This window comes from Diadema setosum, chromosome 21 (genome assembly GCF_964275005.1).
Source record: "Diadema setosum chromosome 21, eeDiaSeto1, whole genome shotgun sequence".
NCBI lineage: Eukaryota > Metazoa > Echinodermata > Echinoidea > Diadematoida > Diadematidae > Diadema > Diadema setosum.
The window spans coordinates 30,453,069-30,597,247 of record NC_092705.1 but is presented as its reverse complement, the minus strand read 5'-3'; the positions used below and the strand labels follow the sequence as shown (position 1 = coordinate 30,597,247).

Sequence of the window (144,179 nt, the reverse complement as noted above, 5' to 3'; positions counted from 1 at the left end):
GGAATTTGTATGTACGGGACGATTTGTTTCAAAATCCCCTTGCAACCCCAGCGGCATCCATCTGGAATCGCCACAATCTTCTTTTAAAAAAAAATCTGTATTCTATGTCCGCTTGTTAATTGAATGTTAAATTGCCGAATAAATAATAACAATAATCATGATACTACTACTACTACTACTACTACTACTACTACTACTACTACTACTACTACTACTACTACTACTAATAATAATAATAATAATAATAATAATGACAATAATAATAATAATGATAATAATAATAATAATAATAATTATAAAGATTCAAACTGAGCCCATCAATGAGAAGAAGAAAACTAGATCTCATATTTATTAACAATATTACTTTATTTCTTCTTTATTTGTGGTGTAATTTACGAATTTACTGGGGTATCTTTAGAACCAAAAATCTTAAAGTCAATATCAGATAGGCTAATTTTTGAAATAACATTAATTTTTCCCCAACATTAGTGAAAAAAAAAAGATTGAATGTTTTAGCCACGCTTTGGTTGTCGTACACTTTCTCTTGATTAGTAGTAATGTAATTTGGAAGAGGTCGAGATTTCTTCTTACCGATCAAATCATTTATAATAGACCATATCCTTTTTAAATCAGAGCGACAATTCGGTAATATTTTCTAAAATACCTCTTTCGAGAAATTCAAATTGAATTATGTAGTTTGTTTCTAAATTTCTCATAACGCAATCTGTCTGTTTGCGATTTGTTAGATAAGTATTTCTTACAGAGTCTTTGTTTTCGTTTTATGGAACGTGTAATGCAAGAAGTTATTAGCGGCTTCTTGGGTCCCGTTTTGTATTTTTCATTCTTTTGGTTTGTGTACATTTTTTTGCAAAGACTTTGCAAAGTATGAATGACATTGTTGTTTTACTTCATTGACACTCTTGTACTGGATAAAATGTTATAAAATCTGCGTTTTTACTTCTTCTAAAAAAATACGGCATGTCAACTACAGCAACCGAAAATTTGCAGTAAATCGATGCATTGTGTGATAACACGGTCTCATCAATCTTCTTTCATTTTGACTGGCACATTCTATTTTCTTTGACACAATCATGCATGTGTTCCATGATGGAATTTTGGATAACAAACAAATCATTACAACATCATAAGAGAGGTTTGTCATTGTCTATTTCCCTTATCACCCGAGATATGATTTACTCCCAAGTTTTCATCAACCCTATTTGCTAAAGGATAAGAAAAACCCTTCAAAAATTCATACAAATTCCCGGATCACTACCAAAATTTGATCATCTGTCCTTTGTGTCATTATGGATTATTCCTGCAGGTTTCATATAAATCCGTTCACAAATTTTTGTGGGGAACTCGGGTAGAAAAAAAAAAATGTCCCCCGCAAATCATAAGCAAGGCCTGCCCGGAAAGGTGTGTGACAGGCCCTTGAGCATGGTCCAAACCTGTTCCGGGTGAGTCGCGGGGATTGCTCGAAGAGGTCCACGCAGAACACCAGTTGGAGGCTCGCAGCGGCGGCACCTCGCAGGCAACTCCCACGCAGGTTGAAAGTCAGGTACTTCGCAGTGCCCTTATGTCGTCCGTAACTAGAACGTAAGTGGAACGTAAGTAGCACGCGTCCAGCAGGTATTGGACGCAAGCGAAATTAGCCTAAACCTTACCTGCCCGTTTAAATTATCCTGCGTGCTGGAAAATCCCTACATAGTCATTCAACAAGCCCTCGTAACTTGCCAGGAAAGGTGTGACTGGGCCTTTACGAGTTAGGGAATCCATTACATGTACAAAGTACAATTTATTTGCAACTTTACCACACCATAATGTAGGCCAATGCTATGTTGCGCGTGACTGATGATGCCTGACTATGCAATAATGATAAAGTTAACAATGTAGGGCCTATATTATGTACCAAGAATTGAACTTTTGGAAGTAGAGACGCACAGAGAGGTTGTTGATCAAACCAAGGAGTAAACACAAAGCCACTGAATGAATGCAACCACTCATACATGTATCTCGTTCATTCATGTCAAGGACCAACGGAGCAGTATATTACAGACATGTGTAGAAACACAAAGACACAAACACGCCAACCATTATGTTGATACACCTACACAAATCCTACTTTTGTCAAGTTCAACAGCTTCTTCGAGAATAAGGACAGACGATGCCATATTTTGAGAATTGACATTCACTCCTGATGATCACCATGTTAATGTCAACAAAGTTTTGCAAAAGTAAGCACTATTATTATAGCCTTTTGCAAAGGCGGCTCGCAATGGACTCGCATACAGCGGTAGTTGGACTCGCGCGCACACAGCGATCGGATCAGCAGCTACACCTCAAATACGACATCTGCCAAGGACTATATCTAGTATTCTGGAAGAAGTAATTGTTGAACTCTCGCAGCTCGCTGGTCGCGCACAGAGAGCTGTGCGTGCGAGCCCATTGCTCTCTGCGTGCGTGTACTGAAATTATAGCGAGCCGCCTTTGCAAAAGGCTAGCACAATTAGGTCTTTGCACTCGAAAAGTATGTCCAAAGGATCACGTCATGGTTTTGCTGAAATTACGGCAAAATTTTGTCTGTACATGTACTAGTGTTAGACAAAACATTTCCCACTTTTGCTCCTTAATAGTTCGAAAACTATACATCAGATAACACTGTCATTGATATGAGTAACAGCTGAATAGTGTACAATTTAGTTGGTGATTTGAATATGAGAGCTTGAATCAGTTTCGTCAAAAATCCGTGATTAATTTTAAAGTTAAGTTCCAGATTTTGGTCAAATTTTACCCCTCTGTACAAAATTGAACTTTACACAAGAACCAATGATGTGTATGTAGGTGTGTACTTACAATGACCCTGAACAATAGACATTGAATATCACAAATACCACCTTTTCAGAGCTCTGCTGACTAGGCTTCTGGACTCTTGCTCCAAGGCGCATGAATGCTTTATTAATAATTCATAATACTGCCAGTCTGTATTCATAGTAAAGGGTTAAATGCATGCAAATGAAAAAAAAAAATCAAGCACATGTGACTTTCATGTGCTTGCAATCACTACATTTCAGGATGAATAAAGACTAGCTTTGGTGGTGGAATTTCTCATGAATATGTAATAGAACATTCCAATCCCGGCCATTGTTCAGGACCATTGTCAGGGTGTCAACCACACACTCCCACACACACCAATTGACCCCTGTGCAAAATCAGAATTTTGTACAGAGGGTTGAAAACAGAGCAAAATCTGAAACCTAACTTAAAAGAAAATCTTAGATTTAATGAAACTGATTTATGCTACCATTTTTAAATTACCTCCAACAAAATTTTGCACTATTCAGCTATTGCTCATATCAGTCAATGTCAGTGTTATCTCAATATAGCTTTTGAATTATTAAAGATCAAAAGTTGGATTTTTTTTAAGACCTAGTACAAGGAAAGACCCGCCACTGGTACTCAGTCAATATGCATCTGTGGTGATGTGAAAAACTTGCTGAAGTTACAGGGAAGGTTGGGAAGGTTGCCAATAATTATCAGCTTCATGAGTAGTGAGAAATGAACATGAACAAAGTGGATCCGTGACTCTCAATGTCTGTTGCCCATGAATGTAAAGTTAGGAGATAATGGTCCTGCATTATTCTGCCTATCAAACATACAAATATTATATATATATATATATATATATATATATATATATATATATATATATATATATATATATATATATCATTATATATATACTTGTAGTCCGCGTGTTGGTACCAGTCATAGAAAAGATGAAGAAGTAGAATGGTAACGCATTTTGACAGTCCAACAGTGCTATTTATTCAGACCAAATTTTCGACGAATACATTCGTCTTTAATTCCTCAGGGTCGACAATGACAACTCTGAAAGTAAACAAGGTGACTCTATTCTCAATATAAAGAGAATAGAGGACAATAAATATTGTATAGACAATTCTGAAAGTAAACAAGGTGACTCTATTCTTTATATAGAGAATAGAGTCACCTTGTTTACTTTCAGAATTGTTATTGTCGACCCAGAGGAAGACGAATGTATTCGTCGAAAATTTGGTCTGAATGAATAGCACTGTTGGACTGTCAAAATGCTTTACCACTCTACTTCTTCATCTTTTCTATATATATATAATATTATATATATATATATATATATATATATATATATATATATATATGTGTGTGTGTGTGTGTGTGTGTGTGTGTGTGTGTGTGTGTGTGTGTGTTTGTGTGTGGTAATATGCAATGGCACATACTAAAAGGTCACCTACATATTCAATTAAATTCAAATTGTATTTTATTTCCATTATCACGTATTACATACAAGTTTAACCCTCATCAAGCCGGGCTTTTTTGGCTATGCTAAAACCGGAGGGGGCGGATTACATTAATTCATTAATTATGCAAATTAAGCTCAAGATCATATTTTAGCCTAATTAAAAGCACTGTAGTAGAGCGGTTAGGACCTCAAAATCATGAGAATTGTGCAAAATTTGACTAAAGTATGAAACTTTCACCAGTGTTAGTACATACCATAAGATTCATTTTAAGATCGGGAGGTAAGTCTGATTTGACCTCTGATGACCTCCAGAGGTCAATGAACTTTGAATATCAGGATATTGATGTTTGGAGGTATTTGTGAATGATAGGCTTAGATCTTGGTTACGCTGCACTAAATATGTATTTGTACTACAAATCTTCTGATTCCACAGGGCATTGACAGGTTTCTACCTTTGACCTCTGATGACCTTTAGAGGTCAATGACCTCAAAATACCATAATATTGAGGGATCGTTGTAAACTGCAACAAAACGAACCCCGCCTACTCGGCCATCCTGACACGGCTCGCGGAGACATTTGTACAAACAGACGAATACACTCTCTTACTTCACGACGAGAAGGCGAGTTCGTCACAATATGTATGTGTATATATATATATATATATATTATATATATATATATTTGCTTTGGAAATTAAGGGGGTTGCACCGGGGCAACCTAATACTGCTGGCAGTTGCTGGCAGTAACATCAGGAGAATGGCATAACGATTAAATGCGAGCGAGCGAAGCGAGCGAGCTTGAAAATTTTGACATTTACCGTCCCCAAACTGCCGTTTGTAGCTATATTTTTTTCGCTGTGGAAATTCAGGCGGGGGGGGGGGGGGGCGCACCGGGTGCAACTGCTGGCAATTACTGGCAGTAATATCAGGAGAATGGCATATAACGGTTAAATGCGAGCGAGCGAAGCGAGCAAGCTTGAAAATTTTGACATTTTATGTTCCCAAAACTGCCGTTTTTAGGTATATTTTTTCGCTTTGGAAATTAAGGGGAGGGGGCGCATCGGGCGCAACTGCTGGCAATTACTGACAGCAACATCAGGAGAATTGCATAACGATTAAATGCGACCGAGCTTGAAAATTTTGACATTTTATAGTCCCAAAACTGCCGTTTTTAGCTACTGTATATTTTTTCGCTTTGGATATTAAGGGGAGTGGGCGCACCGGGCGCAGCTGCTGGCAATTACTGACAGCGACATCAGGAGAATTGCATAGCGATTAAATGCGAGCGAGCGAAGCGAGCGAGCTTGAAAATTTTGACATTTTACAGTCCCAAAACTGCCTATTTTAGCTATATTTTTTCGCTTTGGAAATTAAGGAGAGGGCCTGGGCGCACCGGGCACAACTGCTGGCAATTACTGACAGCAACATCAGGAGAATTGCATAACGATTAAATGCGAGCGAGCGAAGTGAGCGAGCTTGAAAATTTTGACATTTTACAGTCCCAAAACTGCCGTTTGTAGCTATATTTTTTTCGCTTTTGAAATTAAGGGAAGGGGGCGCACCGGGCGCAACTGCTGGCAATTACTTACAGCAACATCAGGAGAATTGCATAACGATTAAATGCGAGCGAGCGAGCTTGAAAATTTTGACATTTTACAGTCCCAAAACTGCCGTTTGTAGCTATATTTTTTCGCTTTGGAAATTAAGGGGAGGGGACGCACCGGGCACAACTGCTGGCAATTACTGACAGCAGCATCAGGAGAATTGCATAACGATTAAATGCGAGCGAGCGAGCTTGAAAATTTTGACATTTTACAGTCCAAAAACTGTCGTTTGTAGCTACATATATATTTTTTCGCTTTGGAGGGAGGGGGCGCCCGGTGCGCCCCCTGGATCCGCCACTGGTAGTCAAGGGTGTCGGTTTATGTTCATGATTGGGGGAGGTATGACCAGCGAGGGGGCGTCGAAGTGACCAAGCGGGAGAAGGATGTCCAAAATCTGCACTTTATAGAGCATCCCCTAATTTGTTTGTGTTTGTGAGTGTGTGTGTTTCATATAGATGGAAAAGTTAGGAAATAGCCAAGGTCAAGTCTTATGATTGGCAATGCAAGGCATTTTGATATAGACTAGTATGTACAGCAACACTGCAAAATCAATGATCGAGCTTTGATAGCAAAATGTGTACAACCTATCAAACATCACATTGCGCAACATTGCAGCAACTCTTTTTGCCATTCCGATGTTCTGAGTACACTGCGCACATCCTGCTTGTATTTAAAATGCCAACCAGGAATCACACTGAATCACAATCTTTTGTCGTCTCCGGGCTTTTTGAACAATGTTTCACTATAATACCTCTTTAATTATGGTTAAAAGAAATCTTAGAAAAATATATTTTTTCTTGATCATCCTTTCATGTCGATTTCAAAAGCAGTTTACTAACCCTTGAATTACCATTTTGGTAGGGTTTTTTTTCTTTTGTTTTCTTCTTTTGTTTTCTTTTTTTTTTACCAGCGGATACCCCCCCCCCCCCCCCGTAGTTACGCCACTGTGTGTAAACATACCGTCCCCTCTAGCAAGAGGCAAAACACTCTGTCCCTCGGATAGGACATAAAATGGAGGTCCCGTGTATGAGAGAGTAATAACTCATGCACGTAAAAGATCCCGCTTAATTCATTCATCGCAAAGAGCAGGGTGTCTAACCTGGTGAAGTGGTCCCACCTCACATCCAACTGGACCCCATGGAAGACCAGCTTAACGTAGCTGAATATGGCTATCCAGTCATCTTCGCAGGTGGAAATTAACAAACAAACAAACAAACAAACAGCTCACTGTGTGCAGACTGAGCACGACCCGATAATTCAGAACCTCTGCCTGAGAAAGGCTTCTAGCCTATCCCGCGAGTCAAAAAGAAGCTTTCTTATTATCTCGTGCATCCTGTACTCTATGTGCAATGCACTCATCATAGAGACAAGCTTGCCTTCACCCAAACTGTTTAGATATTGCCATTGGAAGACTCTGATGATCGCATACAGTGGCTGTGCACCTATAAGAACGCTGGTCTGACCTCAGGATGTCTATCCAGTTTAGTCGTGGAGGAGATTATGTGTGCCGATCGCGTGCTTCACTGAAGACGCAGATGCTGCCCTGTCTTGAAAGAGATCGAGGGTATAGATCTAGACCAATTTCAGCAGGTTACACTGAATCATCACTTGCTGGCAGAGAGTCTTAACCGGATCATGCAGGTGATATTACCCGCTGCCAGCGTACCCTGATTCACACATTGGATGCAAACCGGATGGCGGCATATTGGAAACAACCAATATTTGAGCATGGGGGCACAACTCTTGGCCAGGCCCAAGTGTTAAGGAGTATCGGGCATAAAGAAGACAATTAGAGTAAATAGTAGTTCCACTCCTATTTGGAATTGAGGTTCCTAAACAGGTCATTGAAAAAATGCCCAAAATTTTCTGACGTAATGACCCAAACTTAATTGGATGACAAAAGCAAGTTGCAAGACACAGGGTTGCTTCATGTGGAATGCATGTTATGCCTCACAGTATGTCGCTTTCCAGATGGTCCATGACGTCACTGTATGCTCCAGGACCATGAGTCATTCACCGAAACCATACAGCCCACGAGCTTGACACTGACCAACACAGGCCCGCCAGCTCGAACCTAGGTAGCATTGCCCATGAGCTTGACACTTAGGCAAACCAGGCCCATAAGAGTCCGACACGTGGGGGGAGGGGGAGGTCCACAAGACCTACACAGAATAGATTAAGCTTTATGATGTAATACATATATCAATGTCGTGGAACTTGTTTTCCTCGAGTGTCGAGCTCGCGGACCGCACAGCTTGTGGGCCTATTATATTTGATGTCGAGCTCATTGACCTTGTTCATCTACTAGTATAGTATTTAGGTCACGGGATGTATGACTCGTGGGCTGCGTAACACACGGGCTGTACGACTCGGGTTGTTTGACTCGTGACGTACATCTCATGAGGTGGGCCTGTTGTTTTCTGGTTAGCATCTGTCGCCCTTTCATCCAGTTCAAGGGACTTTGCCATATGCCTGTTCACAAACTATCAAGCATCAACCCAAAATATGGTACTCCTCTCCCCATGCACCTTCCATGTTTAAGCGTACAAATTTTGTCCAGTGCAAATTGGATAATGTTGCACATAATTTCATGCAAGCTAGTCTGCATAACTAACCCAAACATAAATATTATATTTGAGGTCACTGCCATCACTGAAGACACGTAAGCTTCATTTCTGAAGTAATTGACCGCTCACATTCCTGAGACCTGTTACTATGAACCAATGCTTTGTGGAATGTGCATACATACTTTGATTATAACGTCAAGGCATGATTTGTTCATGATTAAACATTTAGGATTAAACCAATGAAGCCAAACATCAATATTTGCAATCCTACACAAATTTTTAGTGATATTCTAAAAGTCTGACCTCACATTGTCCTTAGAGGTCAAAGTTGGATATACACAGGGTAATGACCAATGTTCTGTGGAATGAGAAGACACTTCTTGTACAATGTAGTATAAATGCTAATAGCATAATGCATGATTGCACACCAGGTATACAGTTAACCATTGAATATACATCAAAAATCGATATTTTGATATTTTGAGGTCATTGACTTGTCACAGTCCTCAGAGGTCAAAGGCAGAGACATGTAAATAATTTCCCTTGATCTGAGGAATAGGAAAACGATTCAGTTGTAACACAAATTAATTTTTAGGACATCGTTATGTTTATCATCAACCAATTGCATCAAATATCAAAATTCTGATACTTTGAGGACAATAATTGACCTCTGGAGGTCATTAGAGGTCAAAGGTAGAAACCTGTCAAGGATCTATGGAACATGAAGACAATTCCGCTGTAACAAAAATGAGTTTTTAGTACATTACCATATTATTTAACATTAATCAATGACGCAAAATATCAATTTTTATCAAATTTTGAGGTCATTGACCTCTGGAGGTCATCAGAGGTCAAAGGTAGAAACCTGTCAGGGTTCTATGGAACATGAAGACAATTCCACTGTAACAAAAATGAGTTTTTAGTACATCATTACCATATTTAACATTAATCAATGACGCAAAATAACAATTTTTATCAAATTTTGAGGTCATTGACCTCTGGAGGTCATCAGAGGTCAAAGGTAGAAACCTGTCAGGGTTCTATGGAACATGAAGACAATTCCACTGTAACAAAAATGAGTTTTTAGTACATCATTACCATATTTAACATTAATCAATGACGCAAAATATCAATTTCTATCAAATTTTGAGGTCATTGACCTCTGGAGGTCATCAGAGGTCAAAGGTAGAAACCTGTCAGGGTTCTATGGAACATGAAGACAATTCCACTGTAACAAAAATGAGTTTTTAGTACATCATTACCATATTTCACATTATTCAATGACGCAAAATATCAATTTCTATCAAATTTTCAGGTCATTGACCTTTGGAGGTCATCAAAGGTCAATTCAGACTTACCTCCCCATCTTAAAATGAATCTGATAACATGTACTAACACTGGTGAAAGTTTCATGCTTCAGTCAAATTTTGCTCAATTTTTCGGCTTATCTGCTCTACTCCTGAGAGTCTACTTTTTGGTTTGTATATCATTCTGTTTTAGCATATTCAACCATTGTACATCATAAAAACTTCCAAGTCATTTCGATTCTTATGTATTTTATTGTTTTCGGAATTTCATATGTATTTCATTGTTTTTCAACTGTTGTTTTTTTCTTTTTTTTAATTGGAAATTATCACTGACCACTTTTCTACCATAATAAACATAAAATTAATGAAAGTGATTAATTGTAAAAAATAATCAGGTCAATTTTATGACTTTCATGACAGAGCACTGTTTTCCATAGGAAATGTAATGTGCCCGTTTTGGGGCAACATGCCGTTACAAAAATGGGCGTGGCTTCGAAAAAGTATGCGCGGACGTTGCAAATTTGGTCTCAAAAGTAGAGCGAGACTTGAACAAAAAAAGTCGAGAAGCCTCGTGACGAGGCCTTCTCGCGTTACAGAATTATAGCGCGAAATGTCGAGGGGGCGGATTCTGCCCCCCCCCCCCCCCGGCCCTTTCAGGGTTAAACAGTATTTATCAATTCCCATTACTTCAATAAGAAAGTAAAATGCTTTCTACCACCCTTGGGTAAAGATATCATTGCATTATTTCATTGTTACTCGTTATCCTCATGACAGATTTAACTAGAAATTAAACAGCCATCGACTGTCGTCAGAGGAACACGGAACTGTGACTCCAGAGGGCACTTTTGTATAAATTCGCATGGTACATCTGCAACGTTCTGAACGTGCGAAAAAAAACCGATTCGTGCGTCGAGCACAACTACGTCAAAAATGGTCGAAGTACCAGTGATGTTGATCAAAGCTCGTCTAGTCTTAGGTTCAGCCGCTGTAGGTGGTTGGCCAGTGTACAGGAAATCGCACACGACTACTGACAGCTGTACAAACAAAGAGTGCAAACAAGACACACCCGCTATTTTCTTTGATTGGCAGTTAAAACGGAAATCCGAGAGAGAGAGAGAGAGAGAGAGAGAGAGAAATATATACATATATATTTGTGTGTATAATATATGTATATATATATATGTACTGTATATATATATATATATATATATATATATATATATACTGTAAAACATGAAATATTCGCGGCATGAAATTTTCGCGAATTGGAGCCGAAAGCCTTTTTCGTGGCATGAAATTTTCGCGAATTGCTACTGGCATTCAATGCATGTAGTGTAGACAAAAGCTTTCGCGTGCATTTTAATTTCGCGAATTTTGGCGCTCGCGAAATTCGCGAAATTAAAATGCACCCGAAAATTTCTCGTTTTACAGTATATATATATATATATACATATACAGCATATATACATATATAAAAGCAATTGGAAAAGAAAGAGGAAAGAGAATCCTAAAGAGCGTTCCAAAAATGACAAAAATCGAATAAGAAATAAGGAAGATATGATATTTTATAAATTTCACATTTTTTTTAGGAAAACATTTCTTGAGCAGTCAATATGAATATTCAAATGAGCGAATTGATGATGTAACAGTCATGCCCTCACAATTTTTATTTTATAAAAAAACGCATTGATAGCTAAAGATCAAAGTATTTCTGAGTTCAGTGACAAGATATAAGATGGAAATTTGTGCATTCTTTTTTTTTTCTTCTCATTTATTTCAAGTATGTTGGATTCCACAAGTTTCCTGGTTTTAAGAGGAAAAGGTCTCTAACACAATGAGAATTTATAAATACACATGTACATTAAAACGAAGTGCTGATGTCATATCATTCATTTCTTGAAGATATACCGCTCTTAAGAACATAGGAATTGGAAAGCACATGTCTTATTTATTACGTTTGCTGGCAGAATGTTAGAACAATCAAGCTATTGTGGATTTCATAGTCAAAAGTATAAGCGTTGTTTTGCACGCAAATGTAGCTCAAATCCAGTAGCCACTAAAAAATCGCCAAGGTAATGGAGGCAATTACCTACATGAACACTAAGAAACGTGTACAAGAACAGAGTATCGAATTTAAGTGTTCATGTGGATGAATTCTACCTGATACCATCTGGAGACAAAAAAGCAGTAAATTTCAAGTACACGTAATTCATTTGGTGCACTTTGGTGACAACTTTAAAAGCTTTCAAATGCCATCCACAGCATTTTAAACTGGATGAAAAAAAAAAAAAGAATACAACCAAACAAGTGTATACCTGTCTAAAGTTTCGTTGCAATGACTGTAAAAATGACAAAAATCAGACTCCAGGGTCGCGTTTCATAAAACTTGGTATCAGTAACAACTGCCGCATTTCTATGATGAATCTGCACTCAGCCAATCAGATTGGCAGTGGCCCGGTGGCCAAGGGCCACTAAAAGTTGATGACAGGCCACCAAATTTTCAAAAATACTATCTTTTGGTGGCCTTATCGGTCTTCTAAAATTTGATATAAATTTTCAGATTTTCTTTAATTTTAGATCACTACATTTCTTTTTAGGCAGCAAAAATTCAATGGTCAGGGATTTCAGTGGCCTGAACGGGCCCCAAGAGAAAACCATTAGTGTTAAGCCCTGTACTTTCAGTCACTAGCAGATTTCTTGTTTACACAATTTGATACAATTTAGTTTATCAGAGAGTGCTCAAAGCTCATGGGGCTGTCATTTAGAGGTTACAACTGGTAACATGTACTACATGTGTATGTTAGGAAGAGTGCAGAGGCACTTGTTTACAGGGTTGTTGTTGTTTTGTTTTGTTTTTTTCCTTTGGGGGTATATCATTATGCACCTGTTTATCGGAACACATTCTCTCACAGAGCAGATTTCATCTTAAATACATTCTTTTTTTTTAATCATTGTAAACAAATAATGATCGTGAATTTCACTTCCAGAAATGCAGAGTGTAATCATCTTAAAATGAAGAAACAAGTGAGAACAGACAGCACTGCCATAATCCTGCTTGTAGTCCGTCCACCTGTGGACACCATTTCAGCTTATCATTCCAACACTTCATCAAGCTACTGGAATAATTCCACTTGATCAGGCTCTCCTTCCATCTGTCATGAGCTGGAAGATCTTCATAAATAAATCTCTCAGTTTCTCTTTGATGTCAAATTCTTTGAGAGTCCAATCCCATTTCAAAGTAAATTTGCATCACCAAAGATCCTACACACTATAAGATGGTCACCTCTCAGTTGAAAAGTGAAACGCTGCCGCTTGGAATTGTGGGATTTGTAAGGAGTGCGCCAACTAGCGATGAGCGGGGAAAGTTTCCAGGTGAGCTGTACTTTCCCAATATGTTTGTGTAGGACCAAGACAGGCTACAAGACAAGAAAGAAGGAATTTTCTTTAAAGAATAATGAGTAAACCTAAGAATTGGTGCAGTGCATTAAACTGCATCAATAGTTACACCAAAACATCAGCAGGTTTATCATTATTTTGATTTCCGAAAGACTGTGCACAGTGAGTTTTTGTCACACCTCCCTGGTCACAGCGAGCGGTAGACTTGCATACAGCTCGCTCAGCTCCGCTCGCAGGTTCCTACACTCACTGTGGCTGTGCACTTCTACAAATTATTTCAAGCTGCTTTTGCAAAAGGCTAATGCTTGTTCGATCTATACACGTTCAATGCTAGCGGGTGACAGCCACTTCCGTTTCACCAGCAGCGGTGTAAAATCAGGAGAGTTGGCCATCTTACGTAGTGTGTAGGATCTTTGGCACCACAAGCAAGGAATGGCGCTGAGCCTCATAACTTCTTTCCTTGGCTCTCCAAGTAGTCTTTCGCTTCATTGATTTTTGCAGCAATGTATGGCGAGCCACCTGGGAGGTAAAAAAATGCAGGGCGAAAAGAGAAAAGAGTAGCATTCAAATAAAGATTCCAATGTGTGGGTCTACTGAAAGAGTGCACTCCATATTTAAGTTCACTTCCATCAGATCCATCACAATGAGATTTCTCTAAACACAGACCACAAACAAAGAATGCTGATTGTAAATGTAGTGTCTGTCCTGTTCACCCAGAACAGTAATGAAGTGATGAAGTAACTGCTCTTAATATCTCCAATTCCCAACCTTAAAATTTGATCTCTTTCTCATATTCTATCTGGCTGTGTGAAGACTATTACTTTTTGCTTAAAGTGAATTTACTCTTCATTTAATTGTCAACTTGGAATCCCTTGGTAAAATACTCAATGGTATGCAAATTCACACACTGTTGCTCATCAGGATCCAGTGGCGGATCCAGGGGGGTGGGGAACACCAGGCACATCCCCCTTTATATTCATTTACTTTTTTAATACAATGTACCAAACGTATTCATGAAATCGCACGATGACCAACATACTTATAAAAAAAGTCTCCCTACTGTGGGAGGATGGACCCCCCCCCCCCCCTTCTACAGAATTCCTGGATCCTCCCCTGGGATCATATCAACTTGAGTGATATCCAACTGGGGTCATTATTTCATTTCACTATCTTTAATCTGATCATATATCTTTCTCCGGACAGTAAGCACCAGCGCATGAATTGATGACTATTCGTCACTTAAATGGCTACGTTTATCAGCTCCCAAGTTTCAGAACTTTATTCAGTAGTGCCTGAACTGAAGTATAATTCCATTGATCACATTCTCCCTTTCTAGCTGAAGAGTACAAATACTCTGGAAACAGAAAGAAAAAATATAATTACTGCACATCACTGTCTATAGAAAAGGTGCCAGCATTTGGGGATTATCTGAATACAAACAGTGTTTGTTACTTATAGTTGATTTTTTTTTTCTACAGATGACTTAAAAAGAGTTGAAAGATGAATAAATGGAAGGAGAGAGACTGCTTAACCTTAAAGAGGAAATTCAGTCCAAATATAAGTTAGTCTTTTAAAAAAGTAAAATTTTACGAGTTCAACAGTAAAAGTTTGACTGAAATCGGATGAAAAATAAGGAACTTATGAAATTTTGAAGTTTTGATAAATTCTCCATAACAGTTCTTGTACAGTGGGTATGAATATGCAAATGAGTGAGCTAACCATGTCATACCCTCACAATTTTCCACTGATTGTGTACCAAAAAAAAAGAAAAAAAATCAATGTTTCTGTCCTTGAAGTCTGAAAAATGGCATTATCCCTGGTTGAATAACTTCAGAATAGTGATCAGTTAGATATATGAGGATTTGAGCCTCGGGCATAATTGCGTTTGAATGAAAAATTTTTAAATTTTATGTACAAACTATATGGTAAGTTGTGAGGGTATGACAGGCTCACTTTGCCATTTGCATATTCATATTGACTGTTCAAAAAATGTTTCTCCCAAAAATAGCAGAACTTCAAAACGTCATAACTTCCTTATTTTTTGTCCAATTTTGATCAAATTTATAGAATTGAACTTGTAATATTTTACTCTTTCTTATCAGACTATCTCATATATGGACTAGATTTCCCCTTTAATCATTTCTGTTTGAGGAAACTTCATTTTAAAGTCTCACCTATACCGAAATTGCTCATTCCAAACAGCGAAGAGCTATAGAAAGGTACTTCAATACTCTTTCAGTTTTGTCTCACGGATCAGTTTGGTTAGGTCCATGTGATTTGACTGGAGCAATAAAGTGGTTCCACACAGAAGAAATGACATACAGAGTTTGCTAACTTTTTAGATCAAACAACCTGTTAATTCCCCCCCCCCCCCCTTAATGTCTGCATCTTACCTTTATCTGGGTGATTTAGGAGCATGATCCTTCTGTGTGCTTCACGAACCCGGCTCTTGTTTGCAGATGCACTGACGAACAAACACAAGATTCAAATAAATGCAGTAGCTTCAAGCAGGCAAACAAGCAGGTTTCATTCACAATCATACTGTATATCTAGGGCTTTGATATTAAAGATACATGTATCACACAATAGGTGTGTTTTATATGTCACTGTTAACTTCATAACAAGAAATTCTGTTTTTCGGAGCAGATGTTTTCTTCAGTCATGGAAAACTTGAAGAGTAGCCTCAGAGAACAAACACTCCATATCTGCAAAACTGCATGTTTTTTCATATCTACCAAGGTTGACCAACACATGTTGTAATCCGGCAATCTAGACAGCCACTCACTATCAGCTTGAATTCATAGCTGATAAGAACCTTCAAGGGAATCTAAACCCAAAGAGCAATGTGGATTGAGTGAAAGCAGCAACATTAATAGAACACATCATAGATAGTCTGAGGAAAATCGGACCATAGATACAAAAGTTATGAAGATTTTGGTGTTGGAACTGCTGGATGAGGAGACTACCAGAGATTATGGGGTATGTGTGGACAACAATATAAAGAAAATATTTAAAGAAAATTCCACTAAAAAAAAAACCCAAACACTTTTCTAGCATAAAGAAAGAGCACTTCACTAGAAACTTTCAGAAAACAGGGAGAATAATTGCTACCCTTAACATACAATTCATTACAATGTATGTCAGTATTAACCACAAACCTTTCCTCCAGTTAAAATAGATCTACCCCTGTAGTCTCTAGATTGTTTGGCAACAGAGAAGTGCATGTACAGTATGTCCCCCCCCCCCCACAAAAAACAAACAAACAAACAAACAAACAAACATACAATCTGATGTTTGCACTAATGACTTTCAAAATGATGAAACAATCTGAACGCTATTTGATGGAAAGAAACTACATGTATAACTTCTTACCTACATTTTGCAGAAAACCCCATTCAAAAATAGGGATCATTGTAAAAAAATGTCATGGGTTTGTTTCTTCCAAGTTCAGCACTTGGATGCTCTTGGAACTGAGATTTAAGCAATAGCACGACTTGGAGGGAAGGAATTCCTGACAAGCTCTACAAAGATCCTCATTTTTCATTGACCACTGAAGTAAATTGGATGAGCTTTTCTGTAAGACGTTGGGAATAACTTATAATTTTGTACTCTGAAATTGCATATGGATTGATTGCCCATTTTCAAAGTTATCGTAGTGGAGGGTCCTGTTGTAATTGTTGTTGTTGTTGTTGTTTTGTTTTGTTTTGTTTTGTTTTGTTTTGGTTTTTTTTTTTTGGGGGGGGGGGGGGGGGGGTGAGGGGACATACCGTATTCAAGGAGACTCACCTGACACCAAGAATAAGACTGGCTTCCCTTTTGGACATTTTTGGTTCAAATCCTCCCTTGTAGTATGTGTTGAAATTCTGGACGAAGGAACAAAAAGACACATGTATATATCATGATAATGATAATGATAATTCAAGTATAATAACTAGTTCAGTGTGTGTAAATTAAAAGTTCATTTCACTTTGTCATAAATAAACATAAAGGCATAATTTACCATTTGCAGATGAAACATAAAGTCAGCTTTAGTGTTTCAAAATCGTTCTAAAATGTGAGTTAGGGATAGAAACAACCAATGTAAAAATTTGAAGCAGTATAATTAATGATAAGTATTGTTGAATATACAAAATGTGAACAATTACAATAAAGATGTTTCTAGACTAAACCGTCTACAGTTATGGTTTAGTGAGAAAAATAGTGATATCTCATTTCTAAGTCTTTATTGCAAAATGTTTACGTGGTAGGATGTTTTGTGATATAAGTGACCTACATATATGCATCGAATACGATATCTGGAAAATTCTTTTTTTTTTTTTTAAATCACTGCTCCCTATGGTAAACAGTTCCTTTAAATAGTTGATACAAAAATGGAGACCATTGTGGGCCTTGGGTTGTTGTTGTTTTTTGTTTTTTGTTTTTTTTTTGGGGGGGGGAGGCTGTGTGTGTGTGTGTGTCTGTCTGTCTGTTTATATCTGGCTTTTACAGATCAGAAAGTGCATTCAAATTTTTCACAATTGTCACTGTACATACATGTATATACATTAAAAAATCAGTAATTCTTTATATCAGGAGAAATAAAGATATATGACCAACTTTTGCATAATAATGCACTAAAACATGCATACAAATAGATACAGTGCGAATTCATTTTCTATTGTAATGACATGAGAGAAAGAGGAAATGTCGTTGTTGAAGGTTGCATTAAAAATCAACTGCCATAATAATCTACTGCTTTTGATAACAGATAACGTCCAATGGTGTACATTCATTTCTTTTGCTTTACAAACAAATCCATGAACAAAAACAATAAAATCTTCTATGCTCAGGCCTGAGAACATGCATATGAGACTAATTCCAGTGAATGTTCAAACAGATGACGGTCCACACACGAAGCCTTTGCCACATAGTAAAGGTAATGAAATATATGGCAAACATAAATTTCCATCATGATACTTACAAACTTTGGCATCTTGCTGGCATTCTGTTGAACAAGTTTCCCAGACTGTAGAGCTAGCCTCCCTGCAATGCCATATCATAATATTTCAATCAAAATCCTCTTCCCCAGCATGACACATCTTGCGCTGGCATGGTATCAACAACATGGCACTTGATAATTCTTTGCTATTTTATATACTACTACGTGTAAAGTGGATTGCAATAAGATTTGAGACATGAAACTGTGGTACAAATGCTATCTACAGAATAAATAGAATGGCAGTTGCCTTTAGTCCTTAGCCTTTTATATCACAGTAGATGAAAGTCTACTACCTGATTGTTTTTATTGAATACCAATTCATTTGAACAAAGATGATCATTAAATGTTCTGTTAATCAGTAAAAATCATGAACATCCCTCCAACTGCCAAAGAGAAAGAAAGGTGAATACAATGGACATACTTTAGCATACAATCAGGGCCCCGTTTTATCAAAAGATAAAATCGATTTTAAATTTCCTTACCACACAAGCTGCCATAGACTTGCAGCTGAAATCAACTTTAAAATCAACTTTAACTCTTCATAAAACAGGGCCCAGGTCCTCTAAGTCCATAATGCCTTAGAGCAGTGACAAAATATGAATCAACAAGACAAACATTAATGAGGCACAGAACAAGGGCCCATGCTTGGTGATATTACCTAGATATGCTGCGGCTGCAAGCCCAAGTCCAGCTACAATCAGCGACGATGCCTAGTGGAAATAGAGCAAATGCAATGTATGCAAAACATTACCATCATCTTTTAACAAATTCTATGTGCCTATCGTGGTTCTGATGATAAATCTCTACAAAGTGGGAACTCATCAAGATTTAAGTATTTCGATGCCAGCTGATGGGGGAAACTATGATCCTTTCTCAAATGAATTCATGGATGAGTTGTGGACACTGACTTTGCCTTCTGCCTATTTTAAATGGAAAATGTCACAAGAATGCTCTAGTGGACTTTTTCTCACTTTAAAAGGATGGTGTAGTTTTGGTTGATATGAGGATTCAGGTTTTAACTTTTTGCGACATACATTGTACTTAAAATCAACTTCTGAAATGTCAAAAACATACAATTCAAAGAGGAATATAAAGTTTATTTGATGAAAATCAGTTTTCTAATAGCTGAGATATCCAGGAACAGAGCAAAACAAATTCATCCTAATAAAAGGTGGGTCCCACATTTTATCAAGATTGAATGTTTGGATATCTCAGCCATTTGAAAACCAATTTTCATCATATAAACTTTGAATTCCTCTCAGAATTATGCTCTTTCATGTTTGAGGTTACTCAAGAGGTTTCTCATCATCTCATATGAAAAAGTTGGAAACCTGAAGGTCTAAATAATGTAATCAACTAGTTGGTAATGAATAAGTGATCTCTGACAACCTGCCTGCTGACAACCAGACCTTGCCATACATAGAAAGACTGCAGACGCTCAACCTTCCTTCCCTTGAATACTGAAGGAGACGAGGAGACATGATCCAGGCATATAAGATCATCCATGGCCTGGACAGAATCCCAAGTAATGCCTTCTTCGAATATGCTGCAGGTTATACAGTATACTTCCAATACAAGGGGGCATACTGAAGCTCACCAACAACAGGTGCAAGACCATGAAAGACAAGAAACCTTAAGCCAACGCATAATATATGAATGGAATTCTCTGCCAGAGAATGTGGTCAATGCCCCCTTAGTGATCACTTTCAAATCGGACTGGACCGAGCATGGAGAAACCAACATTTCAGCTTCATATTACTGCCCCCCCAAGGAAAAACGCAGTATCTACATCCAGCTCCATTTCTCAACAACCGAGATATTCACCATTTTATGTTTTTGCCAAAGCCCCTGGAAAATATACTCTTTTGAAAAATTCCTTCATTGTGGAATTTTAGTCTATCTAGCTACCAATTTTCCTGGAAAATATCATTTTGTGATTTTGTTTTGTTTTTAAGTTATTAATGAAAATGTAGATACTTTGGGGAAACCCCATGCAATTGACTGATTTCCCCAAGGAAAAACGCAGTATCTACAATGGAACGTATTTCCCCAAGGAAAAACGCAGTATCTACAGCGGAATGACTGCCATAATTATGTATGCATGTAGACAGTTCTATACATCATTGTACAAGTATTCATGATGCACCATCCTCAACCTCTGGCCCTGGGGGATGCATCCTCCATCCCCCATTTATGCCCTGATTACAGAGGAGGCTTCAACAGATCGTTCTTGGAACGTTTTGCTTACATTCCCAGACCGCTCTTGCTGTAAACGTTACGCGTTTATAAATATGAAGCTTGCCAGGGCTGTAATGTGATATGGCCTAGCCGCTAACGTTAGCATCTAGAATACTAACGTTAGATCTAACGGTAGATCTGTACAGTCTAGGCTAGAGTCTGTCTAGACCAAAATAAATCTAAATCGGATGTCTGGACCTAGATCGATCTAGACTAGGTCTAGTTTTTATATCGGTTATTCTAGGCTGGCTACGTAGCAGGCTACACGAGTCTACAGCCTCAGGCTATGCACGATACTCACAGAAAAAAAAATAGCCTAACGTTAGAACTGCAGAAGGTTTAGTCTAAGCCCTTAGATTACCGGTCTAGGCCCCTACCTATTTTTCACATAATCTATTTTCAACTAGATCTCTGTCTATGTAATTTTAAGACAGTATGGTATGGAGTAGCTAATTGAACATTGACACTTCACTAGCGGTGTTAGATTTTGAGGATTCTGAGTGGTTAAGTTTTAGTCTTAGACTTCTTTCTTAGTTTTATAAACAGGCCTGCCGTAGAGTAGGCCTATTTTAGTCCTACACTAACCTACATCTTTCTTTAGACTTTCGGAATACGGACCCTGAAAGTTCTGATTAACGTTAAGTCTAACGTTAGAAAAGAGACGCAAGACTCAAACGTTACTGTCTAGACAAGTCTTAGACTTGGACTTAGGCCTAGATGTAGGCCTATAGGGTCTAACATGTTAGTATAAAAGCGACGTTTATCCGATACAACACAAATAGATCTAGGCACCTAGGTCTATTGCCTTTCGACGAAACTTTCAGATTTGGAGCCTGAGGAATTTTGACAAGGGTCTAGGCCTATCAAAGTTACTTCACAACAAGTTAATATTGAAATCGTACGAAAGATGTTCATCATCGAGGTAGAATACCATATGAAAGAAAAGCTGATCGTTAATCACACGAAGCGAGGTAAACATGCATTTGTGTTTAGAACTCTAACGTTACCTCGCTTCGTGTGACAAACATGCATTTGTGTTTACCTCGCTTCGTGTGACAAACGATCAGCTTTATTCTTTCAATATTGAAATAGTTTTGAATTACTTACTCATTATCTGCAGATAAATGTTTCTTGAGGGCTAGGCTCACGAGTAATTTTCCCCGCGACAACATTTTGTTTTAATCCAAGACAAGTACACACTCACACTGTAAATGCTGACTAGCCGGCCGGGCCCGGCCCATTGAGAGTGCAGCTATATGCAAGCTGTCAGTGTTGTGCTGTATTGTTTAATGTGCACTCGGTTAGTCTTAATCACACACTGTGTTTTATATTAGGATCACGATCTCATCAAAATATTTACTAATCAGTATTGTTTCGGTTAGATATTTTGAACATTATGTCTTATTATTGAGCAAGTATATCTAAAGAAAGTAATTTACGTTCAAATTACAGAACAACCGGCAAATTATTCACATATATAAATAACAGTGTCTGGTAATTAAGACTAGCTTTGTAGATACTGCGTTTTTCCTTGGGGAAATATTCATCATGTAGATACTGCGTTTTTCCTTGGGGAAAGTGCAAGTTAAGTGTAGATACTGCGTTTGGCAGTTACGGAAAAGTAGCTTTCCAAACATTTTTTCAAAAATCTGAATATGTCATATGAAGAAGGATTGCCCACTGACTATATTTATGCAAAAAAGTGAAAATCGCCAAAAATGTTAGATACTGCGTTTTTCCTTGGGGGGGCAGATTATCATACACGTAGACGAAAATGTTGACAGCATTGAAGAGAGCCAGAGAAACTGTCAGAAAATAACACCAGAGAAATGAAAGGAATAGAAAGGATGAGGCTAAACCACAAGAGGCAAGAACAAGAACTGGAAGCCCGACTGCTGTGTAACAACAGCATTCACTCATAATCTCGGTTAAAGATTAAAATGTAAAGTACTGTTAAAGTGCACAAACCAGCGCAGAAGCTAGCGCGAAAATAAAAGCACACAAATATTTTTGCACGTCAAATGTTCCAATAATTAATGTCCTAATTCCATGGCATCAAAAACACATGGAATTCATCTTACCCTGCCAAGCGTGAAAAATTACTCGCGCGAAAATATCCACTCTTACAGTACCAGTTGATATAAGTGTATGGGCACCCGTACCAAGGTTTGACCTCCCGAGACCTGAGCTGTGCCATGATTCGACCATGCACAAAAATAGATTTCTATATTAGCAGGCAGTCAAATGTTGGACTTCATACATTGAGCCATTGTGGTCGAATCTGCTAAAGCAACCGATCAGTCTAATAAACATTAAATTAACTAGACTAGCCCTAGTAGTAGTGCGTAGTGGTACTGGTAGGCCTACTGTACTGGTAAGTGGTGGTAGTACTAGAGTAAAATATCCCGTTTGCGGCAGTTTAAGCATTGTTAAGGGTTTTTCCAACTTGTAAACAAATCAGGCAAATTATTTTCAACCATTTCATATATCATAGACAAGATTATTCATTAACGCGATTGTTTTCATAAAAGAAATTTACCATTGACCAACGCAATTTCATGATTTACCAAGGCAAAACCCGGTACAATTTTCGCCGATAAGGGCGATATGCGACGTAGTATTTCTGCTTGCGGCACGATGTACAATCCCTATGCAATACGCGCGTGCTCCGCGATCTTTAGCTGAACGCCTTCACATGTCTCGCGAACATTGCGTAAGCGCCAATTCCCATTGCGAAAGCACGTGAAAATAGCGGGCGCACATGCATTGGCCGCAAACAAGATCGCAATTCTGGCGGTATTGTTGATGTCTTTCTCGTGTTTTTCTCATTTTTTTTCGATGGCGACATCCACTTTCCGAAAAAAATGGCGGCCCACATCAGCTCGCGAAAGTTCTATTTTACGTGAGGATATGTTTTCAAAATCCATGAACATCGAGAAAACGACAAAAAATCCAGTTTCTTGGACCATTGTTTCTTAACTGTTAAGAAGTACCGAAAATTTCATTTTGGATGCGATATGTTGTCATTTAGGTGAGAAAATTTCACTTTCGTCAGAGATCATGCCCAATTTATCGTTTGGGTTACGTTGATTGCTAGTGTGTTAGTATATGTGTAGTGTGCATGTAACAGTGCAGTGCTGTGTTTAGCGGTATATTACTGTGTATGTTGTACCTGCCGCGAACGGCTGCACGGCCGCACACTGCCGCAGTTACTCTAGTAGAACTAGAGTTGTGCCATGCCATAATATGCTTCGCTTGAATGAATAAATGAATGTCATTATTTAATACTCTCAATATGAAATTTCAAAGTTACACAGACAATAGGTGAAATTTCAATTATTTAAAAGACATGATTAGGAAATAGGTATTCCTGCCAGTTTTATAGCAACTGCAATTAAAATTGTTCTCTGAATCGTAAAGTTAAACCCAACACGATGTTCAACGAGTGGGACTTAGATAATGCCAATGCCTTCGAACACCACTTTCAATCTATCATATTTTGGAGGGAATTCAACATTTTCAGTAAACCACCATAGTTACAATCATTGCTGATACTCACCATTTTCGTATGTGTTACTAAAGGAGTTCGTTGTCAGATTTCTTCTTGATAAAGCCTGATATGGACCGTTCTTCTCGCTTGACTCTACACGACATGCAGGCCTTTTCTTGCGTAAGCCTGCTGATTTTGCTCGCATTGCGCAACCTCCACTGTGCATGGTCGCGTTGAAAAAGTCATGAGCATACAAGCTCCACCTGCACCATGTACCATCATTCATCCGAGCACTGTTATTTGCTGCCCCCAATGTTTGTTGTAGACATACCCCGTCCGTTCCTCGGTAAAGTTGCCTAAATCGGAAATCTACTTTATTAGATCTTGACCAGTAAATACTCGTTCTCTTAGTAGAATCGTGATGTAATAGCTATCTCAGAAGGATCTACACTTGTGAATATGAATTTAATGATAGTTTATTGAGAATTCATGGCAGGAAGCACAATACTTGAACAAATTAACTTTAATTGTTACCAGCAGCATGTTATAAGTAGGCCTACACAATACTTGAACAAATTAACTTTAATATTTTGTTACCAGCAGCATATTATAAGTAGGCCTACCGGTACATACGGTTTCCGAGAGCGAAAACTTCAGAAGCAGTTTACCGGTACTTTTCACTCCTCTCTCTTTAAGTTTCAAGAACGTCACAATATGAACCGTTATGCATTCAAAATGTATGGCTTTCTCTGAGGTCGAAGGCATGATGGAATAAAAACTTACACATGCTCTTTTACATTTCAATGTTCGGAATCAACGCAATTTTTGGTTTTTGCTATCATTGTTGTGAGACAAGCTTTAACTTTATTGATAAGATATAGACTTACTTTGCAAGTCATCGGTGCATTAAACTTATTCGTGTGTAATTCAAAGGTCGATGCCAGCAAAGTGAAGTGTTGAAAACATGAACTCTTAAAATGGACTTATTTCAAATGGCGTGTTTTTACAGAACCTTAAATTCCGGGTTTATCGGATTTTCTGTGGAAGCACGCTGAAAGACGGCGCATAAAACTAGCGTTCAGAGAGAGGTACTAGGAGCCACTGAAAAAAAAAAACTTCCAAGAGAGAGAGAGAGAGAGAAAACCAAACCTGCGTATCGAAGCAATATTAGAGAGAGATAGCGGTAGAGAGGGGAAAAAAAAAACACAAAACAAAACAGACAGGAAGTACCGCTGAGGTAACATGCAAAACATATTTTTTTTTCATACATGTACCATCAAGATGGTGGTGATGATGATGATGATGATGGTGATGATGATGATGATGATGATGATGATGATGATGCGGATGATGATGATACCGATGAACAACATCAGATAATTTAATTATATCACTGTAGATTTACCACACTATATACCACTTATAAGCTCAAGTGGTGCAGGATAATCTTATGCAACTCGATCCGCTAAAAGGGAATGGGATGTTTTTAGCTGCACTGTACTTAGAAAATACATAAACACGTCCACACCATGCATGCCAACAGTACAATACACCAAAGATGGAGTACTCATGTAGCCTACTGAACAGAAAGATAGCGCCATTTTTCAGTAGAGCGTAATAGATATCATAAAGGCGCTTGGCTCCCACAATGTGTCACGCACTATCACAGAGTCGATAGAAAAAAAAAAAAAATAAGTCTTTTCAGACTTGCAGGTCTGAAAAAAAAAAAATCGGGAGCCAGGTGCTATATACACCTAGATCACAGAGAGTTGCCAATAGGCCTATTATTGTCTTTTACACTCTAAACCGCTCTAAACTTGTCTCTAAACTCACAGTTCACAGGGGCGGATCCAGGAATTCTGTAGGCCTAAAGAGGGGCGCAACTAATATTTCTGGTGCCACTTCCGGGTTTCTTTTCATTTTTTCTTTTTATTTCTCTTGTTTTCAACGAAAAATAAAGGGGGGGGGGCGTGCGCCGGTTGCGCCCCCTCTGGATCCACCACTGGTTCATAACCTTTTTTTCTTTTTTTTCGGTGTCTAAGTGCTTTCAATCCCCAAATTTTCACTGATATATCATACTTCTCTGATTTTTCTATTGTCATAGACAAATCAACATAATATCAATATGAAATTTCCCTTTGATATGGGCCTTAGTTTTATTCAAACATATTCACATGAATGATAATTCAAAGGACCTAACAATGAGAGTTGTTTGTCACCCGTAGGCCCTACAGTTTGAACAATTGGGGACTAGGGGCTACTGAGTATTAATAGTATTTTTATCGGGCAACCAGCTGGTAGGACAAGCTTTTTTGTCTTCATTTTTTTTTTTTTTTTTTGGGGGGGGGGCAATCTTTGTTGTGATTTTTTTTTTTTCACAAGTTCCTGTCTGTCTGTCTGTCCTCGTACGAGCAGCCCCGCCCCCACTTACGGGTAACTGTACTAGTAGGGCCTAAGTAGTATCCCAGTCTCCAGGGAGGTGGACGGGGGGACTCCTTGATCTAAAATTTTTATACCAGTCCAGACCACGCCTACCCGATCGGCCTGACAAAAACGTACATGTACTGTAACTGTGTAGTATGCAGCTTGTAGGTGTAGTAGAAGCGCTCGTACCTCGGCCACAAGTTCAGTGGAACATGACTTGCGGAATTGCCGACCCCTGGCCCCGTACATACGAGTAAAAAAAGTGCCTGTGTATACAGTAGCTAGTACTCTTCAAATCCCGGTACAATAGCCGGCCTTTGTTCCGAGCAGCTTCAGGTATTCAGGCTTTTCATCAGGCGATTGGGCCCTGGTGCTGAGTCGAGAGCACCTTTTTATTGAATAGAAAAACGACAAAACTGCGCTGTGTCATCGACATCGTATGTGTCGGAGAGACTCGTAGATGTTAGTACGGTTGCGACAGCTCCAACGGAGTCTCCGCCAGTTCTCCACGGCTACGATGGCTGCTCAAGAGGTGAAGACATACGACTACCTGGTCCTCGGGGGAGGTTCCGGCGGTATCGCCAGTGCCAGGCGTGCAACTGAGTTCGGGGTTACGGCTGCTGTGATTGAGTACAAGCGACTCGGAGGGACATGTGTAAGCCAATTAAATCATTAGAACCTATATAATCTAATATGATTATATGAAGGCCGACTGTAAAATAATTACTGAGACGGCTGAGTTAGTATCCGCACAAATGAACAAGAGAAAAGACGATGAAAACATGCATGCACGAGTGAATAAGAAAACAAAAACTGCTCTTTCAATTTTTAAAGCTTCCTAGTATCAACAAATGACCAAGAACACGAAGCTTACAAAGCCAGGGGTTGCACTACTTGTGTATGTTTGGGACTAAGTGGTGGACAGTTCTGCATGCGGATGCTAGGTAAGAGCTAAGGAAAGAACGAAACAATTTAAAGAGTCTAGATAGAATTTACTGACATACTGTTCTACAAAGGCTTGAGTCTGTGAGACATGTTGCTTCCGCTGGTGTATGTATGGAACTGATGTTATGAAAGCTGGGACGATCGAAGGAGATAAAAGATTCTATATTTAGGAAGAACAGTGGATTTATGTGCAAGGAGGCATTTTTTTGTTCAAAATATTAAATGTCCCATCTCAGCTGACTCAAAAAACGAAGATGATGTTGTTATTTTGCTTACACATTCACCTTTTTTATTGTACATACAACTTTTTCACTGTCATCTACTCTTACTTCTTACAGTACACTGTCACTTTATGTCACACACCCATACCAGTTTAGCTTTGTGGAGAAGCAGCTGCTATAATTTAACCGCACCAGTGACCCCAACACGTACAGGTTGTATGTGTACTAGTTAGAGCGTCCCGCGCTGGGGTTGCTACTGGGATTATATCTTCAAGGTTCAAGGTAGTCCCACGTAACAAAAATATGTGTAGCTGCTTTCTGGATTTGTTTACACACTCTGTAGTATGGTCTAGAAGAGTAGTAGACTCACATATTTGCTACAACATGCATTTCCCATAGACGCTTGCCCGAGTATACTCGGGACTCATCCTCAACAGGTTTATATAACTAGCATTTAATTATCTTGTCATCTGGTGATCAAACTTTCTTTATGTTTCACTCAGGTCAATGTGGGGTGCGTTCCCAAGAAGGTCATGTTCAATACAGCCATGCACATGGAGATGATCCATGACCACAAGGACTACGGCTTTGACGTCGACTTCAAAGGGTTTGACTGGGGGTAAGGATAATGGTACAGCTGTATTCATGTCCACCAGTTGCAGAAATGTGGTAGTGATGTTTAACCCATTGAGAACAGACTGATTTTGCTCTAACATGTATTTCCCATAGACACCTGCCCGAGTATTCCAGGGGCTCGTCTTCAATGGGTTAACCCTAATCAGGCTGGGGGGGGGGGGGCGGAATCAGCCCCCCCTCGACGTTTCGCGCAATATCTTCGCAACGCGATAAGCTCCCGCCGCGATGTTTCATGACTTTTTTCTTTCAAGTATCGCGCAACTTTTGAGACCCAAATTGTTGCGCCCGCGCGTACCGTTTTGACGCGACGCCCGTTTGAAAAAAATTTGTCAACCCCAAAATTGCTCCAAAACGTGATTTTGTGTACAAATCCAATGCAAATTGTGTTTTTTCAATTAATTCACATAAAAATTCATATCTTCACTTAGAATGGCCGAAATTAATTTATTTTAGCATAATAATGCTTTGAAAAATGTCTGTGACGAATTTTGGCCAAAAAACAAACAAAAACAAAAGGTCAAAAAACAAGGAAATACATAAGAAATTCAAAAAACAATAAAATACATAAGAAATTAATTTCGATACAGATTTTTTTTATCCTATGTCTCAGAAGAATGACACAAGAAACATTTCTAAAAAGAAATTAGCTTAATTGGAGCATAAATAAGTGATTTAGAGCCAAAAACTGATTTTATGCATAAATTACAATAATTAATTGATATAAAATATAAGAAAAATTTTTCGGAGAAAGCAACCATACATTTTGATAGAATACGTCGCGGGCGTCGCGTGTGCTGATTTTCGGCACGATCGCGCGTACCGCGCGAGATCCCCCCCCCCCCCCCCCCCCCCCCCCAGATATAGCATAGCCAAAAAAGCCCAGCCTGATTAGGGTTAATCTCCATGCAAATAAAGCTAGGAGTTAAATTTTGTCAAAATGAGACAGTGCTGCGTTGGATTTTTCACTCATCTTGCTAAATGTACAGTACATTGTATATGCACACGGATACAGTTTGGCATGACCTTGCGTTCCCAGAGATTATAACCATCAAAAGTGTGAGTAATTGTATCATATTTTGCTTTTAGACTGTGTCAGGTATAAACTTGACAATAGGAGCACCATATGACAAGATTGATAGGATTTCAAACATTATCTTTAAATTCATCTGTAGTCATTCTTTACCTCATATTCTGAATTAGAATAATCTGATGAGACTTCAAGTATCAATACAAAGGTGAAATTCCTCAGCAAGTTGCACATTGACAGTTCTGAGGAAATTATCAGAGGATATGTTGTGTGAATAGCTTGATGAATTTAGAGTTTTTAAGTGTTTCCCAATGTCCCTGAATTACCATGTATTAAATACAAGGTACTTTATTGTCAGTTAGAATAATTACAGAAATTTGCCCTCCACTGGCAAAAAACAAAAATAAAAATGAATTAAAAAAAAAAAAAACACATGTAACTTACATTGTACATAATTATACATCGTATATCTAACAAACTGACAAAAACATTGTACAAACATTCACAATTTCATGACTTGATTATAATCTTTGAGTCTGTACATGGCTCTGTACACTCGTGCAGGTTTTTTTTTGTGTGTGTGTGTGTTTTTATTTTTCTTATGATTATGACATCTTACTGACAACACCCGATGAAAAAATTACTAGAACTTGAGGGAGTTTGGTATTGGACTTCACAGATTTTGTGGAGAATACGGAGTTATCCTATTTTTAAAGAATAAAGGTGTAATCTTCTTAACATTAACAAGGAGTCAACTTTCTTCACAGTGTTATCAAGACCAAACGTGATGCGTATGTCAAACGCCTGAATGGTATCTATGAGGCAAATCTTGGTAAGGCCAAAGTGGATTACATCAATGGCTTTGGCAAGTTTACCCCCGATGGCTGTGTGGAGGTTAATGGCCAAAAGTTCAAAGGTCGACACACCATGATTGCCGTTGGTGGAGAACCTACCTTTCCAGATGTGCCAGGTAATTATTTCTTCCAGTTCATCACTGATGATGTTGAAAGCAAAGTTGATTAATAGAATTATATTTTGCACAACAATAAGCAGACATTCATTCATTATTTGATGACACCATGTAACACATGTAACACACAAATTACGCTCTTGTTTGAGGTTTGATTGTTTCAGCCATGTATCAACTAGAAATAATCATTCCTTAGACTAAGTTTACCCAGCTGTACAGCTCATAAGTATGAAATTTCATTCATTTTGTTCCTAACAACATATTTTTTTTTTTTCCGAATGATCCCCATAAGACCACTGATTGAAATCCTGCATTTTTCTTCTTTTTTTTTTTGGTAATAGAAAAACAACCTTTTTTTTTTAGAACAAATTTATAAAACAAAGTAATAACAAATATAAAGGACTGATAAAAATAAGGTTGATAATCATCTGGTCCTATGGAAGTGGTCTTTTATATATAGCAGAACATTTCAACAAAATTACAGTAATAGCAAGAACAATGAAAGGTAAATTTTAGATTATCTTTAAAGGGGAATTCCAGACGATTTTCATAATTTCACATCATGTAGTACATAAATCAACAGCTCCATGTATAGATTTGTGGAATTTATTGTGGTTCTGGAGCAGAGAAACAATACTTTGAAAAACCTTAAACAAATTACACTGAACAAGGATGATGACATAGGAGGTTCACATACAGTATTTCAGAAATGTAGCAGTGTAATTCCATTACAATACAGCTTGCTTGCGAGTTCACCTGTGCATAATCTATGCATGCCTTCTTCTTTTGTGCTGCTTCCTTGAGCCCCAACTCATGCATTCTTATGGTGACTCTGCCATGTCATCGCCCTTGTTCATTGCAATTTGTTATAAATTTCGAAAATATTCTTATTTTTCATCCCCATAATCCTAAATTCTGAAACTCCGTCCTCAGTATAACTAATTTATAGTTGTTCAAATGTAAAAATCTGAAAATCAGCTGGAGGTCTCCTTTAAGTGGTATCATAAGCACTAATGTGTGTAACTTCCCTCTATCTTTCACTTACAGGTGCAGAACATGGTATCAGTAGTGATGGTTTCTTTGAACTCGAAAATCTTCCCAAGTAAGTCTGTGCTCATCCAAGAGTCCTTGCTTTTTCAAACCATCAATATGACACTTTCATCCAGCAAAATGTGAATTTTCAAGTCACTTGTTTTACTTAAAAGCTGCCTGAAACATGTACTGAGTTAATTTGTTTGATTGGTGCTCATTCATTGGTCTCTTGCTATTGAAGTGTTATAAAACATATTACGCAGGAGCAAACATATTACTGCATCAATGACCACAATGTTTCAGACACACCAGGTGATATGACTCATATCACCTGGTGTGTCTGAAATATTGTGGTCATTTATGCAGTAATATGTTTGCTCCTGCGTAATATGTTTTATAACACATCAATAGCAAGAGACCAATGAACCAGGGGATTGAGATGAGATGGAAGTTAGAGATACAGAAAGAGGGAGTGTACTATTCAAATCATTGTGATGATGGTGATGATGGTAATGTTGAAGGGGAGGATGAGGATGAGGAGGAGGATGATGTGGAGAATGAGGAGGAGAATTAGGAGGAGGAGGAGGAGGAATATAAGAAATAAGAAGAGACAAAAATACAAATTTTGTACAGTGGTAGTTCCATGTGAAAAGCTTTGTAATGTGGTAAAATGACACCGTCTGTCTGGTTTCCATGGCAACAGGAAGACTGCTGTGGTAGGAGCAGGCTACATCGCCGTGGAGATGGCAGGCATCCTGAAGGAGCTTGGTAGCGATGTCTCTCTGTTCATCAGAAGAGACCAGGTGAGTTGAAGTCACCTTTGACAGTTTACATTAATCAGCACACCAGTTGGTCACTACATTCCTTTACTGTAACATCAGTGTCTCTGTTCCTTGTTTCTACATTCTTATTCTCATTTTTATACCATAACTTTATTTAGTCCAATTCTAATGAGACCTCCATCCTCTGTCATTCTTTTGTCTGATTATATTCCAACTTGAATGTGATGTGAAGAAGAACTTAGAACCCTCTTGATAGTCCAAGTTGAGTGTTATTGTCTTGTGTACACTAAACATTGAAAAGTGACTCTTTTTGAAGCACTGAATATGCCCCATTTATTGACTGAGGGCATAAAAGAAATAGGTTTGTTCGCTTTTGCTTTTTTCTTTTCTTTTTAGCACGAAAGACAAGGGGAGGGAATTGCATAATGTAGCTGGACAGTAATTATTCTGCTCAAAGAATGATTACTCACACAGGATTTGTTTGAAGTTTGCCATGAGAATGCTAGATTTCTTCAGTATGACTATTATAATGTTGATGTCTGTTACACTCTTGCAAATATAACAAAAAAAAAAAGTTTCTGCACATCAGCAAGCGTTATATGAATTGTAGGGCTGATTGACTGTACCTTTGTAATGTTGTCTCCTTGTTTCAGGCTCTGCGTAACTTTGACTCCATGATAAGTGCCAGTGTAACAGAAAGCATTGAGGAGCAAGGGATCAACCTGGTGAAAAAAAGTTCAGTAAGTAAACTAACTTTTCTTCTTGCTTTGTATGTCTTTTTTTACTTCCGCCACAGGAATTTATGTTTTCTTTGGTGTTTGTTTGTTAGTTTGTCCTTGTGCAAAATAACTCATAAGGTTGTGAACGGATGTGTTTGAAACTTGCAGGGAAGGTTGAGAATGACACAAGGAACAGATGATTAAATTTTGGTGGTGATCCGACAATTTTTTGTGGATTTTATGAAGGATTTTTGATATTTTGGCAGGTAGGGCCAATGATCTTGGGAGTTTAAGCTGCACATTTTATAGGTTTGAATACGCACTAAAGTGTGTGCTCTAGTTTCTGCTAGGGCGAGGCGTGTTGCGCAGCTGAAAGTTTCTGATGTAACAAAAGGCTTCTATCGGGCGATTTTTTTTTTTACATGCGTATGTATGGAAGAACAAGATCGGTGGTGGAAATGAGGTGCTTGGTGGAGGTCTGCGCTCTCAGAAGCACTTCTCTAGTTTTCAATCTTCCAGTTATACCACAGTTTTTGGAACTGTGGAAATTCTCCAGTTATCAACACGATTGTAGTTGTTATTACCAGGAAGAGTTTAGATGATAGAATTTTGCTCACAATCTCACCCTTTGTAGTCAATGCTTTGGTTTTGTTTATCTTTCTTCCACTCAGTTTCAGAACAGGGCAGTTATTTGCCATGTACTACATAAATACTGCAGCTTAGTGCCAGAGAAGTAATTGATGTATGTAAGTGACTCGTGATGGTGTTGTGCAGAAATGAAATGCCATTTCACCTTAGTTTTTGCCCACACAAATTCATTTGATACTGGTGTCAAAAATTAGCGTTTTACCAGCTGAGTTCTGTGCAAAAAGGAAATGGTGATACCACAGTGACTGAAGTGACGTAGAACAATCTTTTATGATTTACACAGAAGGGAGTTACAAGAAATCCGGCAAATTTACTAACTGTCGCTGAATGCAATATTTTTGCCGTATATTTCCTGGGGTTTTATTTTCACAGATTTCTTGGGTCAAGTGCTGTTGGTGAATTTAAAGCACAAGTTCACCTTCATTAACATAAGGATTGAGAGAATGTAGCAATATTAGTAGAACACATCATTGAAAGTTTGAGGAAAATCGGACAATGCGTTCAAAAGTTATGAATTTTTGAAGTTTTTGTGCAGACACCGCTGGATGAGAAGACTACTGTAGTGTATGATGTCACATGCATACAACAATATAAGGAAAATATAAAGAGAATTTCACAAAATTTTATCTTTTGAAAAAAGTACACATTCCCTTGACTCGTTGCTGACGTATGTTATGGGTAATATTATTCCCATTGCCTTTAGAAAGAGGCAAGTCAAGTGCTCTTTTATTATGCGAAAAAAGTAAAAATATGTTGAATTTTCTTTACATTTTCTTTATACTGTTGTACTCATATGACATCACGAGCCTTAGTAGTCTCCTCATCCAGCGGTTCCAACACAAAATTTTTAAAAATTCATAACTTTTGCATCGATTGTCCAATTTTCCTCAAACTTTCAATGATGTGTTCTGCTAATATTGCTGCATTCTCTCAATCCTTATGTTTATGAAGGTGAACTTGTCCTTTAACAACACACACAAAAAAAATTAACTTTGATCTTGACATGAATGCGATGTGCATGTGTACACATGTAGAGGTACTACTACACAGTAGGGCCAATGCAGTTCATGCATAAGATGCAGAATAATGGTGTTCTCCATGATCGCGAATTTAACAAATGACAAAATTCCCGATCCAAGTTCCGAATCACGAAAAAATTTGACATGCTATCAAAAATAAATTACGTATACACGGTATACGTGTAAAGTAGTCAATTCTTCTGGCAATGGGATTTCTATTTCATGAATGCAGCCTTTGAAATTTAACAACGCTCATTTGCCATGCAGTGTTGACCATCTCAATATCAAAGTCCAGCTTTTCAAGCTACAATAATCTCTTTGGCCATCTACCGGAAACTTAATTGTCCACACTGGCCTTGCCTAATGTGGAGATTGCATGTGGTTGGTCATGGGTCTGTAACCTTCAGTCCGAGTCAGCCAATAATTTGTCACCTTGACCTTAGTTAATAAATTTGTGTAGTGATCTATATTGGACTTCTGTTGTCTGTTTTGACGTCATTGTAGAAGCTTCAAAGCAGTTTGCAAGATATCTAAGGTTAATACCTGAACAATTTTACATTTTGCTTTCAGCTTGTCAAATACTGAGCCTAGTCAGAGTTTGCCCATTTATGTCAATTTTCACAGAGGAGATTGATTCTGTGCTATTCTTGAAAGTCAGTTAGTTGCAAAGTAGAAATCAATGTCATATGGGCCCTGTTTAGCATACCTGGCTAAGTGAAGAAGCGTAGTACAGTAATGGTGTGTTCATTAACACTGAGTTTTTATACCTAATTATGATTGAAATATGAAATGAGTGTTGAAATTTATTCTTGTCATTTATGTATTTTTTTTAAACACTGATGAAAATTAGGCAGACAGCTGCTTGTAGCAACAGTGAAATAGTTGTTAAGTTGCCAATTTGCTGCTAATGTTCATTTTATGTTTTTGATATTCATGCATGAACCAGATGCATTTTGAAATATACTAGTGAATGTGTATTCGTTTCAACCAAATCAGCAAAAAACTTTGATACAGCATTTACATGTAAATGACTACTTTCTGCTTTGCTGCTGTTTTCAGTTACTCTGCTGACAGATATTTCATGTTTTGTGGTTACAGACGTCAGACGGTGATAATTTGCTAATTGCTGTAAATTTCCTTTGAACTCCCCAAGGTCGTTGATATTATTTGGAATTGTTCATCTCCATCATTCTATAGCCGGTATCCGTGGTGAAGGAAGCCGATGGAACGCTGACCTACAACACGACGGCTGGGACTTTCTCTGGCTTTGACTGTTTGCTCTGGGCTGTAGGGAGGCATGCACTCACCAAGAATCTGGGTCTGGAACATGTGGTAAGGATTCATTGTAACATTTGCTTGATCATGGAGCATTTAGAGCTACCATAGTATCACTTTTGAATTGCCATCCTTGATTTTGTTATTGTTGTTTATTATCTCATGTATGAGCGCAAAATCATATAGATCCTTGTATAAGAGGTCTTTTTGTGTGATTTCATTCTCAAGGCCCTTTTCCCTTTGATCATAAAGACAGATATACCTGATCAAAATTATAATTTTCTACAGAACTGAAATGAAAATATAAGTATTTTCCAGGATTTTAACATAATTATGAAAATATATAATGAAAAGTATGTTGATTTGAAATTAAGCACAGAGATGCATTGTCAAATATGTATAACAAAAGATAGAGATAAATCTCATGATTTACTTTTATGCCTCCGCCAACGAAGTGGCCGGAGGCATTATGTTTTCGGGTCGTCCGTCCGTCCGTCCGTCCCGTTTTGTTTTTGTCGATATCTCAAGAACCGTGTGGTGGTTTTACATCAAACTTGGTATGAGGGTATATCCTGGGGAGATAATACTGTGTTTGGATTTTAGGGTCACGGGGTCAAAGGTCAAAGGTCACAGGTTATTTTGTGAAAAAAAAAGGTTGAAATTTCATGTTTTTCTCCATATCTCGCAAATGGTTCAAGGTATCTTCATGGAACTTAGTATATATGCATGTACCGATGGGCAGTGATTATCTAGGGAAGTTGGGGGTCATGGGTCAAAGGTCAGGGGGTCAAAGGTCAAGGTCAACTCCTCAGAATATCACTACTTTCCTTATATTTATGCGATGCCTGAAGGATTTTTTTTTTAACTTGATGTATGCATGTGTTACCCAATATGTATTTTGTGGGAAGTTTCTTGCCAAAAGGTCAAAGGTCAAGTGAAAGTGCTAAATTGCACTTTTTCCTCCATATCTCGAAAGTAACTCAAGGTATCATCATGAAACTTACATATTTATGCATGTTCTACCTAACAGTGATTCTCTTTGGAACTGTGAGGTCAAAGGTCAAAGGCCAGGTTTAGATAATACTATTTTACCATTTGATACTGAAATTATACTTTTTCTCAATACCTTGAAAATTACTCAATGCATAAACTTTATAAAAGGGTCAAAAGTCAAGTAAAAATCATCAGTTCCCCAAATACCTGCACTCTGACGTTTTAATCATTCATCCAATTAAACCTAGTTATAGGAAAGTGAACATTCAGCACATTTGTGGCAAACCTGTCATTTCAATATTTTGCCAAATGTGTGAAACTGTCATCACACATTGTCAAGACATTGTACTATAGACCTATTAGGAGAACCATGCATTATGGCGGAGGCATACCAGTTGCCGTAGCGACATTTCTAGTTTCCCATGCTTCTTTCAAATCCTGAAGGCGTGGTAGCACCTGTTGTAATAACTTATTCGCCATTACTACATGCATATTCTTCTTTTTTTAATGAATAAGTGGTACATCTCTAATGACACAGAAATACAAGATTGAAGAGAAAATGAAAATTAAGTTCACAAGTTCCATAGCATCTCCTTTCCACTGTGCACGCATATATACCACAGTGACTGTGGATAACCTTTGATCTTTTCTCCTTTTATGACCTGAAAAAAAAGAAAAATCTTTTCCAATGTTCAACAATCATATTTGAAAAATATGGAATTCTTCAAATAAAGAAGGTCTTGAAAGGACATTGGGATATGTGCAATGGGGTTGTAATTGTCTCAGGTTCTTCCACAAATGCATCAAATTACTGTGGTACTACTCAATGGTATAGTGTAAAGAAATGGGACATGACATATTTATTTTGTTTTTCTTTTTGATTTTGTTAAAATATGAGTTTGTTTTACTTCTCATTTTCATTTGACAGGGTGTTAAAACAGACGCCAAAGGAGACATCATTGTGGATGAATTCCAGAATACGACCACTCCAAACATATATGCCTTGGGTGATGTGTGTGGGAAGGCCCTTCTTACACCAGGTGTGTTTTTGGAAGAAAAAAAAAAAGACAAGAAAGGAAAAGACAAGTTTATTGAACCTAACGTCACTGTAAATTAGGCAGCATCGTGATGTGTTCTTTTGGTCATTCACAGAATATGACACCAAATTTGGGCAAAAAAAAAAGAAAAGAAAAAAAGATTCAGCTTTACATGGCAGTTCTGTTGTTATTACAATGTATAAAATGTTTGTATAACTAAATGCTGTTGTGTAACTTCATTCTGGATTTGATGCGTGTATCCTGCAAAAAAAAAACCAACAAAACAAAACAAAACAAACAAAACACACATTCAATCTTAATTTAAGGAATGACCAAAACTAAATTCCTTTTTATTGTTTTACTAATTTATTGTTTTGGATTAGTTCAAGGGGATATTTCTCCAACTTCTTTGCACTTGAAATGAGCCAGAACCACTTTGACAAGTCATTATCATGTGTTTTGTGAGATTAAAAAAGAGAAAGAAAAGAAAACAGGTCTCTTTTGCAAATGACTTGCAATGTTTTATTCAATGTACGAGGAGAGAGTGTCAGATTTGTCTAGCCATCTCTGTACTGGGGATAAGTACACAGTTCATTAAAACACATGTCATTTTCTTGATTTGGAGATTGAAAATCATACACCTCCAGTGCATCTGTGCAAAGTAGAGATGATCATCTTCACAGGTTGCATGTAACTGATATTTGATTACTTGTCCTCTATTTATTTCAACAGTTGCCATAGCAGCAGGCCGAAGGTTAGCTCACCGGCTGTTTAATAACCAGACAGACTTGAAGCTAGACTACTCCAACATTCCCACCGTCGTGTTCTCGCATCCTCCCATTGGCACTGTTGGCTTGACAGAAGGTAAGAATTTGCTTTTGCCGCCTTTGTAGATCAAATATCAGTGTTTTCCATGGTTGGCTTGACAGAAGAGGTAAGAATTTGCTTTTGCCATCTTTGTAGATGTCTCAAATTTCAAAATGTCAGTGTTTTCCACTGTTGGCTTGACATACATTTGTAGGCCAAAATTTTATCTTCACTTGGTTTATTAGGAATCGAGAAACTTATATCTTCACTTGTACTTTATCAGGTATAGAGAAACTATCTCTTATTTTTAGATCGCTAAATTATTCAAAAAATCTTGGACTAAAGAAGATGATAGAAAGGGAAATATTTGACCAAAACAAAGTTGCTTTTTTTATTGTTTTTTTTTTTTAAATCTTATTGTACATATGACATTGTTCATGTAATCTAACATACTAATATAATTTTTCTTGATCTCTTTTCAAGCGGAGGCCATTGCAAAGTTTGGAGCAGATAATATCAAGGTGTACAAGTCAACCTTTCGAAACCTGTACTTTGCCATGACGGAAAGGGAGCAGAAAACGAGGATGAAACTTGTCTGTGCAGGACCAGAGGAGAAGGTAGGCATCACCTTACATCCATTTTTTTTTTCCTTTTTCCTGTCTCCTGGAACAATGTGTTATGTTTGCAGCCCTTCCTAACTTACAAATCATCCAAATTAGGCCAAGTGGATGTAGTCCACTTTGAATATAGATTTTTTTTTTTTCTTTCTGCAAGCACAGTCATTTCCGTCGAGCTCTTCCCAGAAAACTTTTGATAAGCTCATATTATGTGACGGCAAAAGACAGAATGAATTTAATTACAAGTGAATTGCATTCATTGCTTACCTGCACAGCTGTAATTTTCAAGAAGAAATAAAGGAGCTGGTGCTAAAGATCCAGTGAGTGAAGTCAATATATGTGAATGTACATGTAAACCATAGATACCTAAGTTTTGGAATTTCTTGAATTTAGCTTTAATAGCCCGTTGAGGACGGGCTGATTTCACTACAACACGCAATTCCCTTAGACACTTGCCCGAGTATACTGTACTCGGGACTCGTCCTCAACGTGTTAAAGGAATAGGTCATGGTCAGTACACATGCACACACACACACACACACACACACACACACACACACACATGACCTTTGACACTGTGTGGTATGCATTGCTGATATTGGTCCAGTGACAGGTGAATATAACTCCGCCCTCTCTTCCACTCCCCCAGGTTGTGGGTCTCCACATGCAGGGACTGGCGTGTGATGAGATGCTCCAGGGATTCTCCGTAGCCGTCAAGATGGGGGCCACCAAGGCACAGTTTGACGACACCGTCGCAATCCACCCAACCTCGTCTGAAGAACTTGTAACAATGCGCTAAACAGAACCTACTACCTTATTCATCTCTCGACGTATGCAGTAAAATAATGAACATGTACCCTAATAGCATCATAAATCAGATGCTTAGTCTAACAGAATTGAATACTATATACGTCATATATTTAACAAGTCTAAATTTTTGCGAGTAGGGACTTCCCAACAATTTTGCGAGTGGTTAAAAATCGTGGAGTACTGTACTGAACGGAGCAATGTGTACATGTGCATCACATTCTTATTGGGACCAGAGTCATTATTTTTGCGTGTCTTTAATTTCACAAATAGCACCCGACTCGCAAAATTTGCAAAAATAAAATCCTCGCAAAATATTTGGCGTATACAGTATATCATATGTGAGTCTATTTTCTTAGATGTGATTGTAATTACATTTTACCTCCATCAAGGCTGGATGTTATGTTTCATCCGTGTTGGTTTGTCTGTCTGTTTGCAAAATAACTCAAAAAGTTGCTGACGGATCTGGTTGAAGAGATGATAATGACTCGAGGAACAGATGATTGAATTTTGGTAGTGATCCAAGAATTTTTATGGATTTTGAAGGATTTTAAATGTTTTTGTAGACAGGGTCAATTAACTTCAAGTTGTGCATATTTGAGGTTTGCATACACACTCCAAGTGGTGCTCTGCTCAGGCGAGGCACTGCGGCTGTGTAGCTGGAAGCTGATGACATAAACAAAAGATTTCTTTACACTGTATTGGGAAATTGGGCGATTTGCAGCATGTGTGTATGGATGGAAATGAGCTGCTTGGCAAAGGTTTGCACGCAACAAGTGCTTTTCTAGTTCCCTTTTTTGTACTGCTGTATTTGTACAGTTTTTTGCCAGTGGAATTGACACATTTTCACAATTTCTATGATGCAATTTCAGTGTCATTGCTAATAATGTCATAAAACCGTTACTTCATTTTGTAGTGTCCTTTATTCTTCACCAGTACATCATACATACACCAAGATCTTCCAAATAGACCTCATGAAAGTATTAGAAATACATGTTGTAGCTTTTGCGCTTTTTGCTTAAGATCCATATCCTTGAATTCTGTGTAAGATTTGTTTATATATATATATATATATATATATATATATATATATACATTGTATATATATATATATATACACACACAGTGTACAATGTATGTGTATTGTGCTTAACTTATTCTGTTCAGAAATAGTGAGTGCCTTTATCAGGGACACAGGATAATAAGCCTACATGTGATCTTGAGAGATAATGTGTACAAATTGCAGATATTGCCCCCAAAAAAAGAAGAAATGTTACAGGTATTGTATTAACCCCAGTTACAATAATTCTAAAATACATTATGTATTTAACAAAAATGACTCAAGCATAGATTATATTGGCTAGGAGCCCATTGAAGTGAGTGAATTTTAGGGCTCTGTTTTGTTTTGTGTTATTTACATCTCCTTGTTTGTGCATCTGTGTGCACAGCAAGTGTTGATTAAGGCACAAACTGAAGAAAAGAAATAAAAATCTCTGTAAGCGGACCATCAATGGCTATTAAAGGCATAATTTACCATTGCAGATGAAACAAAAACCCAGCATTAGTGCTTCAAAACACTTCTAAAATGTGAGTTAGGGATAGCAACAACCAATGTACAAATTTGAACTAGTATAAGCGATGTTAAGTATTGTTGAATTTACAAAATTTGAACAATAGTTATAATAAAAATGTTTCCAGACTAAACCATCTACACTGTACAGTTATAGTTTAATGAGAAAAATAGTGATATCTCCTTATATTTTGGGGCTTTCTTGCAAAAATGTTATATGGTAGGATGTTTTGTGATACAACTGACCTACACATATGCATTAAAAGTGATATCTTGAACATTTCTTAAATTACTGCTCCCAAAGGTAAACAGGACCTTTAACTGGTTGTGTCATGCAAGGATACGTGTCTTTCCAAATGATAATGTAACGATGCAGCAGTGGACTACATGTGGTAGTAGGTGGCAAATAAAGCAGCTGTTGTGAGATGCACTGTATGAACTCTATTCTCTCTTATCCGTCTTCTGTATTCCAGCAGTGCAAAACAAAGTCCTACCTCAATCTGTTTAATGCCCACTTTAGTGTGGAAGGCAGTGATGCAGGTTATTTTCAGTTGATTACAACTGTTTCATCAATCACATAATACCAGGCAATGTAAAGTCGGGTATTACGCCAGCTCGGTGCGGTACTTTTTCTTACTAATGTTTTATCCCCATACAGAGGAAAAATCGTGTCAAAATCAATTCAAATCCTGCTCCTAATTCATTCAGATTATAATCTGTGTGTTGTAGTTTTTTATTGTACTAATCAGTTAGTTATGTGCAACTCAATAGTATCTGACAATCGTGGAAGTGTGTTAAAAGAACTAGTTCACCCAAATATATTCATGAGTGGATTGAGCAAATGCAGCAATACTAATAAAACACATCAGTGAAAGTTTGAGGACAATTGGACAGACTGCTCAAAAGTTATGAATTTGTAAAGTTTTGGTGAAGACTGCTACAGTTTGCGATGTCGCATATGAAGAACACTGTAAAGAAAACATTAGAATTTCACAATGATATATATATATATATATATATATATATATATATATATATATATATATACATATATATATATATATATATATATATATATATATATATATATATATATATATATATATACATATATATATATATATATATATATATATATATATATATATATATATATATATATATATATGTATATATATGTATATATAATTTCTTTCTTTTTTTTTTATAGAATTTACAAATTCCTGTGACTTGTTACTGACACATGTTGAGGGTAAAATTGTTTCCCCAGCTTTCTGGAAGAGGTAGGTACTGTGCCCCTATATTTTGCTATAAATCCGAAAATACACGTACAGTGTACGAAATGTTAGATTCTATTTATATTTTATCTACATGTAATGTTGTTCTGCAGTGACATCACAAACTGCTGTCATCCAGCGATGGCACACTGCAACTTTAAGAATTAATTACTTTAGAACAGATTGTCCAATGTAGCTCAAACTTTGTCCAATTTTGCGCAAACATTCACTGATATATTTTCTATTATAATACATGTATTATTGATTACATGGATATCCCCTCAAAATCTTACACACCCAGCGATTTCACAAAAGTAAGTTTGACTGTGATGTAGCTCTACGGTACATGTACTGTGTCTTGAAGCAATGCATTGTGAATTTATATTGCACATTTACTATAAGAATATATACAGTGGACTCTGGTTATAACGAAGTCCTTGGGACCGGCAGTTTTCTTTTGTTATATCAAAATTTCGTTATAACCGAACAAATAAACAATAAAGATACATAGAATGGATAATGTCGCGGCCTGATTTTTTACTTCATTGTAACTGGAATTTTGTGATATCCGTGTTCCTTATAACAGGAGTGCACTGTAGTCAACTGCTCATATACAGTATACATGTATATCAAAATAAAAGAAAAACAAACAATTTAGTTAACAAATAATAAAAGTAATTCTAAACTAAAAACTATACAATATTATAAGAATAAAGAATTAAAAAAATACATTTATCGATCATAGTTCATTTCATAGGTATCTGGGAAGCATGAAAAGATGTGTTGAAACAAGTCTGAAAAACTTTCCTGAAATAGAAATACCTGTTGAATAGTTTTATTGTCCACATGAATGCACATGTTCAGGTTTCCATGAATTTACCAAATGGTGCTTTTCATACATGTACTTGTAAAAATACTTTATACATACATGTGCATTATGCATTGGGTAGCAAAACATGCAAGTAACATATGAGTGAAGCTTTCTGATAATAAACAGACAATGTCAAGATGAGATACCCTTTTCACTGAAATATTGTTTACCATGACAAAAAAATTGTTTGCGAATTTGATTGCACCTGTTAACGAACCCTGCAATTCTCTAGAATTCGCTACACTCGCAAACATTCATGGCTCAGTCAGATACCCCTTGAAGCACTTGCCTGATTGCCAGGGGCAAGTGAAAACCGGAGTAGGGCAAATGTTTTGGCACAGTGACAAAAATTGCTTACCCAAATTGGACAAGCAAATCAGTTTTGCAGCCACCTTTTTTCACACTATCCCCCCCCCCCCCACAAACCCACAAAGTCGAACATACAAAAGCCCCAAGATAAATGAGTGTTTACTGATGCAACACACTTTATTCATTTCAGCAACCTTCCAACGCGTATGTGAAGAAGCTCTCCTGTATTGCAACACAAAACTTGATCAAACCAAGTTTATAACTCCAATGCATTTAAGCGTGGCAATCAACATATGCTATTTCTTCAAATGAGTATGTCTTATTAAGCCCAGACTTACAAGTGCTTTCCAAAATATGTTTCTTATTTTTTGACTTCCTTTTCAGGCGAGTAAAATTCACGTTCTGGCAAGAATTCTGCAACAATTTGAAGCTCTTCTCACCCGACTGGGCAAGTGATTAAAAAAAAAAGAAAGAAATGTAGCACCGTGTATGTGCACCATGGTATGCACAAGGAGGTTTTATACATGGAGTTCCAACTGGCTGTAATTTATTCAAACAGTTGTCAGATTTCCATTGATGTACAAAAGAATTCCACAGGTGCACTTGTGCCTTTGACGATCAATGTTCCAAGCCGCCGTCTTGCTGAGCAATCTAAAGATTCATTTTGAACATTATCATAATGTTGGCCATATTTTGCTTATCTATTTATTAAATGAAATGAAATTTCACTTAATAATAAAGCATGTGAAACAAAAGTCAATTCCGTTCAGATATTTGCGCAAAAGGGTAAATCAGAGCTGTATTATGTGAAAATGTTTAAAACTGTACCATCCTGGAAAGCTGGTTTTATCACTTTTTGACTTAATTTCCCCAAATGAAACTAACATGTAATAATCTTCAAGTATAATTCTCTATTGATAGATATATCAGATTAGTGCCCACGTATGCCCAGTCGAGTAATTTTCGTTTGCATTTTAGCATTTTTTCCTCAATTTCTGTTCGCGCATCCTCGTGTCTGTACCACCTAGCTTTTATAAGAAGGGATAGCGAAAAATAATTACCATCACAAAGACATATCTTCCTTTGAAAGTGGCTGGTGATTATGCAATGAGACACGAGTCAATTGTTTTTGTATTAGCGCGGCAGATCCTGTTTGGCACATGCTTCAAATATTTTTGAGCAGCGGCTTCAAACATAGATCAAAGGGAATAACTCTGTTGTTACTCCATCTCTTCAACCTCCTTGGTATACACAAACGTTAACATAATATCATACTCCTCAAAAAAGTCCTGCACTTCCAGTTTGATGCATTATATTTCTTGTAATAAATCTGCATCAGTTCATTTGAATGTGACATCATAGGAATGTCTGATTTATTATCTTTACAGTAATAACTCACTTGTTTACATTAGCATTCCTAGAACGCACACTATGCCTGAGTATTGGGAAAGGTCAAATGTGAAAAGTTGCAAAACGGAGCAAACGTGTTCCATCAAACAGTGAAATCCCCATGTGTTTTGAATCTTAAGGGGAGGCATATGCTTGAAAAGAATGCATTGTGACATTATCATTAGATTCCGGGCTTCATCCATGAATCAGAAAACTGCAGTAGTATCTGCAGATTAACATTAAACACTGAGGTTGACCAATCACCAAATGTTCAGGAAAAGGAAGTTTTTGAAAGTACTCACATTTCAGTATTGCTTATACCAGCAGTCTTTTTCATCAAAAGAGTGCTTCATCAATAGCGGCTTTAATAATATCACTTTTGATCTTTCCCCATACTCATCTGTTTCGCACATTCCAGGAACAGCTAGTTCTAACAAGTGAGATATCATTATTACGATAATTAATCAGGATTTCTTATGAGGTCATATCTAATGAAGTTAATGCCACCATAACAGAAATACAGTGTATGATACATCAAAATCTAATTGCAGAACTTATTTTGAGGGGCATGTACTCTAGTCTTCCTCATGTTGTCTTCCACTCATTAACAAAGACTGATATGCTAATTTTCCCCATCTAATACTTCAAATTCACATTCTATTTTTGTATGAATAAAGTTATGGATGGAATGCCCTTGAATTTTTTGTTGAATACAGGTAACCTCACATCAGCACAATGACAAGGGATGAAAGAAAATCTTTTAATATGTGAAAATTTCTCCTTGATCCATAGAATAAGTGTATATGTTTATTTCTGTCAGGGGCACATTATTTTTTTCTCTTTGATTTAGCCTCTTTTTTGACTTGAGAGAAGAAGACTATAACAAAGTGACCTCTCACAATTACATTTAGGCTCACATTATTGTACTTTAACCCGTTGAGGACGTGTCCCGAGTACACTCGGGCAAGTGTCTATGGGAAATGCGTGTTTTAAGCAAAATCAGTCAGTCCTTAACGGGTTAAGACAGATGAAAGAGAATCATTACTTTTATAATACATAGAACCATATGTACTTTAGTACTCTTTGGCAACATGCTGTAATTGGTACGTGCAGAAATAAAATGATTTGAAATAATTCAAATGGGCAGAGAATTGATACTCTGTGCACGTATAAGTTGTCTTTCTGTAATTGAGTTCATGGAGAGTTAGAGTGACAGTACATAGATTATTAGGGCAGTCAACAAATTTAGGACACGTACGTCGGGTTCTAGAAAAGGTGTACGCTTAAAAAAGGAGAACGTAACGCAATCTGGTAACAAAAGAGTAATACAACTGGAACAAAGAGAACCATAAGTAATGATCTCCATAATCAAATTCTGTCCTATTTTCTTGATATACTGGGATGAATTGAAAACAACCAAGAAAATCTTTCATTTGGCTCTATTGTAGGCACAAGTACTCCTGTGAACCTCGCACTGACACATTTTGGTCCATGTGTAAATTACTCTACAGTACAGATATTCACTCATAGCATGACCATACACATTTTAACAAATTAGCATGTACGTAATGCTCTCAATAACAAGGGAATTTTACATTTTAAGGGTGCCAACAGGCACAGCAAGAGGTAGGCAATAACATATGAATACAAACATATGTAAATCATGCTGTCAAAATTGCAGCATTGCGAGCTCCTTGAAGATGTATAAATATGTTTTTAAACAGACCTTAACATAACACAAACATTTTATGAATAAAAAGGATGCTTTGGCCAAAGATATGCAGAACTATGCATAAAGTGACTGAAGTACACATGCAGTTAATATGCACCCAAGCCATTCATATTTTTGTTGCCCATATCTAATGTCACTACCGTTGACCAGCTGCTTAAAAAAATCTTGCACCAAAGTACAGTGGCAGTGGAGACTCAGTAAACTACACTGTACACTGTGTATCCTTGAGACCAACTTGATACCATCTTACAGCACTCTCCTTGTCCTATCTGTTTTGAAAATATCAGAATATGGCTATAGAGCTGCTTAAATATTGCCATGTAATATTAGGAATATTGTATTCAGACCTCTTAATACTTACTTTCTACTGCTCATGTCTTTTCATCACGGTAATACAATACTAACTTTCTATTGCCCATGTCTTTTCATTATGGTAAAACAGAGTTTGTGGTTGGCAAAGAGTTTGGCAAAGAAAAATCCAACTGTTTTTCAGGGGATTAGCTCGTTTCCATTAATCAAGCATTAGCACATCATTAATCGGCTACCTAGGGACTCGGCGCCTCTTCTTTGCAGAGGCGTTTTCTTGGTGGTGGTGTAGAGTCGTGTGAAGTGGACGGAGATGACCCTGACTGCGTGATGTTACATTGTTCGGATGACTCAACGGCATACTCCTCCTCAACCTTGAGTGTGTTGGGATTACACCCAAACTGACTCACAGTCGGGTCATCGTGTCCGTCACCATAGGGTCTGTCACCATCATCTCTGTCACCATTCTCTCTTTGCTCGGAGAAGTCCTCCAGGGGATCTATAGAAAACTTCTCGCTGAGTATGCATCCGACACCAGGCTCCGAAAGAAGTTCTCTCATCAGCTGAACAAATGCCTTGACTGGAAAATAAAGAAGCAAAACTTTTCAAACAGGGCATTATCATTAGATTAATAAAGTAAAGATTTGAAAAACATTTTCAAATAATTCTTTGTAAGAGAAAGGTTACTAATTCCCAGCAATGATCATACCAAAAAAAAAAAAAAATAATAAATAATAGTAACAACTAATAATGATAACTATTATTATTATTATTATTATTATTATTATTATTATTATTATTATTATTATTATAACAAAAATAACAATGATAATGATTATTATGATTTTAATAAAATGTATATACATCGTTATTATACATTACAGCATAATGACTTAAAGATAATGCAGTGTAACACAATCTCATAACTGTGAATTCTGCCATGGTGTGCTCACTGTCATTGATCAAGATATGAAGACAAAGGGATGACATTTCAAAAATTCACTTATAAAAAATGTCAATGTCAAATTTACTTAGTTATTCATATTCTATATAAATATACTGCATATTTTTTCTGTTCATGCACCAACTGCTGAAAGAGAATCAACAGACTAAAAAAGAGCTGCCTGAGAAATCCAGTATTTTGAAAGAAAACGGTACGGCTTGGAAGAACAAGAAAAATCATATGACAAGCAGACTAATACAAGCATGAACACAAAAGAATTTAAGGGATGGTATAGTTTTGATTGAGATTGACGGTTCTGAATTTATCTTTTTTTTTTTCGAGCTAATTAGAAACAATTTATCAAGCTAATTAGAAACAAATTATCAAATACTAAAGAGCATACAATCATAAAAGGAATTCAAAGTTTATCTAATGAAAATCGGTTAAGAAGTGGCTGAGATATTAAAAAAAAAACCACACACATACAAAGTAAAGCAAATTGGTCTTAATGATGGGTTCCATCTTTTATTATAAACTCCCTGTTCCAAAACCAATTTTGATCAAATAAGCTTTGATTTCCTCTTCACATGAATTGTATGCTCTCTCATATTTCGAAAGAGGTAATTTGCATTATCCAACACAAAAAAGGTGCTAACCTTCAGCCCCATCTCAAACCAAAACTATAACATCCCTTTAAACATATACTGGAAACGTCTATTCTTCTTGCACAATAAATTTTTGTGCTGAGCGAATCTTAAATACGCGCTGTTCAATTTGTCAACCCATTTGAAATATGCAGATGAAATTGTGAGGAAAGATATTTTTGCGAGTTTTAGAAAGTTCAGCTAGCCAAAAGTAGCGCAAGATTCAAGAAAACTATACATGCCGCAAAACTTTCTGCATTTACAGTACCTGTGGACATCAGCCCTTTAAGCGTTGGCTTGCTCAAACAAAATTTGTCTATGTCGTCATCATTGACCCAATTCAACTGGTTCTCTGTCTCCCATTCTTCCAAGAATGACAGGAAATCCTCCTCCAGCCACTGCAAAATAAAGACAGACCAAAAAATTCATAACTAAAAATGCTAATAGGTTATCAAAAGAGACAAGCAGTTTGCATCCTTTGCACCCTTGCCCTGAAGTATTTTTAAAGGCACATAGACCCAGTGGTTTAGTTGAATGCGTACGCGGGCGCACGGTGCAAGTTTCCTACAGAGACCTACACGGTGTATTCTATCGACTCCTCTGTAGCGCTTACGCTGTGACCCATTTCCATGAGTGCGAAGAAGTCCGATCCACTGTAGTCAGTGGTCCGATCACAGTTCGGCTCATGATTCGGCTGAGGGGTGACAGCTTTAGCAAACTTCTTTTGTGATGTCATAATAACAAGCACATATGCATGCACCCTGGTATTACTACAGACTGCGTGATGCGCAGAAGACAACAAAGGCAAAGTTACCTAGGAACACCTATGCACTTTGCTCTTGATAACAGCTCAACTTTGGCAATCTTCGTATAATGCTAACTGTGATCGGCAGTATCATCCAGCAGGGCCCCTGCAACCACCGGGTCTATGTGCCTTTAAAATTGCTTTAAAAAGAAAATCTTCCTCGCTGCATGTATCCGACAAGCTAACACAATGACATGGAAGTTTTGCATATTTGCAATACTCACACACTGTAAAAGATATGATAGTTACATCTTCCCCCTCTATGATGCATCCCCCCCCCCCCCCCCTCATTCATGGCATGAGAGAGAGGGAAAAAAACCTACAGATTTTCTCACAACCTATTAAATATATGAACTGACATCATGTAAAAATCTATCCCCTTATCAAAGGCATTATTTACCATTTGCATATGAAACAAAAATCTAGCTTTAGTGCTTCAAAATAGTTCTGAAATGTCAGTTAGGGATAGAAGCAATCAGTGTAAAAAAAGATAATCAGTATAAGCAATGTTAAGTTTTGAAACAAAATGTGAACAATAGTTATAACAAACTTGTTTCTAGACTAAACTGTCTACAGTTAATGGTTTTATAGTGAGAATTATAGTGATATCTCTGTATGTTTTAGGCTTTATTGCAAATCTTTTTATATGGTAGGATGTTTTGTGATACAACTGACCTACACGGACACATCATATGTGATAACTCAAACATTATATGTGATAACTCAAACATTTCTTAATTAAATCACTGCTCCCAAAAGTAAACATCACCTTTAATCTCAGCCTCACTGCTCAGTGATGTATTAGAACTTACCGTAAATCTCCAGTCTGATACATCTGTGTATGGACGAAGCGCGGCGTTCTGGCGCCGCTTCCCGCTGTTGACCTGCGACACATTCATGCAGTCGAAGAAGGTGTTGATGTATCTGATGAACAGCGCAGTGCTTTCCGTCTCAGGGCAACCTTGGCTCTTCAAGGCATTCGCCATTGTGACACTCAAAACCTGGATTTGACCATCAAAACACACAGGAGCGATTCTGATAAAAACAGGGACTGGGGGTATTGCTCTCAACTGAGTTTTGCAAATTCACCTTCTACACATTCTGGCGGGCTACTACCCAAGAACATTGCAAACTTGGAAGGTGGGAGTGGCTTTAAAGGCTTCCATGGGGGCACATTGTCCATTTGCATATTCCACCACACTGGTAAAAAAAAACTGGCCAAGTGCACAGTATATAGAAAAATTGACTATGCTAAAAAAGTAATAAGCACAAAGTACAATGTACAAACTCCCCCCCCCCCCCCCACATTCCATCCATGCCCAACCCCTGAATCTGCTACCAATTAACTAAATTATTTTTATATACTCAAATAAAGGCACTTACTATCTTAACAACTTGTAACTGTACATATCTATAACTATCATTACAGATCATCAGGTAAGCTCACTAACCATTCATTACGTTGCTGGTAAAATATCACACACACACACACACACATACACACACACAAAAAAAAAAACAAACAAACAAACCACAAACTATTGTTTAATCAAATTGTGCATAAGAATGTGAACAGATGTGTATGAAAAGATCATACTAGAATAATATAGAGAGATAAAGCATGTACAAAATTCCAGGGGTCTTCAGACATAAAGAAAGAAAAAAAAAAAACCGTATAGATTTCATATCTTGAAGTCAGTAAATTTCGTCTGCAATCTCACAGCAGCAAGAATTTACCTGAGCAGCTAATTTGACATCCACTCGATGACTTGGAGTAAGATGTATGTGTTCCTCAGTGATATGATACAGTGTCCTCAAGAAAGTGCACTGCTGAAGGTCCCAGTGGTACACATCAATTATGTGCTTCCAGGAGACATGTAATCCTCTGAACTAATACGCAATATTAAAAAAGGAAACTTATGAAAATTATACTTCTGGGGGAGCATACACGTGTACATAAAATAAACAAATTGAAAAAGCATACAGTGCAGATCTTGGATTTAAATTCTATAATCAGAATGGAAAGATGGTTGAAGAAAGGCATTATTTACCATCTATGCAGATGAAATAAAAACCCAGCATTAGTGCTTAAAGATATTGTACATGTACAGTGTAGTTTTAAAATGAGTCAGGGGTAGAAACAACCAATGTAAAAAACTGAATCAGTGAAATCGATGTAAGCATAATATGTGAACAACAATTACAATAATAATAATAATAATAATAATAATAATAATAATAGTGGCTACTTGTATAGCGCACATTTCAAGACTAAACCATCTACAGTTACTGTTTATTGAGAAAAACAGTGATATTTCTTTTTTATTTCAGAATTTATTGCAAACTTTTAATATGGTAGTACAGTACAGTGTATATGTTCTGTGATACAAAGGACCTACACATACAATGTATGTATCAAATGTGATATCTTGAACATCGTTTAAATCACTGCTCCCAAAAGGTAAACAGGACCTTTAAATGATGCATGTAGAATATCGGAGGTGAAGTACAAATGAACTTTACATCTCAAATCCCCTTGTAATTCCTAATTCTTTTAAATTCAACATACATTTTCACACTGATTTTGCAGAGAAATTATCAATTTAGATGCTTTATCTAGTCATAGGCAAAAGATAAGGCACCAATGGTGTATATAAATAGCATATAACACCAGTCAATGATTTATATTCTATTCTTTAAATATTTTGATGAATTTAGATTTCACTTTAGAACTGAAAAACTTGGCAATGATATACACAAGCCAATGGAAATTTAAGGATTACCATCATATGCCGATTGTTCCTGTGGTACCCAGAATTTTCCAGATCGTTTCTGCAAGCTTTCAGCAGGTGAGGTGCATCAGTAAGCAGGTAGATTGGGCGTCCACTGAAACGATTGGTAAATGATACATCTGTAGTGTTTTTCCTCATCATGTTGTAAAATTTGTGATTCCGAGGTGCCCCATCCGAAACAAGGGCCCGTACATGGAAACCCGAGAGTTCAAGAACCTCAATGGCGCTATTCACTATGCAGGCGAGTTGATTACGGGTGCTACCAGATGTTTCAAAATGTGCTATTGTTGCTTTGTACGAGTCAGAAATAGCCCTGATCATCAGAGCAAGGACATGGCCTGGACTGTCTTGTTTCTCTCCCTCGCATATCCTGGCGTAACGGTCAAACTCTTCCGACAAACTGCCCAAGGTAGTGAAGCCAATGATGCTTTCAGAGGAGCGTGAATACACAAGTCCCTCGCTGACTTTCATCTCACCAAACGACAAGACAACATTTCTCTTGTGATCTTCCTGTTTACGGAGACCAATGTCAGAGATGATGCGTCGTAGATTGTCCAGTTTGAAGCCAGATTTATCCATAGTGAAGTTGGTATATTGCTTGAGTGTTTGTTGGTGAGGAAGTGCGAGCAAACCAGATTTTCTGAACAGTTCATGAGATGAAGGAGACTGGGCTTGTAGGGCGATGCATAATCGCAGAATAGCCGGATGCCATCTTGTGGCATTCGGATGATTCTGAATAGACGTCAGTTGTTGGTCCCAAAGAATCCTCGTTCTTGTTCCTTCTTCAAACTGGTGCTGGACTTCCTGTGTCGCTTGTGTGAATACAGTGGAAAATGATGTATGCTCCTCCATGCTTAAAGGTCGAGATTCCTCTTCAAACATTTTGGCAATCTCAGCCTTCAATTTTGCATCTTTGCATGCCATGGCCTCTGATGTTTGAAGGTTTTCTGAAAGCCTCTGCTGGGACATGCAGCTGTAAGCAGAATTTGGAGACACAGAGCAGTCCGCTTGTAGGCAGCGCAGCACCTTTGCTATGCTTGATCGATGTATCCGGCATCTGAAGCACCTTGGAGATTCCTTGGTGAGAAGGGGGCAGTTATTGTGCCTGATGGTGGTTGCAGAGGAGGAGTAGTGCAGGTATACCGGATGATTTACCACCAGATGGGAAGGTACGACATATTCCGGGTTACCCGGACATATGTTGAGGGAATTGAGGGTGAGAAGAAATTGCTCGAATGCCTCCCCGCTCTGGAAAGACGGAGGAATATCAGGAAAAACATCACTGCAAACTTCTCTCCCATGCACTTTTACTGTCCACTGACCACTTTTCTCAACAATAATACACACTGACGTGTTCCCATCATCATCGATCCGCACAATGATTGTCCTCCCATTGCGTCCCTCTTTCACGTAGTAACCGTTTTCCTCCGCAAAATCTCTCATGAAGACCTTCCATGAGTGATTTTCAACGTTTTCTGCATTGAGACAAATGAAGCAATCTCGTCCATGCTGCTGAAAATCAAAGAGGTCTATGTTTACTTCCTTCTTTACTTTTTTGTTTTTAAAGAACCTCCACCGTCTCAATTTCGATTTGCAGCTGTCACATACTGAGGGCGGGTGTCGACAGTCATCTTCTGCAACGTTTACGGACACAGCATCTTGAATGAGTTTTGAAAGGCTGTGTTTGTCATGAAGCGTCCTTGTTTTCCTCTTTCCACAGAGGCGGCACATGCCCAGCAGCATCCTTTCATGGGTCCCCTCTTCCATTGTTATTTTCTAAAGGAAAAAAGCACACAAACTTGGCATGTAAATGTACATAAAGTGTACAAACCTTGCCTTAGATTTAAAAAAAAAATCACAATACTTGCATACTTTTTTAATATCACCACAATAAACATATTTCGCCCCTCACAACAGCATTACAGAAGGCAAATGAACACTTTTTCATGTACCTATTCATTGAAGGTGTGGTATGGTGGAGATGAGGATTGGGCTTTTAAGTTTTTGCAAGATACCAAGAAACCAGAGTATACATGCCATTCTAAGAGGAATTCAAAGTTTATTAGATAAACATCAGATTAGGAATGGCTGAGACATCACAAAACAAAGTAAAACAAGGAAAAGTAGAAATTACGCAGTGCGTAATATATGTCCCCGCCGGAAGTAGCATTTTGTAGCAAAATGTACAATAAAGGTCAAAAATCAAGGTCAAAGGTCAAAGAAGTCAAAGGTCAAAATTTTGTGTAGAAGTTTTGAAGCGCTCACCTAGAGCCATCACATAAAGCAAACAGAATCGAAATCGGGTTAGAAATGGTGAAGGAGTAGCATTTTGTAGTAAAATGTACAACAAAATGTAGGTCAAAAATTAAGGTCAAAGGTCAAAGGTCAAAATTCTGTGTAGAAGTTTTGAAGCCCTCACCTAGTGCCATCACATAAATCAAACAGAATTGAAATCGGGTAAGAAATGGCGAAGGAGTGGCATTTTGTAGCAAAGTGTACAATACAGGCCTAAAAATCAAGGTCAAAGGTCAAAGAAGTCAAAGGTCAAAATTCTGTGTAGAAGTGTTGAAGCCCTCACCTAGTGCCGTCACATAAAGCAAACGGAATTGAAATTGGGTTAGAAATGGCGAAGGAGTAGCATTTTGTAGCAAAATGTACAATACAGGTCAAAAAATCAAGGTCAAAGGTCAAAGAAGTCAAAGGTCAAAATTCTGTGTAGAAGTGTTGAAGCCCTCACCTAGTGCCATCACATAAAGCAAACGGAATCGAAATCGGGTTAGAAATGGCGAAGGAGTAGCATTTTGTAGCAAAATGTACAATATAGGTCAAAAAATCAAGGTCAAAGGTCAAAGAAGTCAGTTCAAAATTCTGTGTAGAAGTTTTGAAGCCCTCACCTAGTGCCATCATATAAAGCAAACGGAATCGAAATCGGGTTAGAAATGGCGAAGGAGTAGCATTTTGTAGCAAAATGTACAATATAGGTCAAAGGTCAAGGTCAAAGGTCACGACTGAAATTCTGTGTAGAAGTTTCAAAGCTCCCATGTAGTGCTATCATATAAAGCAAACAGAATCAAAATTGGCTCATAAATGACAGAGAAGTAGCAAATAGAAGATTTTGATCACACACGGACGGACACACGGACGGACGGACGGACGGACACACACACGTACGGAGCCCGTTTCATAGTCCCCTGCTCGAACTCGTTCGGCGGGGACAACAAAGCAATCCTAATAAAAGGCGGGTCCCACCATTTACATGTATTAGGATTGCTCTGTTTTGGATATATCTCAGTTGTTTCATAACCAATTTTCATCAATAAATGTTGAATCTCACTTGGAATTACATGATCTTTCATATTTCATAAGGCAGGGCTGCACACTAACTATTTTTTTTTTCTACTGGTCTGGCCTGGCTGTAAGAGAGAGTGTCAGACCAGTAGGTACCCAGTTTTTCAATTTTTTTACTGATCTATTCCTAAAAAAAAAAAAGTTATTGGTCCAACAGTGTTTTTTTTTTTTTTTTTTTTTTTTTTTTGGTCACGGATCGATCGCCAGTTTCTCATAATCTAACAAATCAAATAACAAAAAATGTTACAATCCTTTAGAGGTGCTAAAAAAAATAAATAAAAGAGAGAGAGAGAGAGAAGAATATAGAGGTCTAAACTTTTGTTAGTTGCTTTGTCTACCAGAATGCTGAAAATACAGTGAAATATATAGACAGTTCTAGACCCTATTGTGAAGGGCAAGGGTTGAGTAAAGACTAAAGGTTGACTTATGCTAGCTTGTACAATAACAATTATATTATCGAACATTGATAACAAAAATAACAAACAATGATACATCGTGTGAAGCGAAATATTGGGCCTCAAATAATCCAAGGCAAATTGATGACATCCTTTTTGTTTTACAATTTTGTTAATGCCATATACACGATATAGTGGAATGATGATGTATGACAGCATGTTCTGTATTCGAATCTGGATCTGGATCTGGATGAATACGGTGAAAAACTCTGGATATCACTCAGCACTGTGGTGTGATGTGCAGCTAATCACAACGGAGGTGACGCTGGAGCGCTTCTTTAAATGTGTCAAATTTATGAATCTGCTTTATATTACTCGGCAGATTATTCCAATCCTTCGCTGTTCTATGGAAGAAGGAGTTGGCGAGAGCAGTTGAAGAACCGTGTGAAGTAGAATAAGGGCAATTCCGTATGGGAAGGGCAAAAACAGCAAAGTTAAGTAAATGCTCAGAAATTTAAGTTTCCCGTACAGACGGATTGTTGTATTTACGGAAACAAAAAACCCTTTTCCAATAACTTTCCTCGTTTTTGTTGTACACACTTTTAAAGTTGGAAGACTATTTATTGTATTTATCTAAAATTTTACAATATTAAATGAAAATTTAAAATGAAACAACTTAAATATCTCTCTGCTTTATCCATACTTCCACATCTTTCTTCCTATATATGCTTCAACAATCACATTTAATGAAGCATTCAGTCACTCTCATTATGATATTTTTTTGAGAAATTTTCAAAATCTACTGACAAATTAACGTAATTCCGTATCCATAAAATTGAAAAAAGTTTTCTCCTGAACAAACTAATCACTGATTTTTTCTCCCCTTGTAAATTTTTTCTCTACATGTGACTCCCTGAAAACTCACAAAACATTTTGTGAAATATCTCCTTCAATTCTTCTGTAATTGTGGTAACGGAATTACATGGTAACGGAATTACACGCACATCTAATATGGAAGAGAATGACATAACCTACTTTCGTGACAATATGTATGTGAACTGTTCATGAAATAGCTTCAGGGCATTATCATTGAGCTTAACAGTGTTAGTGATTGGCAGTAAAGGAGTGAAAGTTGAAATATATGTATGGTATGATACACTGACATGGCTCAGCATAGCTGGATGCTTCTGACAGTGAGTCCTGACATCAGGGTACACGCTCGACAAGACTTCTTGTGCTGAAAGTCTCCTCCCTTCTTTCACCTTTTCTTATGTACAAGAACAACATGGAGACTTCGCTAACTGATAACTTTATAAGGTTTGCTACAGATACTCATTCTCAAATGTTAAAAATCATACTGAATTCTGAGATATCAATGAATATTTTCTTGCAAAAAAAAAGTTTCATGGTTTCATACAAAATCTAAGTATAGTGAAGAGGGACTATTGAATGGGTGTGATGCAGCATAAATTGAACAAAGATTAGAAAGAAGAGGAAGGATATAAAATTTCTGTAAAAGGAAGAGAGAGCACTGCTACTGACACAGAGAAATGAACAGGATAATTTTTGTGAGGAAAGATCAAGAATTTAAGAGAAGGATCATACACAATGTGATAGAAGTCATTATTTGACACGAGATGCCCAATGAATGTGACACCTTTGATCTTTCTGTATGAAAGGCTTTATTATCACCAAGTCGATAGTCTGACCTTTTATTGAACATGTCTTGTTTTCATCCTCAAGTCCTTTATCTTTAATGGTAAGTGTATGACTATGACCTTCTTTCATCTGTTTCTTAGATCTTTCCTCCACAGAGACATGTATTTTGATTTTCATGCCCATTTGATACAGAGCATCTGCTACGCTTTGAAATTTGTTCTTTAATCCTTTCTTTTTAAAAGGAATGAAGACAAAAACACCATTTGTGATGAACATTTACCCAGTCAGTAATTGTGATACAGCTCTAAAGTATAACATTTAGGCCTATACTTTCCTGTCATAAGAAGGTTTTAAATATTAAAGTCAATGGGCTTCTGCTTCTACCTTTACTCTTCATGTTACCATTTGCTGTACAATCCAATTTCCTTTCATACAAGTGCCATTACAGTGTATTTTATCATTTGCTTTCAGGCAGTCAAAATACAACTTACTGCGAAAGAGAAGATGCACACTTCTTGTGAGTAAATATATGGCAACACTCAGGATGAGAAAATAGACAAAGTCAAAGAAGAAAGACAGAGACAGGAAACTTGTAGGAAATTTATAGGCCGAGTCATTACAGTCAATGATCAAATCACTGTCGTGTTTCTGAAGACGTCATTTGGAAATTTTGTGTGGTCAGAAGTAAATACTAAGATTATTCACAGGTTGATTAATCTGACTCTAACACAGTGAGCTGTAGATGGATAAAAGAGGCCCTCTTTCCTTTCTATGAATTAACAGAATTTGGTGGACTCACTCTAATGGTTCAAAAAGTTGTAGTTTGTTAAATTTATTTTGTTGTATTCTATTTCATTTTAGTTTAGTTCATTTTATTTTGGTGGGCTTAAGTAGGACTTACACTGTAAGGGAATTATCAAATTATGCACTACATTATATACCAGGGGGCAACTTCAGCTATTAGTAAAATGTCACAAGTTTTTAGTGATTAATATAAGCCACAACATATAAATGATAATGACTGAGCACTGGTGCAGTACCATAATCACATAAGAATTTTTTTTTTTTTTCAATTTATGATTGATTTGTAATTTGTTATATTTGCCATTGAACCACAACTGCATCTTTTCACTTTACAAATTAAAAGTTTCAAGCATCCTTTGTGTTCATCCTTAATATTAAACATTGTGTTCAATGATGGGGCTGCACACTGTGCTCTTGCACTGTAAATTGGCACTTTATGATTTAGATTTAAAGGGGGAAGGCTAGTAACCGATCAGTGGGAATCAGTGGAAATGCTGGGAGATGATTGTTCCAATCCTTATGGGATTCATTCAAGAGTTCATTGTATATTATATCTATTGTTGTGTGAAAATGATTTGCTTCAGAATGGTCTCATATTCAAGTAATGTGCAGTTTAATGCTTCCAGGTTAGCGTCCCTGGTCAGTGACGGAGCATTAATCTGCACATTACTTGAATATGAGACCGTTCTGAAGCAAATCATTTTCACACAACAATAGATACAATGAACTCTTGAATGAATCCCATAAGGATTAGAACAATCATCTCCCAGCATTTCCACTGATTCCCATTGATCAGTTACTAGCCTTCCCCTTTAAATTCAGTATCAATCCGGACAGTTATTTATTATTTTTTTGTGCATGTGCACATAATATTTATGTACAATACTTGTAAGAAATTCACACATATTATCAATTATTGGCATATTTAGGAAGAAGAAAACATATAGAAATCTGTCTTGCATGATATAAAGAAAAGAAATACAAGAAAATCTTAGTATTGTTGACTGGATTTATAGAATTGTACTTGTGTAGGGCTTTTCTAACGTAATTCCGTTACCATGTGTCTTAGATGTCATTTACCTGCAGAGTGTGAAATTCTGAACTTGAAAGTAGACAAATTTTGATGGATGTGGTACTTAAAAGTTACGAGATCTTGATTGACTATATAGTTACAACTTCAAATCACAGTCATTAGCATGAAAATTTTATGTTTTTTGACAATAAAAACTCATTTGGCACCTATACACTTGTAGCAGTTCAAGGTCAAAGGCTAGAGAGTACTTATTTAGTGGTTATATTATAGCTAAAGGCGTAAACAATCTTTATCAAGAGTAAGACAGTTCAGAATACACGAGTACCAAGCATGTGTATTTTTTCCAGTGTATTTCAGAAGGCGTAATTCCGTTACCATTTGTGTAATTCCGTTACCACTGACTTTACAGGGAAAAAGCCTGCTGCTGGGAAAATGAAATGAAATATATGGGGTGCGGGTGACAGTGTGAGTACCTCTGCATCTTTTAAATGTATCAAGAGAAGGCAAAATAATCAATCCAGTATACAGGGTGAAAGAATATGAGCCAAAATTCTCTGATTTGTAATTCCGTTACCGTGGAATTGTCCATAATTATCAGGATGATAACTTCGGGTTGTGCATAGTTCTACCTCTCGGTGCTTGAGCAGAGCGGGGCTGATATAATCCTCAAGCTTTAAATCAATCTATACATATGGCACATGGGTTGGATTATCTTCTGCTGCTCCTCTCCTTCCAATAGCCTGTGCTAATCCCATTCCCCTCGCCCCCCCCCCCCCCAAAAAAAAAGAAAGAAATTATGCCCTGAACTGAAGTTATATCCTAAATTACATAACCAGATGAATCGCTCTGAAACAGCACACCAAATTCTATTAGTGGGACAATGCAAAGCAAGTTTCTCAACCTCGGCCTCGGCGGGTAAAAAAAAAGTTTCCAAAAAGGATAGATCTACTAGTTACATTGGACTGAAGAACGAACGAGACTGATCGTTACGAAAGAAGCCGCGCAAAATAATTGATATTATTTTCGGTTCAACAACTATCGTGTCATAACTCACCTTATTGTTAGCCGCGATTTTTGTGCCGAATATCAGCGGTTGAAGGCACCAATCTCAACCCCTGGTATTAGCGCCAAGATCGAATCTTGGCGGAGGGGCCCCGCCGCCCGGGGCCCGGGGGCGCACCGGCACCCGTCCGGAGGGCGCCGGCCAGCGTGCGCTGTGCACGTGATGGGGTTGCTGGATGCCTAGGATCCCAGATTAGTCCCACAAAGCCGTCACCAACGCGACGCCCAACGGCTCCACCATGCCAGAGAGATATTTCTCCTTGAGCTCCTGCACCACTTGCTAAGCATAATTATGCTTTTGCTATGGTCTTGGCTTAGAATGAACAATACTCAAGTAAGCCAGTCGCCCTATTGTGATCCATTATTTGCTGATGAAATTGCTTTGGTATTATTTTAGTGGAAGAAATTGCTTTGGTATATTTTAGTGGAAGAAATTGAGGGAATTACAAAATCACATCAGGGTTGCCGCAGCAACGCCACTTTGTTGTTGTTGTTGTTGTTCATAAAACAGGAATACCTAGAAAAACTCGGGTTTAAACAAAGAGGTTCTATAGAACCTCTAGGGTTTAAACCGCTTTGGGCATCACTTTTCTTTTTTCTTTTTTTCTTTTTTACGTACCCCGAAGGTGACACCACAAAAATATGGTTAATTAAAAGGAGACCTCGGGATGATTTTCAGACTGTTACATATGGACAACTATGAATCAGTTAGTACAGCGTTTCAGAATTTATAGTGATTGGGATGAAGAATAAGAATGTTTTCAAAATTTATAACAAATCATAATGAACAAGGATGATGACATGACAACCTCACTATAAGAATGCATGAGTAAGAGCTCAGGGATGCAGAACAAAAGAAGGATAAGCATGCATAAATTTTACACAGGTGGACTTTGAATTGTAATGGTATCCCATTGCTACAATTCTGAAAGGTGAGGCTCCTATGTCATCAACACTGTTCAGTGTAATTTGTTTCAGGTTTCTAGAATATTGATTTCTCTGCTCAAAGACCACAATAAATTCCACAAATCTATACATGGAACGGTGGATTTATGTACCCTGACATATGATGTGAAATTTTGAAAAATCGTCTGGAATACCTCTTTAAGCTTTTTTTCTCTCCCTCAGTGTCTGTCAGAATGGACCTATACAAGGGCATTCATCGTATCGTTAATTAATTCATGCACCTAAGGTACATCTCAAGAGCGCCATGAAGACATTTTTAACACGCTTCACTGCTCTGACCCATGATCGCCACCGCCAGCAAACCGGAAGAAGAACAAGCCGGAGATTCGAGAAATCGAGAACTATCTAGGCCCTATATGCACAGAAGAAAATAACTTACAAAAACCATGTAAAGTGAATGTGCAGTTGTGTTGTATGTTAGGAAATCATGCCTTTAAAAAAAAAAAGGCGCTTTGGAGAAGCAGGCAGTTTTTAAAAGAAAGCTAACATTTTGGCAGAATGGTTGTCATTTGTGATCTCAATATTTCACTCTTCATCCACAGCTTGATCCAGAGAAAAATGGGATGGTAATGGTATAGAGAACAGATAGGCCTGTAATGTCTTGCCATTATAGGCAAGGTCAAATGCGTGTGCGAAAATGTGCGAATCAGCAATTACCTATCTTTTGACACAAAATTTGTCATGTTCTCAGATTTTGGTGCTCCTCATCATCTGCATCTATTCACAGACATTTCCGTCTGAAAAAGGCACATCAGCGAAACAAAACTGAAATGAGGGAAACGATTTTTTTGTTAGTGACGATACAATTCACGATTAGGTGGCGGTGGTGATGATGGGATCAAAGAAAGACCTCCGTTTAGGTCCATGCTGTCAGTCAGCCAATCAACCCCAGAAAGAATAAACTGCCCCTCCTCCCCCACCCCCTCACACACATTTATTTATTTATTGTTATTATTCAATCTTTTTGAAAATTATGTCATCTTCCATGATCTGTCAAATCTTCGGGATCTGAGAGTGTTACACACGACAGGGTCGACACATCGTGTTAATGTCTTATTCAAAGTGAAAGCAAAAAAACCACATGTGATGGCACTGCCCTAAACATTGAATACACCAGCCGCTGTCAAACACACCCTGGCAAAAAAAGTGTTGTGAGATGTTTTGTTTGTTTGTTTGTTTTTTGTTGTTGAAAATTTATCATTCTTTTGTTTCATTATGGTATTACAGTGTATATATGATTGAATCATCATTGTTTTTGTATTTTATTGTATTACGGACTTGCTGACCTGCCAAAAGGCTGAGTATGGCATCTTATAAAACAAACAAACAAACTTACGAACGAACAAACAAACAGACAAACATTTTGACTTTATAAAAAGAAAAAAAATTGTCCACTGGTATTGAGGAAAGAAAATATAGTAGGCCTACTTAATTCTTACAGTTTTATTACCTCTTCACGCCCAACAAGTTGCCCAGCATGCCGCACCACGTTTTGTGGCGTGGTGTGGGGGAGCCGGAATCTATAGATCATGGTTTTAATGTGTTTATACTTTCATTTAGATGCCACTGTAACTATTGTGTTGGACATGGATGAGGAATAATGATCCACATAATGATCACAGACGTGTTGTGTATAAATCGCCTGTTGTCATGTCGTGCGATTGGTGCTGTTTACTTTGCCACACATTATTATGTGCAGTGAAACATTGCATGGACAGTATGAAATAAGACTCTAATCAAAGACTGGTGTACTATTTTTAGCTGCTGATAAGCCTATTTTACAAAAGAAATAAAAGAAAGAAGGGGAATGCGCGCCCCCTCTTTACGGAATTCCTGATACATCCGCCCCTGCATTGTGGATCAAGGCGACAATACACAACATTTATATCTGTGATATTTTCCCGGAACGCACATCTATAGAGGGAAGATGAAAATGGCTTTTATAATACAGGGTGTATGCCTGTTTATTCTAGCCCTTGCTTGGTGGATTGCAGAATGTATGGAGAGATTTGACGCTCCTGTCAACTACCAAGAATTCAAAATCAACGTTTAGATTATGTTAAGAATCATGAATAGGGGCCTATCTGGATACATGTTTCATAAATTTTCTTGTCTTATATGACTTGCAATTGTGCCGTTCGGGTCGACTCAAACAAACTCTCACAAGTGATAAGTCTTAATTGCAGAGATAAAGATACTATGAACACCTCTATAATCTAAACTCTTTAAAACGTATCAAGACTATACCGATGGACCTGTAAAGCAGTCCCAATAACTCATTTCATTTTGCCGCTCTGAACGGTTCTATAACATGGACATAATATAGTCAATAAGTACTTTATTTTTTTTTCCAAATCAATGAATCTCGCGTCCAGTTGTTTCTATTGAAATTGGTTAGCTATTTGTATCTTAGTACTGAACTTATAACTTATAATGTGTTGATTTACTTTGTCATTGATGGATGTTGTATAAACAGAACATTGTATGATTTGTGTGGAAACCTAGCTAATAAATGAAAGCACGTGGAAATGAAATGAAATGAAATGAAATGAAATGAAATGAAATAAAATGAAATTAGCAACCCGCCAATCATTGACAAAAGCTCGGTAAATAGTCATGTAAAGACAGGAGATCGTAATACTCAATGATAACAATCACAATTTTATTATGACTGTTATCAAGCCCTGATATAAACGAACGAATAACCGGTTCTTATTTTTGTCGATGTTAATTAGTTGCAACTATATCATTTTGCGGCTTCTCTTGAAGTCCATTTTTTTATCATTTTTTTTTCTTTTCATTGGCAGTCTAGCTTGCCGCCAACTTGTAAATCAGATGCAGAAATCCCGCACAAAACCATAATAAATTCAATAGATTCCTTGAAACATTTTCTTCCTCATTATGCCTATAACCTCTTGTACACATTTAACGAAAACAGTGTATAATAGGTCAAACCCACGTTGTGATTACGGTATATATATATATATATATATATATATATATATATATATGCGTATATATATATATATATATATATATATATATATATATGCGTATATATATATATATATATATATATATATATATACATGTATATATCGGAAATTCTTAAATCAATTATTGCTATGAATGAATGTTTTGAACTTTTAATTAACAAAATTACTGCTTTTGCTTCAAAGTCCCTTAATATTGACAACCTGTAATTCCATCGCTCTCAAAACCGACATTATAGGGGCCTATGCAAAAGCGCAGGCTTGAATGTTTTATGTTCGCTGGGTGTGGTTTGTGGTGTGGACAGGGAGGTGATTTAAAGTCTCACCTCCCTGGTGTGGGCATTTGTTCTTTTTTTTTGCGAGAAAACGACGAATAAAATTTATAAGGCATTCAATAAAGGTTTATGGACAAAACGGCCAATACGCGGTTCAGTCGCAACTAATTTTCACAGGTATATACTCTCTTTTTCATTTGGGGCATGAAGACAAAACAAAATTGAACGGGACCTTTCTTCGTCATATAACTATAGTTTTTTTAAACTCAGTGGCCAGGTGGCAGATACTTCACATTACTACACCCCACAACTATTAGTACAACTTTAGGGACATTACCCGAAATCCGCCACAAGACGGCGTTCTCTCTGAAGTAGTTACAGAACACACAGAAATTGGGATGTAGCGCAACAAGTGAAGTGTACAAAACAACAAGCATTTTGTAATCCACCGTTAGCCGCCGCAGACGAGCCACACACACACACACACACACACACACACACACACACACTCAATTTTTGTAGGTGTACGTACGTACACACAGTCGTCGACGTACTAACCGCCCGGCCCCTAGACTCAGCTGTTTGAAGAGGACCAGCACTACAGCGCAGCGGTACTGTGTGGCGTTGACAAGATTATTAGTGGTATCAACAGGTAAGAATTTAGTTGTCATTTGTTACAATTGTTCAAATTACACAGAATTTACTGTTGTTGTGCACCTGAAGCTGGTAGAGTGGTAGTCATCATTTCAATTCAGGGGAAACATTAGCCTTTTGGGGATCACCTCGAATCGATTTTAATTAAGTTTTGAGGATGCTACACAGCTCAGCAAAAAGGTAACCCGGCGTTTATTAGTGGCGTCGGCTTGGCCCCGTGTACACCTTTCTAAGTGTGTGTAATTGATGTGTGTGTGTGCGTGATGATGTGGCGCTGACCGTACAGGCGAGCCACCAGCGAGCAGGTCATGCTACCGTTGCTGAGGCGGTGGCGTCGTTGGAGTCAAGTAATGGTAGCGAGCAGCCAGCCGCTCCAGTACCTAGCTGGGCAGAGAAAGTCGCAGTTACATGTACAGTACGGCCTACACAGGACTGTATACTGTTCTGTAGTGTTAATACTCGAGATACTTGAAGTCTAACAGTTAATTCTTATTCAAGTTATTCCCTTAGTAATCTTTTACAGTTACACCGCCGTTCATAGCAGAACCCGTTTGGAATGCACTGTCTTCGTAGTCTTCATATTAACACGATCGTCAATCCAATGCAGCAGTTTGTGTAGCCCGACCAGAGCCGTATGTGAAGCACGGCTGGGCTTTATATAGTTACAGTTTGTGTAAAGAAAGAGAGCTTTACAAATCAAATACAACTGTACCCTTAATAGGTCCTACACGACACAGCGCTCTGCTGTCGCAGTGTATTTTTGATGGAGCTCATGAGCTACATTATTTTAATTCCTCCGCCACAAAGTGTCGCCGGATCAGACAGAAGCATTTGATTAAGTTTTATACCAGTTCCAGGGTACATCTGTACATTCACATTGGCTACCTAGAGTAAACAGTGCTAAAGGGATGGTACAGTATTGGTGGAGATGAGAACTGGGCTTTTAACTTTTTGCAAGATGCCAAGAAAACACTTTATACACAGCATACCATTTTAAGAGGAATTCAAAGTTTATTTGATGAAAATCGGGTTTGGAATGACTGAAACATCCAAAAACAAAGTAAAACAAAGCGATCGTAATAAAGTGTGGGTCCCACACTTTATTATAATCACTCTTTTTTGGGATATCTCAGCCATTTCAAAACCAATTTTCATCAAATAAATGTTGAGTTCCTCATAGAATTACATGCTCTTTCATATTTCATAAGAGGTTTCTCATTATCTCACCAAAAAAATGTTAGAAACCTGAAATTACATCTCAACCAAAACTATACAATCCCTTTAACACGGTATTGTAGGTCTAGTGTACATCAACCAAGAAGCTCTTTGCTAGAACCTACTACTGGTACTCGGTTAGCTACCGGTACTCTGTATAAACCTGCTTATCATTTTAAATAATAGACCTTGCAATGTAGGCCTAGATCTACAGGAGTACAGCTACGGTACAATGTGCTTGATTTGTTTACTATGTACAGCATGTATATATATATATATATTTTTTTTTTTTTATATGTCTTACATGGGATATTTTACTAATTGCTACTAGTACGTGGGTACTAGTTCGATTGTTTGATGATGATTATTACAAAGGTCTATTGTTCATTATGATAATTCATCTTTAGCAGAAAAATATTGTCATCATTTTCATGGTCCATTTCTACATGTACTGTGCTGAAAATAAAAACTTGCGAATATTTTTGCTTGCCTCATGTTCCAGTACCGGTAGTTGCTACCTAGATTCGATCTGCACAATTAAAACATGTGAAACTCAACTTTAATGCCCGACTGAGCACAAAAATTATTCAAAAACATCCTTGTGCTTTTACAGTTTTATATGAACATACAGCTTGTACACCTTGTATACACTTGTATCATATACAATGTATGAGTTTTTTCTGGGTGAAGAAGAAGAAGAAGAAGAAGAAAAAGCCAAAATTAGATGTAATGGAGTGTTAATAAACATGTACAGTTGTACAGTGCTCAGCGAAGCAAAAGTATCCCTTTTCAATACTGTACACTGTAATTATCTTCAGCTGTAGGTCTAGACAGTCCAATGAATCATTCCTGTATTTACAATGTACACTGTTCTACACAAAACATTAACAGAAAATCTAATTTCTTAACTATTTAAGTCTTTTCACTCTCTCTTTTTAATGTAAACTATTCTTGCAGCTCTTCACATCACCATTTTTATGAAATTGAAGAACTAAGATTGTGTGTGTGTGTGTGTGTGTGTGTTTGGACTGTCAGTATAAATGTACAACCAAACATAATCCTCTTGCATACCAGTAGTTTATAAAATCATGATAATCGTGCACAATTCTGATTCATTTTGCTGTAATAGATGTCTTAATTTACAATATAAGCAAATATTAATAGACATTTAAGTAAAAAAAAAAGAGAGAATACAATTGGACAAGTCAAATAAAGTGCATCTTATTATCAAAAAGGGATTGTACAGTACTGGTTGAGGTGGGGATTCATGTTTTGAACATTCCAAAGTGAGATAATGAGAAACCTCTTATGAAATATGAAAGAGCATGTAATTTTAAGAAGGATTCAACGTTTGTTTGATGAAAATTGGTTTTCAAATGGCTGAGATATTCAAAAAAGTGATAATAATAATGGCGACAGGCCATGCCTTTTATTAGGATCTCTTTGTTTCACCTTGTTTTTGGATATCTCGGCCATTTCAAAACCGATTTTCATCAAATAAACTTTTGATACCCCTTAGAATTGCATGCTCTTTGACATCTCATAGAGTGGTTTCTGAATATCTCACAAAATGTTAAAAGCTAAATCCTCACCTCAAACAGAACTGTACACACCCTTTAAAAGTGGATGCACAGAAAACAACATAAAACAGCTCATTCAATTTGATGAAATTCTTGATACATTAGTCAGGGCTCCACACTAACTGTTATTTTTGGTGGCACAAAGGGATACATCCGACCTTTTTTGATGGCCCGATCAGGCCACCAAATTCTTCATTTCTGAAATTTTGGTGGCCCGATGTGCGTTTTTGGTGGCCCCGGGCCACCGGGCCACTGTTAGTGTCGAACCCTGCATTAGTAAAGTATGTCAAGCTGTATGTCAAGCTGTTTTTATTGCAACTGATTTACAAATTGCCCTACACATTGTACGTACAACACATTGATATATTAAATGTGTTTTAATCAATCATTTGCAAAAGAAAACAAATTAAAGTAGTCAAGTTTTTACACTTCAGCACAGTGTATACTGCATTTATCTCATATAGATCAAAATAATATGCACCTGAAATTTCAGTCTTTTTATTGATACCACGTTTGCATACTGTCCCACTCAGTTGATGGCTTTCCAACCTCACTTGCATGTTGTATGCTTTTCTTCAAACACAAACAAGCACAAAAGGATGTTGAGGAAGGTCAATTTTCTGAAAATGACATGGCATTATTCCCGTACTCTCCCACTTTAATTTCATATAAAAAGACTTGTATAAGTAATTGGTTGCGTAGATATCAATGACCATATGAGAGCATGTCGAGTGGTCTGGGAAATGAGCATTTTGAGAAAACTGCCTTCAAAGTTTTCCTTCCGACGCAATCTTGATCAAGGGGAGGTAAGATGGTTTTCACCTCTTGACAATAGAAGGTACATTGATGACCTGCAGTTTCAAGTGTGTTTAGGGCAGAGCAAGGAGTGCCCCTCTTGGTGCCCAGGAATGGGGGGGGGGGGGGTGGGTCCAAATGGGGCCTAAATTGTGTATACATATTTTCATCTTGAAAACCCTGGATTTTCACCAAACTTGACAGGTAGCATCCCTAGGGGTAAAGGATCTCAGTTTGATCAAGTGGACACCATGCTCCTCCTGGGAGCCCCATGGGGCGCACCCACCCCCCAATTAAGGAATCGTTAAAAATCTTTTTCTCTAAAACCAGAAGTGATAGAGCTAAAATCAATACCATGAGGAACTATATTGATGACCACAGATTCAAATTTGTTTATTAAATGTCAGACCCAGGGTTGCCTCACCCCCCCCCCCCCCTTGGAGCCCGGGGATGGGGGAGGGGGGGGGGGTGGGGGAGGAGGTTCTAAAAGGGGGCCTTAATTGTGCTTAATCGATATTGTCATCTTCTTGAGAATGCGTGGTCAAATTTTCACCAAACTTGGCACGTATTAACACTTGGGTGATAAAGAGTATATACCGGTACTGTATTTGTAAAAATGAGCATGATTCCCCGGTTGGGGGGGGGGGGGGGGGGGGGTGGGGGACACAGACAAAACCCCAAAATTAAAGAATCTTTTCTAAGATTGTATTAAAAAATTAAAAGCTATTGGAGTGCTACTGTATGTGCACTGCATGGAAGGTGGACTTGCAATACTTAGGTGAGCGTGAGACCCCCAGGTCTCTTGTATTTTCTTATATATTGTTGTCCACACATGATCATAACCTCTAGTAGTCTCCTCATCCTGCGGTTCCAAAACCAGCATTTTTTACATTTTCTGCATTGATTGTCCGATTTTCCTCAAACTTTCACTGATACTGTATGTTCTGTTCTAATAATGTTGCTGCTTTCGCTCAATCCACATTTCTCTTGGGGTTTGGGTTCCTTTAATTGCCCAGTTCACCCATATCTCAGTTGTTGTTAACCTTTACACTTTGCCAACAATTTATGTAAGCTGTATAATGTCAGTTTGTGAATAAGAGTAAACTGTAAGCAAATAATTACACGATGACAATCAAAGATTATGCCCTTTCAATTATAGCAAATATTATCTTGCTCAAGTGTTGAAATGCTACAAGTTAATCAAAGAGGAGATTGTACTTCAGACTAGACTTTTTATAAGCACTGTATTCCCCCAAAGTTTGTCGTTAAAATGTACCTCATTGTAAACACACACCTGTAGAAGGAATGTTGATTGTTATGTGGCATGGTATGGTAGAATACAATAAAGAAATTATAATATTGCTTGCAGGGTGCTACTCTACTGTTTTTTTTTTTTTTTTACAACTTGCCAAATCAGGCAAGCAGATTTTCAAATTGTTGCAGAACACATGCCTGAATATGAATTGTACTTGGCTCAAAAGAAAGTCCCAAATTAAAATGTTTATGAACATCACTTCTAAGTCAAGAGCTTCCTGAAAATAAAACACAATCATTTGAATGAACAGCACACATTGTCTTGTACATTTTGACATTGGAGTAAAAACTTGGTTCAATCAAGTATTGGTGTTGCAATGCAGTGGGGCTTTTTTTTTTTTTTACGTATTGGAAAGTTGCTGAAATGGATTGAAATTTTGTTGTCCATCACTATTAAAACACTCATTAATATGTATCTCTGGGCTTCTGTATGGCTGACTTTGTGGGCTTGGGGAACTTTGCTTGTCCAATTAGGGCAAGTATTCTTTCTTCTTATTGTTCCAAAATACTTGCCTGAATTTGATTTTCACTTGCCCTGGGCAAACAGGCAAGTGCTTAAAGGACAAGTTCACCCTCATAGACATGTTGGTTGAGTGAATGCAGCAATATTAGTAGAACACATCAGTGAGAGTTTGAGCAAACTCGGACAATCCGTTCAAAAGTTATGATTTTTTGAAGTTTCTGCTCAGTAATGGCTGGATGAAAAGACTAAGTAGCTTGTGATGTCACATGAGTACAATGATATAAAGAAAGAATAAAGAAAATTCAACATATATATTTCCATTTTTCTCGCATTACAAGAGAACACTCGACTTCTCTCTTTCAGAAGGCAGGGGGAATAATATTACCCTTAACATACGTCAGTAGCAAGTCGAAGAATGTGCACTTTATTCAAAAAGTAAAGTTTTGTGAAATTCTCGTTTTATTTTCCTTTGCTAATAGTTGTACGCATGTGACGTCATACACTGTAGTAGTCTTCTCTTCCTGCAGTGACTGCGCAGATACTTAAAATATTCGTAACTTTTGAACGGATTGTCCAATTTTCCTCAAACTTTCCCTAATGTGTTCTACTAATATTGCTGCATTCTCTCAATCCTTTTATGTATATGAAGATGGACTTGTCCTTTATGTACAAACTGTACCTTGCTCTTGTATTGTTCAAAGTACCTCGACAGATTCAGTTTTAGTACTACATGTACATTATATAAGTGTATTCATGTGGTACATTTTGCTGTATTTTGTTGAAATTGCGAATTTTGAAAGTCAACTGATATTTGCCAAATTACAAACTCACAAACATTTTGCCACTATTTTGTACCAGTTGCAGGATGTGTTGTGATACAGTGTACAACCCCCTGAACTAAAAATTATGTATCAAAATGTGATAATTCAAACTTTTTTCAGTTAACTGCTCCCAGTGGTAAACAGTGGCCTTAACATACATTGTACACCTGTCACTCCCATTAGACCATTACTTGATTAACGGAGTCATGTGATCGCACACCTCTTTGCATTTGCAAGGTTTATCAGCAAAATGGTGTTTGCCTGTCCGTCTCTGAACATTGTACCATTGCAGTAAACCTTTAACCAACTTTGATAAAGGGATCATTTAGTTTTGGTTGGGACCAAACTTCAGGTTTCTAACATTTTTTGTTTTGTTTTTTTGTTTTGTTTTTGTGAGGTAATGGAAAACCTCTTACAGAATGTGAAAGAGCATGTAACTCCATGAGAAATTCAATGTTTGTTTGATGAAAATTGGTTTGAAATGGCTGAGATATTCAAAACAGTGCGATTGTAATAAAAGGTGGGACCCAACTTTTATTAGGATCACTTTGTTTTACTTTGTTTTTGGATGTTTTGGCTATTCCCAAATAATAATCAAATAAACTTACCCTGTTAATAATAGAAGGGTGTGCTGAGCTGTACTATTTCATAAAGTGATTTCGTGGTATCTCGCAAAAAGTTAAAAGCCCAATCCTCATCTCCACCAATGCTATACCATCCCTTTAAAAGATCTTTAAATCATCTACGAGATGATATCTGGGAGAGGGTCCACTCTGAATTACCCCATCTCCATGATCTCTTAAAGTACAAAAAAAAAAATACTTAAAATACTTAAAAATACTTAAAAGTTAGCTAAGAAATACATGAAAAGAAAGTTTGCATGACATTTAGAAAAATGACATTTTGTATATTAGTTAAAAAAAAAAATTGGAGCTGTCATCAGTGGAATCAAATAGATTGTGATAATAATGGACAGATGCAAAAACTCTGATAATGTTATAGTCCAGTACTGCATGACGATGATGATAAATGATAATCAGAATTTAGAGAATCGATAGTGTGATTTTATCATTCCATTGTATTCATTTTTACACCTATTCACACCATTTTGATAATGATAATGACTTCAACATCATGATAACTTCTACTTAAAAACTATCAACAATAGATATTGTCATCACATCAATAATGTACCAAGACCCATTACCGGTAGTCTCTATTAATTATTGAGTGTCAATCACTTTTTTATCCCCAACTGGCTGTGCGTCCCTCCTCTACAGCTGTATGTCTCGTGCAGAGCATTATAGAACCCATTAAGTATTCTGTTCCATAGATAATTCACTTTGCCTGATCGATGCTGTCATCACAGCAAATCAAACATTAAATGACGAGAACAAGAGGGAAGGTTTTGCTTCGATCACGATTGTCCCGAATGGAGTAAACACTGGAGTCAAATACAGGGCCTGGACTAGGAGACTACACCCTCACACCCTTACAAGCCCACTGGACTGTGCCCAGTGTACTGTGAGTCACAGGTATTTGTGTTGTGCCCCTATCTATTGTTACCAAGAATTCCTGTCTATTGTTGTGAGCTCCCTAGCTCTCATTACATACACACACACACACACACACACACACACACACACACACACAGACATAGAAACACACACACACAATCTTGGGTGTTACTAGTACCTCCCTTCTCAGTGGGCGAAGTCCCAAACTGAAGTGTATTCGGGGTATGGTATCTCAATGCATGGATGCTCGTTCCGCTCATTGAAATATACTGCAAGAAGAGGGGTAAAAAAAAGCTATGTTTAATAAGGGGTGGCTCAACGTTGCTCGTCTATGAGGACACACTCTATTCGAGAGAGATAGATAGAGGCGTGTGTCTTCTTACGTGAAACCTGCCGTGAGGACGAACTTGTATTGTGTTATCAGTGCATTGGTTCAGAGTGTAACCGGCGTTCGGCATGTTTTTTCCCTCCCGAGAGAGTAATACCATGCAAGACCACTGACTGCTGTGTGAGCATAGGCGGCTTAAAAAACATTCTTTGCCACATAGGCATAATCAGGCGGAAAGTGGCTCTACCACTCCATTCGTTGGCCGACAACTGCAGAGTGTTTTGATGGTCGGTGGTGAGGTTAATTAGATAAACCCTGGATCCAATTAAAGTGAGTGTCTGGCTTCTGTTTTTATTCCTTTTTCACTTCCCGTCTCTTGGTAGTTTACAATCAGTCTCATATCTTCCATGATGAATACAAATACTGTATGATGTGGGGCATTACTTGATCTTTCCAGTCTGCCTGTAATGGGACATTACAATATATTTCTTTTACAATGTAAATTCATTTTAATCATTTAACTTGATGTGAATGTCCTCTTCCACTTGGAATAAAGGCTTTGCATGTTGTGGATTTGTGGGAGAAAATCCCCGGACTTTGTAAAATTCATTGAAGTACTTACACAACGAGATTGAGGATGGCTCATATAAAATTATGTTTTAAAAAATGCAACATACACACTATGTCAGTACTTCTAACAGGATGAAGAAATTTTCTACCAATTTACATCTTGTGGGTGCAAAAACAAAGTTTCAAAAGTTTTTGATGCTAAGGTATTAAAGGTACTAGCCCACATTTGCAAACCCACGAAAATCAAAACTGCATAAAACAGGTCCAATATGACTTCAGATACAAGTTATAACAGTAACATACCTCACCTGTCGCTGTTTGTCTATACCATTCGATAAAAGAGAGAAAATCATCGTTTTAAAATCAATTTTCAAACCGGGTCAACCCGACCCAAAATTGAATTACGAGCGCGGGCTATAGCTACGTACATTGTACATGTAACACGTACGTGGACCGGAGCTAGCGAGCGTTATACGCATGCATACGGATTACGGTGCATTTTCATTTATTTTTATGAAAGTAATGGACTAATTGGAACGAAATTTTGCACAGGTGTTACTGCAATCATACCCAAACTCCATGCTAACTATGAGACCAATTGCTGCAGGTTTACAAATGTGGGCTAATACCTTTAAAGTTGCAGGTTTGTAGAGTTGTTATACATGTTGTAATTTCAGTGTTTTGTTTATTAAGTGAGCTATTAATTTTCTGCTATGGTTGGAAAAATTAGTAGGGATTGAGCATATTGTGATGGGGGGGGGGGGGGGGAGAGATGCACTGTAGATGGGGCATCTAAAAAAAGAAAAAAAATCCTGTGCATGAGTATAATAAATGCCTGATGTACTGCAACTTATGATGCATTGAATTCAGTGTTGTTATTTGACATTTGCATGATAACCAGACCCTAAACACTCCACAAACTGTTTACCCCATGACCACTATCTAGCATTGCACATAATGTTAAATACCTACATGTGTTTCCCTGTCTCTTCCAAATTATTAGAAAAGTGCTAAAGCGTGTGTATTGAAAAATATATGTAATTACTGTAAGTATATACACGTTGCATTTGAGTAATGGACTAAATGGTTATTTAAAGAGTCTTTCCATTTGTTTTTTATCTTGCTAAACCCATTGGAAGGGTATAAAATCTAATATTTCACACATCGGTTTCTAATACTACTAGTATTGTAATTGTACAAAGTTTCTTGGACTGGATATGACCTGTAAATGTTTGGGATGGTTTGATGACTTTGATAAAATTGTATGTGAGTGAGTGTGCATGCTACAAATGTATTGAAGAGAAATGTACACGGGGATGTTTGTTATGTGATTGATATCATCCTCAGCAGACAGAGAAATATTGCAGAAACCAGTTTGTAAAGTAGACAACGCAACAAAGCAGAATGAAAACATTAGTCTTGTGAGGTGATGTTGAAGTAATGATGTTATTATTCCATTACTTCAACCCCTTCGATTTTTTTCCCACATTTCAGAGGCATACCCCATCACTAATAGTGGATTTGATCTATTTTGTAAGCTGCTGCCCGATATAGTTTGATTAATTGTCACATGTTTTTTTTTTTTTTCTTATATTATTATTTTATACCACAGGCTGATGATGTTACAGTAGGTGATATTGTAGGGGTATTATTCCCTAGGGAGGACACAGTACTAAAAGCTGGGATATTTACAACTTAATGAACCATACAGGGCTCCTACTTAATAAATGGCTGACGGCGAACGTTATTGATTTAGAAACCTCCCTGTCATCAGTTTTTTATATCATTTGGATATTGGACTGAATACTGCATACCATGTACACAAAAAAAGAACATGAAAAAAACAAAAAACAGACATGGTTGTGCAATGGAACATTGGAATAATATGCATAGGAAGAATTTGATTGCAAAACAAGGTACATATGTGACCCGCTACAACAAAATGGTCCTAAAGTCGCGCACGGTCGAAGCCGTGAAAATTGAGTTTGAAGTCAGAGCATCAAAATTGGTCAAAACTTACGATTTTCTGAATTTGACATATCATTAGAGTCTGACATGTCTTCTATCATCTGTCGAAATTTTGAAGCAAAATGATGAAAGGAAAGACCAAAAAATAGCGTTTTTCTGTGCCATGTTTTTTGGCGTTTCAACGAAGCAGAAACTGGTTCGAACATTTGGATTGAGCGCCACACAAAGGCTCCGCCCCTAACAACGACCAGCGTAATCTCATTGGTCAGTTTGCCGCTTGCCGCTAACCGAAGCGTGAAGCTCGCACACTGCCCAGTCGACTGGTGCGTGCTGGCGGGGTGCGCTATGCCCAGCCGGCCCAGCCGCTTCTCCTGGCATCCTGGTCACTGATTGGTCGGTGACGAGACCGCCGACGCTGTGTTTGAATGAGCATTTCGGGGGTTGCTAGGGCTTACCTTCTATTGTCCGGAGGTGAATACTGACTGCGTGTCCCGTGATCGTGATTGCGTCGCAAGGAGAACTTTTAGGGCGCTTTTCTCGAAACTGTGATTTCCCAGACGTCTTGACATGCTCTCTTTTAAACATCGATATCTCCGCAGCCGATTATTTTTATAAGATGTGTTATACATCAATTTAAAGCAGAAAGATTAGGGAATTGTGTCATGCAATTTTCAAATAGTCGGCCTCACCCGACTTTAGGACCATTTTGTTGTAGCGGGTCACATATTTGTAACTTGTAAAATTTAGATTTTTGCAATTAAACATGCTAAAAAGCAATGAAAATATTAGAAAATATGTGATATTTTTCATTATTTACTTCAAGAATATTCCTTGAAATGCAACAAGTGAGGTTTCATTGGAAAAGTTTTAATTTTGCTCCATCTGATGATAGACTTTAAAGTGTTTAATGTGCTTTAACCCGTATTGTGTTCAGACTTCATGTGTGTGGAATTTTTAATGAATTTTGAATGGTGGTGTAAATTCCCCAGTACACCAGTAAAAGCTATTTTGTAAAATTATTGTTTAATACATGCAGGTGTGTGTTACAATGCATCAATTTTAATCTGTAAATAATGTAATTGGCATTTTAATTAGCACAGACTCTGGAGATTAATTTATTTCTTTCAAGATCATGCAAATGATATGTGTATTTTTTTTTTCTGGGGGGGGGGGTAGGTGAAATTTGTTTTTCTATGTACAATACTGTGATACATACTTCTTATACAAAACTAATGAGTTTGATTTTTTTTTTTTTTTTTTTTTTGATATAATTTTTCATCAATGTGAAGTAACGGTTGTTGTGACTTTACCAAGATTGTAACATGTATGCTTTTGATTTTAGGAATGGACATTCTTCTCAAATCAAGTAAACCAACTCACTATTTCTAGAAATATTTGAAGAGCTTGATTTCAGCAGAAGATAACTCCATTCTTGTTAGTTTGAGATATTTGCGATTAAAGCTGCTGAAAAAAAACCCCAAAGAAAGTGATAAGAAAATATGGGATATTTTTTATCAGAACTTTAAGAATATTTCCCTGTTTGTAACAAGTGAGTTATCACATGAAAGGTTTTATTTTGCTGATGATGGCCTTACTTTAAATTGTACAAAAATGGCTCTTGAAACCTGTTTTGTGATCAAGCTCTTTATTTGTACATTATACCGTATGTCCCCCCCCCCCAAATTACAATGGTACCCTCCACAATGATAGTTTTAAGAATAGTGAATCAATCCAAATGTAATTTCAGGGTATGAAACTATAACTCATTGCTAACATCTTACAGAAAACCCCATTCGATTTGCTTCAATGGTCAAAGAGAAATTAGGAATTTTGTAGAGGATGTCAGAAATCTCTTCCCTCCAAGTTCTGTTTATTGTATTCACACACAAGATCGTCAAAGTGCTTTTAGGAAAACTTGGAAGAATCAAACTCATGACATGCTTTACAACAATCCACATTTCTCTGTGACCGCTTAACCAAATCGGATGGGGTTTTCTGCAAAATAGAGCTAAGATGTTATATTTTAAGACCCTGAAGTAGCATTTAGAGAGTTTATCATATTGGGTGTTATCAGTGCGAAAATATGATTTTTTTTGTTGTTGTTGACATACTGTATGCCAAATAAGCAGCCAAGTCAGTAAACAACTCAGAAATTGGTGGTCTAAATCATTGTAAATATGTGCTGTAGACAGTTGCAGCTGTAAACTTTATAAATTGTTATTTGTTTGAGAAAAATTTTTAGTTCATGATACAATGATAAATGTATCATTGTATCATGAACTAAAAAATTTTCTCAAACAGATAACAATAAAGTTTACAGCTGCAACTAAATGTTTTGTTTTGTGTGTTTTCTTTTATAAATTTTACACTACAGGTCCTGTAACAACTAAAAGATACCTGGATGAGTTGCGGGAAGTGAAAGTTCTTCTGACGTCTCAATAGGCTTGCTGCCACCATGGTCATCCTAGTGAAAGTAAGTGGTCTATTCCTCTCTCACTCACCTGGGAACAACTAGGATTGCATTTTAAAAGTTACTATTTATTTACATTGTATTCACCATTCTTTACCCAGGGTAAAACCCAATAAGTGGTTTATACACCTGTTGTTATTTTTGGGGCCCTGCAACAGAATATCAATGTACAACAATTAATTCAAAATACATGAAGTAACAAATCAAGGACATCCTGTTGTTCATAGCAAGATCAAAACACTGCCAATGCTGTGTTAAGTGCAAAATAAGTCTTTGATGATAATTCACAAATTCATCACATTTATATTTGAAATACACAATGTAGGATATACCCTTTACACAATATAGGGATATCAAAATGACCCAATTCTACACCAAGGGAGTTAGTATGTTCTTAATACAAATGTTTGAAGGGAGGTGGTTTTGGGGGCTTCAGTGGGGAGCTGATTCTAAAGACATGCAGCATAATGTGAGAATTTTTTTTTCCTTCTTGAGTTTTAACTTGTGGAATTATGAGGCCATTGTACAATATACTTGCATTTTTTTTGTACTAAATGAGTTGTGCGTTACCAAGGGTTGTAATGAGTTCTCCCTACTGTATGTGTCTCATAGCCAATTCAAAAGATTTCAAAACGTGTTTCGAAAAACATGCTATTACCAATATATGAACATGGTTTGAAACATGTTTCTGTGGAGTGCTGTACCATGTTTTATGTAAAAATCATTGTGATCCAGCAGTTGACACTGCACAGTTTTTTTCCCCCTGTTTTGACATGTCTGATCTAAAAATTCCTTCGAACCAAATGTGATACAAGGCCCTGCACTGAGTACATATACAGTGTATACATACAGACAATTTTCTACACAAAATGTTCTTGGGCAGTGACCATTTCGATAAAGGTTGCTTTCCACACCAATATTGTAATGACGCCAGAAGGGTTAAAAGTATAATTTACTATTTGCAGATGAAACAAAAACCCAACATTAGTGCTTTTAAAAAGTTCTATAATATGAGTTAGGGATAGAAACAACTACAATGTAAATACTGTAAAAATTTTGAATCAGTAAAGTCAATGTTGATAGATTATAATTTCTTTTTAAAAAAATACAAAATGTGAACAATAGTTATAATAAAGATGCTTTCAGACTATAAAAACCGTTTACAGTTACTGTTTATTGAGAAAAATACTGATATCTCCTTTTAGGCTTTATTGCAAAAATTTTATATAGTAGGATGTTTTGTGGTACAACATGCATCAAATGTGATATCTTGAACATTTTTTAAATCACTGCTCCCAATGGTAAACAGGACCTTTAAACTGCTTGAAAAAAAGAAGAAAAAAGATGCTAATTCCTTGTACTTACCGGCTTTTGTACACCTTCCTGTTATTTAGTAACTGATAAATATATTCAGGAGTTCAAACTCTAAATGAGGCTGAAGTATTGAAGGACAAGTTCACCTTCATTAACATACACAAGGATTGAGAGAATGTAGCAATATTAGTAGAACACATCATTGAAAGTTTGAGGAAAAACGGACCATCCGTTCAAAAGTTATGAATTTTTGAAGTTTTTGTGCAGTCACCACTGGATGAGAAGACTACTGCAGTGTATGATGTCACATGCGTACAACAATCTCTAAGGAAAATATAAAGAGAATTTCACAAAATTTCATCTTTTGAAAAAAGTACACATTCCCTTGACTCGTTACTGACATATGTTATGAGTAATATTATTCCCATTGCCTTTAGAAAGAGGCAAGTCAAGTGCTCTTTTATTATGCGAACAAAGTGAAAATATGCTGAATTTTCTTTACATTTTCTTTATACTGTTGTACTCATATGACATCACGAGCCCAAGTAGTCTCCTCATCCAGCGGTTCCAACACAAAAGTTTTACAAATTCATAACTTTTGCATCGATTGTCCAATTTTCCTCAAACTTTCACTGATATGTTCTACTAATATTGCTGCATTCTCTTCATCCTTATGTTAATGAAGGTGAACTTGTCCTTTAACTATCATTAGTAATTACAGTATTGAGTTTGTCTATTACATCTGAATGCTGTTTGCTAGATTTTCTTCAGTAGATATATTAACACACCTGCCATGCTAGTTTTAGGCATCACTGGTCTGCGAATACAAGTATTGTAGTCGTAAAACTGGGTGTAGCACTCTTGATGACCTGTGAATGGGCGTTGAATAAGCAAAACCTATTGCCCCCAACAGAGTAAAGGTTCCTTAAAATATTTGCTCGGCTTACTGAAGATTTGCTATTCTGTGTAAATGCCTTGGAATAGTTTGTACTAAATAGTTGTAGAAAAGTTTGTACATTAGAACACTTCTAGTGCAGCCATACTTGATTAATAGGATTTAGTGCTGTATTGTTGCAAACACACAATTGTAACAACACAGAACACATACTGGTAAGATGCTCAAATATCTATTTTTCACATTGGTGTATTGAATTCAGACTAAATCAACACTTACCAACTCACATGTCTGTGAGAACATGCATCTGCAGGGAGTGCAGATTATGAACCTAGTCTACAGTTGTAGGTGGAATCTAGTTATTACCTCTGCCCAGTGAGGAGGTTATGTTTTCGTTACCGTTGGTTTGTTTGTTAGTTAGCTAGTTTGTTAGTTTGTTAGTTTGTTAGTTTGTTTGTCCGTGTGCAAAATAAATCAAAAAGTTGTAGACGGATTTAGATGAAACTTGCAGGAAAGGTTGAGAATGACACAAGGTTCAGATGATTAAATTTTGGTAGTGATCCGGAAATTTTTATGGATTTTATGAAAGATTTTCAATATTTTGGCAGGAAGGGTCAATGAACTTGGGAGTTCAAGCTGCGCATTTTTGAGGTTTTCATACGTGCACTAAAGTGCGTGCTCTAGTTTCTGCCAAGGCGAGGTGCGTCTCGCAGCTGATTGTTTATGATGTAACAACTTATCTCTTCTATATTGGGAAATCGGACGATTTTTCAGCACGCATACGTATGGATGGAAATCACTGATCTCTATGGAAGAGCAAGATCATTGGAAAGTAGCTGCTTGGCAGAGATCTGCGCTCTCAGAGTGCTTTTCTAGTTACATATCGTCGGCTGAGACTGGCTTTAGTAGCAACTGAATGCCCTTATCATTCTCAGCCGAAGATATGTACCTTTCATATGATGTGCATCTTAAAGTTTTGACATTGATTTGGTAAAATATCATAGTATTCGAACTGCCGTGGTCAGTCACACACAAAGATAAACCTCCACACATGAGTGACAATAATTGTAGATTACCACTGAAATGCTTGTAAGATACAATATCCAAATTGTTTGATAATGTATTAAAATGACTTTAATTACAGTCACAAGTTTGAACTATCCTGTTGATAATCATCCAAGTTTGCATTTATATCAAAATGTCTTCCATTCCTTCATATCAGTATATACAGTATTAACATACTCTACATTTTCTTCTTTTTTTCTGAGATGCTTTATCAGGATATCGCATGTGGTACACAAACCATGCACAGTGTTTCACAAGCATTGTATGAACAGGGGTTTACAGTGTACTCTCGGCCTTGTACAGAAGAGTGAGCTGACACAAGATCTTGAATACAAATTGTATGTTGTATACATGTACAATGTGTATTCCGTACCCTGTGTATTCAACAGTTCTACCCAACTGGAGCGAGTCAGAAAAAAAAAAATGACCAACAAAACAAAACTTACTAAGTTGTGGGTGAATGGAATTGTGATTTGATTCCCAAACTATTCCAAACACGCACATATTCTGCCCCTGTAGACCATTTGGCAATGTACGTTGCATATTTGCCCCATTGTGGTGTAAAAGGGAATATGTGTCACGCAGGCCACAGTCTGTCTTATTTGTATAGGGATTCTACCATGACGTTGCACAAAGGGTGCGACTCTTTTGTGGTGCAGTATTTGAGATGATATGTAGTTTTGTGGTTGCTCTACTACACATCTCGATTGATGAAATTTTTATACTAATGGACCAACCTGAAATACTGTCTACGAACTTGGATATTTTGTTTTACAAGCTGTATGTTGCAAGAAAGATAAAGTGTCATGAAATATTGTTAGGCAGCAAGTTGATTTAAAACACCTACAGCCACAGAAATTTGGGAATTATAAGTTTATAGATGCACTCAACCTAGTCATGTACAGTTGTAAATATATGTGTTCTGTACCACATGTACCACAGGATGCATGTGGTCACGGAAATTTTAAAACTGCGGAAGAAAAATCATGCATAGAAAATACTGATAGGCTCTACATCATTTATTTCACAGGGTTTTTATTTTTGTAAATGTCTTGAATCAAATGCTATTCATGAACTTTTAACACACAAACACACACACTTATATTAAAAAGAAGAGGAGAAAGATGGAGAAGAAGAAGAAAAAGAAGTAGAAGGGGAAGAAGAAGAAGAGGAAGACCCAAAGAAGAAAGGAATGAATAAGTTCTAAGACAAAGAGAAATGAAAAAGAGAAGAAAATGTAGAACAAGATAACAGAAAAGAAGGAGAGGGAGAAGAAAAATAAGATTAGAAGGAAGCTTCAGGAAAAAGAAGGAGAAAAAGAACGTGTGAAACAGGCAGAGGAAGAAATAGAAGAAGACAAGGTTTAGTATGACTGCTCCTACAATGCGTGATCGCTGTGTCCACTTTAATATGTACCTACAATGTATAGTTTACAGAGCTCTCTTTAAAAAAAAATGCTCAAATGTAATCTCAGTCATCAGAGTTGAAATCTATTGCATACATTTAGAGGCCCTTCACTCCCTTTTTGCAGTTGAATAACGGTAAAAGTGGATATTTTTGTGCGAGTAATCTTTCACGCTTGGCTGGGTAAGGTGAATTTCATAATGTGTTTTTAATTCTGCGGAATCAGAACATTCAGCTGAAACATATATGGCATGCAAAAGTATTCTTGTGCTTGCTTTTTTTTTTTTTTTTTGCGCTAGCTTCTGGTTGCATGAAATACACGAAAATTTCCACTTTTACAGTAAAGTGCATGTAGTGTTGGAATTGCCCATTAGGTACAATCAGTGCAACAAAGTGGTCCATTAAGCAGGCACATATTGAACTATGCAAAGGGGTCAAAGGTTGTCGGTTCCACTATACAGTATTGTGATGCACCATTTGGGCAATAGTAGAGAATGCAATATTGGATCAAAGTACAAACCAATCATGAGTGAGGTTGTCAGTCATTACAGTAAAGGCACTGGAAGAGGAAGTATTAAATAGAAAGAGCCAACGATTCAGTGATGAGTAATACTTGACACTTTTGGAGCATCATTTATTTTTTTATTGCTCATCACCTCTTTCTGTGACATTTGAGCCACTTATCTTTAGCTTGATAAAGGCATTATTAGGAACTTGTCAACAGTGACACTAGGGTGGGGTCTAGGGCAATCACCCCCTGGGCAATTACCCAAGACCCTTCCCCTGACCCTAACCCTTATCCTAATCCTAAGCCTAACCCAAACTCTAACCCTAACCTAACCTTAACCGTAATCTTTGCTCTAACCTTGTCACTGTATTACGTAAACCAGTATTTTTATTATTATTATTATTATTTTTATTTTTTTTTCTTTTGGGGGGGGGGGGTAATATAGCCCTGAGTGATACAACCAGGATGGCTGTCCACAACTTGAAATTTCAGCATTTTGCAAGCTCTAAATGTGAGAATAGTGAGGAAATTGCACATCACGAGTGTGTAGCGCGCAATATTTTGGCGACTTATTTCTTGTTGAAGTGCAACTTATATTACTGGTATTCTGTCTCATGTCTTGTGCACAAATTTTCTAATCAGAATTTTTAGGTTTTTCAAGTTTACACTTGTAGAGCATACTTTTTACTTTTGAGGCTGTCACCAGTATTATTCTTGAGGATATTACATAGCATGTCGCTGGCTTTTGAGGATGTTGCTCAAGAATTTGAGCATGTTGTGAGAACATGCTCAGCCCTCGTGGACCGACTTGGATACATGTACTTTGCTAGCTTGCCCTAAAGTTGCATTCCACTTGCCCCACATTAGACTACAGTGTAGCATGGAGCAGTGAGAGGATTTTTAAAGCATTTATTATTTTGACAAAATTATACAAGGAGGGTCTTCTTGAATCTCAGTTAACTCTGGATTACCAGTGGCAGTGCTTCTGCATTGAGCTATCAATGGCATCATGCATTTCTAAAGCACACATCTTGGGTCTTTGAGGGTAAATCTTCCATTCTACATGTACCTGCAGTATTGGATAAGGGTGTGTCTGGGATTCAACTGAATAAAGTGAATGCACCGAGCTAGCCTTGCAGAGTGTTTTCCATTAGGCTGCTTTCACATAGAAGTATACTATTCGGGTATTCGGGCTCGTTTTTCGAGGGCACGCGAATAGCTTGAATCGAACGATAGGATTTCCTCACACCGGTTCACATAAGAGGGCACTATTCGAAAGTACCGAATACCTGCGAAAAGTATAGCAAAGTGGGAATTGAGCTTGTTCGATTTTCTTGCAGCGTATACCGTCTCTCGTTTATGAAATAATGACACTTTTGGTCTGGATTTGCCCGTTAGCAAATATAAGCATGTAGACCGACATTCTGATGCAGTTTAGAAATTGTTAATAAGATTTGCTGCGATGTAGGAGGAAGAAATCCTCACTGCGTGGGATGGTGAGTTGACGGTGCGGGTGATGGTGTATTCGGTGCTCGAATAGCGAATAGCGAATACCGAATACCGAATACTTCTATGTGAAAGCAGCCTTATGGCATATTAGTTGCAGGCTGAAGGTGAAAAAGAAAGAATTCAGCATTCTATCATCTCCGGAGTGATGAATGGTATGGGTCACGATAGTAAGTGCACAGTGCAGGTCTTCAGTCAGGTGTATATTTCACTATTTGCATCTCATATACAGTAGGCAGAGAAGGAAGTAATGTGTGCAGGGATGATTACAATGCAGCTGAATACACAGACGGTATGAGAGGGTCCATCAAGTGCATCATGAAACATTGAAGAATGGAGACAGATGCAGATTTGGTTTAAAGGGAATGCACGTGAAGTTGTTACGTAGCTACCGGTACATTGATGCCTCTCAAATCCAATCTTGATTTAAATTATAGTGCAGCTTATAAAAGTTTAATGGGACTTAATGTTAATCAGCTGTGTTTAAAGGATTCATCAGTTTTTGGAAAGGGTCATTGGTCAAAGTATTTTCATCTATGAATGTTTCCAAGAATGTATTGATTTTGAGATACACTTGATGTTACAGGTACTAGCCCACATTTGCAAACCCACGAAAATCAAAACTGCATAAAACAGGTCCAATATGACTTCAAGTACAAGTTATAACAGTAACATACCTCACCTGTTGCTCTTTGTCTATACCATTCGATAAAAGAGAGAAAATCATCGTATTAATCAATTTTCAAACCGGGTCAACCCGACCCAAAATCGAGCGCGGGCTAGCTACGTACATTAACTTACACATGTATCGCATGCATATAGTATGTGCGCGGACCGGAGCTAGCGAGCGTTTTTATACGCATGCATACGGTGCATTTTCATTTATTTTTATGAAAGTAATGGACTAATTGGAACGAAATTTTGCACAGGTGTTACTGCAATCATACCCAAACTCCATGCTAACTATGAGACCAATTGCTGCAGGTTTACTAATGTGGGCTAATACCTTTAAGTAGTGTACAACTTATTTTTATACTTCATTTTGAACATGAGCTACATGTATCACTGGTACATGTGTATTTCATTATAGAAAGGGCTTGGCTGCAGTGTGATAGCAAACTACACTTTCCTGGTCCATTCTTTTCAGTGGGTCTGAGTGCACATGTTCCACATTTCATTTTCCTGGTCCGCTACAGTAGCTTGTACTCTGGCCTGTCCCGAATGCTATAGGTCCTATATTATTCGATCTTTTAAATTGCAATTTGTGTAAGGAATAAAATTCCTTCAAGCTGAAGGAGATTTCCCATTCATGTTCAAAGTCTTCTCTTTTACATTGTTTTGTTTGTTGTGTTGTGTTTTGTTTAGTTTTTTGTTTTTGTTTTTGTTTTGTTGTTGTTGTTGTTTGTTTGTTTGTTTGTTTGTTTGTTTGGGTTTTTTTTTTTTTTTGGGGGGGGGGGGGGGGGTTAAGGAGCCTGAGTGTAGAAATTAGAAATGTTCCCCTTTAGAAAATACATGATGTACAACATTGTACCCGTATACAGTTTATACTGTTACGTTATACAATAGCTGAAAGAAATCCCTTGAAATCATCAACCAGGCAGTATGATGTTATCACTGGTAGATATCTTGTTGCTTTAATACAAAGAATGTACATGTAATTTAGCTAATGGTGCATTGCATTATCCATTGACAGCAAATTGTATCTACAGAGTCATGCAGCATATATCACACTTTTTATAATCTAGCTTGAATATACTTATCACTGATCTACTAGTATTTTTACAAAGTTTGGAATATCATTCATTCAATGCAATCAATATTTCAAGTGAAGTGCTTGCGGGGATCTATTAAAATCTACAGTCGATGGAGATATACACTTCAACATATGCCCAGTGAGTGATGGATATTTGTATGCAATTATTGTGTGCTAAGAGTGGTTTTTGCACTCAGAAGAATCACCTGTTGCATTTACATTATTCATTCAAGTTCCCACCAAGCATCTGTTGGATGGTAGGGAGCTTGTGATCACATGACCTTCAGACCTGTCGCCAATCTTAGGCCAGCACACGCCCATCTGTGTGTGATAGTCTCATTTTCTAGGCCCATGGATTCAGAACACTGCAAATGATAACAATTATGCAATGTTTGTGCAGTGCATATTGTACTAGTGAATAGAGAAATGTTTGAAAGATTTTGTTTTCATTAATTTTGTTCACGCATAGAGACTATCTTTGTGGTAGGCTGGTATTATGCGTTCTAAGAACTGACTATTATTATTAGTAGTAGTAGTATTCTTTGATGGGTGTACATACAATAGGCACTATGAGAGGTATGCCTGCAAGCTTCTAACTTTTATGTCTCTGTGAAACTTACGGTGACCAGAATTGTTCCAAGTGATTGCAGCGTTATGTGAAACACAATGGACTTAAAATTGGTGCAGTTGAGTGATGCTGTATGGCCATGAATTCCAGTCATTGATCATTTGATCAGCATTTGTACTATTCGCAAAGGGAAGTGTGTGAACTTTCCCATGTGCTCAAAGTGGTCATAAAAAAATGTTATATTCAACCCTATTCAAGTTTGTGTGTGTTACAACTGTACATATTTGTGTGAGTGTCATAAAATCGACTGATTGCCTACAAATGCGTGAGCAGGGGGCTTTGTTGAGGGTGTATGCTTGTAAATAACTTTTCTTTTGTTTTGTATTGGTTTTTTTTTTTATATCACTGTTACTGAATCTTTAATACCATCATGGCGTTATGATCTGTGTGCAAACTTTTCTCCATGCATTTTGAATGTAAATTTACTATTTGCATTGCGTATCAATTACTGTACTCATTTTCAATCAGAAATATCTCTTTTCACTCAATTCTTTTTTTATCATATTTTTTTTCCTGCACAATGAATATTTGTATAGTGTCTGACAAGAACTAAACAGGAAATAAAAAGCAGGATGTTGTGCCAGGAAATTAAAAGAATCTAGAAATCCTGCCAGCACATGAACAATGTATGCAAGACTACTTGTATTACCAGGTACTTCAATGCCTTCTTGTGCAATTAACCTCGTGGACACTCACCAACCAGACAATTGTCACAAGCTCCATGTAGAGCTTATATTCCTAACCAAATACAGTACAGTGTAATTGGGCTATGTTTCAATTGATTAAAGAACAAAGTGCTTGAGGCTTGCCCAGTTTTACAGTCTGTCCAAAGAAAAACACTGTGACAATCACATCCTAGGGCATCATAATTGATATTCTTCTGAGGACAGTGCTGTGTTACTTGTATGTTGCATGAAGTGTATGAAATAAAATAGTTCAGATGTTCAAGTAAATTGTCTGAAAAAGTGGAGCATTTTTTTTTGTCTAAACCTTGTAATGTTAATAATGTCAATAAAAGGCAACCTATATAAAAACAACAAAATGGATGAGATTTAGAAAATTGTGAATAATGAGGTTTTTCATTATTTTTTTTTATTCCCCTTTTGTCTTTCATTAGGGAGACTTTGTCTGGTTGGAAGACCCCAGAAAGGATGGCCTCAAAGTTCCCATCGGAGCGGAGGTCAAGATTGCCGACTCGGGGCAACTCCAGCTCACAGATGATGAGGGAAAAGTAAGTCAACTCTAAAAGAAATATCCATGAATTGTCTTTTAGCATCATTATGTTGACATAACAATTTGAAGCATCATATTGTATATTTTTGTATTTCTAACACCTTGCAACGGAGAGAGAAGGTACAATGTATATGTAACACCAATTGATTAGTGTGTCATGTTTGTAACCCCCTGCCTGACCAATTGTCATAATAGTGCACTCATGGGTTAACACTAAACACTGCATATTGGCCTCTGCCACAAGAAAGAGATCTGTTTGACAGTAATGTTAGCCATCCCATCTCATCATCAAAAACTGACTTTCTTTTTTTTTTTTAATTCTAGCAATGAAATTCAAATACAACAACAGCAGTAATTAATTGTCTTTCTTTCTTCTTACATACCTGCCAATTCAGTTTTGATCTGAACATTCAGATTTTTCACTGAAAGAAAACGTTTTAATTTCAGTGTGTTCTGATTTTTGGAAATATCTGTTAATAGTGAAGTATATGAAATTTATGAAAGTTCAGATTTTTGAATGATTTTTCTTTGTTTGTTCAGATTTATTAAGTCTCAGGGTTGGCAGGTATGTTTTAAGTAGTTTTATCACGATGAAGGTAAGACACAATACCCATGAGAATGCTTTCTTTTCCTACCTAAAGTGGAGGATGCTGGTCTGTGAATTCTCATAATTTGTAAGTAGCACTGGCGACGTAGTGACCATGATGGCCACAACACCAGTGATAACGGCTTTTTCATTTCCCACCTAATCCTCTGACTAGTGCTACAATGTTGTAGTCTTTAAACTGATCTGAATAATACGTACTCTGTACTGACAAATGTACAAGGCACTAACGATGTGAACATTGATGTCTCCCCCCCCCCCCCCCCATCTCCTTGCTGTTCAGGAGCACTGGTTGTCCGACTCCGTGGCTCAGAAGCTTCGGACGATGCACATCAGCTCCATCAATGGAGTGGAAGACATGATCATGCTTGGAGATCTCCACGAGGCTGGTATCCTACGCAACCTACACATGAGATACAAGCAAAACCTCATCTATGTGAGCATCAATTATTTCTTTATTTTTTTTTCTTACTTTGCTCTAGTTTCTTTTTGTCATTTTGTTCTCTTTTGTTTTTATTTTTAATCCAGCCTTTGCAAGGCATTTATAGCACTGTGTTTGCTGTTTTGTGCAGAAGTCTTGTTTATGAATGTTCAGTGAGTTTAGATGGTCTACCTAAATACTGGCTGATGATTGGTTGTAATGCAATCACATGATTAATGCAGTAAAGATCAAAATTGTTACACATATATTGCACACAGTGACATTACATCAGGTGATATAATTTCAGAATTTGACTGGCTGCTAACGGGCTACAATGAAATGACGTGTAACTATAGTCGCGGTCAGACTGGCAAAAGATCGAGAAGTTTAAGATCGCAAAGTTTGGGCCATTCGTATGTGCACAAGAAAGAGTGCGCCGTCCGATGGCTAGTGATTGTGATGTAACAATGCACATCTGTACATGACAATGGCCTCGTGCTTCGGAGACACCGCCCGCAAACAGATCGAGAAGTTTCGTGAGAAGTTTCGCAGGAAGTTTGCGGTCACACTGGCAAAACTTAAACAGATCGAGAAGTTTTGCGAGAAAATTCGCGGGAAGTTTACGGCCACACTGGCAAAACTTTGAGATCTTAAAGATTGCAATCTTAATCTTTTGCCAGTCTGACCGCGCCTTATGTGGGCAATATAATATAACAAATATTGCCTTGTTTTTCATTGTAATATAACACTTGACAGTCCCTTGAGATTTATATTTTTCCTTCAAGGCAATATTTTCATTTAGTACGTGCTGAGCGATATTTTTCCCCCAAGGCAATATTTTCATTCAGTGCTGAGCACATCCGGAAAAATATCTTTCAATAATTCCCTCACAAATGTCAAGTGTTATATTACACCCTAAAAAAGGCAATATATGTATGATATTCTCTATCTGTCTTCCCATCCTCCACCCCAAAACCCTGAGTGACCAGTAATAAATTATTCAGTTCATTTGTTGTCGGTTAGATACATTTTATTGCAATATTTATTACTGTGTCAGGTGATTCCTTGAGCGAGCTAAAAAAATATTCCAGTTGTCAGGAATGTGGTAGAAATCTTTGTCATTTAACAGAATATTTTGATATGCAAGCTGTATGTTTTGAATGTGCGCATTCATCAAGATGAAGTTGGTTTATTTTAGGGGTAAAATATGGAATGCATATAATGAAATTGAGCCTATTCTCCCAGTTATCATGGTCTGTGCATTGCAGTAGGCAATGGAAGGATTGTGTGACGATTGCGAGTGTACATAAAAGTGGTACTCATTCATAATGATATACAAGGATGCATTGTAACGAGATGCATGCACAATGCATGAACATGATGCATGATCCATGAAAACCATTCAGCTGCACACAAAAAGAGAATCATTCAACCGACAGGGTATGAAGTACTGGCAAGCATAGCTATATCGTTGATGTTAAAAACTGATGGGATTAATGGCATTTGAATAACATTTTGGTGACTTGATTCTAAAAATTGTATGAACACCTTAGCTGTGTAAGAATAGATGAATAAACACTTGGGTTATTCAATATGGTTTTGAAATAATGCTGTCACCATCAAGGTTTATATCAACCAAAATCCCCATGCTTGCAAACTCAGGTTCTTTCAATGGTTTAGTGTTACACCACTTTGTATGGGGAAGATTGTGTTAAGTTTGATCCCGACAGACATTCACTCTTTTTAAGTGTATACCAATCATTTTCAAATAAATCTGGTCATAACTTTTTTATACACAATATCAAGAGCTCTGGTTGTATGTAGGACTATGTAGCTATGATATGCCAATCTGGAAACATTGTTGAATAGTGCCCTTGAGAAAAAGCGTGGTATTATCCCGTTGAAGACTAGTCCAAGTACATACTGTATATGCCAAATATTTCGCGAGGTTTTTATTTTCGCAAATTTTGTGAGTCAGGTGCTATTCGCGAAATTACAGACACACAAAAATATTGAATCTGATCACGCTATAAATATGACGTACGCGTATACATTTCTCCGTTGTGTACAGGGCTCCACGATCGCGAATTTAACCACTCGCGAAATCGTCGGGAAGTTCCGATTTGCAAAGATTTAGACTTGCTAAATATATGGCGTATACAGTACTCTATCAGGTGTCTATGGGAAACGTCATACAGCAAAATCAGCTAGACCTCAACAGGTTAATAGTACAAAGACCGGTAATCCTGGCACCCCTCCCTTTGTATGAACAGGAGTTATTAAGGCACCCTGTGTTCCTTTGCTCCCTTCCCCTGTCCACAGACCTATACAGGTACCATCCTGGTAGCCGTCAACCCCTACCAGGTCCTACCCATCTACATGAGGGAACAGATTGAGGCGTACCGGGACAAGAGGATAGGGGAACTTTCCCCACACATATTTGCCATCGCCGACAATGCCTATTACCGCATGCTGAGGGGCCTTAGGGATCAGTGTGTCATCATCAGGTAAATGACACTTACCCATCTAATTTCTCACAGCTCGCGTTGCTTTTCGTGTCATTGTGTATGTACCTTCTAGTTTGTATCATTTGTGTAGGCTGTAAATTAGGGACTACGTAAGGGTTAGCAAGAGGCTGCGCTCAAAGAATTTCTGTGCTCCACAGATCTCACATGCTAGTTTTGCTTATCAGAAAGATATGAGTGAATCTGTCTGTTTTAAGGCATCACAGAAGATGTGTCTTATCAGCAGTCTTTACCCAGCTCAAGTGAAAGAAATGTAAGCAAATATAATGTTCTTGTTAACCCTAACTAGGCCGGGGGGGGGCCTCCGAGGCCCCCCCCTCGACGTTCCGCGCGATGTATCACTAACGTGAAAAGCTATCGCCGCGACGTTTCATGACTTTTTTCTGTTGAGTCTCCCGCATCTTTTGACACCAAATTTGCGATGCCCGGGCGCACGGTTCCGAAGTTTCGCATAAATATGTACATGCATGTCAGACCGAAAATTGCTCAAAAACGTGAATTCGTGTACAATTTCAATGGAAACTGTGCTTACAGTCAAATTTCATAAAAGCATGATTATTTTACGGTTTTATTGATTAAAATCAACTAATAACATATTTTCTCGTTCAGAACAATGTCGCGGACAAGTTTCATCGAAAAAACAATGAAAAACATAAAGTCGAAAAAACAAAGAAATACATAAGAAATTCAAAAACAATAAAATACTTAAGAAATTTTTTTGGATGGCTCAATTTTTTTCTCTTATATTTGCTTAGGACACTAAAAAGAATATTTACACAAAAAAATGTGCCCATTTCGGGCTTTATTTAGTGATTTATACCAAATTGTCTGATTTCATGCATCATTATGCATAAATTAGCATAATTTAGCATAAATGACAATTTTTCAAAAATCTAACTTCTTGGTACTTTAGATTACATCATAGGCAATGTGTGTGCCAATTTTCGCCGCGATCGCGCGGTCGACGGCCGAGATCTGGAGGGGGGGCCTGGGAGGCCCCCCCCCCCGGCTCTATGATCTACCTAAATAGCCCGGCCTAGTTAGGGTTAATACTGGATAGGTTTTGAGTTCTCAAATGAAGTGAATTAGGGCTGCTTCATATTTCATTTTACCTACACATAATTGTATGTAAACTGCATGATTATTTTTGAGAGCCGAGGACAATAGACTTGAAAGTTATTTCTCTGGTCAAGAAGATGCTGAGCTGCCCTAAGTATTGTTTTTATGCCTCCGCCAACGAAGTGGCCGGAGGCATTATGTTTTCGGGTCGTCCGTCCGTCCGTACTTCCGTACGTCCGTACGTCCGTACGTCCGTCCGTCCCGTTTTGTTTTTGTCGATATCTCAAGAACCGTGTGGTGGTTTTGCATCAAACTTGGTATGAGGGTATATCCTTGGGGGATGATACTTTGTGTGGATTTTAGGGTCACAGGGTCAAAGGTCAAAGGTCACAGGTTATTTTGTGAAAAAAAAATTTGAAATTTCATGTTTTTCTCCATATCTCGCAAATGGTTCAAGGTATCTTCATGGAACTTAGTATATATGCTTGTACCGATGGGCAGTGATTATCTAGGGAAGTTGGGGGTCATGGGTCAAAGGTCAGGGGTCAAAGGTCAAGGTCAACTCCTCAAAATATAACTACTTTCCTTATATTTATGCAGTGCCTGAAGGATTTTTTTAAAACTTGATGTATGCATGTATAACCCAATATATATTCTGTGGGAAGTTTCTTGCCAAAAGGTCAAAGGTCAAGTGAAAGTGCTAAATTGCACTTTTTCCTCCATATCTCAAAAATAACTCAAGGTATTGTCATGAAACTTACATATTTATGCATGTTCTACCTAACAGTGATTCTCTTTGGAACTGTGGGGTCAAAGGTCAAAGGCCAGGTTTCGATAATACTATTTTACCATTTGATACTGAAATTATACTTTTTCTCAATACCTTGAAAATTACTCAATGCATAAACTTGTAAAAGGGTCAAAAGTCAAGTGAAAATCATCAGTTCCCCCAAATACCTGCACTCTTGATGTTTTAATCATTCATCCAATTGAACCTAGTTCTAGGAAAGTGAACATTCAGCACATTTGTGGCAAACCTGTCATTTTAATATTTTGCCAATTGTGTGAAACTGTCATCACACATTGTCAAGACATTGTACTATAGACCTATTAGGAGAACCATGTATTATGGCGGAGGCATACACCAGTCGCCGTAGCGACATTTCTAGTTTAATCTTCATTTTGTTTTCAATTTTATCTTGTCTGCTTTCCACTATAACTGTGACATCTCCTAAATATCCATTTCCCACATCACTAAACTGACAAGCTCATTTCCAGAGTCTTGCTATGTCCTCAGTCCTACAACCTTAGATTTACAGCAAAACCAAATCGTAATCTCAATTCTCAGATCCTGATTGTATTGAATAAAAAAATAAAAAGAAAAATGACAGAACTTGCCGCATGGAAATAAACACATGTGAATGAATGCTGGTACAAAAACTGTCATTTTTCCGCCATTGATGCTGTGTGGATGATAGTAATCCGAGTATGGTGTAACAGTTTTCTCAAAATTATTAGGCCTTACTGCATGCTTTTGAAACTACCCACATAAAAACAAAACCCGACTATGTAAATCATTGACTTTGATTTTAATTTGTCAGTGGTGAAAGTGGCGCAGGCAAGACAGAGAGTGCCAAGCTGATTCTACAGTTTCTGGCGGCGGTGAGCGGACAGCACTCATGGATCGAACAGCAGATCATTGAATCCAATCCCATCATGGAAGGTGAGAATAGAGCCTGCCCTCGCTTGGTTGACACTTGACATTCACCGAATCAACCCAATTATCTTTTCCTCTATTACTCGAGGCAGTAAAGCACAGAGCCTCATTTTATGTCCATTACATCGATCTGTTTAGACTATCATACAAATGACTTATCAATGAAAGTGAATGAGGTATTAGTCACTTTTGCCAACTAATTACTATTTATGGGTACTTAGCTATATGTGCCAGGTTCACACATCGACTCAGTCAACGACGTGCCAGCTTCGCAAATTCTGCTCAAATGCACAAATCCACCCAAACCGATTGATAAATCGTCAAACGCTGCAGTACAATGAAAGCGTTTCACGCGCTTTTGTTCCTCTCACATATAGTTTGCTTTTCATGTGGTGATTGACTATTAAGTGGTGTTCCCCACTGGATTTGTGTGTGAATTCGCAGTTTCTGTCACTGTTTTGTGTGCAAAAGTCATGCCATTACACTAACGTAGCTCCTGGTCATTTGAAACAAAAACAATTGTAGATTTTTCATACAATTTACATCAAAGCAAAGCTTGGCATTTTCTTTACAACTTTGCTCACTATATGTCCAGCTTAACAGAAATCTATAGAATGAATTTGAAGAAGAGGATGTCTTCTCAAAGTATGACTACGTTGGTGTCTTTGAATAATGTGGCACACAGGGGGTTTCCACCATGGCACACAAAGAGTTAACCAACTTACCAATTGAGTGATATGCAACAAAGGCATTGTGTCCAGTTTGATGATGTTCACCACCTGTATGACAGTAATCTCCTAATACCGTTTTTGGGCTTTATATGTTTGCTTTGATATAATGTAGAAACACAAACATATGCACTTGTCCTCAAAAAGTAAATGTATACCAAAACGATACTGGATATATAATGATGATATAAAGGTCAGTGAAAACATTGAAAATGTAGCACAACTATCAAGAAATTTAAAGTAATTAACATAAGTTTGTTGTTGTTGTTGTTTTGTTTTGTTTTGTTTTGTTTTTTTTTTGGGGGGGGGGGTTGTTTGGGCACCAAAGATCAGTTTCCATTTTCATTATTTTTTTTTTTCTGGGTACCACACCTTTGACAGCTTCCTTGTCATTCCCTTGTTGATTTGTAGAACACCCTGCAACTTTCCGTGGGTAGCAAACATTGTAGTCGCATTCCTAGCATTGTTGTGAAGTTCCATGGCATGCCTTGCCAAGGCAACCGTGACCCTGTGACCTATAAACCTCCCCTCCAGTCAGTAATGTAGAGGGAGTCCCAGGGAGTCGGGGAGTGCCGGATCATATTTCGCCATGTTCTCCTGCTTGCATTAAAATGGTGCAATTTACAATGGCTGTAGGGCAGAGTTGACGTGAAGACCCACAGGGAACATCTATACATATAGCATTGTAGCACCACCTCACCCCCCCCCCCCCACCCCACCTAATCAAACACACACCACGTAGTCACTATGCATCATCTCAAAATACTGACAAGACTTGGGCTACTGTAATAAACCTGTTCTGTTTTGGGGTACTGTTTTTTAACCCGTTGAGGATGGTTTGATTTTGCGACAATACACATTTCACATAGACACCTGTCCTAATATACTCAGTACTCGTCCTCATTGGGTTGATTATTTTAGTAATGTCTATTTCAGTTATTATGGGGGGTTCAGTATGCCTAAATACTAGTCGTTGATTTACAATGTACTTGTATGCACCGTCACTCAATGGCATAACCCATTGAATCATGTTTTCTTCAATTCATTTTGTAAGCCCTGAAGTTATTCCCGATATATTCTTTCTTTTTTGTGTATGAAACTTTTGTGTATGAATCTTTGATATTTGATTGTAATATTGTTTGAAGATAATGCATGGCAACAGGTGTTCATCCTGGCATTGTAAAATGAAACGTCATGTCTGTAACGCAATACACTGTACAACTGCCCATGAATGCACCGCCAAACTTGCATGTGTGAGATGGCTCTCCAGTGTAAATAAACACAATGTACATGTGTAAGCCTAGGTGTGTACATTTAATATGCACCATGCTACCACAACTTCTGTGCCTTGATTGTGTAATTGCATACATGTGAGAATCCACATTGCAAGCTCTACATGTTCAGGAATATTGTAAATGAAGGGATAAAATGATTTCAGCTCTACTTGCAGCGGGGAGGTCTCTTCCCAGCTCTCTGCTTGCAGCTGTCTCTCGCAAAAGATATGAAATATTCAGGGATACGTGGGGAGAGAGGTAGATTAAGAGAGAGGAGGAGGAGGAGGAGGGGGAGGAGGAAGAAGAGGAGGAGGAGGGGGAGGAGAGAGAGAGAGATTGGGGGTCTCATTAGCTTGGATATTGAATAAATGATGCATAAATGATGCATGTACATTTAGTATTTGGCATGAGTAGATCACGGCGAATATACATGTATCAGTACTGTAAAATGAAGAATGTTTGCGTGTATTTTAATTTCGCGAATGTCGCGAGTGCCAACATTCGCAAAATTAAAATGCATGCAAAAGTTCTTGCCTACACAATATGCATTGGACACCGGTGGCAAATCGCAAAGATATCATGCAGCGAAAAGGGTCATCGGCTCCAATTTGCGAACTTTTCATGCCGCGAATATATCGTGTTTTACAGTATATGTATTTTTTCCTTTCTTTCTTTTTATCTCTAGCATTTGGAAATGCCAAGACCATCAGGAACGACAACTCGAGTCGGTTCGGGAAGTACATCGACATCCACTTTCAGGAGAGGGGGGTCATTGAGGGGGCAAAGATTGACCAGTACCTGCTGGAGAAGTCTCGACTGGTCAGCCAGGTAAACCTTGGGAATGTGATCAATATGATGGCAAAATGATTTGCAATAGGCCATTTATGTAATGTGTTCAAATTTTATGTGTGCTTTGTTTACAAGGAATTGCCTTCAAAACCAGAAAGCTTGGAGGCTTACTCTACCTAGTGTCAACTTCTGAATGCTAAGTGAATTCATGCTTATGAAACTTAATTGGAGGGAGCAGGTGTATGATTTGATTCGTTACACGGCTGTAGGAAAGGAAACACTATGAATTTTGATACATTGCAGAAATGGTCCATAGGAGTAGAATTGTTGTACTTACAACATAACAAAATAAAACAACACACATGGAACAGTTCTGTCTGTAGAAATTTGTAAGCTTAACATTTCATTTCATTTCATTTCATTAACAGGCAGCTAAACCTTAGGGATTCAAAATATTTGTGACAAAATAATTCATGTGGGGGTAGAAATAGGATGCCTATAAATACATTTTGTCTTTAATGTATTTCAACACTTAGGATTGAAAAGGATTCATTTTAGCTATGTGTAGCAAATCTTAGACATGCTTTTTTAGTTCTAGATCAGTTGTTGTGTTCAGGATTTGCATAAACTAAAAAAAAAAAATACTGAACTGGCCTGATGGAATAAATGGGAGCAAATGTAAAGGAAGAAATGTTAATTAGTGAACACAGTAATCCTTGTACTTTCACTTTGTACCTTTCTATTAGAAATATAGTCGATTATTTCAGTTATCAGTTCATATGTCATTTGTTGATTGAGCAATTCTTTGATTATCACTGTACAGTTATTGACTCAGGGAGTTTGAATATGTGTGTAGTCCAATTCTCATCTTTTAGAGCTTGTGTTACTTTGTCTAGTGAAAGTCACCCAATGGGGAAAGTATGGTGAATCTTATCCTGTTTTCCCTCTTCCCCTTATCTCCCCTAAACAGCTACCAGATGAGAGAAACTACCACATATTCTACTGTGTCTTGGCCGGGATGCCTGAGCATGAGAAAAAGGAGCTGGAGCTCACCAAGGCAGAAGACTACTACTACCTCACACAAGTGAGTTTTGCTAGGGTGAAAAGTGATGGTGGTGAAACTGATTTTGCATTTTGTCTGAGCGATACCCTAACCCGTTTTAAATAGGATGGGCTAATTTTGCTATAACATGCATTTCCCATGGACACCTGCCAAGATTAGTCTTCATCATGTCAAAGAGGATTTGGAGATTTGTGAAGATGATGATCATGATAGTGAATGATTATGATGGTAATGGTGTGACATGGTAAGAGAAAGGATACATTGCAATATTGTGATATATATGTTAAAGAGAGCTGAGATTTACAATGTGTGTTGATTTTGTTGTAACAACAGTGTTGAAGATAAGAGTTTTAAGGAGTTATGATTGTGATTTACAACACTTTTTTTGATGATGTTAATCAGGGGAATTTCTATCAGGGTTTTATTTACGGTGTTGGCAATGATAGTAATAGTCAATCTTTTTTCCTCCAATTGTTCAGAATCCACTTGTTTGCTAATTCATTTCTTTTTAAAGATTGTTCAATTATCATATGGGTTTTGCATATCTGTCGCTCTGTAAAACTGATCATACCAATAAACATTGTATAACAATGCTTGTGCTTGAAATAGTCATTGATCTCATTAATGCCTCTTATCACCAGGGCAACACCATCAAATGCGACGGGAGAAACGACCGCGAGGACTTTGCTACGATTCGTGCTGCCATGAAGGTTCTCATGTTCAGTGACGACCAGATCTGGGACATCTTCAAGCTCCTGGCGGCCATCTTGCATCTGGGCAACATCAAGTACACTGCCATTGAGAAGTCCAATCTGGATGCAACAGGGTTCTCCAATCATGTGGAAACTGGAAAAGTCTCCAAGCTGCTATCAGTATGTATACTGAAGTTCCAGTTTTTGTTTTGTGTTTTTGTTCGTAATCTTAAATAGATTTCATTCCGTACATAATTAGGTGGAAGTTGCAAAGAAAAATGAGATCAAAGATATAATCACAAGTGGATTCTTAGTACCAGATTCAGGAAAAAGACATATACATATAGACTTATAGCATAATAATTATTATTTAGTGGACGAGGGTACAAGGGAAAAATCATGTAATGTTGTAATATACTTTTGCTATATCTAAAGGTCAATCAAAAAGCTCTGGAAGAAGTACTGACCACCAAGTCCACCACGGCATCTGGTGAGGTCATCATCTCCCCCGTCTCCATCGCCACGGCGACGGACATGAGGGATGCCTTCGTCAAGGCCATCTATGGCCGTCTCTTCATCTGGATCGTCAACAAACTCAACGTGGCGACCTTCAAGGAGCACGATTCCAGCACCGGGAAGAGAGTGAGCATTGGCCTCCTCGACATCTTTGGCTTTGAGAACTTTGGCAAGAACAGGTAAAGATGTCATTCTGTTTTTGCAAATTGCCAGTAAAATGCTTTGAATATGAAATCTGGGCCATGTTGCATAAAAAGATGCAATCATACATGAGTCAGAAAAATCAAATTTAAGTCAGTTATCAGCCAATTAGAATTGAGTATTCACAGACTTAATATCTTTGATATCTTGACCTAGGTCTGATCTCAAATTTTATACAAAAAGGCCCAAATAATTTTAAAAAATGGGATAGAAATTGTGGTCATGCAAGTATTGTGGTGCTTCCACATTGCTCTCGGGAGAGATACCTTTTTTTGAACTGGACATATATCATGCCTTTTTAATAGAAAAATAGTTATGAAATGTTATTCTAGTAAACTTTAGAGGGTACTGAACACAGTGATGCCAACAAGGACAAACTTTGTGAAACACGCACAGAATGAAGTGTCAATGAAATGGGGCAGAAGTAGATATTCAAAGACAGTTTACACATTCTGGACATTACAGTTAACAAAGGCCAATTTTTTTTTTTTTTTTTTTGACTTTTACTGATGTTAGGGTCAAATTCAAAACACTTTGATGTGAGCAAGTAATATTGTTTTGTAAAGAGTTTATCATGAAAGGGGCCCATGGTCTGAAGTTTTGGTCCTATTATTTTTGTCCCACAGCTTCGAACAGATGTGCATCAACTACGCAAATGAGAACCTCCAGCAGTTCTTCGTCAGACACATCTTCAAACTGGAGCAGGTGGGTTGACTTTTGATTATCTATTGAATATGTTTATACAAGCTATATGTATCGAAATATGTATTGAGGCACCTGTCATGGCTGAATGGTCAAGACTAGTGCCATATATAAAGAGAGTCTGGCCAACTACTAAATTGGACGCCATGTCGTTACCACGTGTATGAAACGCGTTACAGGGTTAGCATGTACACTCAGACGTAACAGTATGACCAAGCCAAATAGCGGATGGGCGCTGCTTATGAGCGCACTTTGGTAACGACATGGCTCCACGGAGATCATGGGACCAGTTTTGACCAATCACAGGCTTAAAAACTCGAGTCGAAAAGCAAGTTTGCCAGACTCTCTTTATATGTGACACTGGACGAGACCATGTGGCTAAGGCCCGCAGGCTTCCATGCTCATATAACGAGGTTCCATTGCCAGCCTGGCAGTAGTGCCCTTCAGCAATGAATACAGTCAGAAAGATAACAATGGCAGAAAAATGAACATGTAATTGGGATCTTCAAAACGTGAATGCTTCGCCAGCTATTCAATAATGATATAATTCTCTTTTCATCGATACTTGAAATGAAAGAGCTTTTCAGTTTCTCCTCCGAGATACAGATATACCTCTCATCCCATATCACACTGAAACGCTAAGGCTTTATTCCCTCTTAATATTCAATGTGTATGTATGCTGCCCTCTTTGACCATAACAGGAAGAGTACGACAGAGAAGGTATCCAGTGGCAACACATCAAGTTTGTCGACAATCAGGAAACCCTGGACCTCATCGCCGTCAAGCCCATGAACATCATCGCTCTCGTCGACGAGGAATCCCGCTTTCCCAGGGTAAGCCATCTTCTTTCTCGAAGAGTTCATCTATGATTTCAACAGTGAAAGAAGACATTTCCCTCATTTGCATAGATGAATCTCCTTCCTAGCATAGTGCAGACCAGAATTCATGCTCACCTCTCTGAAATTGGTGTGTACGCATTGAGTATCCTCCATTAGCACTAATTGTTTTATCAGCAATACGTCTGTACAGTTTCAGGAGTGTAGAAACCAGTCTTTGAAAAAGGGGAGTCTCAGCGGTGCACATTGCCATGCTATGTAAATGTTGTGCGGCATTGTGGTACGCCTGTGTACCTTGTTGCCAGCAAGAAAGAAACAATTCCAAGGAGATAATATTTATTTTAAAAGATGAAAAAAAAAGGAGTCAAATGTGTAACTCACGTGAAAGCAAGTACATCTCAATACCTTGAGTGCAGAACGTTATTCTGGATTCAGAATTGTTTAAATCCACTCCTCTCAAGCTTTTTCAACCCGAGGCCCACTTTGGCTTCTACAAAATTTTTGAAGGCCAGTTAGATAGAAGTATTAATCTTTTTCATTTTATTTGTGGCCGACATTGTGGCTCACCTAAGAGAGCTCCACAGCCCACCAGTTGAGAAGCTTTGGTTTTAGATGTTATTAAAAGACCGAGCATCCACTATATCTGTTGTTCAAGTCATCAGCGTGCTGCTTCCATATAGGAAGTGTGGTGATCGACCCCTCAATGCAAAATCTCTTCATTATTATTCATTAATCTCCATTATGGCTGTCATAATTTCCACCCTAGGGGACAGACGTCACCATGTTGGCCAAGCTGAACAAGCAGCACTCCAAAAACAAGCTCTACATCCCCGGAGCCTCTGCTAGAGGAACCCTGTTTGGTATCAAGCACTTCGCTGGCACTGTCTACTATGAGACAACTGGTGAGTGGTTCTAGGAAGAGTACTGTATGCGGCATATGTGTAGCGAGTCTCAATTTGTAGCGAATCAAGAATTCCTGACGTGTCGGGATCAGAGTTGAATTTGAGAAAAGCACCTGACTCGGTGAAAATAGAAACTCCATGAATTATATGGCATATGCAGTAGTTGTTCTTTTGGTGACTGAACGCGTTGTAAGCCAGCCTGTGTTTATTCACACTGATTTCCTATGACTTGTTGAATAGTGTGTGGGGTAGGCTTCCGTATATAAACGTGTATATGATAATCCAAAGCTGCTAATGAGTAGTGTTCATTTACAAAATGTAGCATGATTTTTCTTCATCAAATTAAGTTATGTTTTTAGCCATCAATTTTTCAACTGAAGTTTGATGTAGCTTATTCTTCAAGAATGTAAAATTCTATCATGCTTGCATGAGTCAGCACATTGACAGTGCAAATCCTACATTTCAAATTCATGAAATTCTTCTGTCGAGATGTTTTTTTTTTTCATTGCAACTGATTGACAAATTGCCCTGCGTCGATGTCATTTGCAATAAATCCTGCATTGTGCCTATAAGGTTACATATAAACTGTTGTAGGATAAATTTGGCAGGTAGAAAAAAAAAAATGTGTTTGTTTTTGTTTGTAGGTTTCCTTGACAAGAACCGCGACACCTTCAGTCCCGACTTCATCCAGCTCATCCGGACCAGCCAGAACGAGTACCTCAAGCTCCTCTTCAAGAGCGATCTCTCTGGCTCCACGGAGACCAGGAAGAAGTCTCCAACACTGGGGGCGCAATTCAAAAAGTCCCTCGATCTCCTCATGACCACACTCAATGCCTGCCAGCCATTCTTTGTCCGCTGTATCAAACCAAACGAGCAGAAAAAGCCAAATGTGAGTAATGCATGAAAGTCTCGTACAGCCAAAGGTGCTTATTTTTCAAGAGTCCTTAAAATCTTTATTGGTGATTCGAAAGAAAGGAATATTATCTCACATTTTTAGCATTATGCTTCTTTGTTCTTTTCTCCTTTTTTTTTCTTCAAAAATAGCTGACCTCTTTATGTATGTTGGAATGCTACATTGTGGATAACATTGTGTGTCTAGTGTAGATGTTAAATTCATTTTGTTAACCAAGATTAGCTCAGTGAAAACTTTGTTGTGTGATTAGTGATCCTTACATACAATGTATGGCAGAAAGTAAAGGGAAAAATAGTTCAGAGTTAAAATTTATTCATTGAAATGTCATTATTTCACCATGTAAAAACAGTAATTCAAATCAAATAAGCAAAATTAAAGCTCCTTCCCTTTTCTTGCTAGTTTAGACTGACATACACTTGTATGATGCTGTATCAGAACTATGAACCATATCCTCAGATGACATGTACTATGTAGTGCAAGTGCTGGCAGAGATGCCTTGAAAATTCCAAGTCATAGAAATGTGTTATACAGACATACAGACATACATACAATGTTAATACAATCATCAAACACAGTAAGTACACTACTTGCGTTTTTTTTTTTCTTGAGCAAGGGTACAACGATAGATTCGTGCATTCATCTGCCTGCTTTTCAAGTCAATAATCATCGTCTCTTTTACTCAACAGATGTTTGAACGAGACTTGGTTGTGCGACAGCTGAGGTACTCCGGCATGATGGAAACGATCAGGTGAAAAGACATCTTTGTCTCGCAGTATTTGTTGGTTGCCATGGCAACCTGATTTGATCCCACTCTTAGCTTGGAAAACTCTTACAATATTTGCATCTCACCAGTTACGAGTGCACTTTGACCAAGTACAGGAATATTCCAAAAAGAAGTAGATCTCTATCTTTATGCAAATAAGAATGCAATGCAAATCTTTTTACTTGAAGGAACTCTTCATGGTTCCAAAGCAACGTTTTGACTGTGGGCACTTTAAACATTACAATAATCCAGCTCAGAATAAAGATCATAAGACGAAAGTAACACTGGTTATATGAACTGTATGAATTCATCACCCCATAGGATCCGTCGAGCGGGATACCCAATCAGGCACACATTTTCCGAGTTCGTCGACCGCTACCGGATGCTAGTTCAGGGCATCAAGCCATCTGCCAAGGAGGACTGCCGTGCTGCTAGCAAAAAGATCTGCAACGTCCACCTCCAGGGAGAGGATTGGCAGCTAGGTCACAAGAAGGTCTTCCTCAAGGTGGGCCTCAAGGACATCCCCGGTGTCCCTCATTTATGGATGTAGCTACCAATACCAGATTGATAACTTTTACCAACTGCACTGGCCACATGGCATTGTGAAATTAGTCTGCTCCTTAACCCATTGAAGACGGGTTTTGCTACAACACGCATTTCCCATAGACAGCTGCCTGAGTACACTCGGGACTCGTCCTCAACGGGTCAAAAGAAGTGACACATTTTTATGAACAGAATATCGGAATCATAACATACAATGTAGGTCAGCACCTGTTACTGAAGCTAGATATATACTAGTAGATCATGAAAATCCCTTCATGATTTCAAAGAGCGCTTTTGATCTTTTCTGTTCATGCTCTCATTTTCACCAGAAGGGATTTGATTGTGTTAAGAGAAACATACTTTTACAGAGGTGTGTATAGACTTGCTGTGAATGATTGTTTTCTAACACAGCAAATTTTTACTAGCATTGATGGCGGTATTGAAAGTACGATGAGTATAGGACAATAATGATGTTTTAAATTTGTTCATCAATTGACACGCAAGCTTGAGTGCTTTCCTCGTCAATTGGCGCAGATGTCTTGAAACTAATTGTCAATGAATAGAGATTACCTAATCCCCCTAATCTATATTGTAAAGAGGCACATTGTTACACCTGAGTGAAATGGGCTTGCTATAACTTAAAGGGATCGTATAGTTTTGGTTGAGACCTAATTTCAGATTTCTAGCATTTTTTTTGGTGAGATAATGAGAAACCTTTTATGAAATATGAAAGAGCATGTAATTCTATGAGGAATTCAATGTTTATTTGATGAAAATTGGTTTTGAAATGGCTGATACTGTACATCCAAAAAAGTGTGATTCTAATAAAGTGTGGGACCCACACTTTGCTGTGATCGCTTTGTTTTACTTTGTTTTTGGATGTTTCAGTAATTCCAAACCCGATATTCATCAAATAAACTTTGAATTCCTCTTAAAATGGTATGCTCTGTACTATATCATAAGTGTGTTCTTGGTATCTCTCAAAAAGTTAACAGCCCAATTCTCATCTCTACCAATACTGTACCTTTAACCTGTTGAAGACTATTCTGCAAGTAGGCTGTACTCCGGCCAGTATCTATGGGAAATGCGTGTTTCTGAAGTCATATACAGTATGTTTGCATCTTGTTTTGGTTGAATATTTATTGAATTGCTCATCGGGTATATATTTCTATCTCTTTCTTCTTCTCCAACATTCTTATGTACAACTATGATTATAATGTATGTTATTCTTTGTATAATTATGTCCCTCTGCGCCTCAGAATAGGCTACTAGATCGATGACGCATTACAAATGCTGTACTTATTATTATTATTAGCAAAAGTTTAGCAAGTTTGAAGTGACGAGTGAATGCTGATAAAAAAGGTTAGCAAGTTAAACACAGTGCCTGAGCACGCAAAGGGTTAATTTCTATTTGTTTTCCCTCCCAAAGGATGCACAAGACTTGTACCTTGAGAACGAGAGGGACAAGGCGCTGACGGCGAAATGTGTCACCATCCAGAAAGTCTTCCGGGGATGGTTCTACCGCCGCCGCTTCATCCAGATGCGCAAGGCCGCCATCATCATCGAGAAGGCGTGGCGCAAGTATGCTCAGAGGATCCGCTACCTCAAGGTAACACATCCTTTCTCTGGTGTAGACAAATTTTGGGCGAGCGTTTTCAAACATTTTTATGACTCTGCCTCTTTGATAGATAGTCTTAAAATGTTGAATGTGTGTTGGACAGTATTTGAATTTCTCTGTTTGCTGTGGAGGTGTCATGCATTGGGCTTTATATTTTTCTGTTACCGTAAAATCAGTAACGTTTGCAGCATGAAGCAAATTAGAGCAAATAGCCTTTGTGGGTGGCATGAAACTTTCTTGAATTGCATCTGGCATTCAAGGCATTGTGTAAACAAACACTCTTGCGTGCATTTTACTTTTAGGAGTCTTGGCTTCTAGCAAAATTTGCAAAGTTGTGGGCATGCAAAAATATCTGTTTTTGCAGTATCTGTTTTACCAAAAAGCCCCTCATACAAGTATACAAACCACCTGATATGTTTTTGTTTTTGTTTTGTTTTTTTTACCTTCCACTTTGAAGTCTTTTGAGTGGTCTGCTGAATTTGTTTTTGTTTATCTATCCTTATCAAAGTTATGGACACGCAACCGATTCTTCAGGGTAAGGGTGTGTGAAGTTGTAGTGGGTTAATGCCCTTCGTAGTAAATGGGGGGGGGGGGGGAGGAGGGTGGGAAGAGAGCTTACTTCAGATTGGAAAGAATTCTGTTTAACTGAGTCAGAATGTTTGAACAAGTAAGTCCAGTAGTGTGGTTCTTCCTACATGAATGTGGCATCAGCTTGATAGTTCATTATTATTTTGAGTGAATGCAAACATAGATTTGAAGCTGTAATATTTGGCAATAAGATCATCATAAATGTGTCTCCTCTTGTTCTCTATACACAGATGAAGAGAGGTTACCTCAGACTGCAGGCCGTGCTGCGTGCGAGGATTCTGGCTTACCGCTACGAGTTCACCCGACGAAGGGTCAGGGGTCTCCAGGTGAGGAATTCATTTCATTGGTCTCAAGCCAATGTTTTCCAGAACTATTGATCGTTTGGTCCACCTTACGTCAGTCAGCTGAAAACCCGAAAGACTTTTTTTCATCTTATGCTGACTGTGGAGCTAATAGCCTTCTGATTCTGGACCAACTTGATTGATATCATTCTGAAGTCAGAATTCACTTTTCAGAATTTCTCTTTTTTTTTTTTTTTTTTGGATTTGTGCATGTGCTGTGAATTCTGCCAGCCAGCTGGTTTGCAGAAGGGCAGAAACACACGTATCATACTGCAAAGCAAGAAATATTTACGGCATGAAGTTTTCGTGAATTGCCTGTGGCGTTCAATGCGTATACATTGTATAGTAAACAAGAACTTTCATGTGCATTTCAATTTCGCAGATTTAAAATGGAGTTTTACAGTTATATTACATTGTACATTCATGTAGGGAAGATACAAAAAGTTATATGCGCTTTCATTTTCGTGCTAGTTTCATGCTACACATCTAATGCTCAAAAATGTCCACTTTCATAATGTCTGTTTATAACCGACAGGCTCACGCAAGGGGTTTCTTGGTGCGTCGCACCATCAGGAAGTACCGAGCGAGCATCATCAAAATTCAGGCAGGGTTCCGCATGGTACTGGCCAGAAGGAAATACAAGAAGCTATTGGCAGAGGTGAGATTCCTAGAGAGATAATATTGAGCTTGAGATTTTGACGCGCGGACGTTTGAGACGACGAGTGCGCTGGACGTTCTGCTCTCCCCTACGTTGCGTTGAAAAGTAGCTTTAGATTACGCTGGGACGCAACATATAAAAAATGAAATTGCGCCCCCATGTGATCGGTGCACGAAGTAGCTCTCTACGTTGCAAACTGCAGATGTAAAAATAGCCCAGTACGTGTAGTGAAAAACTCAGGCGATGCAAGCTAAAAATAGATCGACTTGACACGCGCTTCTGCGCATGCTCAGAACATGTTTTTTCCCTCTGAACGTCCGCGCGTCTAAAATCTAAAGCTCCCTATTGTATCTGCTAAACCCTTTCAGCACTGCTGTGTCAAAATACAATTGACATCAAGTATGAAGTGGTTAATACTTCTTGTAAAGACAGAGTTTAGGGGACCAGTCCATCTTGATGTTATGGTGCTCTGTGTTGAAACAGAAAATCAGAGAAGTTGATCACTGAAAATGTGGGAAAAATATCAGACACACACAAAAAATTATGAATTATAAAAGCTTAGAAAATAAAACAAATTGATAGCTCTCTGCCATCTAGGTGTTGAGCAGCTCTTCATTTGTTTTGTACACAAAGATTCATCAATTTTCATTTTCCTCCTGATAAAAAAAAAAAAATTATCTTCAGACCTATACTTATACAGAAGGAATAATTTAGAAGGAATATATATATATATATCTATATATATATATTTTTTTTTTTTTTTTTTTTTTTGGGGGGGGGGGGGGGTCCTCCTAAGCCGATAAGTTCTGTCTGTGCCCAAATATTTGAAAAGATGAAATCATATTATATTACGATATTTTATTACAGTGATTGACAAGGCATCATATCCTATTGCGTGCTTCGTAAATACACATCATTTCATTCAAACCACTTTGACAGCTGGACGAATTCTGGAATTATCTTTTTAATACCTGAAGCGATGTTATTGCTTTCAATATACTGATTTTGATCCTCGCCGCACTAAAATCATGCGATTGCATTACGACCAGTCGCCTTCCAGTATTTATGTAGACCATTCGATATCATTTTATAGTTACTACTCTGTCCTCCCATGAGTGGCAATGCTTCAAGATCTCCATACACTTTGCACAGGCTTACTGTTGTCAATGGACAATTCATTACTGTCATTATCATCATAATACCACGTTTTTATTTCCTTTGTGCTAATATTTGTTGATAACATTTTACGTGCACAGGCAGACAGATACACACGCATGTTCCTTTGGTCTTTACAATGTACATGCATTCTCACATTCATCCAGCACACACAGCAGACTTCCGTCACGTTTATAGGGCTATATTTGTGAAGGCCACACTTAAAACATGCAGAGAGTGAAACACCCTCATCAAACATTGTAGCCCAACAGGTTAATTGCTCTGTTTGTGAATGCAAATTGCAGCTTGTTCATAATTCTTTAAAGATGCATACATACGCTGTATGATAATCCTTGAGAGAAATTGCCATTGAAAATTTGGAAATTGGCAATGAGAAATGCTCTTTCCTATAAATCAATGAGATCTTCAACAAAATGAAATATACTGTATACACCATTTATTTAGCGAGTCTAATTTTTCGTGAATTGGAACTTTCCGACAATTTTGGGATTATGATTTTGTTATCATGGAATCAATTATGAATTATACAAATCTGAATGGAGAAATGTATGCGTGCATGTCTCATTCATGTCGGGGGGCAGAGTCAATATTTTTGTGTGTCTTTAATTTCAGGAATAGCACCTGACTCGTAAAATTTGCGATAATAAATGTGAAATTCATGAAAATAAAAACTTTGCAAAATATCCGGCATATACAGTAGATCCAACAAAGTCTTGGGTAAGGAAAATATTCTCCAGAGTATTATTGAATGTATACATGCTCTCTATTACCCTGTATTAGTTAATTGCTTCCATCTGTACTCTGCTGAAATATTCTGATGCCATAGCAAAGGTCTCTTATTAAATTTAATGAACTTTGTAGCAAATGTCATAAGTGGCCTTTCTATACAGTGCATGGAATAAGCACTGATTATTTTCCTGTAGCAGACATACCTTGATGTGGCTATAAATAGATATCTGATGTGGTATGTTAAGATGTTGTAGTACTCTGTTGTCGGTGGGTGAAGACGTCAGAAAATCTTGAAGTTTGATCTTCACTTTGTCTTACTGAGTGCTTGACATAGATCTGATATTTCACATCAATCAAAATCCGTGAAGCGCACTATTTGCACATTTCAATTGCAGTAGGCTGAATTATTGAGTGTGCCATCGTAAAGAATGAGGGGAACAAACCTCAAAATTAAACGTTACTAAGTGCAAGAGGGTGGTTTTGCAAATATAACTTGTGCTGGTAACAAATTTTGACCTTCGGAATTGCTCTCTCCACCTATGCCAGGGCAAGCAAGAAATGTCAACTGTGAAATTAGGGGCTACAAATCATTGTGCAATTAAGTAATGTCATCACAACTGCAAATTGAGGGTGTGTCTTGGTGTGAGCAGGTCAAAGACTGCACTGGTTTCGTTGTTACGTATGGTAGTAGACAGAAGTAAAGGGATACAGAAATGTCACCGCGAGAGGATTAACGGATAATTATTGAAGAATGCGACTAAGCTTGGTGCGAAGCCGTGTGGTCAGTCTCCAATTATTGAGCACTGCTATGAGCGACTGACTATTGCTTCATTTTTGTAGGAAGGTTTGCAGATTTGTGCCCAACATTGTGGAGTCTCTGAATTATGAAATGCAGAGTGGTAAAGTAAGTTCTACTTGTTGCATTCTGTTTTACAGTGATGGCTCCACCAGAAGTCGTCAAGCTTATCAAAAAATGTTGAAGACAATTCCCCGCAGAAACAGCTTGAATTATGTCTTCTTCTTTTTTTCTTTTGATGAGGACATTATAATGCCTAGCATGGAAAAATTCAAGTTGAAGGTGGGAGTTAGCTTTTAATATGGACTGCCTAGCCCATGTGATGTATTAACAGATATTCATTTTACTGGTAACATGCCAAAATATCTACCTCCGAGTTTGAAATGCTCCTCTTGGGGAAGATGCAAGTTTTAGCGTTCGCCAATTCCATTTCAAACTGAGTGGATCACTGTGAACACTCCCTCCCTTGGTAGTCATTATTTATGTTACATCACCTGTGCTTGTTCTGCCTCTGATCCTGTAGCACCGACGGCGGCTGGAAGCTGAGAGGATACGCAAGGAAGAGGAGAGGAAGCTAAAGGCCAAGCTCGGAGCCAAGAAGGCCGCGGCCGAAGCTCAGAGGAGAGCTGAGGTGAGACAGCGGTCTTTCTTCTGACGAAGTCTTTCTCTGTCTTAAAACTTTAATCTTACGTCAATCCATTTTGGTGTCCCGTACACGCAAAATCTGCCATCAGATCATAAATCATAATCGAGTAGCATCACACTTGAAAACTTACTGATTTGCTGAACCATAGTTTTGAATTGAGTATTCACATATGTACCCATTATTTCCTGCATGATTAGGTGTATTTTTGTGTTTCATTTCCTTATTTCCTCACTTTTTCCTATCATATTATCACTGAGACACTTTTGTGGCATTCTTACCAGAACAGATATCATTAAATTTGTTCCCATATGTGTAGTTACAATGTAAGTATCCAGTATACCTCAGTACTGTCTAGTGTTCTCTCATTTTTTTTTTTTTTTTTGTTCTGTGAAGGATGTATGTATAATTATTGTAATGACGATAATGAGGATGATGAGAATGTGGATGAGAATAATGATGATTATGAGAAGGCAAATGCTCATGATGATTAAGATTTTGATGATGATGATGGTGATGGTGATGGTGATGGTGATGATGATGATGATGGTGATGGTGGTGATGGTGATGAAGATGATGATGATGATGATGATGATGATGATGATGAAGAAGAGGGATGCACATTTCCATGATGTTTTTGATGACAAGAAGAAAAATACTGATAATGATGCTGTCTTTCTATCTTTTTCTCTCTAGGCTGCCTTGAGAGAGGAGGAGCAGAGAGCTAGGGAACAGGAGGAGCGTGAGAAGGCAGAGCGTCTGGCCAAGGTGGCGGCCATCGAGGAGGCAGAGAAGAACAAGAACCAACCACGCACTGATGAGGAGGTGGTTGATGCCCTCTTTGGTAACATCACCTCCGATGAAATAGGACAGGCTCCTAGGGGATTTGAGGTATTTATAAACATAAGTTCCCTTCAGCAGTGATGCTCTTAGAGTACTCCCATTTTTTTTTGCATTTTTCAGGAAATGTTCTCACTGCCTAACCTGTGTCAATCAGCATACTTGCATTGACCCTGAATGATCATTAGAAATTGCTGCCAACGGATTTTAAAGGGATCATATAGTTTTGGTTGAGACTGTACTTCAGGTTTTTATTATTTTCTGGTGAGATAGTGAGAAACCTCTTATGAAATATGAAATAGCATGTAATTCCAAGAGGGATTCAATGTTTATTTGATGAAAATTGGTTTTGAAATGGCCCAGATATCCAAAACAGAGTGATCTTAATAAAGTATGGGACCCACATTTTATTACGATCATTTTGTTTTACTTTATTTTTGGATGTTTCAGCTATTCCAAACCCGATTTTTATCAAATAAACTTTAAATTCCTCTTAAAATGGTATGCTCTGTACTATTTCATATGTGCTTTCTTGGTATCTCGCAAAAAAGTTAGAGCCCAATTTTCATCTCCGTCAATACTGGACCATCCCTTTAAGACGATTTTATGAAAAATATTTGGGTAAAATATATAATATGGCATTTGATGATAATGAAAGCATGTTCCTCCTGATAACTTTCAACTGCCCATTCAAAGATATTAAACATGAATGATATTTCATGAAATTGCAAGTACAGTTTAAGCCAGCCCCAGTTATTACAATTCCCGACCTCATGGAAACGATTTGTGCAACATAAAGGGAGGAGAATACCATTCTCCTTTCTATTTTGAAAACCAACCGAAACTCGCCGAACGCACCAGATACTTGTGACGTCATTGTATGAAATTATCAAGAAGAAGCAAACCAAGTCTTATAGACAGTGCATAGGTTTAAAGGTGTACTGTTTTCCTAGGTGAGCATTTTGATTATTGATATTTAGCTGGGATAAATGCCATACCAATGCAAAGTGAATCTAATGCTTTTCCGCATCATTTGAATGATCTGCTTTAAAAACATCAACAGTTACAACAATCTTTCAAAATAGAAAGTAAAATTCCACGTCTCTCATGCACTTGCCAGCCCAGAACACTTTGGCAAAAGTCATTGTCAGCATTCGCTTGGCCTTGTTACTGTTCGAGTTATGCATTCAGCTGCACTGCTGTGCCGGGTGGTTTGCCGTTCATTTACATTCACCATTGTTAGACGCCTTTTCAAACTCGAAAATGCATGGCCCATGCATTCCAAAATCTTAAATATACCTTTCCAGGGATGGTTTCTAAGCTGGGCACTGGCAAAGTAGCATTCTGTGCCACCATTTCTTAAAGAATATCACAATTAGCATGATAAGAAGTAATTTGACCTCTTCTTCAATAACAATGAATGTACTTATGATTTGTGTTTTAGCTGTAACATGTTGTCTGCTGCTATCAGATTGGTCCATTTTATGACATCTGTGAAACCTTCGCCGAATTTTCCCGAATTCATCCGAAGTGCTTGTATTATCTCAGACATCAGATGAATTTTCTCTTTGCTCTTATTGCATTCCCTGTTTGTGGGATGAGCAAAAGTCTTACATTTTGTCCTTTAAAAGATTCTAGCATAAACACAGCATATAAATTTGTGTCAAGTGGTGATTTTCTTTGAGTGGTTACTTTCAGAATACCATGATTGAGTAAATCTCTTCCCAAAGATCTGGGTAGTACGAGATGATTATTGAATCCATTTCTCCAAACTTGCACAAGTTTATATTGGTGATTTAAAAAGAAGAAAGAAACAGAATTTTACAGGGTTTCTTTGTTTAGCCTGTGCTGCACATACATTAACCTCATGCAATCTTTCCTTTCACTAACTTTTATAGTGAGCAAGAAACAGATTAACACAGTTCAGTATGGTTTTCCCCAAGCATTACTTTTTTACTTGAACCCCTGAAGGGTAGCGTGAGTTCATCCTAGCACACATACATTGTACTTTACTAAACTCAGGCTGAGTCGACTTAAAACTGTCCCAAAATTGGTGAACATCTCAGCGTTAACATTCAAAAATTTCTGTCTCTCAGGACTTGGAGCAGTCGCATTTGGATGCGCTGAATCGACCCCTCGACGACAACAGCTTGAAGCCTCATGTGCCGGAAGCCGATGAGGATATCTCCGAGTACCGCTTCGAGAAATTTGCCGCCACCTACTTCGAGGCCGGCCACACCTCTTACTTCATCCGTAAACCAATCAGTGAACCGCTTCTAGATCTGAAGAATGAGAATGACAGACAGGTGTGTTATGATGAAAATATTGATGATGATGGTGATGATGATGGTGATGATGATGATGATGATGTTGATGATGATGATGATGATGAATGATGACAATGATGATAATAATGCTAATGAACATGATAATAATAATGATAATGGTAATGATGATGATGATAATGATGATGTTGATGTTGATGATGAATGATGTCAATGATGATGATAAAGATAATGATAATGATAATGAACATGATAATGATAATGATTACAATAACGATAAGCATAAAGATAATGATAACGGAGATGCTAACGATTACGATAACGATAATGATAATGGTAATGATTATGATAGCGATAACGATAACTGTTTTTTCTCTCATTGAAGGCTGCCCTCGCTGTCTGGATCATGATCTTGAGATTCATGGGTGACCTCCCGGAGCCCAAGGCCTCCGCAGCCATGGCGGACAGGGTGAGTTCAAATTTATGGGGTCAGAGTTTGCTACATGTAATATCTTGCACTGTAATTTATCTTATCAATTCATTTTCTAGAATTTTCCATTCAATTTTATCTTTGGCTCTCTGAGTTTCGATGTCTTGTGTTGGTGATGCATAATATGTGTATAATCATTAAAAATGGTTTGAAAATTTTACAGTTCTTAGAAAGACAAGAAATGATTTGATTCTAGCTAAATGCAAGGGAGATTATACACTGTCATTAATAGGTCACGTAATTTCAGAAAAGCACTGCACTACTGTGGTGAAGCTTTTTTTTTTGATGAATTTTCACATGGTCGGTAATCCTTCAGTGTATGCCATGTACATTGTTCATGCCCTTTGTGTAGAATCAGTAGGCAATAAATAATGACAAAAACTACACTTTCAGTCATAAATACTTGTGAATAATACATTCTGTACATGTAAGTGTAAGATGTGATGAAAAGGTAAATGTTCATATCAGTGAATAACACTGCATTTGAGACACTTGCAAGTGTGTCGTTTTTGTGAGTATTAAACTGACTTTGAAAGGTTTTTATGATAATCAAGTTCAATGTTGATGCATTGAGAAACCTTTCGATTGATCTCTCTGTTTGCTGCCCTCTTCCCTTCAATCTTGACCAGGATGGCAAATCTGTGATGACCAAAATCTACAACACTTTGGGAAGGTCAAAGGGCAAGTCGGCAGCTGACCAGCTGCAGTCTGGTGATGACATAGCTGTGAGTATTCTTCAAACACATGCCCTCCATAGCTTTCCTTCCCTAGTTGCCAAGGAATGTGTGTTTACATTCAGCACAGTATTGAAAGAGAGCCTTTGCCATTATCATTACCTGAGCATATAATTGGGAAGTATTAAATCTTATAGATAAAGAAAACAGTCACCAATTTGATGACATTAGTTACATCATTAGTTACACAACTCTCCTAAATTTCCACGCTGTCTGTCCACCTGCATGTATCCAGTGACCGGGGTAATAATAGTCTGTGAAGCGCATTGAGATACTTAACAAGTGTGAAATGCGCTACTCTTCTTACAGCCACAATTGTAATACAAGTGTATGACATTTTTCTTAATTTATGCTACTCAAATGGACCAATGAAAACTGTCTTTCTATATCTCCTACTAGTATATAAAACTAGCTGTATCTGAAAATGCATCCTAATAACTGCATTTGCTTTCTATCTCTCTGCTGAATTTGTATGTTTTGTCCTCAGAAAGTGCAAAGTATTTGTCAACTGATGTAATTAAATGTTGTATATTCACTTCTTACAGCCACAATTGTAATACAAGTGTATGACATTTTTCTTAATTTATGCTACTCAAATGGACCAATGAAAACTGTCTTTCTATATCTCCTGCTAATGACACTTTCATAGGTGTAACTTACAAACAGGTGTAGCCAGGAAATGCTAGGAATAAGCATATTTCCTCTTTGTGTGTGGTTTGTTGATTGATATTGAACCAATTGAAACAAAAGGCACAATGTATGTCAATTTGATACTGGCTTTGAGAGGCCTAAATTGTATGTTTTACTCACTGCTTTTGTATCTGTATACATAAAAGTTTAAACTACTTATACTTAACTACTGTGCAGCCATATGACGGCGTGAACATGGGTACGGGCACGGCGGGGCGGGGCAGCAAGAGCACGGTGCGGCGCAAGCTGGTCTCCATGACGCTGAAGCGCAAGTCCAAGATCAGCCAAGAGATGGCACAGCGCATCCAGGATGGCAACGAGGCCGAGGTGGGGAACAGCATGCTGATCGACCGGCCGACGTCTAACCTGGAGAAACTCCACTTCATTACGGGCCACGGCCTGCTCCGTCCAGAGCTCAGGTGGGTTTCACCTTTCAGATGAAGAAAAATGAAATAAAGAAAAACACAGTCCTCTTTCATGTGTGTCTTCCTTGCCCATGAATTTAGTAATGTGTGATTGCATTTTACCAGCATATATTGTAGTAATGTGGGATTACATAATGTTTATTTGGTCATTGGTCAGTGCCATGCGTATAATACAGCATTTCTTTCAGACAAAGCAACATTCCTACCCCTTGTAAAAAGAGTTGGTGCAAAGGATGATGTCTTAAAAAAAAAAAGTCCAGCTCTCTGTTCTGTACCCTTGGAATGATATATTCTGCTCAGAGAGAGAGAGAGAGAGAAAATGGGGGTTTTGCTGGATTTTTGGCTTACCACCCATCAGTTTTATGAGGGATATTTCTCACGAATGCCAGTTTTCAGACAAAAGCCTGAATTCAGACCCTGGTAGTAACAAAGTTCAGGCACTTCAACTGTGTCAAAAATAGCTTCATGTAGGTGAACTTCAGGCCCTCTCTGCCATTCTAACTGGCATCCCTTTTCTGTGACATTATTTTCTGTGACATTGGATGCATATTTTGTGGTAGTGAGACACAACTTATAAAAGCTGTAAGTGTCAAATATATATCAGGCACTTTGTTTTTTGGTGAACATCAGGAGACTCAAATTTTCCAAAGTATATGGGGTACAGTGTACTTCGCTGCGTCATGGATGAAGATATATAGGGAGAATATTACAAGCAATGTTTAGTGTAGGATCTATTCTGTATAAAGCCAGTGTAAATCTCAGAGGTTCAGAGTTCCGCTGTTCCATTTCGTGTTGCTCTTGCTCTTTTCACATAATTATGGCCATGACAAGCTTCCTCTTAATTGTCTTAGATGCTGTCACAGATGTTGAGACATACGTGTATGGTAACAAGCTAACACATGGTGTTCTCTGTTCTGTTTTAATCCAGGGATGAGATCTACTGCATGATCTGCAAACAGCTGACCAACAATCCTTCAAGGACAAGTCTCCCACGAGGCTGGATCCTCCTCTCCCTCTGCGTGGGATGCTTTGCACCCACGGACCGGGTAAGTACATACCCCTTCACACTCTTGGTCACCATATTTGGCATCTCAGTTGCTCTTTGGGAACTACAGCTGTAGGCTTTATCCTGAAACCAATTCAAAACACGTCAGATCATAATTATATTGAAGATTTGTTCAAAGTGATGTGTTCTCCAAGTGAGTGTTGAATGTGGAATGAATATGAAGCCTGATAATCTTATTGTCATCATTGTTTTTATCCTCATCCTCAAAGATACTCCAACCCCTACGTAGCAATCTCGTAAACTGGAGATTCTCCTGCTCTGGACCCCCAGCCAAAATGGAGACTCTTATCTGTCCTCATGATAAGCACTATCATTATTATCAGTGGTGGAGAGATCATTATTCAATTCTGACGTACATGTGTGCAGTTGATTTGATCACGATGTACACAGGACGTGGTCGCCCAACTGCGTTCCATCAGGCAACAGATAGAGATTGGAGTGACCTCATCCATGTGGCAGGAGCGCATATATGCGGCAACTGAAATGATGATGATGATAAGGATGATAATGATAATGGTGACAATTATGATGATGATGGTGGTGGTGGTGGTGGTGGCAGTGGTGGTGATGATGATGATGATGAAGAAGATGGTGATGGTGATGATGATGGTGATGATGACGATGATGATGATGATGACGAAGATGATGACGGTAATGATGATTTTGATGTTCTCTGCTCTCCTCCTCCAGTTTGTGAAGTTCCTCCGTTGCTTCATCATGACTCAAGGTCCTCCAGGCTACGCAGCCTACTGTGAGGAAAGACTCAGGAGGACCCTGGCTAATGGCACCCGCAGCCAGCCACCCAGCTGGCTAGAGCTACAGGTCAGTGACCTCTACTGATATCTCTCAAGGGAATAATCGTTCTTGTATGAATGTGCTATTGTCAAAAGTGTTTTGTTTAATATTGTAGCAATAGAAATGTTTATACTTGAAGCCCTAGTGGCTTCCTGTAAGCATGTCAATTTTTTTCTCTCTGTCTGTAGCAGTAATATAACTATGATTATGATGGTTATTATATGATAATCATCATCATTATCATGATTGTGATTTTGATTGGTGAAATTAGTAAGAGCAGTAATCTTAGCAGTATAGTAATTAAAGTAGTGATACAGTTGTTATAAAGTCACCGTAATGCAGCTATAGGTCCAATTTACAGGAAAGTAACTTATTGTGTATCTGAAGAAAAATTCAAGCCCCATTTATTTATATTTGGCCAAAATTCTCGACTTATTTTCTTTAAAAAAAAAGATTAAAGACCTGTAATGTGTGACTGATATCAATGTCCGGAATTATTTGAAGGAGACGGACATATGTTTGATTCGTGGGATTGCTTGATTTCTCAGTAATATTTAAGATATGATAATAATAATAATACATACAATTTCTATAGCGCCGTTCTCCAATTTGATTAAATGCCCAAGGCGCTTTACAATTGTACATCAAAGCAAACAGACTGAAGATACAAGTACATCACCGTAATAGAAGAAGATGACCCGAAGACTCTGAAATCAAAGTTCAAACTTTGCGGTTGATTTTGTCTCCATCGCCATGGTAACCCCTCAGGCCACCAAGACCAAGAATCCACTGATGCTTCCCATCACCTTCATGGATGGGACCACCCGCACCCTCCTGGCTGACTCTGCCACCACTGCCCGGGAGCTGTGCCAGCTGCTGGCCCAGAAGATCGGACTCAAGGACCAGTTTGGCTTCTCCCTCTACATCGCCCTCTTTGAGAAGGTTGGTTCAGCTCTCTCTCTCTCTCTCTTCTTTCTCTCACAATCCTCACGAAGTGATGTCCAGCCAACTTCAGTGTTTAAATGTGATGTAGAGGTTTCTCTATTTACTGTCACTCCTGTTGATAGGATTGTGTGCTCGATCTGTATCATTATGAACACCGAGTGATAAAGAAGGAACTAGCTCGGGATTTGAACCCACATCACATACTGCTTACCGTGTAGAGGCAATTTACCACTGAGCTGAAACCAATTCAATTCATTCATGTGTAACATGTCTTTGTTGAGGCTATAGATTATGAATAAACCCAAGGAGAATGAAAGAGAGGCGACATTAGATATTTGTTCAAGAATTGTTGTGTCTTTGTGTCCATGAAATGGCTTCACATCTGTTGGTCAGCTCAATCAAGGTGTGAAAATTACAGAACTATGCAAATTCAGTATCTCTGTTATTCAAAATATTTTACGATAGATTTGAGAATAAAATAAATGTACAATAGGAACAGTAAATGATCTTTGTGTGAACAGCATACAACTTCGGGAAAAAAAAAAAAGGACTTTGATTGCAATATTACATTGCCATTAATGTCTTCACAAAAATCTGACAAAAGATAAGAAGGAAGTTCATTTGAGGGAGTTGATGACAACCATCTTGGATTCTCTTTGACATCCTCTATGAAGGTGTCCTCTCTTGGGAGTGGTGGAGATCATGTGATGGATGCCATCTCACAGTGTGAGCAGTACGCTAAAGAGAAAGGCGCCCAGGAGAGGAATGCTCCATGGAGACTCTTCTTCCGCAAGGAGATCTTCGCCCCCTGGCACGACCCCGGTGCAGACCCCGTCGGCACCAACCTCATCTACCAGCAGATCGTGAGGGGCGTCAAGTTTGGAGAGTACCGGTGTGACAAGGTGAGTAATTGCACCCCCATTGTCCTCTTTTGTTTGATAAGTCTCATAAACTATATTTGAATAATTGATAGGATAGTAATAGTGGTAATCTTAGGCATTTGATACTACTACAATGATATTGTACTTAATGTGTATGATCGTGATGATGTTCATAAAGTCATTGCACCCTCTAAGCAAGTTACAACTCTGAACACAATTGGCATAAGTCATCTATTGATAATTTTGAAGAAAAAAAAACTGCCTAGTTATGAGTTTGATTGCCTAGTTATGCATATTTCTTTCTGTAACAAAAATATTGCTGTCATTTTGGAACATTTCATACAAATATGAAGTTAGCACAAATATTAGCAGTGACTAGTCATGACCACTGCTTGTTTGTTTTTCCTCTCACTCAGGATGAGGACCTGGCAGCCATCGCAGCCCAGCAGTACTATGTGGAATACCAGAGTGACATGCAGTATGATCGTCTCGTCAAGCTGGTCGGTTCCTACATCCCTGACAACTCTATGACCGGGGCCAAGACTGCTGAGAGATGGGCCCAGATGATCGTCAGGCAGCACAGTAATGTGAGTTAAGAGCGGAGAAAGCGAAAAGGAGACATAAAGGATGATGACTGTGTACAATGTGTTTGTTGCTGTTGTCATACTACAAGAACTATATACTGTAGTTTGAATGAAGTCAGCATATTCTGTATGTCATCCAGTGTCGAGTATATTTTTCATGGTTTACTTGCAGGTCTGGTATCAACATGAAGTTTCCATCAGATTGTATATAAAATGACTATATGAACTAAATGTGTGTGTAATCTTTGTGGAGTCTACTCTAACAAGGTTAATGGCTAAGTTAATCTGTCAATAATCACTTCAAATTTCCAGTGTTATAATGACAAAATTAAAGAGTAGAATGATTCCTTTTACAATTTTGCTGAGTGATGCACAGCATGTGTTTACCCTTATTGATATTTTTGAGCTAATGTTTTTTGAAGATACAGAAATAATGATTTGAAAGAGGTATTGTATTGTACATTTTGAGGATATCATTCTCAGAAGCCTGTCCATACTTTGTTGGACAGCTTTGCATTTTACTAATTCTTTGCCCCTTTCAAATTATGAAGATTTGCAATAGTAGTTTTGCTCACATTTTTTTTTTCTCCAAAATTGACATAGCCAACTTCTTATAATATTAGATGCTGTGTGATTTAAGTCTTGGTGTGCTTTTAGTGCTGATTGGCACAGAAAACCTCATAGCATTCTACAAACTGCTGAAAGTCCGTGGCATAAAAAGGGTTAAACCTCTCTAGCTATATTCATTGCCCTTTCTCTCCATGTTGGCTATGCTCTGACAGAGCTACTACGTGAAGGACCATGCCAAACCCATGCTGGTGAAGGAAGACGTGGTCCGGTACGCCCAGCTCAGGTGGCCGCTTCTCTTCTCACGCTTCTACGAGGCCTACAAGTTCTCCGGACCCAGCCTCCCCAAGAACGAGGTCATCATCGCTGTCAACTGGACAGGTGTCTACGTGGTCGACGACCTCGAGCAGGTCTTACTTGAACTGTCCTTCCCTGAGATCACCCAGGTGTCAAGTAGCAGGTGAGTAGTGAACTCATAAAAAAACAGAACAGTATTACGTTCATTGTTTTCTGTAATGACCCTTAAAGGCATAATTAACCATTTGCAGATGAAACAGAAATTCAGCATTAGTGCTTCAAAATAGCTCTAAAATGTGAGTTATGGATAGAAACAACCAATATAAAAATTTGAACCAGTATAATCGATGTTAAGTATTGTTAAATACGCAAAATGTGAACAATAGTTATAATAAAAATGTTTCCAGACTAAACCGTCTACAGTTATGATTTAACGAGAAAAATAGTGATATCTCCTTATATTTAAGGCTTTATTGCAAAATTTTTATATGGTAGGACGTTTTGTGATACAACTGACCTACACATACATGTATTCATCAAAAGTGGTATCTTGATCATCTTTTAAATTACTGCTCCCAAAGGTAAACAGGACCTTTAAATGTAGTATAAAAGTCTTTCTGTAAGCACTTGCATCTCCACTCTCAAGAAGCAAAACGTTTTCTCTGAACCAAGAATTCTGACTTTTTCCTAATAAAAGAGAAAGACTTGTAGACCCTTGGCAGTTAAGGCATAGCATCTTGCAACTTGGTATCGTTTGGTACATGTAAACTAGCTGTCTTTCCAGTCATCTAGCCATCCACTTGTCTATTCAGATCAATATCTTTAATGAGCAAATTTTGAGCGGTCAATGTTGAGCAGCATCTAACTGTAAAAGAAGATATATATAATAGGCCGTTGTAATTGTGTATGTTTTGACATACAGGTAAAACTGCCTTAGTGGCCACCTGTCTATAGTGGCCATTTGCCATATACAGCTGCTTAAAAAAAAAGAAAAAAAAGCAATAAAAAAAGAAAACTTAGAGCTAAGCCATGATAAGACCCTGTCTATAGCATTCACCTGTCTGTAATGGCCACATTTTTCTTCTTCCTTGGATAGTGACTATAGACAGGCTTGGCTGTATTATGTATCCATGTGTGGTAGAGATGTGAGCAGCTCACAGTGGCAAATAATGGCCTATCAACAGTAGTTAATCTGGTCATCTTGTCTTTAACCCCTTGACCACAGGACTGGCAAACTGCATGGACAGAGCTTCACCCTGCTGACGGTCAAGGGGGAGGAATTCACCTTCACTTCGTCCAACGCTGAGGACATCCGAGACCTCATCGTCTACTTCCTGGACGGCCTCAAGAAGCGGTCAAGATATGTGGTGGCGCTCCAAGACAGCCCAAAGCAGCAAAGTATGACACACGGTTGTAATGACAATAAGAATTAGAGAGACTCTTATACAGCACCCATTCTACATAAAAAGATACTCGTGGCACTATGGAGACATTACACCAGATTTTGTCTCTGTTTATTTTTTAATTTGTGTATATATTTTCTCTCTGTCACTCCTGTCACTCACAAAGCATTTGATATCAGTTTTTGTTTTCTTATTTGCTTTTTGAATCATGAAATTATTTCAATAGATGGTTCATTTATAATCACTTAACATACTTTAGTGGGTCAAAGAATAGTACCCATAGAAACATGTGACTTTTTAATAAGCCATGAAAAGTATCAATTTTCTTTCGAAAAAAATTGGAGAGGTAAATCAGCAATCAACAAGTAAGAGGAGAGAAAAAAGCATATGGCTAGAATCACCTGCTCTTTGATCTGAGAATTTGTGAGGTCAAGCATCAGTCTGTTTTTTGTGTGACCACAGGTCAAGGGTCATCGTACCTCAACTTCCAACGAGGCGACCTCATCATCTTGGAGCAGGAGAACGGTGAGCAGGGGATGAACAGCGGCTGGTGCTACGGCCAGAATGACCGCACCAACCAGAAGGGGGACTTCCCCGCCGAGTGCGTCTACGTCTTGCCGACCAAGACCAAACCGGCTCCTGAAGTTGTGGTGAGTGTTGTTGTCTGATTGGTCAATAGCTCATCATGTGTCATGCAGTTACACTCACCTTCGCATGGTGTTGCTGTTGAGTGTGCAATTTTGTCGCACAACTTTAGATATTGCACACTGATGTTACCCATTATTATTTATTGCTGTGTGAAGATGAAAATCAACTAATAATTTTTGCAACATAGCACGTCTGTGACGTTACAGTATATGTTAGTACCTTTGCAGTGCGCACTCATTTAGTTACAATTGTGCATTCAGTTGATAGCCACTCATTTTTACTGTCAACAACTTCAAGTGATAGCTTTATTGCGTATATGACTCACTGTACTGATCCACTATATGATATGGATACAACCATTTTGCGTAGTTGAAAAAATAGCTGCCATTTCTGTACTATACTTCGGAATCATTGTGGCCCACATTGGTTGATGTTTCAAGCAGCTATTGAGAAAAAGTTTAGTTTGTGGTCTTTACTCTTGCAGTGAAACAAGATTTTACACTCTTGACCATTCACTATTTCTTTAATTTCTACCATGCACACCAATTTGAGGTATAACCATCTTTACATTGCCCTTCAAAAAACCTAGACTTCCTTGATCCTAGACTGTACTGTGCATGTATCATATGACAGCATGCTTTTATCCTCCGTACCATGCATCATTTTGTCATCAGTCCAGAACTTTACGTCAACTGTTTTACTTTCCACATCCAGGCTCTGTTCACCATGCACCCAGCCGAAATGACTGACCGCACCATCGGTCCAGCCGACTTGGCAATGAGCCAGGAGATCCCCAACAAGCAGCACTCCCTAGAAGAGTTCTCTATAGACCACTTCAGGTACGTCTACCAGGATGATGATGATGATGATGATGATGATGATGATGATGATGATGATGATGATGATGATGATGATGATGGTGATAATGACAAGATGATGGTGAGATGATGGTGATGACGATGGTGATGACGATGGTGATGATGATGAAGATGGTGATGGTGATGATGGTATGATGATGATGAAGATGATGATGACGATAGTATTAGCAATAGTAGTATTGGTAGCAGAGGGTATGTCATCCTGATCTATAAGGAACTTGTTTATTTTTTTTCTTAAACTATTCCCTAACAGTTTACAATGAAGGCATTTATTCACTTTAATGCATATACAGACTCTTTATTCTAACCAAAATCAGTAAAAAGAATATCTTTACTTTTCCCACTGTCCCAGAGCCCCACCCAAGCGTACCATCGGGAAGGCGATGCGGAGGACGAGGGAAAACATCTGGAACCACACCAAGGAACCCATGAGACAACCTCTCCTCAAGAAGCTCCTACCGAATACCGAGCTCTCCATGGAGGCTTGCCGAATCTTTGAAGATATCCTTGTCAACATCAGACCCTTGTTCTCATTGCCATAGTAAAGGCACAATCTCTCTTCCTCTTGTTCTTTCTAGCATGCATTCTTTGCTCCCCCTCTCTTTCTCTGTATTTTATCTATCGAGATCTTTCCATCCATCTATCTAACTATCTATCTGACTGTCTGTCTGTTGATCTATCTATCTACACTGTATGTGCTTACACTTGTTTGTGTGAATGCCAGAGAAGGTTTTTGCACCCCAAGAACGCATTGCATTAACGTAAGAGAATTACAATTGTAGTCTTATGCAGGGCTGAACACTAACCCGTTTTTTCTACTGGTCCATTCCTGAAAAAAACGGTTACTGGTCGGACAGTGATTTTTATGCCTCCGCCACGAAGTGGTGCCGGAGGCATTATGTTTTCGGGTTGTCCGTCCGTCCGTCCGTCCGTCCGTCCGTCCGTCCGTCCGTCCTTCCGTCCGTCCGTAATGAATTTTGTGGACAAGGTAACTATCGAAACCTGTTGAGGTATCCTAATGAAACTTGGCATGTATGTGTATTAGGGGGTGAAGTTGTGCCTATCAACTTTTGCGTGCACATGCTCATGGTCAAAGGTCAAAAGGTCAAGGTCAAATACATAAAATTTCACTATTTCCACCATATCTATTGAATGCCTGAAGATATTTTCTTGAAACTTGGTGTATACATGTATTACCCAATCAAGATTCTCTGGTGAAAGTTTGGGTCATGAGGTCAAAGGTCAAAGGTCAAAAGGTCAGGGTCAAATACATAAAATTTCACTATTGCCACCATATCTATTGAATGCCTGAAGATATTTTCTTCAAACTTAGTGTATACATGTATTACCCAATTAAGATTCTCTGGTGAAAGTTTGGGTCATGAGGTCAAAGGTCAAAAGGTCAGGGTCAAATATATAAAATTTCACTATTTCCACCATATCTATTGAATGCCTGAAGATATTTTCTTGGAACTTAGTGTATACATGTATTACCCAATTAAGATTCTCTGGTGAAAGTTTGGGTCATGAGGTCAAAGGTCAAAGGTCAAAAGGTCAAGTAGAAATATTAAAACTTCTTTTTTTTCTCTGTACCTTGGAAAATTGTTCAAGGTATCTTCATGGAACGTATAGTATATACATGTACTGACTGATTATCTAGAGAATGTAGGGTTCATGGGGTCAAAGGTCAGGGGTCAAAGGTCAAGTGCAAGACTTCAAAATTTTACTATTACCCTCATATTCATGCAATGCCAGCAGGGTTATTTTTTTACACTTGGTGTATGCATGTGTAACCTAATAGAAATTCTCTGGAAAGTTTTTTTTTTTTCTTTTTGCCTCAAAGGTCAAAAGGTCAAAGATCAATTGAAAGTGCTGAACTAACTTTTTCCTCAATATCTCGGAAGTGGCTCAAGTTACCTTGAAACTTAGTACATATTATGCATGTTCTACCTGAAAGTAATTATCTCATGAATTTTAGGGTCAAGGGCCAGATGAAAATGGTAACAATTTACTATTCAATTCAGAAATTGCACTTTTTCTCCACACCTGTACCTTGAAAATTACTCATTGCCTAAATGTATGAATGGTTCAAAGTCAAGTTAAAGTCCTTAAATCCCTAGATACATGCTCTCCTATTCATCCAATTAAACCTACGTCAAGGAAGGTGAACATTCAACACATTTGTGACAAACTTGTCATTCCAATATTTTGCCAATTTTGTGAAAATGTAATCACACAGTGTCCACATGTACTATCTAGACCTATTGGGAAAATCATGCATTATGGCGGAGGCATACCAGTCGCCATAGCGACATTTCTAGTTACTGGTTCTGGACCGTTGGACCAGTGCCAGTGTGCAGCGTTGTCTTTAACCAGATGCCTTTATCACCAAATCTTATAGGGAAAACTCTCCTTAACATTTCACACCTATCCTGAAGTATATGGGTGACTTCCCTGGCAAGCGCGCAATTCGCCATGGCAACGAGCTGTCGGACCGCATCTTTGAGCCAGCGTTGAAGGCAGAGCCCCTCAAGGATGAAGTATATTGCCAGATTATCAAACAACTCACAGACAACAGGAACAGGTACGTCTCGAAATGATGACGATTATAACAGCAAAAATGATGATAACATACTCCTTTCAAAGTTCAGTGCACAAATCTTATAATGGATTTCTTTGATTTATCAAGTGCTTTTTGTAGAAACTACAAAAATTGATGTACGAGACATTTTGTCACCCTGTTTACCTATAATTTTACATCTAGTCTGTCATTTATGCAGAGTCCGACCAAAGAAATGTATGTGACACATCCGGTATGCCGAGAGACTTAAAGGCACGGTACTGTGGGGAGAGAAGGGTTGCTCTATATATTAATTGATCTTCATTCACTGCTCAGTCCACTATATTCAAAAGCCATGAATAGCACTCCTTAGCAAATATGTGCATTGACGCATGTATGCTCCTTGGTAACAGTCAACTCCAATTGAGATTCTACAGCTTTGTGTGTACATGTAGATATGTGATGATTAAAGCCTTACACAACTCCTTACGGGAATTCTCGGAATATGTCCATGTCTGGCCAGCATTCCCTCTCCATGGTATCCCACACTACTGGGTCTTTAGTAATAAAAATGTACATGCGTGTGCAAGGTACGCCTATTCCATGCTATAGTTTTAGTCCAGGGACAAAACTGAAGACGTGTGTTTAATTAATCTGGGGCCTTGTGTGTGACTTGACAGGTTGAGTGAGGAGCGAGGCTGGGAGCTGATGTGGCTGGTGACAGGAATCTTTGCCTGCAGCCAGACCCTGCTGCCCGAGGTCACCAAGTTCCTGCGCTCGGCCCGCCACCAGCTGGCGCTCAACTGCCTGAATCGACTGCAGAAGACGATGCGCTTCGGCCAGCGCAAGTACCCACCCCACCTGGTGGAGGTGGAGGCCATCCAGCACAAGACAACGCAGATCTTCCACAAAGTCTACTTCCCTGATGACACAGATGAGGTGAGGTTTGCTGCTTAAGCCATTGAGAACGGCTGGTTTTGTTACAACACACGTTTCCCATAGACACCTGCCCGAGCATACTTGGGACTCGTCCTCAACGGGTTAAGAGAGAGGAAGAATTAAAGGGAGCTAATTGACTGAAGTTTGTGACATGCGAATAACTTGATATACTTGGAGAAGTTCTAGGGTGATGTGCTGGTTCATGCACTTCTGCCTGTCAATCAGTAGGTTGCAGGTTCAAGTCCCAGTAAGACCAGCTGAGCCAATATCATGTGGTGCCATGCTGTCCCCTCTAGTAGGAGAGTCATACTCTTTTTCCCTTAGATAGAATAAATGATGGATATCTTGTATGTGTATGTGGTTACAAACAGATTTGATGGGCATAGGTTCGAATCCAAGTAAATCTTACTCAGCAACGTGTGCTATCATGCTGTCCCCTACTGGCAGAGGCAAAACAAATAATTTCTGGATATCACATATAATATATAACTCAGAAAATGTAATACACATGGTAAATGCACATTGCAGCATTCACTGTATATGTGATGATGTGAGGTTTTGTGTTCAAGTCCTGGTGAGACACTCCCCATCACCCCCCCCCCCAAAAAAAAAAGAGACATAAATTTGTGGACACCTCATTATTTCTGTATATCACATGTGATATATACCTCGTATGGCATACGTTGTAAACACACATCGTAGTATTCACTGTACGTGTATGTCATGATGTTGTAACACTCGAGATGATTGACCCTTTCATTGCAATCCCAAGGCCTTTGAGGTGGACTCTGGGACGAGGGCCAAGGACTTCTGTCGTAACATCAGCCAGCGACTCCGGCTAGTCTCCCCCGAGGGATTCAGCCTCTTTGTCAAGATTGTCGATAAAGGTATGACCACATCTGTCATGATAACTTCTCAGAAAACCTAGAACTTCTTATGCTAGCAGTATTGTAGTAAAGCCCCAAAATGACAGCATATAGAATTAACATAAGAATATTAACATCTTTGAATTGTTGGTTTCTTTAATCATTGTTCTTTTAGAGTGCCATGTATCATCTCAAATACTCTTCCTCAATTTTATAACAATGAACTTAGTTCAAGTGGATTTAGGCAACATGAGATCTGTCCCGTTTTATGTTCCAAAAGTGATAGATAGCTTACATGTAGTTAAGACTAGATATTCTGAAAGTTTATTTAATGAGCAAGTCCATCAACACAATAGGAGCCTTGTTGAATGATTTGCAGCTTAGAGCAAGCCTTAGAGTGTACCTAAAACATTTTTCCTTCTATCCGCACAGTGATAAGCGTTCCAGAGGGCGACTTCTTCTTTGACTTTGTGCGTCACCTGACAGACTGGATCCGCAAGGCTCGACCAAACAGGGATGGTGAGTCTTGAAGACCTGGTAGCGTAGGAATTCATGGGTGGCCCAATTCATTTGCTGCCCAATGGGGTACATTTGAAAACCATGAATAGCACCGGTCAGCGAGTGTGTGCATTGAAGCATTTGCTCATCGCTAGTGGTCAACTCCCATCAAGATTCTTTGGCTGTGTGTGTACTTCCAAAGAGAACAGCGATGGAGTTGTACATGATTCATTACAGGGGTTCTCAAATATACCCAAGCAGGGCAAGCCTTCCCACTCTATGGTATCCCCAAGCTACTGGGTCTTTAATGAAAAAAAAAAAAAAAAAAAATGATGCAGTCATTGCATTAAGGTTCGAAGATAGATAACTGGCATAGAAAGCATTGCACTCGAAGCAGTAACACTCAACTCTTTAAATTCGCAAAAGTAGTGACCTCGCAAAAATGTACTATGTGTACTGACTGTATCCTCCTGCGATCTAAATCACAAGGCCCAATTAAAGGAAGTTATGACTGCCTGCCTGCTCATACACTGCCGATTTTTTGTCGTGAAAGGTGCCATGCCCCTGACCTACCAGGTGTTCTTCATGAAGAAGCTCTGGACCAACACAGTGCCGGGCAAGGACCGCAACGCCGACATCATCTTCCACTACCACCAGGAGTTGCCCAAGCTGCTGCGCGGCTACCACAAGTGCCTGAAGGAGGAGGCCGCACAGCTGGCTGCCCTCCAGTACCGCGTCCGCTTCGACAACGACAAGACTGAGTTCCAGAGCATCCCTCGGCTCCTCAAGGAGCTAGTACCAGCTGACCTTCAGAGGGTGCAGTCCCCAGAGGAGTGGAAGAGGGTAAGACTCTTCATCCTTTTGTTCATTAGGAGAACAAAAAACCAAAGCATAACAAGAGTATCTTACTCCTTCATTACTTTGTACTTATTTTGAAGATGATCAAGACATACCCCCTCTCTGAGAACTTCACACACATACACAGAAAAACCTTTCTAGATTTGACCCTGTCTTAAACTTTGATTTTTTTCCTCTGAAGTCCCAGGGTTGACAGGAATTCTTTCTTAAAAAACAAACAAACAAACAAACAAAAACAAACAAAAAAAACCCACCAAAACCAAAACCAAAAAATCCCAGGAAGTGAATCTGACCTTCAGAAGAATTCACCCACTTCTACTCTTCTAGCATTTTCAACCATTTTGAAATTTTTACTTCTTGTCAATCGAGACATTAGACCTACAGGAGATTTATATTGTAACAAGATTTTAGTGAAGAAAATTCCTTTCCTCTGCTAGAATATTCTGATATTTTGGGTGTTACTTGCTCTTAGAGACCCACAATAGATCTCTCTGAATTAATTTATTATGTAATTTCTGCCCCCTTCTTTGCCTGATTCAGTCTATCGTTGGAGCCTACAACAAGCATGCGGGTAAATCTCAGGACGACGCCAAGATCGCCTTCTTGAAGATCATCTACCGGTGGCAGACCTTTGGCTCCGCCTTCTTTGAAGTCAGGGTGAGTATCCACGGCAAATATGAAAGCTTTAGATCTCTGCCTTTCCAACCCACTTCTTTGGAGTTGCCTAGAAGATTTCACACATGATGCATAAAATTAGGGAAAGAAATTAGTACTCTATGTGTTGTTCAACGGTAATCGTTCTCATTTGCTATACAGCGATAGAATAAAGTCTTGCTCAAATACCCCTTGTTTATGTCCTTTGGTCTTTTGAATAACAGTTAAATTTCAGAGACTGTTTGTAGGTATACATTAAAAGAAACTAGAGTTGGGGAAAGACACAAGCAAAGCAACCCTACAATGAATATTGTTAAAGAAAAAACAAGAAAGAAAAGAGAGTGTCCATCATGTTCCAGTAAACTGATTTACTAAATGTATTTCTCTCCTCAGACAAAAAGAAAAAAGAAAAAAAAGTAACAAGCTGCCTTGTTTACCCATATCAAATTCTCAACACATTTCATTGCTTTGTATCTAGTTTGCTTGCCCAAATTGTTGCTATGTAAAGCCAGTCTCAGTCAAGTTTGACTTTTTCTGAAGAGATACATAGTGTGCATAGAATTTTAGTCTGTTCGTAAACTGGTCTCATATATCGTCGCTGGGGTGACAAGACCTCGTATCTCAAAAATGTCAAAAAAAATTTTTTTAGCTTAATGGTCAAATAATGGGTCAAGTGATGTCTTGGCCAAATCCTAACTGTCTTACTCCAAAAATGAAGCCACCATGACATGTCAAAGAGAAGGCTTTCCCATTCACTATAGTGCTTTGGCCGCCATGTTTTTTCGCTCTCCTGAACATTTGACAATTTTGAGATACGAGGTTTTTGTCACCCCAGCGACGATATATTCTTTCTAGCTCTATCTTCAAATGTCTGATAGCCAGAGATGTCTGAGAATAGTGGCATTTTGTATCAGAAGAATACGCCAGTTGTTGTTGTTGGTTTTTTTTAAACCCACCCGCCCTTTCTTCCCATCTATACTGCTTTAATGTCTGTCTTTAATCTGCTCCTGGATTAGGATTTTTTTTTTCTTGGGTTTTTTGTTTTGGAATAGATGTAGATAATCTACATTTGTACGTTTGAAATGATTTTTGTTCAGAACACATGTACAGATCTATTTCAAATAACAAAAAATATATGTATGAGGCTCTTCTGAAAGTTGCTCTACACATTTTCATCTTGATTCAATTTCAAGTAAGACTGGAAAATGCATATACAAATGTGCAGGAGTTCAAAGTTACAAATAAACTGCAGAAGCTACAAAAATACCTAGCATCCTCTCGGCTGTTACCGAAGCCCTTCATGCTATATTAGTAACAGTCATATCAAAAGTGATGATGTAAATCTGTCAAAAAATAGCCATTTGGTCATATTACCTACCAGTGCCTGAAGATGATTTTCCTATAGAATGAAATCCTGGCAACCTGTCTAACATTTCATTGGATATATTTTCAGATGCCTAACCTTTTCAGTCTGTATTGTTGCTACATCTCTGTTTCATATCTCCTTCAAACGTTTGCCTTTGTTGCTTGTCGGAGTTTTAACCCTAACTAGTAACTAGGCCGGGCTATTTAGGTAGATCATAGAGCCGGGGGGGGGCCTCCCAGGCCCCCCCTCCCGATCTCAGCCGTCGACCGCGCGATCGCAACGAAAATTGGCACACACATTGCCTATGATGTAATCTAAAGTACTACGAAGTTAGATTTTAAAAAATTATCATTTATGCTAAATTATGCTAATTTATGCATAATGATGCAATGAAATCAGACAATTTGGTATAAATCACTAAATAAAGCTCAAAATGGGCACATTTTTTTGTGTAAATATTCTTTTTAGTGTCCTAAGCAAATATAAGAGAAAAAAATTGAGCCATCTGAAAAAATTTCTGAAGTATTTTATTGTTTTTTGAATTTCTTATGTATTTCTTTGTTTTTCGACTTTATTTTTTCCATTGTTTTTTTCAATGAAACTTGTCCACGACATTGCTCCGAACAAGAAAATATGTTATTAATTGATTTTAATCAATAAAACCCCAAAATAAACATGCTTTTATGAAATTTGACTGTAAGCACACTTTCCATTGAAATTGTACACGAATTCACGTTTTTGAGCTATTTTTGGTCTGACATGCACATACATATTTATATATGCGAAACTTCGGAACCGTGCACCCGGGCATCGCAAATTTGGTGTCAAAAGATGCGGGAGACTCTACAGAAAAAAGTCATGAAACGTCGCGGCGATAGCTTTTCGCGTTAGCGATACATCGCGCGAAACGTCGAGGGGGGGGGGGGGCCTCGGAGGCCCCCCCCCCCCCCCCCCCCCCCCCCCCCCCCCCCGGCCTAGTTAGGGTTAAGCTTTCCTCATTATGTCATTGGCCAAGTGTACATCTTTCAATTTTTAGACTGCATATCCAGACTTTTCACCAGAGACTTCAAGTATATTTCAAGCTTTGGTTAAAACATCATTGACAAAGCATTTTAATATGGTTACACTACATATCCAGAGTTTTCAATGGAGACTTATCAAACTGATGCAGGTTGAGGACCCCCATAGGGTTTGTTAAAATTGGATTTGACACGAGTTGTTTGAGATGCTGAACAAGTAAATTGTACACTGTCAGATCGATCTTTTGTGTTCTCATGTCATTAGTATGTCATCCTTTATGAGGATCAAGACATTAATGTCTTACATTATTGCATTATATTTCTATTTTCTCTGAATACTCAATTTACGTTTTCACCAAGGATTCAGTCTATTGTTTTGATGATTTTCTTTTTTTCATATTGGTGGGACCTGTTTTCATACTTTCATAGTTTTCACTTTCATCCTGTGGGACTATTTTATATTACTGTCATATCTTCTTCACCCAGTGGGATCTTGGGGTTATATTCCTCTAACAGCACTTTGAATATGTGGGACTATCAGGGTCTGTGTTGGCTCATCATTTCATTTCTCTCTCTCAGTCAGTGGCGTTACAATCTTCCATGTATTCTCCATTAAAAAGCAATTCTGATCAGTCGGTGAGTTAGTGGAGATCCTCTATCCCCACATACACTCCTGCATGCGAACGATGCACTTCTGTATCCAACCTTATAATCAGTCCAGTATTATTGTCGTTTTTTCCCCAGGAAGAGTGCAGCATGTATTTTCTCACAACTCGTATATTTCCATCACCTTGTGATTCTGTACATTATATGAATTTGTTAACAGTCGTGATACAGCAGATTTTACTGTCACATATTCTTAACAGTTCATCCTCACTGCTTGTGCTTAAAAATTCACAAACCTGTATTCATCTGTTTGGAAATATTATTATCACTATATAGTTGCATGGTGTTCTTGTCTTTGGATCAAGACTGCAAAACTGTCTGAATTTATCATACCACTCCTTAACCTGTTGAGGACGAGTCCCGAGTATACTCGGGCAAGCGTCTGTGGGAAATGTGTGTTGTAGCAAAATCAAACCGTCCTCAACGGGTTAAAATCTGCAAACTACAATATGTTATCTTTAATCACACTTGTGTGGCTGCATAGTCTAGGGACAAGATTACATTTCATTAGAGCCCATATGACAAGAGCAGTGACTTGATAGATATTCTCAGTATAAAAATTCTCCAAAGGCTGTTTCTGTACCTGCCATTTGTAACAGCTTGTTGTAGGTCGGACAACCTTCTCAGAAGATCAAATACAAGAATGTGTATTAAGGAGAGGAGGTTTGCAGGCCCAGACATCTTTCTCGCTCACATTACTTAATCGCTTTAGTTTTTTTACAAGCCAAGAAAATGATGCAAATTATGACTCGTCCCAGAAACATTAACTAGTTTATCTGTTGTCGTATGATACTGCTGCAAACTTTGAAGCTGATTTTGAATATAAGCAAATTAAAACTGAAATGCAGTCTAAGAAATAACAATCCATACAAAAAGACCGACTGCTATCCCTGACTTGAAATCAAGGACTTACCTTGGGGTATATCCCTCGTTTCCTTCACCATATCTCATCATTATCTGGGAAAGTTTATGGTAAAAAGTGACACTTTCATGTCTCATACAAAAGCCTTCATGAAGATATTTGATACTTGAACTTAAAAGTTGATGAGTAGTTTCTTTTTGAAAATAGTATGTATATGCTATACATAGCATACATACACTTTGGAATAGAAGGCCCTGAGAAAGAGAGAGGTACTGTCTACTGTGTTAACGTGGCAATTATGATATAGATATGAATATATCTATAGGCAATCATTTCTGATATGCTATCACCATGGAGTTTAAGTAAAAAACAAAAAACAAAACACAACTATACCTTGACACTTCATGATTTATGATGACCTGTGAACCTGCATGGCTGTATCCCCTCCCCCCCCCCCCCCCCCTCACTGTGCATGTCACCAAATTACCAGACAGTATTGTGCAGTTGCTATTAGAATGGCTATAAAACTGTGTATAGTGTATGAGCAATGGCCATGATTTTCTTTTATGGTAATGCCTATTGCTACCAAAGCTACATTGTACAAGGGTAGTTTGTATCTTCACTTGTGGATATTAGTATGTATTGTGTGTGTTTGTTTGTGTGTGGGAAAAATGCTTTGGCACCTGTTACAGAAACATATAAAGAGATCTAATGGTGAATGCATTAATGGACTCAAAAAGGCTGTGTGTACAATGTACCACTGATTGCAGGAAATGCCTTCAAACTGAAACTGTTATGACTTTAATGTCATCTTCTTTCTCAATCCCATACACACTTTGTTGTAAGATTTGACAGGGATGAGGGTGTTTGATGATAATTAGCGTATCTTATTTTCAGTCAAAAGCAAATAATTGCTTTCAGGATGATGACTTAGGCCAGAGGCAAGCCCAACACAGAATCTGATTTATTTATTTTTTCGGTGCTTTCCTTTTACCAGGGGTCAGATTATTTGGAAAATGGGCTTTGAATCCTAGACTTCATTTTTCTTCGCATTTTCTTTTTCGTGTAGCAAGGGAGATACATTTTGTATCTATCAGTGAATAATTCCTTATATTACGTTCTACAGTTACAATTGTAGTATATTTCATGTCTGACAGTGTACACAGTCATGATAAAGAGTCACTCCATTCAAGAAAGACACAATGTATGTTGCACGTTGAATGTGATTACATTGTAATTGTGATCATGTATAGTGATGTGATATACATGTAGTTAATATGTGGACTTCATTTCGTGCATGCAACGTGTCACATTTACAATCAGGTTCCTTCCTTGGCCACCCCCCCCCCCCCACACACACACACACGCACTTCCAAGGTCACCAGCCCCATCCCATTCACATATTAGTATATGCAAATCAAAGCCCGCTTCTTCACTACACGAAAGCTTTAAAATGACAACACCCATCTGTTTTGCATCCATCTCTAAAGTTTGTTTTCAAACCTAACCCATTGAGCACAGGATATATTGAGCGTTTCTTCCTTCAACACCAGTTTCTTTCTTAAACACCACATATCTTTTCATGATTAGTTTGATAGTCTGCTACTTCAACAAACTGACTTCATGTAGTATTATGCTGATATTTCTGAATCCAGTATTCATGTGAGTTTCAGCCTGATCGTTTGTTAATTTTTGGTGTGTTTTGTCTGATATTAACATTTTTGTTCTGCAGCAAACTTCAGCCAATCATCTTCCAGATATTCTGCTGATTGCAATCAACAAGCATGGAGTGAACCTCATAGATCCCAGGAACAAGGCAAGAACGAGCCAATTTCTGGTTCATTTTATCATATATTTGTTTCTTTTATTTCCATTTTTAAGGCAAAAAAAAACCCTCAAGCAAACAATAACAGTAATGTTTTAGATTTCTGTTTGTGCATTTGAGGAGTGATTTTTGCATGCAAGAAACTTTTGTGAATTTCGTGAGGAGCCAAGATTCATGAGTGTAAAATGCACATGAAAGTTTTTCTTTACACAATGCACCGAATGCCAGCAAATGTAGTATACTTGTAATTTTTCTATAGTCGGCAATTCACAAAAAGTTTATTTTGCGATAAAGGCTGCCAGCTCCATTTCGCCAAAGTTTCATGGCACGAGTGTTTCTGGTTTTATGTTACAATGTAGTTCAGTTACGAAATGCAGGACGGGTGCACCCAAATGATTTCACTGCAACAAATTGAAGCAACCCGGATAGTCATTTAACCCTCAAAATATCACCCATTTCTCTGCAGGAACCTCTGGCCACTTACCCCTTCACCAAGATCTCAAACTGGAGCTCGGGGAACACCTACTTCCACATGACAATCGGAAATCTGGTCGGGGGCACCAAACTGCTTTGTGAGACCTCCCTTGTAAGTGTTTCCCCCTCTGTTGACTTGATTCAAGTGGAATGAATGGTGCTAGGAGAATCATCACTTAACCCATTGAGGATGAATCCCAAGTTTACTCTGACAAGTGTCTATGGGAAATGTGTGTTGTAGCAAAATCAGACCATCCTCCATGGGTTAAACCTCTATGTTGAGTTTGTGTGTCGTAGACGCCTGCTCTTAATTTTATCTGTAACTTTGTAACATCCCACCTCGTATCAAAATATCCAGTGAAATTTCTCCTCCAGACAGCTACATAGATTCATGAAGCAAGTTATGATGCATATTTCCACTATGTAAATCTAAGCGGTCATGGCAGGTTGTTCATATGATAATAGCCTGGGATGTGATACAGCGCACTCCCCTTTTACAAACACGGTTATAACGAAATTCCGGTTACAACAAAATAAAAATTCAGGCAGCAACATTACCGGCTCTTTGTCTTTTTATTGTTTATTTGTTCAGATATAATGAAATTTCGATATAATGAAAGAAAACTGCCGGTCCTGAGGATATCGTTATAACGGGAGTCCACTGTACCCATATGGGACATAAATAAACAGCTTAATCTACCAATGCATCCACTCTACATAGTTTCAAATAAATTTGGCAAAGATTAAGTAGTTTCTTTGGTTATATATCTTTGTAGTGAGTCAACAAACCTCACAGTTATTGACAAAGTACCTCTCATCAACATAAATCAGTTGCAATAAAAGCAACCTGCAAGAATAATACATTTGTATAAACATCAAACTCTATCAAATAGGTGAAGTAAAGGACTTTCATTTCATCCCAATTTGTCCTTATTATAATTTTCACTCCTTCATATTTTTCAAGTGTTGTTTAAGTCCTTCCATATTTTCATTTCTCTTTTGCTCTTTAGGGCTACAAGATGGATGACCTCCTGACCTCTTACATCAGTCAGATGCTGACTAACATGAACAAGCAGCATGTGAGATGAATCTAGATGGAGGATCTCTCCCCTCCTGTCATCAGCTGCAGTTTGATTGACAGGTCCGTAGCTAGACGCGTGTCGACAAATCTGCCGCTGCATCCTTGTCCCAGCAGTAATATATCCTGTATTCCTGATAGTTGCATGGATTCATTGTGATGTATTCTATTCAATTTCTAAGAAAGGTTTTTCTTTAACAACCATACGTTTAAGAAAACCATTAGTATCTGCTATGTGTCTTTTATTATTATTATTCTTTTTTTTGGGGGGGGGGGTAAGATGAGCAATGAATATGTAAACTTATTGGCATCTACATAGAAGATAACATGTATTAATATGATGAATGTTCTAAATTCATCGTTGAATATTAAAAAGTTTCTCCACTGTAAGTTTTGGTGGGTGTACAGTATTCATTTAAGTAATGGCCAAGCCTGGGTGAGTTCTGAAGTAGCAAACAGAGTCTGAGATTAATGAACACTTTAAAGCAATGTACCTTCGTAATATGTGTCCAAGGTTTTGTATGTTGTATCAGGAAAATGCCAATGGCCATCCAATATGAAGGTTAGTTGTATGCATGATGCAAAGATGAGCATATGAACTATTTCAGCTCTTAATGGAGGCAGTGATAGATCAAGAAAAATAGATGAGTTTCATTTATTGCATATCATTTGAAAAAAAAAAAAAAATTAGTGGATTTGTCACATGGTGTTTGGATATAGGATATCTGGTGTGTGTATTATTTACTCAGAGAGTTTTGAATGCATCTTCTGGCTGTGTGACAGCAGTAGCTGGTGTGATGGAACGTACGACTGTGGGTATGTCTATTGAATACCAAAAAAGATCTTGTTTCCTAATTTGGGGGATCATTTGATACGTTTCCAGTTAAAACATGTTTGTTTCTATGGAGATACATAAATTGAAACACGTTTGAATCTATTTAAATCTAGATGTACGATCTATATCTAAGACACAGGCCCAGTTGTAATTTGTCTATAACAAATTTATAGATTGGTACACTGCGGCTGATTCATAGTCAGATGGAATGCCCTGGAAGATCTTGGCATATACTTATAGAATTAGTGTTGCAGATTTATGAAGAATAAGGATATTGATTTTTATCCTTCACTACATTCATCCAACTATTTAGAGCTCTTAATGCATTGCTGTAGAATATCAAATGTTTTGGCACAGAGAAATTAAATCAGAGCTCAAATGACACATATATCGACTTTGTCTTTTCCGGATACTGTTTGCATGACATACAAAGTTAAACTCTAAAATGTCACTCATTAACCTCTGTATTAGTTTGAATCAAGATTGATTTGGAGGGAAATATTATTTCAACTGCAAAGTGGAAATAAAAATCTGGTCAAGCCACGAGTGAGCTGAAATAGAAAATACCAAAGAAAAGATGTGAACCTTTAACAGAAATGTACTTGGATGTTGTGACTTTGTAACAACTCTCTCTTATATATTGGTAATTTCGTGTAAAATTTTGACACACTTTGAGTTTCCTATCTCCATGCCGCAGATGCCTTTGAATTCTTACCCTGGGCATGAAATGTATTTTTGGTACTCTCCATGATGTACAATAAAATGTATTCACGGTGAAAGTGGTAAAACACTGAACACAAGCTCATCATTACTAAAGAGAAACACGTATATCTCATCAAGATTTTGTAATGAAAGGACGTTTGCTAGCACAGTTTTTTTTTTTTTTTTTTTAACGTACACTAGGAATGTTTGAAGAAATTAACAAGAATTTGAGATATTGATTGACACTGTAAATTTCATGATTGCTGTTGCTGAATATGACTTTACCTGACAAATTATGTCTGGACTATTTAAACTGAATCTTTTTTTAATCCATATATATTGATGATTTACATGTTAGAGATGTATTCTGCTACAAGAAAGGAAAGAAAAATATCTGAGGTAATTTACATGCATATATTACTATTCATTTACTCATTGTATTCAGGAGAGGAATTCTGCAACAACAATCACATTTTGTCACCACATGACTATGTCTTTCAGCAAATGTCCTCCAATAGATCTGTTTGTGTGATCATTCAACAGAGTATTTAGTAGATATGAAAACTGTCAGACTTTCCTTCCATCCGACCAAAATAGATCAGTTTCATTTATCGCTTTAATTGTTGAAGTCGATGTGACATCAATCTAAGAGTGTAGCATTCTGAAAGCAAGTACATGTACTTTAGTGGGTTTGCCCTTGGCTTACTTATAATGAGCTGGCAAGCAATGACTGATTCAGATAATATCGGTAGTTCTGAATGCATGCTGTTTTAGATGTGGTTTCTTGGTTTATGTGAAAACTTTGCAGCCTATTCTAGAATTTTAGAACTTTTTTTCCCCCTGAAGCTCTGTGCTGCTGGATTGAGTTTTCTATGGACTACAAGTGTTGTTCTTTTTTTTTTTTTTTTGGGGGGGGGGGGGGGGTGGAGGGGTTACAAGCATATGTAAAGTATGTTTATATCTTATAGATCATTTTTTTCCCTTTCCATGTAGAAATTCTTCTAGGGAGCTTTTGCTTTTACTTTTTGAGACTCAAGAGGAAGTAGTATTGTTAGATGAGTAGATTGGTTTGAAATTAGTGATCAGTCCAATTTGTATTCATACCTCATCAGGATTCAGATCTTTGATGATGTAATCTATTGGTATGATTATTCCAAAGATATAGATTACATACATGTTCACTCATTAAATTTACAAGATATGCTATTTCCAAGTCACACGCGTATGCATAGTTCATCTACAATATTTCTATTTCTTCAACCACAATATTGTCCTTAGAAAGATTTGATATTGTGCCACATGTCTTAAGGTCAGAGCTTGTATGAGTTTTTCTTTAAGTTCAGGTTTGAATTGTTTTCATTCTCTTGATTATTTTTTATGTGACAGTACTGGGACATTTTCATTGTGAGAAAGATAAAGATGTAACTCAAATATAACACTTGAGGAAAAGGACATGATATTCTTGCTACTTAAACTATGGCTGAAGTCAATTTAGGAAGTGAAGTCATTCTTTTACTGTGTTTGTCTTTGACCAGGGGCAGAAATTTGGGTCGTTAATTTTGGCACAAAACTGAAAGTTGTCGAGTTCCTTTTTAGCAATGTAAATCAATCGAGAAATGGCTGAAGTTGAAAATAACACAATCTAAACATCTACGTTGATCTCTCATTACATGTAAGGAATGCAATATACTGTACTCATTATGGTTTTTCATAAAGTTTATTTTTAGCAGATTTGTCTGACTTTATTGTTCAAGTATGCTGGCCTTGCACACATACATGTATATAAGAGATAATGATACATGTATGAAAGTGCAGTAAATGGCCAAATTAGTCTTTAAAAACAAGCTTAGAGCATAGTCATGTTTGGTAAACTGTGACAGATGTTATGTCTATAAGTCAAATTAATGCATGTTTATTTCTTTAGCAATTATCTTTACATGGTTCTAGAGTACATTACCTTATACATTTCAGTTATTAGTTTTAAAGGTATATCATATGTTAAACAAACCTTGGAAATTCTCATTGAAATAGTATTTCAGTGTTTGCGTAACAGGAACATGGTTAGATGTGCATGTTATGTGCCTAAAGTCAGGTTGTATGCAATACAGTATATCCTTGTAGTTTAATCAAACACTCATTGTGACAGCTGTCAAAATTACGAAACAAATGTGACATCTTTGATCTTGTTTCAAAGAAACAGAGGACTGTATATGTACAAATCTGTTCTTGAGTCTTGCTGTAAATTAATGACATCTGACAAGATGATCAGGTTTGATTTTGTAGTGAAGTGAGAAAATCTCTTCGTGGAGCAGTCAATTTGTATATTTTTGCAGAAATTATTGTGAAGAATGAGGTTAAGTTTAAATATGAGTCACAGGATTGTATATCTGGCAGAATAGATATCACACTGCTCAGCCATTTGTAGTGGCCATTTAATATTTGAGTGTGATGCTGTGGCTAAGTGGTATGCCAAAGCAAATTGAAGATTTGTGTGGTTTGGATGCGTGAGGCAGTATCGGGGGCCAAGTTGGCCTTGCGAACTTGGCATAACTTCATAAGCTGCATGACACATGAAACAGAATATTATGTACATGCAATAGTCTACACATAATGCCAGATTTGTTCAATCACTATACATTGCTGTATTGTTACTTGATGAGGTTATCATAACTTATATAAAAGTTTTAACCATTCCTTTCATGTACAGTTAGTTATTTGTGCCTTTGCGCTGGATGTATTTATATATTTGTACTTGTCATGGATGTGGTATGATGAAGGCTTGTAATTGGTCTAGAAAGGAATATAATTTTGAGAATATAGTCAAATCAGATCATAGATTATTGATTCATGAATTGGAGCCAACATATATGGGCAAATTAATGATCCAAAATTATACAGATTTATGTAACTGTGCACTACTTTTTGTCTTTCAACAGCCATTCATGTGCTTTTGATACTGAGATTCACAAAACTGAATGGCTATGTGTCAAGAGGATTGAGAAACATATGCATACATGCATGTATTCAATTGCTCTTAAATTTTTTGGATCATGATTCCTAGTATTTCAAGAATTATACAGTTCATTTGTATTCATTAGTTCTGTAAAGTGTTGGTGAAGGGTATTCCATTTTTGAATAAATGATAAATTTGAATAGAGTCACAAAAGGGACACAAGTGTAACATGCCTGGAATTTCATAGATGTGAAAAATTTGATAGTGTCATTGTAATTTAGATTTATTTATCATAACCGGGTCTTACAGATACATGTATCTGGAATTTTGAACTACTTAATCTAATCTTGATATAGACATTCTTGACAGGAAATTGCTAAGTACTTCTGTATTCACCTTATAGTGTTTATGACAGCTTAAAATAATGGAATAAAATGTGTAATTAGGAAGTCGGCTCATGAGGAATAATATAATAGAGAAGCCAGATTTAACAAGAGAGTACCAAGTGTATTACTTCTGATGTATTCACAAGAAAACACAAATACTCTGTACTTGATGACTGTGGTCAAAAGAAAATGTACTTATACAAATAATTGAACTGTTGTCAGTGGTTGTTTCTTTATTTGTTGATTTTCATCTCAATTATTGAAGGTTCTGATTCATCTGGGTAAGATTTCATTAAGAAA

General features: G+C 37.9%; 4 protein-coding genes across 4 annotated transcripts; 2 read left to right on the top strand and 2 right to left on the bottom strand.

Annotated features, from left to right (window-relative positions):
- Positions 1 to 11,528: 11,528 nt before the first annotated feature.
- LOC140244261 (mitochondrial import inner membrane translocase subunit TIM14-like) lies at positions 11,529 to 24,101 on the bottom strand. The gene is made up of 6 exons (XM_072323900.1): positions 23,950 to 24,101; positions 18,811 to 18,862; positions 18,135 to 18,196; positions 16,961 to 17,037; positions 15,568 to 15,638; positions 11,529 to 13,693 (listed from the first exon to the last, which is right to left on the bottom strand). The coding sequence occupies exons 1-6, from the start codon at positions 23,950 to 23,952 to the stop codon at positions 13,620 to 13,622; spliced, it is 339 nt and encodes a 112-aa protein (XP_072180001.1). The 5' UTR covers positions 23,953 to 24,101; the 3' UTR covers positions 11,529 to 13,619.
- A 2,453-nt stretch (positions 24,102 to 26,554) lies between these two features.
- LOC140244926 (glutathione reductase, mitochondrial-like) lies at positions 26,555 to 40,241 on the top strand. Its single transcript, XM_072324535.1, has 11 exons — positions 26,555 to 26,959; positions 27,974 to 28,089; positions 29,901 to 30,103; positions 31,151 to 31,205; positions 31,839 to 31,938; positions 32,571 to 32,657; positions 35,501 to 35,635; positions 37,500 to 37,611; positions 38,341 to 38,472; positions 38,899 to 39,032; positions 39,682 to 40,241. Exons 1-11 carry the CDS (start codon positions 26,765 to 26,767, stop codon positions 39,829 to 39,831), a joined length of 1,419 nt encoding a protein of 472 aa, XP_072180636.1. The 5' UTR covers positions 26,555 to 26,764; the 3' UTR covers positions 39,832 to 40,241.
- Positions 40,242 to 47,069: 6,828 nt separating this feature from the next.
- LOC140244598 (uncharacterized) lies at positions 47,070 to 54,249 on the bottom strand. Its single transcript, XM_072324219.1, has 5 exons — positions 52,469 to 54,249; positions 51,423 to 51,575; positions 50,498 to 50,686; positions 49,149 to 49,278; positions 47,070 to 47,873 (listed from the first exon to the last, which is right to left on the bottom strand). The coding sequence occupies exons 1-5, from the start codon at positions 54,242 to 54,244 to the stop codon at positions 47,533 to 47,535; spliced, it is 2,589 nt and encodes an 862-aa protein (XP_072180320.1). The 5' UTR covers positions 54,245 to 54,249; the 3' UTR covers positions 47,070 to 47,532.
- A 19,494-nt stretch (positions 54,250 to 73,743) lies between these two features.
- LOC140244162 (myosin-VIIa-like) lies at positions 73,744 to 139,250 on the top strand. Its single transcript, XM_072323792.1, has 44 exons — positions 73,744 to 74,029; positions 78,612 to 78,710; positions 88,898 to 89,011; positions 89,901 to 90,053; positions 92,361 to 92,545; positions 95,224 to 95,345; positions 98,027 to 98,169; positions 99,101 to 99,214; positions 99,835 to 100,065; positions 100,321 to 100,580; positions 101,229 to 101,307; positions 102,006 to 102,137; positions 102,907 to 103,042; positions 103,687 to 103,931; positions 104,642 to 104,703; positions 105,040 to 105,223; positions 106,691 to 106,870; positions 107,698 to 107,793; positions 108,344 to 108,466; positions 111,691 to 111,798; positions 112,507 to 112,701; positions 114,747 to 114,956; positions 115,321 to 115,404; positions 116,055 to 116,150; positions 117,027 to 117,268; positions 118,203 to 118,320; positions 119,031 to 119,162; positions 119,904 to 120,077; positions 120,755 to 120,982; positions 121,378 to 121,548; positions 122,328 to 122,572; positions 123,635 to 123,807; positions 124,275 to 124,462; positions 125,175 to 125,299; positions 125,691 to 125,839; positions 127,766 to 127,922; positions 128,579 to 128,837; positions 129,610 to 129,724; positions 130,136 to 130,222; positions 130,755 to 131,044; positions 131,600 to 131,716; positions 137,359 to 137,442; positions 137,918 to 138,037; positions 138,936 to 139,250. Exons 2-44 carry the CDS (start codon positions 78,693 to 78,695, stop codon positions 139,011 to 139,013), a joined length of 6,522 nt encoding a protein of 2,173 aa, XP_072179893.1. The 5' UTR covers positions 73,744 to 74,029; positions 78,612 to 78,692; the 3' UTR covers positions 139,014 to 139,250.
- The last annotated feature ends 4,929 nt before the right edge of the window (positions 139,251 to 144,179 follow it).

Excerpts from the sequence above, each read along its gene's own strand:
- LOC140244261 (XM_072323900.1), bottom strand. Across the intron at positions 18,197-18,810 it reads TGCAGCCGCAGCATATCTAG|GGAGGCTAGCTCTACAGTCT; the intron begins GTAATATCACCA and ends ATGGCATTGCAG. Across the intron at positions 13,694-15,567 it reads CCTAAATCACCCAGATAAAG|GTGGCTCGCCATACATTGCT; the intron begins GTAAGATGCAGA and ends TTTACCTCCCAG.
- LOC140244926 (XM_072324535.1), top strand. The coding sequence starts at position 26,765 with ATGTTAGTACGGTTGCGACAGCTCCAACGGAGTCTCCGCCAGTTCTCC. Across the intron at positions 31,206-31,838 it reads GAACTCGAAAATCTTCCCAA|GAAGACTGCTGTGGTAGGAG; the intron begins GTAAGTCTGTGC and ends CCATGGCAACAG. Across the intron at positions 32,658-35,500 it reads ACCTGGTGAAAAAAAGTTCA|CCGGTATCCGTGGTGAAGGA; the intron begins GTAAGTAAACTA and ends ATCATTCTATAG.
- LOC140244598 (XM_072324219.1), bottom strand. The coding sequence starts at position 54,244 with ATGGAAGAGGGGACCCATGAAAGGATGCTGCTGGGCATGTGCCGCCTC. Across the intron at positions 49,279-50,497 it reads TATCAGACTGGAGATTTACG|TGGCTGGAGGAGGATTTCCT; the intron begins GTAAGTTCTAAT and ends TTTATTTTGCAG. Across the intron at positions 47,874-49,148 it reads TAAAGGGCTGATGTCCACAG|TCAAGGCATTTGTTCAGCTG; the intron begins GTACTGTAAATG and ends TTTATTTTCCAG.
- LOC140244162 (XM_072323792.1), top strand. Across the intron at positions 103,043-103,686 it reads TGTCTACTATGAGACAACTG|GTTTCCTTGACAAGAACCGC; the intron begins GTGAGTGGTTCT and ends TTTTGTTTGTAG. Across the intron at positions 121,549-122,327 it reads TCGTCAGGCAGCACAGTAAT|AGCTACTACGTGAAGGACCA; the intron begins GTGAGTTAAGAG and ends ATGCTCTGACAG.